Source organism: Mirounga angustirostris, unplaced genomic scaffold, assembly GCF_029215605.1.
Source record: "Mirounga angustirostris isolate CCGP_5_RB_7025 unplaced genomic scaffold, mMirAng1.0.hap1 SCAF_17, whole genome shotgun sequence".
Classification (NCBI taxonomy): Eukaryota; Metazoa; Chordata; class Mammalia; order Carnivora; family Phocidae; genus Mirounga; species Mirounga angustirostris.
The window spans coordinates 26,777,191-26,882,641 of NW_026991725.1; the positions used below are offsets into that span (position 1 = coordinate 26,777,191).

At 51.3% G+C, this 105,451-nt stretch overlaps 6 protein-coding genes across 14 annotated transcripts; 3 read left to right on the forward strand and 3 right to left on the reverse strand.

Annotated features, from left to right (window-relative positions):
- The first annotated feature begins 8,010 nt into the window (after positions 1-8,010).
- On the forward strand, positions 8,011-31,176 carry ODAD4 (outer dynein arm docking complex subunit 4). The gene is made up of 12 exons (XM_045888922.3): positions 8,011-8,201; positions 10,215-10,346; positions 10,583-10,733; positions 11,408-11,469; positions 11,771-11,936; positions 13,265-13,489; positions 13,652-13,859; positions 20,845-20,931; positions 22,365-22,561; positions 26,039-26,139; positions 28,693-28,777; positions 30,131-31,176. The coding sequence occupies exons 1-12, from the start codon at positions 8,088-8,090 to the stop codon at positions 30,691-30,693; spliced, it is 2,091 nt and encodes a 696-aa protein (XP_045744878.1). The 5' UTR covers positions 8,011-8,087; the 3' UTR covers positions 30,694-31,176.
- Positions 31,177-32,094: 918 nt separating this feature from the next.
- Positions 32,095-39,149, forward strand: CNP (2',3'-cyclic nucleotide 3' phosphodiesterase). Of its 3 annotated transcripts, XM_064583080.1 has the most exons (5): positions 32,095-32,251; positions 33,437-34,106; positions 36,251-36,420; positions 37,744-38,016; positions 38,702-39,149. In XM_064583080.1, exons 1-5 carry the CDS (start codon positions 32,249-32,251, stop codon positions 38,708-38,710), a joined length of 1,125 nt encoding a protein of 374 aa, XP_064439150.1. In that variant the 5' UTR covers positions 32,095-32,248; the 3' UTR covers positions 38,711-39,149. The 3 variants fall into 3 exon arrangements, with proteins under 3 accessions (XP_064439150.1, XP_064439149.1, XP_045744876.2); XM_064583079.1 differs by having other exon boundaries at positions 37,744-39,149; XM_045888920.3 differs by having other exon boundaries at positions 36,251-36,390; positions 37,744-39,149.
- Positions 39,150-40,437: 1,288 nt separating this feature from the next.
- On the reverse strand, positions 40,438-68,229 carry DNAJC7 (DnaJ heat shock protein family (Hsp40) member C7). 6 transcript variants are annotated; one of them, XM_045888918.3, is made up of 16 exons: positions 68,072-68,216; positions 59,582-59,780; positions 58,041-58,146; positions 56,290-56,378; positions 55,221-55,345; positions 54,724-54,837; positions 53,976-54,050; positions 49,912-50,030; positions 49,043-49,196; positions 48,338-48,502; positions 47,397-47,488; positions 44,313-44,386; positions 43,559-43,705; positions 43,182-43,334; positions 41,177-41,239; positions 40,438-40,755 (listed from the first exon to the last, which is right to left on the reverse strand). In XM_045888918.3, coding segments are annotated over exons 3-16 (1,410 nt in total). In that variant the 5' UTR covers positions 58,043-58,146; positions 59,582-59,780; positions 68,072-68,216; the 3' UTR covers positions 40,438-40,717. The 6 variants fall into 6 exon arrangements, with proteins under 6 accessions (XP_045744874.1, XP_045744873.1, XP_045744872.1 ...); XM_045888917.2 differs by lacking the exons at positions 58,041-58,146; positions 59,582-59,780 and adding an exon at positions 64,039-64,196 and having other exon boundaries at positions 68,072-68,194; XM_045888916.3 differs by lacking the exons at positions 58,041-58,146; positions 59,582-59,780 and having other exon boundaries at positions 68,072-68,229.
- A 2,691-nt stretch (positions 68,230-70,920) lies between these two features.
- On the forward strand, positions 70,921-75,116 carry NKIRAS2 (NFKB inhibitor interacting Ras like 2). The gene is made up of 4 exons (XM_045888913.3): positions 70,921-71,076; positions 72,046-72,154; positions 72,582-72,823; positions 73,448-75,116. Exons 2-4 carry the CDS (start codon positions 72,061-72,063, stop codon positions 73,685-73,687), a joined length of 576 nt encoding a protein of 191 aa, XP_045744869.1. The 5' UTR covers positions 70,921-71,076; positions 72,046-72,060; the 3' UTR covers positions 73,688-75,116.
- A 137-nt stretch (positions 75,117-75,253) lies between these two features.
- Positions 75,254-105,032, reverse strand: ZNF385C (zinc finger protein 385C). The gene is made up of 9 exons (XM_064583529.1): positions 104,918-105,032; positions 103,317-103,568; positions 84,193-84,338; positions 82,263-82,373; positions 80,253-80,418; positions 78,075-78,362; positions 77,365-77,558; positions 76,959-77,069; positions 75,254-76,476 (listed from the first exon to the last, which is right to left on the reverse strand). The coding sequence occupies exons 1-9, from the start codon at positions 104,946-104,948 to the stop codon at positions 76,240-76,242; spliced, it is 1,536 nt and encodes a 511-aa protein (XP_064439599.1). The 5' UTR covers positions 104,949-105,032; the 3' UTR covers positions 75,254-76,239.
- On the reverse strand, positions 84,720-93,423 carry CUNH17orf113 (chromosome unknown C17orf113 homolog). 2 transcript variants are annotated; one of them, XM_054510812.2, is made up of 3 exons: positions 93,384-93,423; positions 88,348-89,082; positions 84,720-87,286 (listed from the first exon to the last, which is right to left on the reverse strand). In XM_054510812.2, the coding sequence occupies exons 2-3, from the start codon at positions 88,888-88,890 to the stop codon at positions 85,802-85,804; spliced, it is 2,028 nt and encodes a 675-aa protein (XP_054366787.1). In that variant the 5' UTR covers positions 88,891-89,082; positions 93,384-93,423; the 3' UTR covers positions 84,720-85,801. The 2 variants fall into 2 exon arrangements, with proteins under 2 accessions (XP_054366787.1, XP_045744868.1); XM_045888912.3 differs by lacking the exon at positions 93,384-93,423 and having other exon boundaries at positions 88,348-93,332.
- Positions 105,033-105,451: the final 419 nt, after the last annotated feature.

A 105,451-nucleotide genomic window follows, 5' to 3' on the forward strand; every position in this document is an offset into this window, starting at 1 on the left:
ACTGCAACAATGTTGCGACATTCTTTTGGACAAAAACTTCAGGAAGCCCTCCTTTCCCCAATCCAGTTGTAATCAGGAGTGGGTCAGCTAAACTTGCTGCCCATGCCTGAACCAAATGATCCCTGATGATGTCACTTTCTGGTCCCTTTCCTCCCAATCATCCTTTTGAAAGAACTCTTCACCTCCTCTCTGCTGTTGGTCCTTGAGAGTCTTCTACTCCTATATGGATTGAGCTCCAACCCTATCAAGAATCTCCCCCAAAAGCACAAATCTCAAAGGGTCATCTCTCAGTAGATAAAGAAAACCTCTCCTATGAAGAGGTACTCAAAAAAAAAAAAAAAAAAAAGTACTCCTTTTCTGGCCTTGGGGAGACAGCAACTCCAGATGTTCAGAAGCTAGCAGAAGATTGTAGTCAGGAGGAATCACTTGTATAGCAATTATCCCTCTGGTTGGAAAGATACACTCATCCAGAAAGCCTCATCCAGGTAGAACATAAACTGTAACAAAATGTTCATCAATTTGGCAATATCAGTAAAAATTTTCAATGCACATGCTTTTGCCCCAGCAATTCCAGTTCTAACAATTTATCAGTCAGCTATATGTGCATAAGTACATGAAGATGAGGCTCTTTGTTTTCTTCACTGCTGTGCCTTCAGCACTTTGAATAAGGCCTGGTACATAGTAAACAATAAATATTTGCTGAGAGATTGAGTCCCCCTATATAGCTGTTGCCAGGCCCAAATGTGACTAGTCCTGGGTGGGGGCGACAAGAAAGGAGCTGTCCAGAGAGTGAGGGAGGAGAGGTGCTGGCCACAGAGTCCAAGAACCAGCCAAACACTGGGATTTTTCAGTTCTCTGTGTGGTTCCATCCTAGGTCTTTCCCCACAGCTCTCAATCCTGCCAGGAAAAACTCTTTCATTACTATGCTCCCGCAGAAGCTCTTCTGCTCTGAAATGATTAATCTGGGTCCCATTTTCTTACCTTTCTGACTTAAAAGCTCTAAACTACTTTGTGTTTGCCATTTGAATCACCTCCCTCCTCTTCTAGATTGGGCTGGAAGACAAATCCATGTGACTGGATACAGGAGGATATAGGCACTATCTCTGTGCCCAGGCTACAGGCATTCTACCACAGTAGCATTAGCCTACTCAGTGACTCCCTCCTAGATTTTAATCCACTTTAGTTAATATTCATTGAACACCTACTATGTGAAAGGTAAGGGTGCTAATGCAGACTCCTCATGGCAACCTCTTGAGCCAATCATTTTGCAGATGAGCAACTGACCCTCTGCTGCCCTATCCACTACCACCAAGTAGGTGAGGGGGAGGGAAAGAAAATCATATCCAGTGAGTCTCCCCCACTTGGCTGGAAGCTCCTCAAGACCCAGGACTGTGCCTTGTTCCTTTTGACATCCCCAGTGCCTAGGATGGGACTAGGTACATGTTAGGCATGTTGGAATGAATGAACATGTGAATGAAGGAAAGAAATTATGGAAGGATGGAAGAGGAAGGCGGAGATGCAGACAGGACAAGGGTCTACCTGAGTATGTAGTTCTAAATCCCCCGGTCTCCTGGCAACAACCAGAGACAGGGGGCTTACACCAGAGGCCCCTCCTGACCTGCCCTGTGAAGAACCGGGGAGGTTCTCACCCTTGCAACTTTCACTTTTTGCCCAGCACTGACCAGTCTCCAACTGGAGCCAAGGGCCAACAACCCGCGGTGTCCTGGGGAAGCTCCCCAGGGAGGTGTGACCAGAGCCAGCTTCTGGGTGCAGGAAACATTCTCCAGCCAGACCAAGCAGCTCCTGTCTGGCCTCTTCCCAGAGTCTGTCCCCAGCTCTGCCCTCACCCTGTCTTAAAAATTGCCACTACCTCATCCTTACCAGGTGTGTTCCTGGGAAATTCTCTCCTCTTTTCTGCTTTCAGGATGCCTTCCCCTAGGAAGACAGTACGCCATTTCCTGTCCTAAGACAGAGCCTGCACAGCTCCTCCCACACACACACATCACTTACCCTTGACTTTGACTTGACATGGTTAACTTCATCTCTGAACGAATTCATTATTTATGCCTCTTGTCTCTCCTTTGCCATGTTCTATGTTTCGAAATTCTCGCAAGGGCAGGCAGAAGAAGAAGTCGTGGTATACAAATGAGAACTGCCAGAGGGCCAGAGTCTCTACCTTGACACCAGTCTAGAGTTTAGGACTGTGCCTCACCCGAGGGGGCTTGAAGGCCTCCTCCCATGCACGGGTTGCACTTGCCTCTCTCCCTGAGAACTTAGGTGCTACCTCAAGGATGTGGTGCTGCTTATTTAGGCCTCCTTGATCACAGAATCACAGAACATCAGACTCAAAAGGGACCTCAGAAATCCCTTAGTCCAATCCTCTTATTTTATGAAGGAAATACGGGGGACACGGAGGCCCAAAGGGGTGACCAGACTACAGATGGGCAGATGCAGATGTGTCACTTTGAAAACCATCTAACATTATCTCATAAAACTGAAGACATACACGAAGACCATGCAGCCCCACTCCTAGATATACCCAGGAGAATCTCATACATACAAGCCCGGAGATGCATGTGAGATTGTCCAAAAATTGGACAGAGCCCAGACTTCCTTTAAAGGTTGAATGGTTGGATGGGTTGTGATATCATTCACACAAGGAAAAATTTGACAGCAGGGGAGAATGAATGAATTGCAGTCACACGCAACAACATGAATGAATCTCAAAAACATAATGTTGAGCAAAAGAAAATGGACCATGAAAAGTACATATATAGTATGATTCAATTTACATAGAGTTAAAACAAACAAATCTAAATTCTATTATTTAGAATGGATATATAAGTGGGAAAACTACCAAGAAAAGCAAGGAAATGATTATCACAAAAAAACTGGACTCTAGTTCTTTCATTCAATCCATACTTACTGAACACCTGCAATGTACCAGGTACTATTCTAGGCACTGGAGCAACAGTGAATGAAACAAGCAAAGATGCTCAGCCTTGCCTACCTCACATTTTATCGTGGGAAACAGCAGTAAACAAGGGCAAAGAGGCTGCCGTTTAAATAGGGTGGTTGGTGGGGCACCTGGGTGGCTCAGTCGGTTAAGCGTCTGCCTTCGGCTCGGGTCATGATCCCAGGGTCCTGGGATCGAGCCCCACATCGGGGTCCCTGCTCAGCGGGGAGCCTGCTTCTCCCTCTGCCTCTGCCTGCAGCTCTCTCTGCTTGTGCTCTCTGACAAATAAATTAAAAATAAATAAAATAGGGCGCCTGGGTGGCTCAGATGGTTAAGCGTCTGCCTTCGGCTCAGGTCATGATCCCAGGATCCTGGGATCGAGTCCCACATCGGGCTCCCGGCTCAGCGGGGAGCCTGCTTCTCCCTCTGACCCTCTCTCCTCTCATGCTGTTTCTCGCTCGCTCTCTAAAAAATAAATAAAATCTTTAAAAAAAAAAATAAATAAAAATAAATAAAATAAAAATAAATAAATAAATAGGGTGGTTGGGGGAAGCCTCATTGTGGAGGAGAAATCTGAACAAATACAGGAAGGAGGGGAGAGGATCAGTTAAGTAGCGAGGAGGGAGTATTCCAGATCAATTCCAGGCCATTTGAGGCTGAGAGAACACCCAGAGTAAAGGCCTTACGAGGAGCATATCTGCTATTTTCCTGTTCAGGGAACAGTTAAGAGGCCAGGTGGCCAGAGCACAGGGAGTGATGGGGAGAGTAGCTTTTATTCTGCATGAAATGGGGGACCACAGTAGGGTTTTGAACACAAAATGACAGGATCTGACTTGTATTTTAAAAGGAATTTTCTTTTTTTTTTTTAATAGGGCAACTTCATTTTTTTGACACCGTTTTTTTTTTTTTAAGTAAGCTCTACACCCAACATGGAGCTTAGACTCATGACCCCGAGATTAAGAGTCACATACTCTACCCACTGAGCCAGGCAGGTGCCCCTTAAAAGGAATGTTCTAACTGCTGTGCTGAGAAGGAAGGAGGCAAGGGTAGATCAAAGAGAATTAGAAGGATATTACAGTAATCCTGGAGGGAGCCAATGAGGGTTCAGACCAGGACAGTAACCAGGAAGGTGGTGGTTACGTGGGGAGGGGGGTAGTGGGGGATGAGACTGTGACTGGGGAGGAGTCTCACAGGGAGTACCCAGTTGGCAATGTTTTTTGACTTACCTGTGAGATGATTGCATGGGTGTTCATTGTGTAATTATTTAATAAACTGTATATGTATATTTCATATATGTTTTTGCACCTATATTTCACAATAGAAGGAAATATAAAGGAAAAAAGGAGATAGAAAGAGGTAACATAAAGATCTCAGCTAGTAAGTGGCTGGGACAGGTTGGGAACAAATTCCAGTGCTTTTTACCCTAATCGATTCAACCTAGGCATGGGCCCCAGACCGGCCCACCTATTTCCCGGTGATGTGGCTTCAGGCAAGCCCTGTCACTTCTCTCAGCCTCTTTGTTTCATCTATGAAACCAGGCAAATAGTGCTTGGCTCCATCCATCATTAGGATGCTGTCAAGATCACAAAGTGCTTTGTAATCTGTCAAAAAGCACACAATATTATTGCTATTTAACTGTGCCTATTTATTTATTTATATGACAGGAGAGCACAAGCAGGGGGAACAGCAGAGGGGAGGGAGAAGCAGACTCCCCGCTGAGCAGGGAGCCCGACATGGGGCTGGATCCCAGGACCCTGGGATCATGACCCAAGCTGAAGGCAGATGCTTAACCGACTGAGCCACCCAGGCACCCCAAACTGTGCTTTTTTAAATAAAGATTTTATTTATTTAGTTTTGAGAGAGAGAGCACGAGAGAACACAAGCAGGTGGAGAGGCAGAGGGAGAGAGAGAATCTCAAGCAGATTCCCTCTCAAGCAGATTCCCTGATGAGGGCAGAGCCTACATAAGGCTTGATCTCACGACCCAGAGATCTCAACCTGAGCTGAAATCAAGTCGGACGCTTAACCTACTGAGCTACGCAGGTGCCCCTTAACTGTGCTTTTTTTTTTTAAACAGCTTTACTGATACTTAATTGTTGTACAATTTGATGAGTTTTAACACAGGTATACATGGTGAAAACATTACCACGATCAAGATAATGCATATATCCTTCACCCCTGACCCCTAAAATCCTCTTGTACTTCTTTGTATTCTATCCCTCCCTGCCCTACTTCCATATTCCTAGGAGGCACTGTTTTGCTTTGGGGCACCATAGATTAAGTATGTATTTTCTACAATTTTATTTTTTTAATTTTTAAATTTTTTTAAACAAATATTATTTTTTGTTTTTTTAAATTTATTTGTGAGAGAGAGAGAGAGAGAACATGGGGGGTGGGGAGAGGCAGAGGGAGAGGGAGAAGCAGGCTTCCTGCCAAGCAGGGAGCCTGATGCCGGGCTGGATCCCAGGACCCTGGGATGATGACCCAGGCAGAAGTCAGACACTTAACTGACTGAGCCACCCAGGTGCCCCCAGAACCTTTTAATCTTGATGTCAAATTTATTTTTTCTTTTTCATGCTTTTTGTACCTTGTTATTTTCAACTATTTTTTCCCTAATTTTCTAATTTTGACGTTTTACATTTAAATCTATTGAGTTAATTTTTGTATATAGTGTAAGGTTTTTTTCTGTTTTATTTTGGCATATGGCTATCCAATTGTTCCAGTACCATTTGTTGAAAAGATTATCTTTTCTGCACCGAATTTCTTTGGCAGCTTCGTTGAACATTAATTGATCATATATGTGTGGATCTATTTATGAACTCTATTCTGTTGCATTGATCTGCATATCGATCTTTATGCTAATACCCTTACTATAGCTTTAAAATAAGTCTTGACAGGGGCGCCTTGGTGGCTCAGTTCGTTAAGCGACTGCCTTCGGCTCAGGTCATGATCCTGGAGTCCCGGGATCGAGTCCCACATCAGGCTCCCTGCTCAGCAGGGAGTTTGCTTCTCCCTGTGACCCTCCTCCCTCTCATGCTCTCTGTCTCTCATTCTCTCTCTCGCAAATAAATTAAAAAAAAAAAAAAAGTCTTGACAGCACAGCATAACTTCTCTTTTGTATTTCTTCTTCAAAATTGTTTTGGCTCTTCTAGGTACTTTGCATTTCCACATAGATCTTGGAATCAGCTTGTCAATTATCAAAAAAAAATTCTGCTGGGATTTTGATTGGAATTGAATTAAACCTATAGATTTCCTCTTTGCAGGAGGATTTTCCAATTAACTGCTGGTCACTTCAGCAATGTGTTCAACTCACCTATGTGCCCATCTTAATAACATATAAGTTATGGAAACCAGCACATGAGGTTGCCGCTCCTTACACACTTTGTGAACTTACACACCTCTGGCCTTTGCTTACCTCCTTCCCTACTTAGGTCTCTTGGGCACCATTCCTACTCACCCTCCGCTCAAATGTGACCCCTTTTGTGAAGCTGTCTCTAATCCAGCCCAGGCCCTGACTGAATTTTTCACTCATCTATCCTCACCTCCTTCACAGGCACACAGAACTTCGAATATCTCAACATCGCTTTGGGAAGTCATTATCATTTATGCATCTCACTCCCTGACTAGACCAAACTCTTCCAAGCAAGGAACCTTATTTTTTTTATCTTGGCATTAAAGTCATTCTTTTCTTAATTAGACATTTATTTATTTATTTATTTATTTATTTATTTATTTATTTATTTGACAGAGAGAGACACAGCGAGAGAGGGAACACAAGCAGGGGGAGTGGGAGAGGGAGAAGCAGGCTCCCTGCCAAGCAGGGAGCCCGATGCGGGGCTCGATCCCATGACCCTGGGATCATGACCTGAGCCGAAGGCAGATGTTCAACGACTGAGCCACTCAGGCGCCCCTTAATTAGACTTTTATTTTGAGATAATTGTAGATTCATAGCCAGTTGTAAGAAATAATAAAAAGATCCCATGTACCCTTTACCCAGTTTCCCCCAATAGTATAACATTTTGAAAAACTTGAGAACAATAACACAACAGAAAATAGACGCTGGTACGATCCACTGATCCTATTCAGATTTCTCCAGCTTTACATGTACTCATTGGTGTGTACATCTGTGTAGTTAGGGCCATATTTTAACTATTTAAACTTTAACAATGATTTATTTAGCTCCTACTATGTGCCAGACAGTTGCATTCTGGAAACAAGGTTACGACAGGGTCCCTGCCTTAATGGAGGTCACGATGTCACTAGCGTTGGAAGTTGACGTTTTAAAAGTAATGTCGCGGGTGCCTGGGTGGCTCAGTCGTTAAGCGTCTGCCTTCGGCTCAGGTCATGATCCCAGGGTCCTGGGATCGAGTCCCACATCGGGCTCCCTGCTCAGCAGGAAGCCTGCTTCTCGCCCTCCCACTCTCCCTGCTGTGTTCCTGCTCTCGCTGTCTCTGTCTCTGTTGAATAAATAAATAAAATCTTAAAAAAAAAAAATAAAATAAAATAAAATAAAATAAAAGTAATGTCGCAAAGGCAGGGTGTTCGCTGGAACCTAGCAGAATCTAGTCTACCTTTTTAGCAGAGAGAGTGAGGGAATGGGGAAAGCCGTCAGGAGAGGCCTCGATCAGAGCCTACCACAAGCAGGTGCTCAATAAATGTGTTAAATTAAGGTCGAACCCAACGATGTCTTCCACGAAATCCCTTGCAAATCCTCAAGTCCTGAATGTGGCGGTACACGGTGCACATATCCTTGCCACGTATGCCTTATCTCTATTGGGAATTCTGCCCCCAATCCTCTTCCAACGTTCCTGGCTGTAAATTCTGGACACGGGGCACGGCTCTCGGGAGACAACCGACGGAGCGCGCAACAGCACAATACGGTCCAGCGCAGCTTCTCGGAAGGCACCGGCCACGCGCCGATCACGCCCTCGGCCACGCGCCGCTGGGCCGGCGCATGCGCACGCTTGCGGCGGATGTACCGCGGACTCCCGCCCCGAGGGAGCGAGGGGAGGGGCCGGAAGCAACTCTACGCTTCCCGGTTGCTAAGAGACGGGGCTTCCACAAGCCAGACCGAGGTTCTCCCGCTTCTTTTCCTCCCTTTTTCTGCTTCAGCGTCACCGAATCCGGCTACCATGTCGGACCCAGAAGCTGAGAGCTTGCGAAGCACCTTTCCCTCTTACATGGCGGAGGGCGAGCGGCTGTATCTGTGCGGAGAGTTCTCTAAAGCCGCCCATAGCTTCAGCAACGTGAGTTGGGCTCTGAACCTACCAGTCACCCATCACCACTTCTGATTGCTGATAACACTGAGGTCCCCGTGGTGCCTGGAGGACCCTTTTGTTTCTATTATTCATTTGTTCCTGATTGACGCACTACTGTCAACTTCTGTCACTGCCTCGCCATTTTCTACCATTTCCCACTTGCCTTCTGCCTGTTAGTAACCGTTCTCTACATTAACAGTGACTTCTTTTTTTACTGAAATGTCGTGTGATTGGCCTCTTCCCACAGAGCAGCCTTAATTTCCCGTCATTGGCTGGGAAATGGGCTTGGAGGCTGCGTGCACAAGTGGTGAAATCTCAAGCACAGTTGCTCACAGAAGATGGCCAGTAAATAACATTATTATATATAATCTTAGTACCAATTGCTCAACCCCACCCTATGGGGATTGGGCGCTGTTTTAGGATATTAGGCACACTGCTGCTAAGTGCAGTACAGCCCTATGAGGGAGGTTCTGTTATTACTCCATTTTATAGATGAGGAAACTGATATAGAAGTTGAGTACATGGCGGAGATCACTGAACTGGCAAGAGAAGGTTTTCAAACCCAGGCACTCAGATTCCAGTGCTGAGGTGCTAACCACCATACATACTCCCTCACAAGTAAGCTAGTAGAGGTTATTTTTTTAAAAAGATTTATTTATTTATTTATTTTAGAGAAAGAGAGAGAGAGAGAGTGCACACAGGGGCTGGGGGTGGAGGAGGGGCAGAGGGAGAGACAGTCCCAAGCAGATTCCACCCTGAGTGTGGAGCCCCACTTGGGGCTCCATCTCAAGACCCTGAGATCACGATCTGAGCTGAAATCAAGGGTCGGTCGCTCAACCAACTACACCAACCCAGGTGCCCCCAGCTGTTAGATGTTCTTACCACAATTTCTTTTACAACGTATAGCCCACTTCTTTTTTTTTTTTTTTTAAGATTTTTTAATTTATTTGACACACAGAGAGAGACAGTGAGAGAGGGAACACAAGCAGGGGGAGTGGGAGAGGGAGAAGCAGGCTGTCCTCTGAGCAGGGAGCCCAATGAGGGGCTCGATCCCAGGACCCTGGGATCATGACCTCAGCCGAAGGGAGACACTTAACGACTGAGCCACCCAGGTGCCCCTCTTTTCCTATTTTAAAGAGTTATTTATTTACTTATTTTGAGGGAGAGAGAGAGAGTGCACACGTGCATGTGGGTGGGAGAGGGGCAGAGGGAGAGGGAGAAGCAGAAGGAGGGAAGCAGACTCCCGCTAAGCGCAGAGCTCTACCTGGGGCTTCATCTCTCAACCCCGAGATCATAACCTGAGCTGAAACCAAGGGGCAGGCGCCTAACTGACTGAGCCACCCCGGTGCCTCTCCAATGATGATTTCAAACAGAAGAGAGGACACAGGGAGCAGGAGAAATGTTCCATTCCCACTCTATTGCCCAAATCACAGTTTCAGTTTTGCTAGCATTTTCATCATGATCTCCTGAAATAGTGATTTGTTCATTTGTTCTCAGTAAGCTATGTAAAAAGAGAGAGCTAGGGGAATGGATGACTCAAGTTGCAGATGTCCTAAAACCTGTTTCATTAGGCTTCAGAATGCTTAGCCTCTGAAATGTATTTTGAGTGTTTGTTATACAGCCATTTGAGGTTTGTGGTTGAATTTGGTATGCACTAAAAATCTTAAGCTTCTATTGCCTGAGAAGACTGGAGGAATCCCAGACATTTGGGGGAAATTCAGTATATTATATCCACAGAGTGGTATATTCACACGTTTCCACCAATGGCTTTCACAATAGCTAGTGATTTGACCTCGTTCGAGATGAGCTACGTGCAGCCTATTAGTGGACTGAGCAAAGATCGATGTTGTGCTGCTTTTGGTTTGAAAAGATCCAGAGACCTGTTTGCTGGCCTGAGGAGTCCCCTTGAAATGCTGGCAGGACGGTTTGGGATGCTCTTTCTGGTCAGGCTTCTACCTTGTGCTGCCTGGTGCCTGTCAACCTGGGTGGTTCCTTTCTTAGGCTCTTCACCTTCAGAATGGAGATAAGAACTGCCTGGTTGCCCGATCCAAGTGCTTCCTGAAGATGGGAGAGCTGGAGAAGTCCCTGAAGGATGCTGAGGCTTCACTCCAGAGTGACCTGACTTTCTGCAAGGTGACTCAATCTGGCTTTCACCACTGCCATTGCCTGTCGCAGCCTCTGATGAGAAGAAGCTGAAGAACCAGCCAGACTGCCTAGGGTTTGATGCCTTTTTCTCTCCCTAGGTCACTTACCTAACTACCTGCCCCTGTATCCCAACCTTGATCCTCAACCCAGGACCCTCTGCTCCACAACACCTAAGTCCTATAAGGCCTTGTCTGCCACCTCAATTTGACTTCCTCTCATTTCAGGGGATTTTACAAAAGGCTGAGACCCTGTACACCATGGGAGACTTTGAGTTTGCCCTGGTGTTCTATCATCGAGGCTACAAGCTGCGGCCTGACCGAGAATTCAAAGTTGGAATTCAGAAAGCTCAGGAGGCCATCAACAACTCAGTGGGAAGTGAGTGACCATCGGACCTATGCCCTTATCCTGGGAGGCTCTTGGAATCTTTGGGCTTGGAGGTGCAATGAGTGAGCAGCTACACCAGGCCTGCAGGGAGTCTCATGCTTGGATTTGGTTGCTGCTGATTTTGTTGACGATTAGGAACTAATCTGTCTACCCAGAGGACCAGCCCCTGATCCACTGTGCTCAGCTCTGCAACTTCTGGTTCTCCTCTAAGCCAGATGCAAAAACTATTCACATTAGGCCTGTCTTTGGCCTGGTTTCATAGGATAGAATGAGGTCCTGAGCCTAGCCTTCCCTAGTTCCTGGCTTCCTCTCTTACTATGAATGCACCAAGGACTGGCCTTACCCATTGGCTTAGTGGCAGGGGGATAAGGGAGGAGAGCAAGAGTTTGCCACTGTGGGTGGCAGAGTGATGGAGAGCTCTCCAAGTGCTCAGGGACTGCCTTTGGAAATCTGGCTGCCATGGCCTTGGGATATCAGGGGCTGCCTACCTGTAGGAGAGTGTTATTCCAAATATCCTGTACCATCAACCTGCTGAACTGGCTCAGAGACAGCTTTGCCACAACCTCTATCACCCTCTGCCAAAGGCAGAGATTTCTACATAAAAATATGTGATAGGTCATGCTTGAGGGCCTGGCACACCTGAGCCCCAGACTCTTTCCTTGCAGGTCCTTCTTCAATTAAGCTAGAGAACAAAGGGGACCTCTCCTTCTTAAGCAAGCAAGCTGAGGTAAGGGCCTTGGTTCTGATATCACATCCCTCCCAAGGAAGTGCCCACATGTGCTTGAGGTCTCGGTGGCCCTCTAACTTGGGGACAGTCAGCTCCTGCCCATCATGGGCAGCTGTGGGATTCTGCCCCAGCTCCAGAGGGGTCTTGGGAATCTAGCTGTTCCCAGACCAGACACACTCCATGGTTCTAGACCCACAGAAAGGTCTTGGAGGAGATGTCTGGGATCACAGACTCTGGGACCATGTCTGGGTACTCTGTGCTCCTTGTTGAAGCTCTATTGGGTATTGCTCCATCTTCCCAGAGTATGAAAGCCCAGCAGAAGCCTCATCCTGTGAGACAACTCTTACATCACCCCAAGAGGGAGTCCAAGCGGAAGGGCTCACTCAAGAGTGAGAAGATTGTCCGCCAGCTCCTGGGCGAGCTCTACGTGGATAAGGAGTATCTGGAGAAGCTCCTATTGGATGAAGGTTTCAGATACTTTGTTTGCAACAGGGAATTTGGGGCGAAGGAAATCTGGGACAGGTGCTTAATACATGAGCTGGAGACAGAGCCTGTCATGTAACATTAGCCTATGGACAGGATTTCCTAGTATTCCCATTTACAGATGAGAAAACTCAAGTGCAGAAAGATTAAGTAACTCACCAAAGGTTACACATCAGTAAACAGTGACATGGCTCTTGGGTTTGAATCTAGGATGTCCAATTTCAGAACCAGTGCCCTTAGCACTATGGTACCCCTGGGAGGGAACCCTAGAGATTGGGGTTCCTTTATCACTTAGGTCCCTGGAGGGGCATCCCCTGAGCCTTCAATTTGTAGAAAGGGCAAAGGAATCCAGCTGGGACATGCTAGAAGGGGAATCCTATGATACTAGTACTAGAATGTTCTGAAATCTCATCTGGTCTAATCCCTCCTTTTATAGATAAGGAAAGAGAGACTTTGAATGGGGAGCAACTTGTCCAAGATGACAAGCAAGTTCGTGGTGAAGTCGACCCCAGAGGCCGGCCTACTAACCTCCAGTCTAACGCTCTACCTACTATACTGTGCTGGCAGTGGCAGGAAGTAGGGCAGAGCCTTGAAATGAAATGGGAGGGTGGGAGGATTGCCGTTAGCTGATAAGCCTAAGCAGGATTCATCCTTGAATCAAATGCCTTTTCTCCAGAGCTGCCTTCCTGAGGTTATGTGCAGGGCTCCCTGCAGGTCTGTGTCTCAGGAGCATCTTCCCTGCTGGCACTTCTCTGTCTGGGGCCTGAACACTTTCCTCCAGAGGAGCTTCTGTGGAGGAAGGGGTGGCCTGAAAATTACCCCACAAGGCCTTGCAGTTTTGCTCCCAGCTCTAACCTGTGGTCAGGCAGGCGGGCAGAGCTTGGGCACACTCTTCCAGCTCCCTGCTGGCCCTGGCCCACTTGGCACCTGGGGAATCCCTTGGCACTGGCAACCAGGGCCAGGCTGTGCATTCATACTCAGTCTTCTCAGCGGACACAACCTGAAATCAGGGGGCCCGAGGGTTGCGGTCCTTTCAGGCAGCTATCTGCCAGTGGCCCCCTCGGCTAGTTCCTTGTATCCTTGCCATAAAAGGCCTGTGCATGAACTTCTACACCATGGCAGCACCTGAAAGAGGGGCTCTGGCCTCACCTGGGTCCACACAGAGCCACCCTGCTACCTATGTGCTCTTGCTTTTCCCAGCTCAAAGCAGAGCTCCCCACAGGGGACCCCACAGCAGGAATCCCCAGCCAACAGGAGGTGGCTCCCTTAGACGCCGGTTCTAGATGTTTTCTCCTCACACCATTCTTCCCAGACCTGATCAAAGGCACCATTAAGCATGGCCTGACCGTGGAGGACCTCATCATGACAGGCATCAACTACCTGGACACCCGCAGTAACTTCTGGAGGCAGCAGAAGCCCATCTATGCCAGGGAGCGGGACCGGAAGCTGATGCAAGAGAAATGGCTACGGGACCGCAAGCGCCGTCCCTCACAGACAGCCCATTACATCCTCAAGAGCCTCGAGGACATCGACATGTGTGAGTGGTGTTCTCGGAAGGGCGAGGCCTTGGCCAGGTGGTGGGAGAGCACCAGAGGGGCCTGAGGTTTCGGGCCTGTGGATCGTATCTGGGGGGAGGCGGGTTCTCCCATCAGCCTGAGGAGACTGCTCCCACCTCCCTGTCCCCTGTTTCCCTTCCTAGTGCTGAGCAGTGGCAGTGCTGATGGCAGCCTTCAGAAAGCTGAGAAAGTGCTGAAGAAAGTGCTGGAATGGAACAAAGAGGAGGTGCCCAACAAGGACGAGCTGGTTGGAAACTTGTACAGCTGCATAGGGAATGCCCAGATTGAGCTGGGGCAGATGGTCGCAGCCCTGCAGAGCCACAGAAAGGACTTGGAGATTGCCAAGGAATAGTGAGTGCCCAGGGAAGGCTGAGCGGCTGGGGCCCGTGGGCCTACGGATGAGCAGGGTGGGGGCTGCATACCAGCCTTTTTCCGGGGCTGCTGGTGGGTGAGCTCCCAGGACCGACGCTAAGAGGCAGACCTAGACTGTCAGCTTTTTTGCCCCAAAGAGGAAGGCAGTGGCCCAAAACGCCAAAAAGCTCCCAGACATTGGATTCTGAGGGGATAGGTCTATACTTAAATCATCTCAACAAGCACAGGTCAACCCCAGACCCACCAGTGGCTGCTAGCCTCGGGGAGCAGATACAAGGGTCCTCTCCCTGCAGATGTAAAACAAAAAGTGACATAGCTAAGAATGGTAATTGTGGGAAGTGTCACGAAGGACATGTACAGGACACAGTGCTATGAGAAGTATACTCCAGGAGGATTTCATTGGGCATTGGGGAACACAGTCTGTGGGAGAGCCCTTAAGCAGGCAGGAGGAAGCTCAAAGCCAGAGAGCATAGAGTATTGCCAGGGGAAGAGTGGCCAAGGGGAAGTCAGACCAAATGGCAGCGGTCAGATCAAGCCCGGCCTCGGATACTATGCTGCTGACCGAGAAGATGGGGCTCCGGAGTCGGACTGATCTGGCCTTCAGAATTGTACCCCGCAGCTGCTGGACTTTGGGCAAGGCACTTCACCTCTCCCAGCCAGGTCTCTTCCGTCCGGTGTGCATAACAGTAGCCTCTTCCTGAGAGGGCAGAAGGGAGAGGACAGGCCGAAATCCAGGCAAAGATCTCAGGACAGTGCCGGGTTATCCATAATAATACGAATACCGACTATCCGCTCTTCCCCAGACTCGAGGACCCCTCTAAAAGGTACCATCACTTTCTGGGCCTCCTGCTTCTAACCTTTGGAGTCCTCCACGACTTTCTCCTGCTCACTTTCCACTTGCCCCACAATCCGAACCTCTCCTTACCTCCCATCATCCTATTTCCACTCACAGGTCAGGTCTTGGCTCTCCCTGCCTCCAGCTGTTCCCATGCACCACCTCCTGAGACCTGCGTTTTATCCAGCAGCTCTTCCCCAGCTGACACACAGGCCTTGGCCCCTCGTTGCCTGCAGGTTGAAATCATGCCTTCACCTGGCACCTTCACCTTCAAGGCCTCCTCTGAACGCGCTTCCACACAGCCCTCCCATGTCACTCCTCCATTTGGGTCAAACTGTATTTCTTTTTCTTTTTTAAGATTTTTTTTTTTTTTATGGGATGCCTGGGTGGCTCAGTCATTAAGTGTCTGCCTTCGGCTCAGGTCATGATCCCAGGGTCCTGGGATCGAGCCCCGCATCGGGCTCCCTGCTCAGCGGGAAGCCTGCTTCTCCCTCTGACCCTCCCCCTGCTTGCATTACCTCTTTTGCTCTCTCTCTCTCTCAAATAAAAAAAATAAATGATCTTTTAAAAAATAAGATTTTATTTATCTAAGAGAGAGAGAGAAAGCATGAGTTTGGGGGAGGAGAAGGGAAAGGAAAGGGAGGGGGAAAGAATCTCAAGCAGACTCCACACTGAGTGCAGAGCCTGATATGGGGCTCAGTCTCACAACCCCAAGATCATGACCTAAGCTGAAATCAAGAGTCAGACGCTTAACAGACTGAGCCACCCAGGCGCCCTCAAACCGTGTTTCTTAACCCCCACCCCACCGCCCTGCTCCTGCCCTCTCCTCACTCACCTGAGCCCCATGTGCTATTCATTCCCAGTTCATTTCTCACTGGCATTTGCCATGCTGAGCAGAAGTATCTCGTATTGGCCATTCTGGAACTAGAAAACAAGCGACAGCTTTGGAGACAAAGCTGACTTTGATTCCTGGCTTTGATACTCAGAAGCTGTGTGGATTTTATTAAGTTGCTTGTCTTCTCAGTTTGCTCATCTCTAATGAAGGTATATTAATACTGATTCATAGAGATTATGAGGATTAAATAAGATATGTATGCACAGTACCATGGATCCAACCATCTCCCATGCCCTAAAGACTCACTTATAATCTTAACTTCTCAGCAGACCTCCCTCATGAGCCCCAGGCCTGCATATCCAACTGATTCCAAGGCATTTCCATTTGGATGTCCCACAGGAACCCCAAATTTAACATGTCCTAAGTGGAATCCCTTATCTTCCTCCCAAACCTCTTGCTCCAGGGTTCCCTATCTGTGAGGATGGCACTATTACTGGCCACTCAGTCCCCAAGAAGGAGCCTGGGCAGCTTCCCAGACCCCTCCCTCCCTGCTCACGCCCAGCCAGCCTACATGTTGTCTGGGCCTCCTCCTTCCTGTCTCCATGGTGCTTTTCTGTTTCCCTCCCACAGCTCAGTCCAGACCCTTCTCACTTCTGCCTAATTCCTCCTACCTGGGTTTCCTGCCACCCAGCTGGCCCTCCTGTGCAGAAAAGTCCAGTGGTAGGACTGGGATAAAGTTCCAGCTCCCAGTTCTTTTCAGCTCGGGCTGCCCTTCCTGACCTGACTTCTCCTGGCCCCAGTGGACCCAATTCTGTCCAGGCCATTGGGCATCCTGTGCCCCCGCCAACACCTTGTGGCTCTGCTCCTGCAGCCCCTAGACAGGACTCCCTTCTCTTTCTTCATCAACTCCCCCCTTCCCGTCCTTCACAATTGTAAATATGTCTCCCTTCAGGAAAGTTCCAAGTGTCCCCCGGTGATTTAGAAATCCCCGTCCCCTTGGTGCTCCCTCTCTACACTCTATGTGGATCCTGGCTCCCCTGTTAGACTTTGGATTTTGGAAGGGACTATCTTATATCACTTTCTCTTCCCAGGACCTTCCGCGTAGTGGGCATATGATAAATGCATGCCAAGTGGCTAAATAAACAGAGGTGTTCCTTAGAGAATGTTAGTCCCTTTTTACCACCCACAAACGGGCCTCAGGTCTTGTTTGTTCAGGTACTCCCTCATCCTAATCAGCCATGCCCCCCATCAGCCTCCCACCTCCAAAGCCTGCTAGCCCTCAAGGCACAGATCAAACCCCAGTTTGTCTCAGCAGCATCTCCAGTGGCCCCTGCCCTCATTTTTTCCTCCAGATACTCTAGATGATTTGATTGCATGCTTTCTCATTGCTATTGTTACTTCTTATTACATAGTATTATGAATAAATTAACATACTACAACTTATCCATTCATTCATCACACTATAACAGAGCGCCCGCTCTAGAAGGGGGGTCCATCAGACATGCTGTCAGAACAGTGGGTGCACAGTATGGCCGTTGGCCCAAGGAGAGAGGCAGGGGGGAGCACTGCTGGGAGCTGAGGGGGTTTCAGAAACGACAGGTCAGCCAAGTGGACGAGGGGGAGGGAGAAGGGCACCCTAGGCAGAGAGAAGTGGCAGGGATGGGAGATGCAGGGCAAGCGGCAAGACCTGTGGGGAGTGGCAGTCTGGGTCCCATGCTGGGGAGGACTGAGGACAGAGGAGGAGTCTGGTTTTACACAAGTACTAGTGTTAGTGTTGTACTTGGTCTGGAACTCTGGGACACTGAGAGCAGAACTTGGAAGACTCTCCCTACCTCCACCTCCCAGCACCACACTCCGCTCATTTACCTGGGGCCATGTTGACATGTGTCCTTCTGGCCCCTTTTCAATGTATTTACCTACATATTTATATACATATGCACATACCTAGGATTCTTTTTTTAAAAAAATTTTTATTCTTATGTTAATCCCCATACATTACATCATTAGTTTTAGATGTAGTGTTCCATGATTCATTGTTTGTGCATAACACCCAGTGCTCCATGCAGAACGTGCCCTCCTCAATACCCATCACCAGGCTAACCCATCCTCCCACCCCCCTCCCCTCTAGAACCCTCAGTTTGTTTTTCAGAGTCCATCGTCTCTCATGGTTCGTCTACCCCTCCGATTTTCCCCCCTTCATTCTTCCCCTCCTGCTATCTTCTTCTTCTTCTTTTTCTTAACATATATTGCATTATTTGTTTCAGAGGTACAGATCTGAGATTCAACAGTCTTGCATAATTCACAGTGCTTACCAGAGCACATACTCTCCCCAGTGTCTATCAGCCAGTCACCCCATCCCTCCCACCCCACCCCCCACTCCAGCAACCCTCAGTTTGTTTCCTGAGATTAAGAATTCCTCATATCAGTGAGGTCATATGATACATGTCTTTCTCTGTTTGACTTATTTCGCTCAGCATAATACCCTCCAGTTCCATCCACGTCGTTGCAAATGGCAAGATCTCATTCCTTTTGATGGCTGCATAATATTCCATTCATACCTAGGATTTTTTTTTTTAAAGATTTTATTTATTTATTTGACAGAGAAAGACACAGTGAGAGAGGGAACACAAACGGGGAGTGGGAGAGGGAGAAGCAGACTCCCCGCCGAGGAGGGAGCCTGATGCGGGACTCGATCCCGGGACTCCAGGATCATGACCTGAGCCGAAGGCAGTTGCTTAACCAACTGAGCCACCCAGGCACCCCATACCTAGGATTCTTAAAAGCAATTTACTTTTATGATTTTTAAGAAGCATATCTCTTGAAAGGGTCTCACTCTTTAAATGGCTCCAGAGAAAAAAAATTTCAGCGTGCATAGTAATTTCTTTAGCTACATCCCTGTGGGACACTCAGGCTGTTCCCCTTTTACCATCAAGCACAGCAACATTTGCGTGCGTGTTTCTGTGGGAAGAGGGCTGGCTTGATGAGATGTGCATGTTTGAAAGGCAGGTTCGGCCACGGTGGGGGGAGAATGAGTCCAAGGAGCAAAGTTTCATGGGACATAGTAGCCCTCTGGATGGCAGGGTCTTGAGGGATGAGGAGGAGGGAGAGAGTGGGAGGAGATGCTGGGGGCGGGGGTGGAGCATTGGGGGACAGTTTTCTTCTTTTCTTTTTTGGGGAAGAATTTTTTAACAGATCAGTGTTCATGTGGTGGTAATGGTAAAGGACCGAAATAAGTGAGCAAATTGTCGTTTTCTTTATGAAAATATCTTAATCTCATGGGCACGTGGGTGGCTCAGTTGGTTAAGCGTCTGCCTTTGGCTCAGGTCATGATCTCAGGGTCCTGGGATCGAGCCCCGCATCAGGCTCCCTGCTTAGCAGGGCGTCTGCTTCTCCCTCTCCCTCTGCCACCCCCCTGCTCGTGCTCTCTCCTCTCTCTCTCTCTCAAATAAATAAATAAAATCTTTAAAAGAAAAAAAAGAAAATACCTTAATCTCTTTTCTGTTGTTACAGAAATACTGTAAACAATTTAAACAATATGGATAAATGGGTAGTTTCCCTCATGCTCTTGTTTCCCTTGGATAATCATTGTTAATAGCTAGACCTACATCCTCTCTACTTTTAAAAGTGCCCATTTTGGGGAGTGCCTGCCTGGCTCAGTGGAGCACACAACTCTTGATCTTAGGGTTGTGAGTTCGAGCCCCACATTGGGGGTAGAGATTGCTTGAAAATAAATTCTATAAAGAAATGCCCCCTTTTTATTCCTTCACTTCTTTTTTGGTGAGTTAAAACAAGTTCATTTTTTTAAAAAGAGTTTATTTATTCATTTGAGAGAGAGAGAGCGAGCGAGCAAGAGGGGGTAGGAAGAGGGAAAAGGGCAGAGAGAGAGACAGAGAATCCCAGGCAGACTCCGCACTAGCGCGGAGCTTGATGCGGGGCTCAGACTCACAACCCTGAGATCATGACCTGAGCCGAAACGAAGAGTCAGACGCTTAACTGCCTGCGCCACCCAGAGGCCCCACATTCATTCTTTTGTAGTTCTGAAGGTTAGACGTCTGAAGGCATTCTCACTGGGCCAGAACCAAGGTGTTGGCAAGGCCGTCTTCCCTCCACAGGCTCCGGGGAGAATCTGTTTCCAGCCTTTTCCACCTTCTAGACTCGTACTCGGTGCACTGCGTGCCTCCTGTGTGGCCCCTTCCTCCATTGTCAGGCCAGGAACACAGCATCGTGCCTCGGGGCTGCATATTTATTTTTAGCACAAACGGGGCAACAGTCATAGTATACACTCCTGGAATCTGACTTTTTAACTTCATGTGTCAGGGACTTTTTTTATACACAAAAATTGTCAGTGCCGGGGCCCCGGTGTAGGTTGTTTCTAATGATTATTATTCTTGTCACATTATCTTCTCCAGATAAATTCCTAGAAGGGGAATTGTTGCATCAAAGGGACATGTGTGTAAACTCTTGAGTGATTGCTCTCTGGAAAGGTTCCCATGGCGTTCATTCATGCCACAGGGCATGAGAGGACCTACGTACCACAGCCATGCCTCCTGGGCATCATCCCTCCAACCGGACTGGACACCCAGTCCCTGAGCCATGATGCTGTGTTCCTGGCCTGACAATGGGCCTCTGTCTGCTTCTCTTCAATTACCACAGTGCTGAGAATGGCCAATTTCTTTTCCTTTCTTCCTTTCTCTCTTTCTTTTTTTTTTAAGTAGGCTCCACACCTGACATGGAGCCCAACATGGGGTTTGAACTCATGACCCTGAGATCAAGACCTGAGCTGAGGGACACCTGGGTGGCTCAGTTGGTTAAGCGTCTGACTCTTGGTTCTGGCTCAGGTCATGATCTCATGTGTTATGGGATTGAGCCCCGTGTCTGGCTCCTCGCTCAGCGGGGAGTCTGCTTGAAAGGTTCTCTGCCTCTGTCCCTCCCCGCCCCAAGTAAATAAATAAATCTTTTTTTAAAAATTTATTTATTTGAGAGAGAAAGAGAGAGCACAAGCAGGGGCGCAGGGAGGGGCAGAGGGAGAGGGAGAAGCAGACTCCCCACTGAGCAGAAAGCTCGATGCGGGGCTTGATCCTAGGAACCTGGGATCATGACCTGAGCAGAAGGTCAGGCTTCTGCTTAACCAACTGAGCCACCCAGGCACCCCAATAAATAAATCTTAAAAAAAACAACAACACAAAAAGACCTGAGCTGAGATCAAGACTTGCATGCTTAACCAACTGAGCCACCCAGGTGCCCCTAGGATGGCCAATTTCTAGTGAACAACAAATCCTGCTTCTTCCCCACAGTGACCTTCCTGATGCTAAGTCAAGAGCCCTTGACAACATTGGCAGGGTTTTTGCCAGAGTTGGGAAATTCCAGCAAGCCATTGACACGTGAGTAACCCCAGACTGCCCCTTCCCCACCCTAGGGCCAGGACTTCCCACCCTCACACCGGACTCCCAGCCTGGGGCCCGGATGACAGGAAAGAGGCATCAGAAAATCTGAGTTTGGCTCCTGGCTCTGCCAAGTGACCATGGGCTAGCCACTTTGTCAACTCTGAGGCTCATCTGTTAAGTTGATTGACTAGAATCAGCATCTGCTCACAAGTTCCCAGTGACAGGAATCTCCTGGAGCACAGGTACATGAATTGCTGGGGTCTCTGCCCTGAAATTCTGATTCTATAGGTCTGGGTTGGAGCCCAGGAACCTGGGTTTTTTTTTGTTGTTGTTGTTTTGTTTTAAGATTTTATTTATTTATTTGAGAGAGAGGAGCTTGAGCACAAGTGGTGGGAGGAGTAGAGGGAGAGGGAGAAGCAGACTCCCCGCTGAGCAGGGAGCCCAACAACACAGGACTCCATCCCAGGAGTCTGGATCCAATTAGACTCATTTGCCGGGACCCTTCTGCTCCACATCTCTTGGTTTCCTGAATGACCCCTGGTGTCTATGTGCCAAAAGACATAAGAGTTTGAGAGTTCACCCACCCGTTTGTATCTTTTTATAAGAAAATGTTTTGTAGGGGCGCCTGGGTGGCTCAGGTCATGGTCCCAGCGTTCTGGGATCAAGCCTCCCATCAGGTTCCCTACTCAGTGGGGAGTCTGCTTCTCCCTCTGCCCGTCCCTGTGCTCATGCTTTCTCTCTCTCTCTCTCTCAAATAAATAAAAAAAAATCTTTCAAAAAGAATGTTTTGTAGTAAATTTGTGCTTATTGTTAAAATATTAATTTGGGAAATGCAGAAGAGTAGCAGGAAAATTGTCTTTCCTCCCGAAGATGATGACTAGGTCTAATCCTAATCTTCCTTTATTGATATCTCATTTTTTTTTTATTATTCTAATCTTTTCTGTGTGGATTTTGTCTTCTATATACTTAATGATACTCCTCAATGTTATTTTTATGTTATTTGAAATGCAAGTTTACAAACATGATTTTCAGTTGTATCAGTTCTATCTGTAAATGTACCAAAATAGCTTTGGCCGTTTTAAAATATCTTCATGCTGGGGCGCCTGGGTGGCTCAGTTGGTTAAGCAACTGCCTTTGGCTCAGGTCATGATCCTGGAGTCCCGGGATCGAGTCCCGCATCGGGCTCCCTGCTCAGCGGGGAGTCTGCTACTCTCTCTGACCCTCCTCTCTCTCATGCTCTCTCTCTCTCTCAATAAAATAAAATATCTTTAAAAAATAAAAAAATTAAAAAATAAAATATCTTCATGCTTACTGGTTACACCCCTGAGTCCGACAGAACTGGTAGTTGGAGAACGAGTTCTGCTCAGCCTCCTATGGCTGAGTATAGGGTTTGAGTGGAAAGAACTGACCCTGGTTCTTCACATTCCCAGGTGGGAGGAGAAGATCCCTCTGGCAAAAACCACCCTGGAGAAGACCTGGTTGTTCCACGAGATCGGCCGCTGCTACTTGGAGCTGGATCAGGCCTGGCAGGCCCAGCATTACGGTGAGAAGTCCCAGCAGTGTGCTGAGGAAGAAGGGGACATCGAGTGGCAGCTGAATGCCAGCGTTCTGGTGGCTCAGGCACAAGGTATGGGCATGGAGAGAAGACCACCCGAGCTGCCAGGCCAGGGCTGGGGACCTTTGGCATCCCAGTGTGTCCCTGGCCAGATGAATGTGGACTCTGAGAGTGGAGGACAAAGCCCTCCCTTTTGACCAGCGTGTGGTAAGTGCCTTCTATAAGCTAAGCTCAGTGAGAGTGTGGGGCACCCCCGAAGCTCCCACTGAGGAGCTCAGCTGCAGATCAGCCCAGCATCGTGTCATCATCAAAACAGCACCACTTCCTCTGGCCTTGGTACCCTTTGAGTATGCATTCTTGCACTTAATCACCATGTGAGCCAATAACGAAGGCATTGTCCTCCTTTCACAGATGGGGAAACTGAGGCACTGCATGGTTCAGCTGACTGCCCCAGGTCCCACGAGAGACGTTTTCAGAGTGATGGAGATGTTCTTTTTTTTTTTTTTAAAGATTTTATTTATTTATTTGACAGAGAGAGAGCATAAGCGGGGAGAGTGGGTGAGGGAGAAGCAGGCTCCCTGCAGAGCAGGGAGTCCAATGTGGGGTTCAATCTCAGGAGCCTGGGATGATGACCTGAGCCGAAGGCAGATGCTTAACCAATTGAGCCACCCAGGTGCTTGATGGAGATGTTCTAAAACTGCATTGTGGAGATCATTGTACAATTCCATAAAGTTACTGAAAGTCATTGAACTGTATACCCACAAATGGTGCATTTTATAATATCTAAATTACGCCTCAATAAAGTTGTAAAAAATAACCCAGCAAGGGGCATGGGTGAGCAAGAATAGATGAAACAGGGTTGGTGGTATTTTGATAATTGTTGAAGCTGGGTGATGAGTCATAGGGGCTCACTGTACTCCATCTACATTTGTATATATTTGAAATATTTCATAATACAAAGTTAGAAAGGAAATGGCTGGAGGTCACAGGTTAGTAAGCAATGAGGCTGGGACTAAGCCTTGTCCCCTGCCCCCTGGGGGTGCAGTGGACCCCCAGTGAGGGAGGTGATGTGGCAGGGGCTGTGGTCAAGGGCATCATCATTTTTTAAAAATATTTTATTTATTTATTTGACACAGAGAGAGAGAGAGAGTACAAGCAGGGAGAGTAGCAGAGGGAGAGGGAGAAGCAGGCTCTCCACTGGAGCAGGGAGCCCGACATGGGACTCAATCCCAGGGCCCTGGGATCATGACCTGAGCTGAAGGCAGACGCTCAACGGACTGAGCCACCTAGGTGCCCCAAGGGCATCATCATTCATTATTCTTTTTTTTTTTTTTAAAGATTTTATTTATTTATTTGAGAGGGAGAGAATGAGAGAGAGCACGAGAGGGAAGAGGGCAGAGGGAGAAGCAGACCCCCTGCCGAGCAGGGAGCCCGATGTGGGACTCGATCCTGGGACTCCAGGATCATGACCTGAGCCGAAGGTAGTCGCTTAACCAACTGAGCCACCCAGGCGCCCCATCATTCATTATTCTTAACACAAATATTTTCTTGGCACCTTCGAGGCACCAAGCGGGGTATACAGCAGGGATAACCATTGATAACCATGTCCTGCCTTCATGTCTGAGGAAGTCACTTTGAAGCAGAAACCTTAAGGATGAGAGGGCACCAACTATTCTAAAAGCTGAGGACAGGACTTTCCAGCCAAAGGAACAGCATGTAGAAGGTGGGGAGGAGTTTAGCGGATTTAAGAAGCTGAGGGAGACCAGTGTCAGCTGGACCCCTAGGGGCCCAGGAGGTCTGGATGGGGGAGGGTGCTGAGGGGTCAGATCCGCAGGGCCTTATGGCCTCATTACAAATCAGAGATTCTTCCTTAAAAGCACAGGTAGAGACAACTACTGGAAGCTTTAAACTGGGGGAAGGCATGAGTACTGGAGCTTTTCCTAGAACTCTTTCCTGTTCTTAGGAGGGCATAGTATAAGCTGAAGGGAAAATGCGATGTACCCCTCAAGGGTCGATGTCCTCAGTCTACTCCTTTTTTTTTTTTAAAGATTTATTTATTGGGGCATCTGGGTGGTGCAGTCAGTTAAGCGTCCGACTCTTGGTTTCAGCTCAGGTCCTAATCTCAGGGGCGTGAAGCGGAGCCCCATGTCCAGCTCTGCGCTCAGCATGAAATCTGCTAAAGTTTCTCTCTCCCTCTGCCTCTGCCCCTTCCTGCTGTGCGCGTGCATTCGCTATAAAATCAATCAATCAATCAATCTTTAAAAAAGAGAGACATTTATTTATTTATTATAGAGGGGGCGGGGAGAAACTTAGCAGATTCCATGCTGAGTGCGGAGCCAGACACAGGGCTCGATGTCACGCCCCTGAGGTCAGGAGCTGAGCTGAAACCAAGAGTCAGACGCTTAACCGACTGCACCATCCAGGCGCCCTCCTCAGTCAACTCTTGAGGACTTACTTGGCCCCGAGGGCCCCTGGAGAGCCAGCCAGTCATGGCTGCTCTCAGTTTCCCCACTCTGGGATGGAAAAATCAAACGCAGCCGCCTGGAGCCACTGGGTTTTAGAGGCCGCACAGCCTCGCAGGCAGAGCTTGGGCTCTGGGTCCTCCTGGCTCAGAAACCTTGGGCGGTCAGTCAGTCAGGCAACAGTGAGATCCCAGGTGCAGCACTAACCAGCTGGGTAAGTGAGCTCAGACAGCAGCCGCTTCCTCTTGGGGTTCAGACTGTTCCCATGTGGGGGCTGGACTCCAGCTGCTGGCCCATGAGTCACAGCCAACCCTTTGATATCTCTGTTGGTGTTCACAACATGTTAGGGCAATTGAATGAACAATTTTAAAATATGGGTTTCCAGGGGCGCCTGGGTGGCTCAGTCGTTAAGCGTCTGCCTTCAGCTCAGGTCATGATCCCAGGGTCTTGGGGTCGAGCCCTGCGTCGGGCTCCCTGCTCCGTGGGAAGCCTGCTTCTCCCTCTCCCACTCCCCCTGCTTGTGTTCCCTCTCTCTCTGTGTCTCTCTCTGTCAAATAAATAAATAAAATCTTTAAAAAAAAAAAAAAGAAAAAAAAATATGGGTTTCCAGGGGCGCCTGGGTGGCTCAGTCGGTTAAGAATCCGACTCTTTTTCTTAGCTCAGGCTTGAGCTCAGGGTTGTGAGTTGAAGCCCTGATACTGGGCTCCACACATGTGGAGCCTACTTAAAAAAAAATATATATATATATATATATGGATTTCCACTTCTGGAACAATCGTATGTTGGGGCAAGATGGAATTGTCCCCCTGCCCTGGAGACACAGGATGTGTGCACAGGCCCTACCCCAGACCCTTCTTTCCTCTCTGACCTCTCTGAATGGCCTGCTATCCAAGACTCAGGTTCCTAGGTGCTGGTCCTTAGTGGTGAGCTGGCCCAGGAATGCGATGGAAAGTGTGGTGATGGGCAGCTCAGTGACGCTGCCTGAGGCCTGGGGCTTCTAACTGACCCTGGGAGGGGCCAGGCAGCCACATTGTCCAACACGCAGTGTCACGATCTACCTGTGCTATGCCCCCTTTCTGCTCTCCAGTCAAGCTGAGAGACTTTGAGTCGGCCGTGAGCAACTTTGAGAAGGCCCTAGAGAGAGCGAAGCTGGTCCACAACAACGAGGCGCAGCAGGCCATCATCAGCGTGAGCTGCCCACCCCCTGGGCCCTGGCTGCAGGGAGGGCGTGGGTGGGTCCTCAACCTCTCAGCCAGCCAGAGCCCGGGGATTTATTACCCACCAAATGCAGGCCGCATTCTAGGTGGGGTAGTGGCTTTCAAACGCTCGCTGATGCTCTCAGTTTATACAGCAATCCAATATACCTATTTTTATTTGAAATAAACAATAGGAACGAAAGTTTAACAAAGCAGATTTACCTTTACTATGTATGCTATTTCCTATTATATTCTCCTTTTTCCTTTTGCTAAAGTTTCCATTTCCTTTTCTTTTGTTTAATGCTGGTTGAAACTTTGACTGATTTTAGGGCTTGCCTTTTGGAAAATGCTGCCTCCTCCAGGAGACAAGAAATACGGTGTGACTGCCTCACTCACACGCCTAGGGAGGCGCCACACTGCTCAGCCAGGCAGCCCGCCACATGCCGCCAGTTAGACTCAAATGAATTAAAAGTAAATCAAATTTAAAATTCAGTTTCTCAGTCACACAGCCACATTTCAAGTGCTCAATAGCCGCATGTGGCTTGTGGGTTCCAGAGAATGTAAGATCGAGAGGATTGTCATGGTGGCAGAAATTTCTGTTGGATAGTGCAGGCGTAGACCATAAGGGTCAGGAGGCAGAGACCAGAGGCGAAGCCAGAGGAGGCCTGCAGGTGCTTCAGACTTGCCACCGCCCCCGGAGCCGCTCCAGGCAGATGTCCCCCCTCAGTAGGATCAGTGCCCTGACCTCAGAGATGCCCAGGCAGTTTGCAGGAGTCCCCTGGCCTCCCCACCTCCCACTCCCCCCCCCCCCCCCCCGCTGCCCCACGTTGAAATTCCAGAGCTTCCTACCCCAGTAAGCATCTACTGGCATGAATTAAGCAGGGCCCTTGTCCTTGGGGAGCTGGCCCCTGTGGTTAAGAGAAGCCAGACATAATAATGAGGGGGCACCACGAGGGGCATGGCCTCGGGGACCAGACTGAAGGTTCAGCAGGTACTCGGGAAAGGGAGCAGGGACCCTGGGAAGTGGCAGCCAAGGATGCTCCGGTTGGAGGTGGGCCTCCTGCTAGGGGCTTCGAAAGACCACAGAAGGGTTCGGCCAGGCTGAGAAGGGGCAAGAGCACTGAAGGAACTGGAGGCCGTGGGCACTGAGGGGTCTGTGGGAGGCAGAAAAGAGCCCCTGGGCCTGGATGCGAGGGCTGGCTCACAATGGCAGAAGGAGTAGGGCCAAAGGACCCCAGACAGTCGGTGGACCAGCTGGGACTTGAAGGGCTGGGAATAGCAGAGGAGCAACCTGATCTACTCGGATTTTTAGGGTGTGAGCTCATGGTTTGTGAGGACCCTGGTGAGGCCACCCCTTTCCTGTCATGGTGGGGAAGTCGCCCCCGAGAGATTCCACCATTGGCAGTCTGTGCTCTCCCGTCACCTGTCCCAGGGCGGCTTAGGCCTGCCACACTGCTGTCTTCTTCCTCTGTAGAGGGGTTAGCTCCCCAAACGTGCACCTTGCCCTCCAGAGGAAGAGTGTTCCTTCCCTGAAGCCCTGTTGCTGCCCCTCCACCCGCACGCACCGTCTCTCACCCTTAATGCCCTTCTGCAGGGTCACTCTGCAGCCGGAGAGGGACAGCTCCACAGTTCAACCCAGTAAATAGTTGCTGGCCATGGGCTGACTCTGAGCTGCCCAGTCCAAAGGGGACAGCTGTGGTCCTGGCCCGTAGGAAGCTTGCTGTCAGTGGGAAGGTTAAAACAAAAACCCCTTGTTCCTGACCAGGGCGACAGGGATGAGGGGACCCAGGGTGAGAGCGCCCCACTGGATGAGACAGGGTTGGGTTTTCCCATCAAGGGGGGTCTGGGGTCGCCTTGAAGCCTGGGCAGGGTTTTGAAAATGAGAGGCAAAGAGAGAAGGCCCCACGGCCTTGGTGACCCCTCGTGAGACCAGGTCCCGCCACCTCACCCTCCCGGACCGGCAGCTCCGGGCAGGAAGATCAACACTCCATAAGCACGTCCAGGCCCCTTGCTCTCTGTGGATGGTTCCTGAATGCTTACTGCAGCTCTGCCTGGAACTACATACGCACAGGCTGAGCCCCAGGCCGCCAGGGAACCTGTAGACACGCCGGGAGCCCCTCTCAAGACAGGCCAGCGCCCCAGTCCCACCCGGCAGTGCGCTTCCAAATCCCCTCCATGGCTTGCTGCCTTGCTGAGTGCTTAGGGGCTTCACTGTCTCTATATTGGCTGGAGCCAAAAGAAGCTTCTGGTAAAGAGGTCAAAATGAGCAGAAAAGAGACAACTCTGAAATACATACCGAAGCCCAAGGGAGCTGAAGTCCGAGTTACCTGCAGTCATGTATCTCCTCCCACTTAGTGTGGCTAATTCCGGGTCCGTAAGTCTAAATTAACCCCGGGCAGGAGTCTGTGCAGAAGCCCAGGGAAAATGGAGGGCGGCAAGGCTGGTGCAGAGTCCTGCCTTCTGGAGTTGGGGCTCGGGTGATGAAAGGGAAGGTGTGGGTGCCAACAAGGGCTAAGAGAGGTCACCAGCTCCTCTCCACCCACAGGCCTTGGATGATGCCAACAAGGGTATCATCGAAGAGCTGAAGAAAACAGACTACAGGGAGACGCTGAGAGAAAAGAGAGAGAGAGGTGAGTGCCAGGAGGTAGCGCCGGGGTCCCCGTCTGCGCTCTCCAGCAGCTCTTCCAGTCCCGGGGTTGGGTTCCCTGGGGCAGGAGAAGGAGGTCCAGCCTGTGCCCACTGCCCTGAGAGCCCACTTCTGTATTTCTCCATCTCCAGGTATTAGTTAAGCACTCGTCATGCGTTGGGAAAGTGTGGGATTTGGGAGAGACAGAGGTTCGGCCCCTGCCCCAGAAGAGCCCACAGCCCAGGGGCAAAGCCAGGAGATTTGAGCTGTCAGCAGAGGGGCTCCTGCCTGCGTGCGGGAAGCAGCAGGAGCAAAGACGCGGGGGCGGGGGGGGGGTGCCACAGGATGACAGTTCTACTCAGCTTCTGCCCGCCCCGCTGTGGTCTATCACCCTGGCAGCGCGGCGGTGACCCCTCCGGGCACCCAGGCACAGGGGGAGATCGGGTGTGAGGTTTCTGGGTGCCCCAGCAGCCAGATGACAGCCCTTTATTATGCAGCGCCTGCCATGTGGTGGCTGGGTCTCCTCAGGGAGGGCATCTGCCTCTGCTCCCACAGGCCCTTAGAGCTGCTCTCGGGAGCCACCGGGGCAAGAGAAGCTCCCAGCGGCCTCCCATCCCCTTGGCAGGCTACGTGCCGGGGTGGCCCTGCGGACCACGGCAGCTGCCGGGCACTTCGCCCCCGGACCGGCAGGCGGCAGCATTGCCCAGGTCTTCACGGCCACGCGGCGGCCTCTTCCCTGCTAGGAACCTCGGGCCCCGGCAGGCATCTTAGAGACCAGGGGCTTCCAGGAAGAGAGTATGGGGGAGACTCAGGAGGGCACTGTGACTTTTCTCTGTAGCTCATAAAAACATGGAGCAAGCGTCCTTTTGATCATAAAAATAGCTCCCCAGCTGAACTTCCTGCTAACAGTCTGCTCATATTTTGATAGGGAACCTCCCAGTAAATGATGAATGTGCTTCCCAGGGACAAAGAATAATGCAGAATGAGGATGCTGGAGAAAAGAACCTGTGTTATTTCTCGTAGGGAAAGAGAGTGTGCTCTGAGAGCAGACCGTCCTGAGTTCAAATTCTGGCCCTGCCATTTATTTACTGGCAGCGCGACCACTGGCTGTGATTTCTCCGTCATCAGTCTCAGGTCCTTTGACGACGAACTCCAGTCACTGACACTATGCCATGAATTCCATGACAACTGCGTGACATCACCTCTGCAGCCTGCCAGATGCCTGGAACAGGGCTGGTGCTCAGGAAACAGTGACCCGCTGTCTCTCAGAAGCACAGGCCCCCAGGGGCTGAGGTGCCCCCAGGCCCAGAGATGGACAAACTTTTACTTTTCTTCCCTCCTTTCTCTTGTTTTTCAGAAGAGGCCGCTGAATTGGAAACCTTGAGAGCGGCGGCGGCAGGGAAGGAGAAGGAAAGCACGAGAAGAGGGAGAGACGAGCCCGAGAAGGTGATGAAGCACTGGGAGCGAGAGACAGCTGACAGTGAGAAAGAGACAGAAGATGAGTTGTCTCAGGAAACTTTGAGGGTCGCAGCGAGTGGACAAGAAGAAAACAGGCAGAGAGAAGTAGGGGAAGCCAGCTCCTTCAGAACAGGGCTGGGAGCCACAGGGCAAGACTCAGGAGATGTTGCCAAGAGAGTGTCCAGAGACCTGGGCACAGAAAGCGAAGGAGAGGAGGACGGGAAACCGTTAGAAGTGGGCAGAATGGAATCAAGAGAAATTTACAGGAGGCCTTCAGAGCTGGACCAGAAACCCTCAGCAGAATTAAGCAGAAGGGAATCAGAAGGACTGGAGAGTCAAGTTTCAGAAGACAACAGAAGAGAGTCAGAAGAAATAGGGAAAACAGAACTGGGAGAAACAGCAGAAGTGACAAAGGCAGAAAATGGTGAAAACGTGGAAGAAGGTGAAAAAGAAGATGAATGAAGCAGCAGGCATCAGGACCAGGGGCCTCGGGGATCTTATTCAACTGGACTTGAAATTTCAGGCTGAGATATTTCTTTCATAGGAGAACACATGGACTGGGCTCCTCCACAGGTCGCCTCTGCCTCTTTCTGTTACTGTTTTCCTTTCAATAGATACCTTTCACTCTTACAAATCCCGAGTCTGTCATTTTGCCTCCCTGCTCACCCACAAGAGCCTTAGAGAATGAGGACCCGACTCGGGGTACCACTCTCCAAGCAGAACGCTGACCTTACCCTGGCCAGGTGACAAACACAGACTCCAAGCAAGGCCTGATCCAGAGTGTGATCAAGGTGGGAAATGTGCTCCTCTGCCCTGGGCCTGTCCAGGGACCTCATGGAAGAAATGATAGGGGTGCAAAGCAGAAAGCATTTCAGGATGGTGAAGAAACAGGTGAGCTCCAAGGGACCAGGCTAGCTTAAAGGGGAAGAAAAGGAAAGGCCTGGGAGTAGAGGTACGTCTGGGCAGCCACTGGCCGTGGGTTCATCTTACTGAGTGCCTGCTATGGGCAGGGCACTGTGGGAGGCTTGATGGGAGAAGTGATGATGGGTCACGCTGAGGACTGGCAGGCACGATGAAGTGAACGCTGGCATTGACAGGGGCACTGTGCTCGAGGAGCCCAGAGAAAGAGAGTTCCTGCCCGAGAACAGGGAGCCGTCCCCAGGAGGAGGGGCGGCTGGACTCCACCCACACCACCTCCAGGAGGTACAGTCAAGTAAATCCGTGAGCTGGTTTCCTCCTCCGTAGAACGGGTATCTAACTCCGGGGTTGGCGTCAGGCTTCTGTGAGTGCTCAGCACAGCACCTGGTACACGGGAAGCTCTCCAAAATCCGACCGAGCTTTAGGTGGCTTCACAGAGGAGGTGGCAGCTGAACAGCTGCCTCAGAGGATGAGCTAGGATTTCACTACATTATTCATTTGTCTCCTGGCTATTGCCACCCTGGTTCCATCTCTACAGTCCTTGGAAAGGTTAGGGCTGAAGTTAGGCCAGCTAGGACCAGACCCCGACTACTGTGAGGCGAGTGAGGCATTTCAGATGCAATATTTCACGGGGCGCCATGAAACTCACTAAGCAACATATAGTATGTTAATGTAATGTTGTAAAACACACACACACCGCAAAACCCCCACGAGGAATACAATATCACAATTTTAAATAAAGACCGGATCTGACCTTGCATTTGCAAGACCCTGCCTCCCTGGCCTCATCCCAACCCCGGCGCGGGGCCGGGGAAAGGTGACTGCCTCCCTCTGTCTAGAGTTCCTCGGGACCTCACCAGGGCACATGTGCGCCGCGGCCGCCCGGGGCGGGACGCGCGACCACTTCCTCTCCGCGCCGAATCAGTTTCGGGTTTCGATTCGCCGCGCCTGCGCGGAGAAGCCCCGCCCCGCCCCCGGGCTATGTAAAGCGGCCTGGCGCGCGGTCGGGCCCCCGCTGAGCTCCGTGTCCCTCCGCGCAGGCGGGCGGCCCCGGAGAGCTAGTGCCTGCCGAGGCGGCCGCGGCGGCGCCCCCCTCATCATGGTGAGCGGGCGCGGACAGGCGGGAGGGGCGGGGGCGCGCCCGGGAAGCACCCTGACGGAAAACGGGAGTTCGGGGGGATTTTCGGGAGGAAGTGGCATGCAAATGAGGACCCGAGGTTCCGGAGTTGAGCTCTGGCTTGCTGGGCCGTGGGGTGCAGCCCGAGGAAGGGGAGCCCCGGGCCGAGTTGGGGAGCGGGCACGGCCGCTGGAGGAGCGCGGGGTCGGGCGCCGCGGGAGCTCGTGCCACCGAGTGTGGCCCGGGGCTAGTGCGGGGCGGGCACTGTCGCCTGCTCCCGCCCGAGGGCCTTCTCTGAGAAAAGCCGGTGCCCGCGCCGCGCTCGGGCTGCCGCCGGGAGGTGCAGCCGCGTTAGAGGAGACCGCTCACCGCAACAGGTGGTGTCACTTGTGGCTTTTAGCAGGAAAGCAAGTGGCTCAGAGAGGTGCTGCTGACACACAGCAAAGTGGGGCGCAGAGCTGGACCCCGGACGCAGGTGCCCTGGGGCGCCCAGTCCTGGGGCAGGCACAAAGACCACGCCTTTGTGGGGGGCCGAGGGGCAGGGGAGGCGGCGGCAGGCGTGGTGAATGAGGCCCTTTGTCCGGCGCTCTCCTGCCCTGCCTCCCACCAGCCCTTCTGTGGGACCATTGTCCCCCCCATCCCAGACAAGAGAGTATTATCTGTTGCCGCCCTTGTGGGGGCAGGGGAGGCAGTCTTCGGGTAACCCTTCTCCACCCCCAGCCTCCTCTGCGCACCCGGAGCCCGGGCAGCTGTGCCTTCGCCCAGACAGAGCAGCCCCACCTCCAAAGAGGGCATCCTTAGTAGGTGCCGGGACTCCAACGTCAGGGTCCGCTGCAGAGGCACGGGCCTGCGCTTCCAGCAGCTTCCCCGCTGAGGGGCGGCAGCAGTGGGGGATCCTTGAAGCCTCAGCTCTGACCAGCGGGAATTAGGGGCTGGGGAACCTCAGACGAGCTCTCCCGTCCCTCCTGCACCACCACCCGCTGGCGGCGCCCCGGCCGGAGGAGGAGAAGGTCCAGTCCTGGGCTTGGGAAGGTGCCCACCGCTCGGGGGGCGCTTATGACTCAGGGCTGGGAGGCCCAAGGAGAACGAGGCCAGAGTCAAGGGGGCGAGGCCGGTGGGGTGGCCTCGAGCGAGCCGGCTGACATCTGCTCTTGCCCTCCTCACACACAGAACAGAAGCTTCTCCCGAAAGAGCCACACGTTCCTGCCCAAGATCTTCTTCCGCAAAATGTCCTCCTCAGGGGCCAAGGACAAGCCTGAGCTGCAGTTTCCTTTCCTGCAGGATGAGGAGACCGTGGCCACGCTGCAGGAGTGCAAGACCCTCTTCATCCTGCGCGGCCTGCCCGGGAGCGGCAAGTCCACCCTGGCGCGGGTCATCGTGGACAGGTACCGGGACGGCACCAAGATGGTGTCCGCCGACGCCTACAAGATTACCCCCGGGGGCCGAGGAGACTTCTCGGAGGAGTACAAGCGGCTGGACGAGGACCTGGCCGCCTACTGCCGCCGGGACGTGCGCGTCCTGGTGCTGGATGACACCAACCACGAGCGGGAGCGGCTGGAGCAGCTCTTTGAATTGGCCGACCAGTACCAGTACCAGGTGGTGCTGGTGGAGCCCAAGACGGCGTGGCGGCTGGACTGCGCCCAGCTCAAGGAGAAGAACCAGTGGCAGCTGTCGGCCGACGAGCTCAAGAAGCTGAAGCCGGCGCTGGAGAAGGACTTCCTGCCGCTCTACTTCGGCTGGTTCCTGACCAAGAAGAGTTCCGAGAGCCTCCGCAAAGCCGGCCAGGCCTTCCTGGAGGAGCTGAGCAACCACAAGGCCTTCAAGAAGGAGCTGCGACACTGTAGGTGGCGGGCGGGGGCCGGGGTGCGGGCAGGTAGCGGCCTTTCCAAGCCTCCCTCGCTGGGCTCGCGGTGCTGAGCGCCCGGGACCGCCGCTGCCCTCCCAGCACCGAGTGAGGCTGCAGGGGTGGAGGCAGAGGCGCAGGGGGACGGGGGGGGAGAGCTGCTTCCCAGGGACCCCTCTCCTCTCAGGGCGCCCCCTCCTCCCTGCCCCCCTGGATGGAGACCACTGGCCCTGTCTTTGGATGGGGGGAGGGACAAATTCCCCGCACCACGGGAAGCATGTCCACATTTCCTACCACCTGAGAGGGAGAACCTGATTCGATGTTTCTACCTTGTGTTCAGCTGCAGAGCTATCTTTCTGAAGTAGAATATTCCATGGAGGGGCGCCCGGCTGGCTCAGTGGGTAGAGCCTGTGACTCTTGATCTCGGGGTCATGAATCCCAGCCCCATGTTGGGTGGAGAGATCACTAAAAAAGGAAGGGGCGCCTGGGTGGGTCAGTTAAGCGACTGACTCTTGATTTTAGCTCAGGTCATGATCTCAGGGTCATGAGATCGAGCCCCGCGTTGGAGCCTGCTTAAGATTCTTTCTCTCCTCTCCCTCTGCCCGTCCCCCGTCCTTCTCTAAATAAATAAATAATAATCTAAAAAAAATATTCCACGGAATCCTAAGCTGCAAAAAAATGACAACTAAGACTATTGTGACTTGACTGGGTATGGTGCCAGGTCTCGGGCTGCCCAGTGCACCTCCTGTGGCCTCCCGCAGCTCCAGAGAACGGCCACACGCCTAGTCCAGACCCCTCGTTTTGCGGAGGGGAAAACGCCCAGGAGGGCGGTGGGATTTGCCCAGAGCCATGGTGAGAGCCCTGGACTCTGTCAGCTCTAGCAGGGGCCTCCCCATGTTGGGTGGGACCTCTCCTGGGAAGGGCTGTTTGCTCTGGGGAAGGGTAGGTTTGGGATAAGGGAGGCCTTCATTTTCCTGCAGTGGCCTCTTAGGGATATGTCACCCACTAATCTGTCCCTTTAACCCATTTCTGGTGTCCCCAAATTTTAGATTATCTTCCTCCTTGAAATATCCCCACCCATATTTCTGTGTTGTTTCGGGGGCAAAATCTGTGCCTGGGTATGTGCTCAGAGGTCTCTTCTTGGCTCCTAAAGCTGGAACGCTGGGAAACCAGGGAACCGTGACGCCCGCAGTGATGTTGTCCGGGTGTGAGCCCTGCACCTGGAATTGCTTGGCAGAAAAGCACCCTACAGGCAGGGCCCCTGGTTAGAGCTGCTCTGCCTCTTGAAGCTGCCTTTACCACTAAAAACTGCCGCCCTTTCCTGCCTAGGACACATGCGCCTGTTCTCAGAGCACAACTGTCCCTCCTCTGTGGAGGGTGAGGGATATCCTCGCAGGGACTCAACTCTGGGAGTAAATACAACAGATCTAGTGACTCTGAAACGAGCCCTAAGGCCTGGAGTCTGGAAACTGAAATCACAGATAGCCCAGGTCTCACCATATAATATCTCATTATATCCCAAGACCCTTCCTACTCTAGGCCCTTTATAGGCTCTCATCCAAACAGGCCTGCACGGTCCATGTTCTAGTGACCAGGTAACTTCTGGTCCGGGTAGGCCCAAGTGAAAGGGGGCTCGGCTAAGAGTTCCCCGGGTGGTCCTGGGAAAATGGGTGTATGGTCACCCTAATGGTACTTGATTGACAGAAAAGGGTCAATCATGTGCCCCAGGCCAAAGGACTTAAGCTCTGACTCCTTCCATCATACGACAGTTCCAACGTTCTTTTGCCTTTCTACCCCATTTCTCATGACTTGCTTCCCTCTTCCAGATGTGTAGCTGATAAGGCCGAGAGTCCCTTGGCCTATGCTGCCTATCCCTGGGTTACGAGTGTGTCACTTTCCAAATCTGAAGAGGGATGTAAAAATCTACATAACATGAAACCAGGGAATTTAGACACCTTTTTGTAGCTTTGACGTGGCTGTTGGTTTGACCAACTAAGGAAGGAGTGGATTATGGTGGATTGCCGAAAAACTTACACTTGACGTCGTTTTTTTTCCCTCCGAGCCTCCACGGTCTTGGTGACGGGTATTAGGATGGCCCCTGCTCTCCTGTCCTGACCTCCCCCTTCTCTCTCTCCCTGCAGTTGTCTCTGGGGATGAGCCCAGGGAGAAGATCGAACTGGTCACCTACTTCGGGAAGAGACCCCCAGGTGTGCTGCACTGCACAACCAAGTTCTGTGACTACGGGAAGGCTGCGGGGGCAGACGAGTATGCCCAGCAGGATGTGAGTGCTCTCCGGGGACGCCCGGCTGAGGTGGGGAGAGGGCAGGGTCTTCTGGAAATGGGGACCGGCTCAGGCGGGGACCAGAAGCCAGACAGCCTCTCAGGAAAAATGGCATCCCCTGCTCCAGCTCGCCCCCTCCCCAGGCTCAGTCACACAGAGGCCAGCGGCCCTGTCTACCCGCCCGCCCCCAGCACTGCCACCAGCCTGCGCGCTCGCCCCCAAGGCCTGGCCGCCAGTGCCTTTTCCTGCTGCAGACTGAGGGCCGGCAGCAGGCTCCCGCAATGGCCTCTGAGCCTGTGTGGAGTTCCCAAGGTTAGGTGGCCCCAGCCCCCAGCGAGCCTGGTGCTCGGAGGTCCCGGTCCCCAGGCCTGGCCTTGCCCTGGAGGAGGGCGCATTGAGGCGTAGTGGGGCTCTTGGCTTCGGGTGCCACACCTTTCCCTCCTCCCACTCAGCCGCTCTCTTCGGCCCGCAGCCTCCGATGCGTGGTCCTTAAGCCACAGGCACGTGGCCCGGCCCCTGGTGGCCTTCTGGGCGAGGCCTTCCTCCACCCCCGACCCGATCCCCCACTTGTCCGCCCCGGTTAACGCAGCAGCCGTTTTCCTGATTGTTCGTTGGTCCCCCCGCTTGCAGTCTTCCGTTGGGCTTGCGGTCGTACCGCGGCACCTAGCAGAGCCGCGTGGCTGCGTGGGTAACGTCCGGACCGGCTCAGCCATTCGTGCGCTCGGCCGTGTTTATTAAGCACCGGTGAGGCACCAGGCACGAGGGACTGTGAGCACAGATAAGAGACCCTTTATGGTCGGTTGGGAGAGGTGGTCGGAGAGTCAGCTAGAAGCAGATGTAAACCAAGGCGTACGAGGTGGATTTTGATCCGAGGCATTTATTTCTGACCTCTGGGACACTGCCTGGGGCACTCAGGTGGCTTTTACCCGGATGAGCTGAGTAGCAGTGACAATAGCACTCGTCACGTGCCTGTCACTGTTCTAGAATCTTCACCCAGACTCTCGTTTAATCCGGACCCTGAGGTAGGTTCCAGCATCGTCCCCGTAGAACAGGTGAATGAGCCAACGCAGCAAGGTTCCAGGGCCGCTGGGAGGTGGGGCACCAGGCTCTGAGTCGGGCAAGTCTGGCCTTCGGCACCGCCTGTGCCCTCCGGCACCTCCGGCACCTCCAGCGTCTCACATCAGCCTCGCCCGCGTCCGTGGGAAGATGTCCTCCCATGAGACAAGGGCCACGTGTGCCTTTTACCCGAGGGTTCTGCCCAGTGCTGCTCACCTCTGCTAGGCCCATCCTTGGTCAACAGTCTGCTCTGGGGGCCACCACGTCCGGCTTAGCACTGTCATTCTGTCCCCACAGGTCGTGAAGAAGTCTTACTGCAAGGCCTTCACGCTGACCATTACTGCCCTCTTCGTGACGCCCAAGACTACGGGAGCCCGGGTGGAGCTGAGCGAGCAGGAGCTGCCGTTGTGGCCAAATGACGTGGACAAGCTGTCCCCCTCTGACAGCCTGCCCCGGGGGAGCCGGGCTCACATCACCCTTGGCTGCGCGGGTGACGTGGAGCCCGTGCAGACGGGCATTGACCTCCTGGAGATTGTGCGGCAGGAGAAGGGGGGCAGCCGAGGCGAGGAGGTGGGTGAGCTCAACAGGGGCAAACTCTACTCCTTGGGCAATGGGCGTTGGCTGTTGAGCCTGGCCAAGAAGCTGGAGGTCAGGGCCATCTTCACGGGATACTACGGGAAGGGCAAACCTGTGCCCACACACGGCAGCCGCAAGGGGGGCACCTTGCAGTCCTGCACCATCATTTGAGCGTTCTTGCCACCGTCAGCCCCGCCCCGCTCCTAGGAAGGGAAAGGGGGGGCAGAGGAAAGCATGCCTTCTGCCTGATCTTTAAGATTTTTTTTTACTCAGTTAACCTTTCTGTAACTTTTTAAAACCTTGTAAAGTAACTTTTCCTGCCCTCCCTTGTCCCCTCTAACACCCAAGCTTTCACCACAAGACGGGGTGTGGGGAGCGCCGTTCAGGAACCCAGAGCAAAGCCGCAGCCGCAACCCCAAACCCTGCCGCCTGTCCCGGGTCCCCTGCCCCGAGCCAGCCAGCGGGGGAGACGCCCCAGAGCTGCATGTCCCCACAGGGTGGTCACGGCAGCCACAGGAAACTAGCCATGGATTTGAGAGGGTGGGGGAATCCCTGGGCTTTGACCCTGAGTCTTAATCATTGCAGCCCCATGACGTAGGCTGGGGCTTTTTACCAGGGTACAAAAGGGGCTTTAAGTCCCACCTTTGGCCCTAAGTGCCTGTCCCCTCCTCCTTTACAGTGTGACTAGGGAACTTTGGACAGCCACCTCCAAACTGGCTGCAGGTCTCGCCCCAGGAAGGGGGTGGGCTGGCCAACCTTTCCGGCGGTGTGGCTCTGCTGCGGGGATGAGGAGACTGAAGCCAGAGCAAGTGCCATCTGCCCAGTCCAGCTTGTCTCCTTGGTGCCTCCCCTCCAGGGGGTCAGTCGGTGGGAACCAAGGGCCAACGGAGCGGACCCCTGGCTGGTCAGGGCCAAGCCCCAGCTGGTGCCTCTGAGAAGGGGTTTTTAACATTGGTACGTGTGCTGTGGTTCCTGGGGTGCCCTCTGCTGCCCCCCTGCTCAGTAACAGGGCCTCGCTAATCGGGTTGTCACTGGATGAAAGTGCTGGAGATTTAAGTTACTATCCTGGCTTTGCCCGACCTCAGTGACTTGTAAGACTGACCGTGAAATAAACCGTGTTAATCCTGGCCGTGTACAGTCTCTCTCACCCTTCTGTGCCCAGCACAGTCTTCCCTGGGGCCAGGGCTGGTGTTATCAGGACTGGCTTTGTCCCACAGCTTGGGGCCATCGGTCCTGTCTCCCCTCCGCTGGCTGGGCACAGCTGTGGTGAGGTCGGGCAGCTGAACAGTGTTGGCTTTCATGAGGCGGCAGAAAGGAGAGCGGCTGATCTTAGACGCACACAGAAAGTGGGTGGGGGGGTGGCCGGGTCTGAGGGACGTGGAGCAGAGCCTGTCCTCCCCCATTAACTGCAGCAACAGGCCCCCAGGTGTGCCAGCCCCAGGCAATCAGAGGGACTGCTCAGCCAGACCAGCGGTTCCTGGTCTGGGTTTCCGCCAGCTCTCTAGGGAAGGCCACCCTCAGGTCATGGTGTTGCAAACACAAGGGAACACCTGACATTCGGGAGTTCTGTACAGGCCCGCGGGGGAGCTTCTCAGGCCTAACTCAGTCATACTAGCGCCATGGCCTTGGCGCCAGCAGGGGAAGCCTAGAAAGAAAGGGGCCTGGGCTCGGAGGGAGGAGCAGCAGTAAGTTACCTATTTGGGCCATGGTCCTTTCTCAGCCAGCTCTACTACCAAAGCGCCAAAAATCTAAGCGTCAAAGTCTCAAATCCCTCTGCCTGGAACTCCTGCCATGAACACTATGCTTGACTTGAACAGCAGGACACTGGCCACCACTTCCTCCCCCAGCTTGTCTCCCACACACGGGACAGCCACGGAGAAGTCGAGCGGTATTTACTAAGAATGCTGTTTCCAGCCATGTGAGCTTATGGTCTGTGACTGGACCCTGGGGCCCAGGAGCTACGTGTCCCACTTGGAAAGGGTCTGGGGGGTCAAGGAGGCAGGATTTTGTCCCTGTCCTCCTGTCCCTTAGCCTGCAGTGGCCGCAGGACTGTGAGGGCCTGTGTAAACCTCCTCTGAGTCAGCCCAGCCTCAGACTTAGCACCCAGCCACGCTCCACATGAGCTTCTAGTGAGTTGTGGTCCTTACCATCAAATCACATGTGACTGACATCAGGTGGGGCCCAACAGCATACTCAGGCCTCCCCAGCACTCACAGGCTGAACAGGTTTGGGAGAGGTGGACAGCATCCCCCTGCCATCAGGCCCTGGGTGCCCACACCCCTTATGGGCAGGTGCTCGGCCTACAATCCACGTCCGTAGCAGCTCCATGCTGGGGACTCCGCTCTGGCCTACCAACTCTGGAGTGACACAAAGTAGCTGCCAGAGCAAAGTGCCAGAAAGGGTCAAAACATTTTATTCTCTTAATTTTTTTTCTTTTTTAATAAAGTTAAACAGTAAAACAAAAATTCACAAGCTGCCTCCCTGTCCACCCCCCGCCTCCCTCCCCTCCCTGCAGTCTCCGGTGCTGGCTCCCTTTCCTTTCCCCCCACTCACACAGACACAGGGTATCCAACTAAGAAAACGAAACTGCTCTAAGGATGGGGAGACGAGATGAAGGGAGGAGGTGAACTGTGCCCACGTTCAAGGTTACACTGAGCAAGTCTGCACTTTCTGGGTTCTGGATGGTTTCCTTTCATTAGCCAAATTGAAAAAAGAAATTCCCTGGACCAGATGCTGTAAGGCAAAAGAAGGGCTTGTTAGTTGGCTCTCGGTGGGAAGATCACTGCCGATCACGGCAAAGTCTTCAAGGGCTGCTTCAGAAGAACCGCCCAGAGCATCAACAGCCTAGGCCCTGGGGCCTCAGGGGAGCATGTGAACAGCTGTGTGTGTAGCTGCTTAACCTCACTCTTGCGGAGAAGCCCCAGCATGAGACAGCTTAGAGACACCTCCCCGGCCCTGCAGAGGAGTGGGCTAACGGTCCCAAGGCATGGTGCGCCCAGGGGCCTCCCTGCAGCACCTGAGTGGATCTGTATCCTGCTAGCCGGGCCTTCTGCCACCTCCACTCCTGGGCCCCTGTGACAAAGAGCTACCTAAGTGGGGAGTCGCATTATGAGCCTGTAATCTGGGAACTCCCGAGAGCAGGAGGCTTACTCACCTTCAAAGCTGAAGCCCCCAGGACCGCCAAAGAATGCCTTGAAGATATTGTTTGCGTCAAAATCTGTGCAGCAGAACAAGAAACAAGACAGGGACAAAAAGTGGAAAAAGTCAGACATGTCTGAAGAGGGACTTATGACAACGCTGAGAACGGGTCCCCAAAGCTCTCCCAGCCGCATCCCTTACCGCCTTCCCAAAACCTCACTGACTCCCCATGCCAATCGCTGCTCATCCCATTCGTAGGACACGCTCCTCCTTCCCAGCCAGGCCCGAAGGAAAGCTGTCTCTGCCTCAGCCCACTTTGCCGGACCTTCTTCTCAACAACTGGGAGGCCACTTGCACTTACAAGACTCGCCCACGCCGTCTCCCTGTAATGCTGGGGCTGCTACTGAGAGGGCGAAAATCTAGCACTTCAATGCTAGCAACACTAAATCTAGGAATAAGATCTAAGGTTTACTGTATTCATTTGATTCCATGCTCTGTCTAGACTGTAGGCCGGGGCGGGGGGGGGGGGGGGGGAGTCATGGTTTATTAAGCACCTACTAGGTGCCGATCATTGTGCTGCGTACTCTGCACACCTTACATCGCCCCCAATTTATACTCAACAACACCTAAGTAGGGAGCTCAAGTAACCTGCTCAAGATCAAGTGATGGCAGCAGAACTGAACAATCCAGCTTCTGCCTGACTCCAGTGCTGCGGCCTTATCATCAGACCACAGGTCTGCTGCCCCGATGCCCACCTGACTTGCTAAGCTCCACAGAGGATTTGTCTCCGCCAGCTGATCCAACAGGCACATTGTGTCCAAAAGCAAATTCTTCCTTGCCTGTGTACCTGCTCGTCTTGGGTCCCCTAGTTTAGTGACTGGCTCCGAGCCAGCCATCCAAAGCCACTCAGCTTCGTCCCTCCCTTCTTCCAAAACATCAGCAACCACCTCCTGCTACATCTCCCACCGTGCCCTCCGATCCTTTCCTACCCATCATGCCTTCCGCCATCTCTCACCGCCCCCCTTCACTGCACCAAACCACGTCCTCACTGCCATCGCACATATACTTCTGGAGCTCAGCTCTGGTTGGGAGCTCCCCTACTTAGAACCCTCCAGTAGCTTTTGACTGCTCGTTGCTCCTCCCAACAGCTGGGCAGAGCAACGTTTACTATTAGTAAACGTAAGTTTTTAAAGTGTGCACACACACACACACAAACCCCGAACCAGAGATAAGGATTATCTAGGCAACATCATCAATCCTATTTTAAATTCCAAGATTTTCTTAATGGAGGAGAGAGGGCTGGTATTAGAGACAATGGTCTGAGAAGTGTGCAGAATTCCTGGCCTTTCTCATCTCCAACCAAGCTCATGGCGAGCAGCGACACTGACAGCTACGCTTTAAGTCTTTCGGGGAAACTGAACTTCGTGAAACCCGCAGGGAATGGGTGACACATGTAAATATCAGTCAGCATACACTCTGCAGGCGGAGAAAACTTCCAGCCAATAGGAAAAAGCCCATATTCCCTACTCCGGCCGCCAAGGCCTTCTGAGGGGGGATCCAGCTACTTTGGGGCTTCATGTCTCACCCTCCCCTGCCTCGAGCACCCTCTATCCTCCCCCACTCAGCCCCTCACAGCTCCCCAAAGGTATTATTTCTGCATTTCCAAGCCTTCCCTTACTATTGCTCACCATCTAAGTACCCACTCTGCATCCTGAGCACCTGTGACCCTGACTGTCCTTGTTGGGACTCCACATCCAAGGGTCAGGAGTCAGATGTGGCCTGTGGGTCAGTTTGCAAAGCCCAAGACTGGGTTCTCGGAGCTCAGGGAACCTGTTTGATTTACCTGTTATTTCCAGTGCCCATCACAGTGCCTCACACATTACAGGTATTTATCCAGGGTGGGCCTTACACATCACTATGCCTCACTGGCTGTTACGCAGACTCCCCTTTGGAGTGTCTTCAGAAAAATTCTAACAATCCACAGCTGTCAGGTTCATCCCAAGCTGCCCCAACCAACTCACCACCCATATTCATGCCCTCCTCATCCAGGTCCTGTCCGCTGTCGTAGCGAGTCTTTTTCTTGGGATCAGAGAGGATGGTAAAAGCTTCTCCAACTTCCTTGAACTTTTTCTCTTCCTCCTTCTGAACTTCGGCACTGGCTCCACTGTGCCGATCTGAAGGGAGAAGTATGGGAAAAACTCAATCACAAGAAAACAAAGTTTAAGACAGAGACCACTTTATGTCTGATTTTAGAATCTGGTACTTCCAAAGTTTGGAGGGTAGGGAACTTACCAACAGCTCATTCCCAGCTAAAGAGCCAGAAACTTTCATTCTGGCCCAGTTTGGCAGGGCCGGCCTGGTTCATTCTTCCCAAGTCCCCTCCCCGTACCCACTCTACCTGGATGATGCATCAAGGCCCGTTTCCGGTAAGCTTTCTTGATCTCGTCCTCAGAGGCATTCTTGTCCACTCCCAGAATTTTGTAGTAATCTTTCCTCTTACTCTTCTTCAGTTCCAGCTGTGCATTTTTTAGGAGCTGTTTGTGTTCTAGAAGGATACAGCTAAAGTCAATGGACAAATCTGACTCTGGTTTCCTTTACCAGGTCCTAACCCAGATAGATGCCTTACAGTCAGAAGCCTTGTTAAACATACCAGGCGCGTTTATAGTGTTTTCTTCTTCTTCTTTTTTTTTTTTTTTAAGATTTTATTTATTTATTTGAGAGAGAGAGCACATGAGAGGGGGGAGGGTCAGAGGGAGAAGCAGACTCCCTGCCGAGCAGGGAGCCCGACGCGGGACTCGATCCCGCGACTCCAGGATCATGACCTGAGCCGAAGGCAGTCGCTTAACCAACTGAGCCACCCAGGCACCCTATGGTGTTTTCTTCTGAAGATTAAAAAAAAAATCTACTCATACTTTGGTTCCTCACATCAGCCTAATTACACAGAAAAGGAAGTGAAAGTGACAGAGAGGATTTAGGGGCAGAAAAGAAGTGCCTTATCCTGCACTTGGCATCTCTGTTCACTTCTTCCTGGCTGGCAAATAGGCTCCAGGTATATCCCTGATCCCTGAATCAAACAATCCCATGTCCAGTTTTAAGGGCCTAAGAGAAAGACCTCACAGTTCCCTGAGAAACATGTTCTCAGACCCCTTTACCTTTTGTTTTCTCCGTCTGATATACTTTTTCATAGTCCCGCACTGCTTCTTCATACTGTTCTGTGTCCATGTAACTGAGAAGGAAATACAGGGTGGTACAGCAACGTAAATAGAAATGGCCTTCGGTATCACTGCTGCAGAAGAGGCACAGCTCAAGCAAGAGACACACACTTTTGGTCGAAATGCTTCATGAATCAGGAGTCCTTAAGCTAGCCGTGAAGAATTAAAACTACCAGTTCCTCAAGTAAAAAGAGAGCGATCTCATGCCACTTGCACCCAACCAGCAAAGTGAGACTCTGCTCTGAGCAGAAAGCAACCAACGGGAGAAGGTTCCTTCTGACGTCACAGAGCCCCTGAGAGGCATCTGGATTGCCTTAGGAAAGGCAATGTGAGCGCACCTACTTGAACGCTTACTTGGGATTGAAATGCAAAAGAAAAATTATCAAGTGAGAGCCATGGATATGGAAAAGCTTGGAAACCTGTAGTGCCATAAACATGCAGGGCCAGCTCCAATCCAGAGTAGAAGTGGGATTAGTGAGCCACTAGAAGGATCAAGTTCAAGGTGGTGGCTGCTGGCAAATGCTTCCAGTAAGACTAATCAATCTGAGAGATGTAGGTAAGCGAGAGAAAAGGAGACTCTAAACACAGACTTGCTTCTGTTTCAGTAATGCAGGAGAAAAGGGCGGGGGGCTGGCCCAGATGGGGAGAAACAAGCTTGCCAGGCTGAGTGCCGGACCTTTTAAGACCTTCTCTTCCACAGAAGCAAAGTGGTAATTTCCATGTCCTGATAAGATCACTGGCGCCAAGATGGCCTACCACGTAAACGGACTGTGGTAGAAGCTCCAGAGACAGACCGCCTCAGCGGGGTGCACCACAGCCAGCCACTGCACAACAGAGACCAAATTTACTACCCTGCCCCCACACCAACCCGTCTCTGCAAACATCAGAGCTCCGCCGGGCCGAGAGGCCACAGCTACTGATGTGGCTGGCAAGACGGAAGCCCAACTTCTGAAGCATCTTTGATTTTCCAACAACATCTTAATTTACAACTTTAATTAAAAAATGGTGAGAAAAGCCAGTACCCTGCACACACAGGGCACAAATGCTACCAGGAGCTCAGAGAACCCATTTACAGGATGAAGAATAATAATAAGGGGACAGCCCAGGTGCAGAATGATGGGACAGATAAGCAACCTTAATGAACTTTCCATGCCCTTTTGGAACGTATTAAACAAACTTACTATAGTGATTTGCATTTTTACTTAACGTGTTTTTAAAATTCAGGGATATCTTCACATTTAAATTTTTTTCTGTGTTGTACACCTGAAAGAATATAACACTGTACGCCAACTATCTATTAAGAAGGTATTTTTTTCAAAGTTGAAGAAAAAGTAGAGTAGTAGAGCCTCAGGGAAAATGGGAAACTCCAGCCCATGACAGGAGCTGTAGCAAAGATCTGGCCGTCTCCCCAACTTCAAGGGTAGGTTGAGGCCGACTGGGGCAGCAAAGCCCCTCGTTAGGCTTTGGCCTGAACTAATCTCCACTACTTCATGTCAATCCCGGCTACCTGAGGGGATCATTGGCCAAATTTTGGCCAACTGTACCCAAAAGTGCATGCTGTCCCCTGTGGTGGGATCTCAAAGGCAGAGTTACTCAGAGGACAGTTCTGTTTCTACCACAAAGATAAGGAGTTGTCTGATTAAAGCCATTTGATTTTTCCTTATTGAACACTTAATAAAGATGTAATTATCCCCCTAACAAGCCAAGAATTTTCTCTTCTCTCCCCATTCCTGTTCAAACACTGCAGAGTGTCCACTGAGTTGACATGTCATGTACCTAGCCACCTCGGCCCCACCAGACACTTAGGGGATTCTCTTTGCTGGCTATTACAGATAACACCACAGTAAACTTGCATATAGCATTTTTTATCTGTTAAAATGAGTCATTAGCTGGGTCAGAGGATATGTGTTGTCTTCCAAAGCTTCCATGTTTGCCAGTGGTTTGCAAACAAGAGATGATTGACAGCTGGTCTCACAGAGTCTATAATACAATTCCGTGGATGTTTCTGTTTGACAGACTTACTCATCCACTTAGAAATCCACTTAAAAAAAAACACAGTAGCAATTTTCCTGTTTTTAAAAAATGTGGATAATTTGGGGAAAACTAAACGGGAGGCAGGCCACGCCCCGCACCACTGATGAGACTGAGGAGCTTAAAGAATGACGGGCTCCTCAGACATCAGTAACATCACCAGTCCTCTGGGTCCGACATTTCGTGACAAGAAATGGCATGAGTGTTAGAGGATTAGTACACAACAAACAGGTCTTCCTTTGGAACTTTAAAGGTAGGATGTGTTTTTCTGTCAGGGAAATAATCTGAAATACGAAGAGATGGATTTGTGGGAGTCTCTCTTAGCCCTTGCTGCGGTTCCTGTCTGCAGCACAGAGTCTGCATGGACAAGCAAGCCGGGGAGTGCCTGGACTCTGACGGCAAGTCTGGGCACTAGATCTAGGTAGGCATCTCCTGGCTCATAAATCAGAGTCCCATGGAGTATTTCAAAAGGGGCTTCCTTATACTGCTGGGAGGCTGAGCCAGATTAAATCCCTTCCAACCGAGACTGTCTTCCCTAACCCAGAACAAACAGGACTCAACTGTCTCCAAGAGATACTTTACTTCTTCCTCTTCCAAGCACCATACATTCATTCCACAAAACATTTATTGAGTGAGCACCTATTGTGTGCCAAGCACTGTGCCAAGTTAGAGCAAAAGTGTACAACACAAAATACAATCTCCAAAGGAAATGGATTTAAACTTTAACAAAAGGAATTTGGGTCAGGCATCAGAGGAAACTTACTGACCGTGAGGGGCGTAAGACACAGGCATGGGAGACTGAGGGAGCTTGTGCAATCTCCTCCGCTGGAGGTCTATAAAGATAGTCTAGGGCTGGAACAATCCCACCTAGAGGCAGGGGGAAGGACCAAATGACCTCACAACATCCCTGGGTCTGCGTCAGCATCCACAATGCAATTCCCCTGGCAGGCCAGCAGCAACCCTCGCTTCCCCTCGCCCGCCGGAGGCACTCACCACTGAGCTCTTCTCAAGTAGGCTTTTATATAAGTGGCATCGAGCTTCACTGCACTCGTGCAGTCTTCTATTGCATCATCTAGTTTCCTAAGCTTCAGGAGAGAGAGAGCAGTCATACTTCACATCTCTGCAGACCGAGGGAACCCAGAGGCTGTGAGCATGGCTTCAAAATTCTAAGAGGACAGTCATGCTGGCCCCCCGAACTGTCACACTCACTCTCGGTCACTGAGAAAGCCAGTGTCTCAGAGAGCTAAGGACACCAGATTTGAAACTGGTTTCTCTTCTACGGGATGGAAGCCAGGCACACCTACGTGCAGGGATAAACCACCCCTGCTGTTCCTGGGGTAGTGCCCAAACAGGATATGGGAATAGGAAGGGTGGTTCCTGCCCTCATTCTCCCAAAGGCCAATGAGAGGGTTAAGAACTGCTCTGATCTCTGATCGCTGGAACACTGTAAGAGCAAGGACTCTGCTGCTGTTTCTTACGGTACACGCAGGACTACAGTGGGCCCGCAGGCCATTTCCAGCCAGGCGCAGTGACCATCACTTATGCTGGACAAAAAAACTAAGCCTGCCTCATACTCTACTTTCCTCCAAATCACTCCTAAGAAAGAAAGAATCACTTGCTTAGGCCAAAGCAGCAATAATATTTGCTTAAAAAATTATCCCAGAGCCTCTAGGTATTCTTTTAGTGGAGGAAAGGGAACGTGAGGAAGAACAGGTAGGAACAGCCTTCCAAACTGTCCCTCAAGTGCCCTTCAATTCCACAGAAAAGGTAAAAGCCTGCCTCTCCGAAGGAAGTTCCTAACAAGCTGAGCCTTCCACCAAAATCACCTTTTCTCCTTTCATCTGGCCTGCCCTCATTAGGCAGAATCCCCAAGACCTCTCTGATGTCCCTTAAACATATCTCCACAGGCCCCAAGACCCAGACCGAGTGCTTACCTTGGAATTAACCGTGCCCCGATTACAGAAGAGTTTAGCATTTGTTTTTATATTGTTAGGATCTATCCCCAGGGCTTCTGTGTACAGTTCATAGGCTAGCTTGTAATTTCCTTCTTTAAAGGCTTTATTCCCATCTTCTTTCTTTGCTTTCAGTGCTTTGGCATTCTACAGGAAAAAGGAAGGGGAGGTCAGTTAACATCCAGGAAACCTCAGACCACTGTACAGAGGGGCCCAAGTCTATTTTCAGTTTCTCAGATCCCAGGTGTTTAGCATCACACTGACCCTGACCACCACCACCCACCCTCTGCCCTGCCCCCGCCACCTGGGCTATTTGTTGCTCACTGATGCTTCCTACAGAGTGGACAGGGGAACCAAGATTTACAACAGAATACCAATGAGACTTGTTTACCCAGGGTTTACCTCCACTCCCTAGGTTAAGCATTACTATTTTTTCTTCACTGAGGGAAGAAAAAAAGAAAAAAACACTTAGGTATTAGAAGGATCTGACCCTGTATGATCACATTTACCTTTAGACAAATAAAAGTACTTCTGAAATAATTTCTAATGAAAGGCCCAAGCATCCTGGCAAGGTGGGAAAAGGAGCTATCACATTTCATGTGAACCTTGAACCTTCCACTCTTGACTCTCTTAAAGGCTCAAAAAGGTAGCTTTTGTTCCTACTCAGATCTGGGGCCTAGAACTTACTCTGCAAGCAATGCAGGCCTTCTCATGGTCAGGAGCCATCCTGAGAGCCTGTACAAAAAACTGAACCGCCTTCTCAATACAATCTTCATAATAAAGGCAAAGACCTCGTACATACAGAGCATCCGCATTGGTAGAATCCATTCGTAAAATGTCACTGCAATAGCCGGAAAGGGGCACATTCAGCCGTGGTTTGGATCTCCCCACCATTACTATCATTTGTGATTACTATCGCCAGTTTTTCTCTTGACCGTGTGTCTAGTATAGAAAGTATCCAAAGGTAGATAGATCCCAATGAGCTCTTCCCATACCTTCCCAGCTCTTCCCAAATAAACCACCTGTATTTACCTTTAATACACTTCATGTGTCTCAGTCTTTATTTGAACAGAGATTGGCAAACTACAGCCCACAGGGCCAAATCCTGCCTGTCACTGTTTATATAAATTGTACTGAAATCTAGCCACATCATCCACTTATCTATTATCAATGCCTGCTTCTGCCAGAAGTGAATAATTACGACAGAGATTCTATGACCTACAAAGCCTAAAATATTTACTACCTGGCCCTTTACAGGGCTCACAAACCTGTGGTGTAGGAAGAAAATGACATTAAAATAAAAAACAAAAAAACAGAAACAAAAAAACCACCTCACACATCTGTTCTTCGACATACAGCTGAAGTACCTACCATACTTCTATATATCTGGTAGGTTTTCAAATCCGGTCTAATTGTGGCTTTAAGTCCCAGGAAGGTCTGATCAGCTCTACCTGGTCTACCTACAGGACATATGGTAGCGCCTGCTATAGACAGCTGCCAGGCGGCACCTGTCCAGTGGTGGGACATTTCAATGCAGAAATGGCCTGACTTCATACCTGGCCACAGACTGTGCTTCCGGGTAACGACCTAGCATTGCTAAACATTCAGCTTTGAGGATTTTGAAGCGATGGCAGGCAGGGGCAAATTCTAGGGCACGGTCCATGCAGAAAACCACCTATGGGGAGAAGAAAGCAAATAAGGCTCTTCATTCTGGACTCTAGAAATATCTTCATTTATAAATGTCTGGCCACAGGCAACAGATTAAAAGGAAAGTAATATCAGAGCTTAGGAACATACCTGATTCATTTGATTAAACCACTGAAACAAGGAGAGCAACTGATCCAGATGATGATGACATGACAACAGCAAACATTTAAGTACTTTATATACTGACCCATTTAATGCTCATAATTTTATAAAATAATTTTATGAAGTACCTTATTTTATTAATGAGAAGCTAAACTAAAGCACAGAGATTAAGGAATGTGTTCAAGGTCACCAAAGCTAGTACGTGACAGAAATGGGGTTCAGTCTCAGACACTACAACTCCAGAGCCTGTTACTTTAATCACCATGCTAAGCTGCCTTCACAGTGACTGTGATCAAAATTCACATCCTTCTACTGTAGAAATACAATTATTTGCTACTCTGTATAACTCACCATGCTTAGCCTATTACGTAAGACAAGGATACCGAAAATAACCTGACACAGAATCGTCGCTCCCTATATCATTAAAATTGCTTACAGTTCCCTCCTTCCTGTGCCATGAGCCTCACATCTCACTAAGTACCCTAGTGGCCACCCTTCCATTCCTATTTTATTTTTATTTATTTTTTAAAAGATTTATTTATTTATTTATTTTGGGGAGTGTGAGCAGGGAGAGGAACAGAGGCAGAAAGAATCCTCAAAAAGACTCCCCGCTGAGCATGGAGCCCGACACTGGGCTCAATCCCAGGACCCTGAGATCATGACCTGAGCCGAAATCAAGTGTTGGCTGCCTGACTGAGCCAACCAGGCGCCCCTCCGCTTCTATTTTAGTAGCAATATATCAGTAAAATGGTTGGTTTAAATGGTCCTAAATAGACTATATCAAATTACTATACTTAAGATGTTTATAAACCAAAAGGCAAGTTTCTCTCTCTCTCTCTCTCTCTCTCACACACACACACGCTGAGATTGTCTTTCAGTTTGATAAAGCCTCTCCATATATTCCTATTTTCTCTTTTCAGAAGTTTGTTCTCTGAGCCTTCATTTTTGGTTTAGCTGCTATTCCTGGGAGATCCTTGCTGAATCATATCCTTGTCAAGGATAAATGACCCAAAGGAGCAATGTGGAATTAAGAGACACCCATTCGGTCTAAGAATCTGGCCATGGGGATCAGGAAGAAATGAAGTCTGAAAACTCAAAAGCAATAATAGGTCAAATTCCAGCAAAAGGCAACTGGTTGGACATTCATGTAATGGAATACCGTGTGGCTCTAAAACAGAATGAAGCAACTTTCCATGTATTAGTACAGAAAGACTTCCAAGGTCCACTAAGTGAAAAAAAGCAAGGCACAGAATAGTGAAAAGCATACGACCTTTCATGTAAAAAAAAAGAAAATCAGGACTCTATATTTCTACTTGCTTATATACATACAACCAGACTGGAAGGCAACAGAAGAAACAAGACTAGAGATTACTTCAGGGGGTGAGAACTAGGTAGACAGAAGTTTGGGGGAATACCTATCACTGAGTATCTATTTATATTTTTAGCTTCCCCCCCACCAACCAATACTTCTAACTTTTGAACAATGAATAGCACCTATTCAAAAATTTAAATTTGAAAATATGCAGAAGTAGGGCAACACCAAGAGCTGCTCCACTGGAAGACTGCAGTGTTCACAGAGCAGTGGTGGGGAGGACTCTCTTTCAGGGCACAGGTTACTATCCTAGAAGTTCTAAGGATTCTATGAAAGTTCAGGTATCATGTAAGATAGAATCATGGTGCTAATTTTTCCCCCTTAAATAGAAAGAGAATGGCGGGGGGGAAGCAGTCAGATGTAAGCAGCCACACCCTGTTGCCTTCGCAACGTTCTGTATGGAGATGGTTCTGCTCATCGGGTCAGTGGCGTGTCAGCTGAAGGCTTAGTGCTTCACTTCCCACCCCCCACTCCCCATGACTAGGGACAGCTGCAGGCAAAGAAGATCTTTGTTTCTTCCAAGTTCATCTGTTTCCCCTGCCAGGATCATAATTCTTCATTTGTGACATCACCATGAGCTACAGTGGGGGGGGCTGGGATGTCACAAACAGAGGATTCTGTCACAAACTGGGGATTCTGGCTCCAGAGTGGGCAAGAGAGAAAAGAAACTCAAAAGATTGCCTTTTGAGACAAAGCTTTTGCCTATGTAAACCTCAGAAAACATGACAGAAGGAAAACACACACACACACACACCAAAAAAACTTATGAATCACAGTACAAAGACACTATGGTTATTAAAACCAACAGACAAAAGAGGGATGCTAATAAGTTAATGCTGGGACTCTGCATAAGCTAATCAGAAATATTTATTACCAAATAAAAGACCTGCACAGTTTGTGACTTAAGAATAATTAAGAATAATTCTTAGTTGTACCCTTTTATCAAACGTTTACTGAGTACATTCTATAGAAAGCACTGAGCAAATTCCCACATATGAAGTAACAACTCTATTCCTTGGATGATACAAACCTCTTTTAAGTGATCCTGAAAATTGACCCTAATCCGTGGTTTTTACCTTTTTAGGAGGCTAATCACCTCCCTTTTGAAACTCTAATGAAAGCTACTTCCAAATATCATCTAAAGCAGGGAATTAGGAATTATACAGATGAGACATAACCACTATAAACAAAATCTAGAAAGGTATCTAGAACTTTTACACCTTTCTCATGTTTTCAGATAGGTCAACCCCTCTGGTGCATTTTCATGGACTATCACACAGCTCCATCAAGGAGAGTAGTGTGCTTTCACAGCAAGGCCTAACATCAAAACTGTAGTGATGACAGGTTACATACACTGGCCAAAAATCTAAAAGGAGCCTCTATTTTTTATTTAGACCTGCATCTAGTTCACATAAAGCAGGGTGAAAGCTAGCTTTCATTATTCAAATTAAACCAATATCCAAACCTAATATTTAATTCCAACTAGTATTCCCTCTATTAGCCAACACACTTGTAGGATACTATCTTGTATCAAAAGCAGGAACAAATTCAAGTAAACTCACATTGCTTTTTATCATAAAGCCAAATAGAATTAAGAAAGTAAATACCTTGGCAAAAAAATTTTTTAGATGCTGGTGATGATGTGGAGTAACAGGAACTCTCATTCATTGCTGGTGGGAATGCAAAAATGGTATGGCCATTTTGGTAGTTTCTTGCAAAACTTAACATACTATTACCACACAATCCAGGAACTGCACTTCTTGGTATTTACCCAAAAGAGGTGAAAACTTATGTCCACACAAACACCTGCACACAGATGTTTACAGCAGCTCTATTCATAACTGTCAAAAACATGACTGTCAAAAACTAATGATGTAAGGTATAGTGATTAACATAATAAAATAAAATTAAAAAAAAAAAAAGTGACTGTAACGTATGTGCCTCTGGGGATGCCCGGGTGGCTCAGTCAGTTAAGCATCTGCCTTCAGCTCAGGTCATGATCCCAGGGTCCTGGGTTCAAATTCCGCATCGGGCTCCCTGCTCAGAGGTCTGCTTCTCCCTCTCCCTCTGCCCTTTCCTCCTGGCTCATGCTCTCTCTCTCAAATAAATAAATAAAATCTGAAAAAAAAAAAAAGTGCCTCTGGTGGGGAATGCTGATAATGGGGGAGGCTATGCATGTGTGGGGGCAGGGGAATATGAGAACTCTCTGTACCTTCCTCTCAATTTTGCTGTAAACCTGTTCTTAAAAAAAATAGTCTTAAAAAAAAAAGAAAGAAAAAGGCAAAGTCAAACTGAAGTGGTAATTTATTATTCTGGATCTTCTGTACCATACTAACACACACACACACACACACACACACCTTCTGTATCATATTACACGTGCACACGCGTGGCCTTGTGATAAAGGGTAGATGAGATTTCCCCATAGTTGTACTTTACCTTCCGAAAATCCCGCTTCTCAAAATCCGTTTCTGCTATTTTCTCATATTCTATGACTGCATTAGCATTCTTGAACTACGCCAGAAAATCAGACAGGGAAAGTTTTAATGAAGTTGTAGATTCAACAACCACAAAAATCAAGGCTTTGATGAATTATGAGTTCAAGAAAATCAGAACCACAGACTTCTCACAAATCAAGTTGGTGAAGATGCAGCCAAGACTCCTAAAAGGCAGGCTAAAGCCCTACCTGCAACCTCAGTTTGAACTTCAAGTCAGGAACACCAGAGTCGTGCCTTGATAGACATAAATTAAAGGCACAGCATCATCAGAGGTTGAGCAGAAGCTTCCAGATTCTCACTAAAACGCATCCAGGAGTAAACTGGGTATAAATAGAGATGGAACTAAAACACATTTTAGCTGCTACTGATTTAATCAGGACTTGAATTTACTCAAATTCTTTAACCTCACTCAAATTAGTTCCTTGCAGCATCTGCCGGCTCCTCAGCCATCTAAGAAACCCTCCATTTCACAGATTTCTAAAACTATAAATCATATTCAAAACTCTGTCTACATATAAGAAACTGAGGCTCGGACAGACTATGAGACTTGCCTACAGTTACCCAGATGTGGTGATGGCAGAAGTGAGACTAGCTCTCAGTTCTTTTTATTTTTAGGTAGCTCTCAGTTCTGACTTTCAGGTCACTATACCACAGTGTCTCTTTCCATATGGACAAGATCAGAACCATACCTCCTGTTGTGCCTGAGCATTTTTGTGATCCAGTTCTAGGGCTCTCTGGAAACTACGACATGCTGCCATGGCATTCCCTAGAGATAGGTGGCATTTTCCCTCTCGTAGATGTCCCTAGAAGAAATGCAAAGAGCGAAGAAAAGGAGCATGATTGGCCAAGCAGAGAGCAATCAACAGCAGGAACAAACACCCACACAAAACCCAACATGGGATGAAAGCAGCCAGAGCAGTGGTTCTCACCCAGGGGAGATTCCGCCCTCCATGGGACGGTTAGCAATGTTGGGGACATGTGTGGTTGTCACAGCCGGGGAGGTAGGGGTGCTACTTATACCTAGTGGTTAAAGAGATGCTGCTAAACATCATACAATGAACAAGACAGCCCTCCACAACAAAGAATTATCTGGTCCCAAATGTCTACAAAGTCAAGACTGAGAAGCCCTGGGCTAAAGGAAAGCAACTGCAGCAACCGGTCCTCCCCAGATGGTCGCATTACGTACCCGGACGAAACTGTCATCCAACCTCACTGACTGTTGTGCATCTCCAAGAGCTTCCCGGAACTTTCCGAGCATCATCAAAGTGGCTGCTCGATTCCCATAATAGCTAACATTTTTAGGACACATATCTACGGGAAGGGCAGAAGAAAATAAAATAAAGCTTAGCACGGGTCACTGCTTCAAAAACTCAGGGGCCCTCTCCCCTCAGAACTACATCAAGGCAATCAAACTATAATAGGAATGCTGACATACTCTCTTTAAAAGGCCATGGCCAAATTTTTGACTACCGACAGCAGCAATGGTATGACCGATTAAAAAAATAAACGTTACTTAAAAATAATTTATAATAGCTTTAAAGTGCACTGATTATTCTTTAAAGGGGAGGGGTCAGCATATTCATCTTCTTAATGAATTGTATTATATATAATAAGAAATGAAAATGAATTTGCATTTGTTGAATTAGGGGTCAAGAGCCTGTAAGCAAGTTAAGTGAGAAATATGCTGACATGGGATTAAAATATGCTGGCAGATGGAGCATGGAAGTTGTTAAGACTTGATAATTAATATCTATAAGGGCTATTTTCTTTTTTTTTTAAGATTTTATTTATTTATTTATTTGACAGAGAGAGACACAGTGAGAACGGGAACACATGCAGGGGGAGTGGGAGAGGGAGAAGCAGGCTTCCCATGGAGCAGGGAGCCCGACGTGGGGCTCGATCCCAGGACCCTGAGATCATGACCTGAGCTGAAGGCAGACGCTTAATGACTGAGCCACCCAGGTGCCCCATACAAAGGCCATTTTCTAACATGGTTAAATGAACTAGAAATGGCTGAGATGCATTTAGGTGGGTTATCTTTTTGCCATATCTAGAATTTCTGGAATTGCCTTTGTCAAATGAAGAACTACCCATTTATAAGTCATCCCTCATAAGCCAATTAAGTCCGAAAGAGTTCGCATAGTAAGTTATGAACCCACTAAGCCAAAGGCTACTTTTTCAAGAGCCGCTACATACAACAGTACTTATACTGAGCAAATTTATCTTCCAACATAAGCAGTTAAGGTCCTTCTCACCTATGGCTTTTGTATAATAGTTATAAGCTTCATTGTAATCTTTCTTGGCATAGTATGCGTTTCCTTGTTCCTTGAAAGACTCTGCTTCCCTGAAAAGGAAAGAGAAAGAGGAGCATATTATACACAGGGAATAACCTCTGTAATCTCATGGGAGCAATCTTTGGTCTAGAGCCCCGGGTATATTGAGCTGAAAGTTAGTGCAATACTTGAAGGAATTTATAGATTTGTTCGATGCTATTTTTGTCACTTAGATACATTCAAACTAAATCAAGAAAACCTCTCTCATGTGGCCTGCCTTTCCTCGTTATTCCTGCCAATAGTCATATCCCATACAACAAGCAAATTTAGACATCCTCTCACAGAGACTGAAATTTTTTAAGTTTATTTATTTATTAAGTAATCTCTACACCCAACATGGGGCTCAAACTCATGACCCCAAGATCAAGAGCTGCATGTTCCTCCAACTGAGCCAGCCGAGTGCCCCTGAATTTTCATGTTTATTTCCTTTCCCCTGTGTCACAACTGCTGCCTCTTCAGCAAACATTAAAAATCAGTTACAGGGGAGCCTGGGTGGCTCAGCTGTTAAGCATCTGCCTTCAGCTCAGGTCATGATCCCAGGGTCCTGGGATCGAGCTCCGCATCGGGCTCCCTGCTCAGCGGGGAGTCTGCTTCTCCCTCTCCCTCTGCTGTTCCCCCTGCTTGTGCTCTCTAACAAATAAAATCTTAAAAAAAAAAAAAATCAGTTACAGATCACTCCATTCAGGGGCAACGATTTCTTAATGTGAAAGGGGTCACATCCCTAGAGTTCTAATGATTTATGCTCTTGAAAAGTGACTCATGCATTTGTCATTGAAAGGACAAGCAGAGCAAAAGCAGGTGGCAAAGGAGTTAAACACATAGAATATTGGTGTTTAAGATGGAGGACGGAGTTGAGTGACAGCAGAGACCAAGAACTTGGGTAACAGGGACATATGAGGTACAACCTGCCAGTGCCATGTTCTCAGAAGTACCCACCTACTGATGTACTCTGCCTATCACATCTATGTGGGTACTTATGCTACCGTTTCTATAGTATCTTGTATAACCACCAAGTGGACAATATCAGAATTTCTGCCCTACTCCAAGATCCATTTTTGAAGCTGTGCCATTAGACAAACTGTACTTTCCGAAAGGAACAATGTTATGTAAGGAGAATTATATTCCAGATCAAGGAACTAGAATCGAGTAAGACATGACCAACAATGTTGTAAAAAACTAGTAACCTCTACCAAAGATACCCCAAATCATTCTAATGACCAACTTGAGTGACAAAGATAATTCTTTACCCAAGTGATTCCTGCAACATAACGAAATATCTGAGCACTTTTGTTATAAGAATCTTTGTTTCTTTTTCTGTCCTCTACACAACCAAAAAAGGATCCAGTTCAAGGGAAGTAGGGACAAAAGTACCTAATTCTTTTTTTTTTTTTTTTAAGGTTTTATTTATTTATTTGACAGAGAGAGACACAGTGAGAGAGGGAACACAAGCAGGGGGAGTGGGAGAGGGAGAAGCAGGCTTCCCGCAGAGCAGGGAGCCCGATGTGGGGCTCGATCCCAGGACCCTGGGATCATGACCTGAGCCGAAGGCAGACGCTTAACGACTGAGCCACCCAGGCGCCCCAGTACCTAATTCTTAACATAGTAATGGTATGGGAGTTTACAGCTTGAGTCTATGGACATCAGCATTGGGAAGATTTGATTTATTTACTTACATATTTTAAACTACAAAGTGGCAAAGCCGCCCTCCTTTTATTGAGGCGATCTCCCTTTCCATTCTTCTCCAGCACTGTCCTGGCAAGCCCTACTAACATGAAAAGGCTGCTAGAAGAAAGGAGAAGGAAAATGGGAATGATCTATAAATGTTGACAGATTTGAACTGTGCTGGACATAAATCTGTTTGAATAATTTACACCAACTGGTACAATGCTATAAAGAGGCCATCTGCTATTAAAAGTCCTCAAGAAGGATCCCCCAACCGCAAGATTTATAAGACCAACTGCAATCTTTCTACATGGTGTACACCATCCTATAAATGTGAATTAAGCAAGGCACTATAAAAACTATGAGGAGCCTATCCTTTAAGAGCAGACATGCCAAGAGATCTGAAGAAAGGGCTTCCCCAACACTGGATGTCAGAAGCTGAGTCAAACAGCTGTGAAGAAATGGAGTGGTAAATTCAAAGGAAACACTGGGCCCACAATGCAACTGTGATCTAGTCTTCTCTTCAGTTGGCTAGTGGCTAAAAATACACAAATCCTTGAGGAAAACCAAAGGTATCCAGGCACTTGGACAGACACCGTATTAGCAGTAGAAAGCTTGTTAGTCAAAGGTGAAACAATCTGTAGAGCTACAGAATGGTGCCCTTTCTTTCCTGAAACACTAACTTCCATGGCTGCAAGGGACTTCAGCACTGGCTTCTATAAAAACACAAAGGATGATTTCTGTGGAAAGTCAGAAATAATTACTGAAGCCTGGTACTTTCCATGCGTTATCCTTCTACCAGGTGTTTCATTATTCCCGTTTCTCAGAGGAGTAAAATAAGGGATAGAGATTAAAAAGTGGCCCAAGGTCAGGATGTGAAGCCACACCTGTCAGATTCCAAAGCTTATGCACTGTCTACTATGCTAAGCTTTCTCTCCAATGCTCATCTCTATCTATTGCTTAAGACTTTAAAAATTAATCTGTCCTGCAGGAACAAGACATGGGCAATGAATGTGAATTTCTTCAAACTAAGATATAAAAAAGCCCCCGAGTATAAAATCCAACTCCAGAACTACAATCTGCATTTAAACAAGCTAATGACATTTCCTAACAATTAGTCACAGAGAGAGCAGGGCTCCTTTCTCTTTAAGATGCAAGACCTAGTGAACTGGACTTTGCCTCCCCCAAGAAATGCATTTCATTTTAGTAAATGGTGAGTAGATTCCATTCTAGAGCAAACAAAGCGAGTAATGTAGAGGCAGCCCACAGCAGAAAGAACAAGAAGAATTGTGTTGTGACAAGTTACCATGTTTTTAACCTCACACTGCACAGCATCAGGCCAGAATTAGCTATTCCCACACAATTGCCTCATGAAAAGGACTTATTTTCATAGAAACATGGTTGATTAACAGCTGCCTAAACAATGGGCACTTAGTGCTTTTAGGCTGAATGCTTATTTTTTGCCTCCAGGTCCAACTCCCAAAGTGGAGTCCCGCCTTCATTTTGAACCTCCCCACCAAATACGCGACAAGCTTTAACCAATGGGCCTGACCCTGTGAGACCAGCCGAGGAAAAAGTGGATCTTTGGAATCCAGCATGGCAGCAGCAAGAACTGAACAAGGCTGCATCAGGAACAATTCCAGGGTCAAATCCATTCAAGTCCTGCCCTGGGAGTCTGAGAAAGGGCTGAAGCTTGTTCAAGTTGCCCTTACAGCAAAGGGACTGAAGGATGAGATGTCAAAGGCGTGGGACTGGAAAAGAAGGAGAAGAGCTGGTTAACACGGGAATTGAGGGCAGTGTGGTGCTGGTATCTGTCACCACTCACCACCAGGGTCAACAGATTTGATAACCAAGTGAGGTTACAACATGTACCTACCAAAACACATCAGCACTGAGAAAGGAAGGATTGGAATTAATTAGGTCCACCTAGACGAACCAAAAGGAGGAAAGGAGTCCAAAGTGGACTAAATTACACTACAGGTTATTTTCTATGGCCACAAAATAAAATTCAGACTAAACCCTGAAATATAATACCACATCAAAATAGAGACTGGCCATAACTGACCTGCTGGAGCTATTAATAGCTACACTACATCTCTAGTGCTTTTTCAGATTTGCCAAGGCATTCCAAGGGAAGATCTGGGCCTCCTGAGGTGGTTATGGCGATACTCTCACAAGTCCTTCAACAAGGAAGAGCCAGTGAGGTACCCAAGGCAGCCGCACAGGCTGCCTAACTCTAACAGTCCCAGATTTTTTCCCCACTAGATCCTGTTAACCAACGTTAAGGTTTTTAGATTAAAACTAATTTATCTAGTTTCCCACCCAATCTCTAAGCAGAATAAGCTGCACCTCTGATTCACCAGGAGATGCTGAGAAAGACTCTACCTTCCACCAAACCAGTCCTTTCACTTTAATAGCCAGCAACAAATTCCTGTGAAGGAGCTACTGAAAGATTTTCAAAAACTTCTATCCTCTTTGGAGGTATAGGGGGAGGGCCCACCACAACAGGATGAGTGCTGGAGGGCCTAGACGGCCTTCTCTCTGACAGACACAGGTGAGGAGACTACATTCCACTCTTGGTCCGCTTTGATATTTTAAAATTATTTTTTGGAAATAACTTCATCAATCAGAAAACTGCAGCCTGACACCTGCTCTTCTACACTACATGTGTTAAAAATCTGTATATCCTCTGATCATGCAGTTATATTCTCTCTCCCCCAATGTAGCACTCATTCATCACAGATGCTAATTACTCCAATGAAAAGTGCCAAGGGAATCATTTGGTATCACATAGGTCTTAGCAGGGCTCAGCATCATGTGATCAATTCAGACAACTTGGGCTTATGATCACCAGTCAACTCTGCACATTTACAGCTCAGCTAAATTAACCATTCATTAAAACACAGCAATTCACATTGCAACGTGACCCAAATTAGATGCCCTATAAAAATCTTCATTTTCTCTCTAAATACTTCCAAGTTGAATGGTAAAGCAGTATCTTCGCCTTAGGCCAACTAGTCTATCTTTTAGCAATGAAAGAGAGAATTTTACTCATCAGCTTTCATTAATGCAGGATTCACTGGGTGGCAGTTTTTAAAACGCCCTCAATATGACTGAGTTCACTTTGGAAATCCTTCGCATTTCATGTATTTGTGAATTATTAAAATAAGGATGAGATGCTCCAGTATTAGTACAATATCACTTCAAGGTTTAGTTACCTCCGTGCATAAAAACAAAGACTAGCGGGGTGCCTGGGTGGCTCAGTCAGTTAAGTGTCTGCCTTCAGCTCAGGTCATGATTCCAGGGTCCTTGGATCAAGCCCCTGGCATTGTGTTCCCTCTCAGCAGGGAGCCTGCTTCTCCCTCCCTCTGCCTGCTGCTCCCCCTGCTTGTGCTATCAAATAAATAAAATCTTAAAAAAAAAAAAAAAAAAAAAGACTAGCACAGTTCACTATTCCATAACATTTGCAACCTAGGAAATGTGGATTAGATTTTTGTATGACAAAAACATACCTGACTGCTTTTACTTATTTCAAGTATTTGGCTAGAATAATCTATTTTTAATAAAGTTCAGCTCTTCTAATAGTCATTAATAATAGTTTAAATCAAAAGAGATGCAGAAGCTTGAATGAGATCTTTTTTTCTCTTTTTTTTTGCATTTTCTTGATGTATTCGGCTACTCCTGATGTGGAAGAAAAATCTAACTGCTAAAAATGTAACTCAGGACAAGATGATTTCTTTTGTTAGAGCAGAAGAGTATTTCAGGGCCTTTGCTTTTGGAGACTATTTTATTGGCAGGAAGACTCTTAGAAGATACCTATTAACAATAATACTTTAGGGGCGCCTGGGTGGCTCAGTCGTTAAGCGTCTGCCTTCGGCTCAGGTCATGATCCCAGGATCCTGGGATCGAGCCCCGCATCGGGCTCCCTGCTCCGCGGGAAGCCTGCTTCTCCCTCTCCCACTCCCCCTGCTTGTGTTCCCTCTCTCGCTGTGTCTCTCTCTGTCAAATAAATAAATAAAATCTTTAAAAAAAAAAAACAAAACACAATAATACTTTATACTGCCCGAGTCAAATATCCTTTATGCATTCTTACTATATTTACTACTTCCAAAATGTCACCTTCACTCTGTGATTGTTGCACTCATTTTTTTTATTCAGTCAAGTTTACTAGTTGCCCGTTGATCTAGAAACATCCTCCACCCTTTAGAATTTACGGGATCTTGGCCAGTCTCAGAGTAGAAATTCCTTCCTCCTTCCCACAGTCCGAGACCTCCTGTCCCCAAAGGCATGTCACAGGGCCTGTTTCATGTTGCACTCTCTCTGACCTCCATAACAGAATAAAGTAAAAGGAGCCCAGGAGCCTTTTATTCCATCTTACTAAACACATACTATTCTTTCTTTTCTAACTAGTCTAGGGATGAAATGACAAATTTTATATAGGTAAGTGGAGGAATTCCACGGATTCAGTGCTTGCTGAAAGCAAGGTGCTCTATGCTGGGTGTGAATAAAGGCTTCATAATGGTCCAGAGAAAACAGGGTGGGCTCTGCAACTGCTACCAGGTGGTAAAAATGGGCTACCCAGCTTCCTTTACCCAATTTGCTTTAGAATAAACAGCTTCTGCTTTCACTTTAAAGCACAATTAAAATATCCACTCTTCTCCCAAAAAGAGGGGAGGAGATGAAGATGAAGAAAACTCATTAACATACCAGTTCAAATAGTTCTCTTTCTGGACATTCAGGGGGAAGCCTCAACAGAGGCAGAGCCAGAAAGGACCAAGTGGAGTCACAGATACAGTCTACACAAGGCAGCAGCACTCTCTACTGCTTGAGCAGGGAAGGACACCAGGCAACACACTGGAATTGGCGATCTCTTATTCAGTGAGGGGAAAAAGCAACCAACTATCAATCGACCCAGACGGAAATCCTATTATTGCACACAGAAAGATATACACATGAAATAGCTGACTCAACCACAATAAATTTATGCTAGTTCCTTAAATGAGAGGTGTCACAATCTGTGGCATCTACCTAACTAACCTTTACTCCAGGGGACAGGAGACCCAACCATAAAGCTGCTAGCCAGAGGCTTGTTTTCATAACATACCCCAAAACCCACCATTTTCTATCCCTTGGTTCCCCATTCTGTGAGATCTCCTGCTACCCTCATCGGGACATTAGCACCCAACAAAAATCTAGAACTAAGGAACTATAATTAAGAAAAAGGCTGCTTTCTGAGTTTTGGGGGGAGGTGGGGGTGGAGGTGGGAACCAGAGTGAGGAGTCTAAATTGTCAACTGGCATGTGGCTTCTAAAGTTCTCACAAAAAATAATAAAGTTCTCTTGGTTCCTTACTTTAACAGGTAGTTGACTATCTCAGAGCAAACTGACAGAGGAAGAACTCTCAGGACAGAAACTCCCTGAGAATAAGAGAAAATGTTGCCTGCCTCACACACCCTCTCCAAAAGCCTAATAATAGAATCAGAAGAGATGGCTAACACTTTGCTTACCTGACAATCTGGTCTCCCCACAAAAACTTCAAATCATATGACAACAGAATATTAGGGGTCAGAATTGGACTCTGAAAGTCAAATATTCATATTTTCATTCTCAAAAGTCTCAACCACTCATACTCCTGCCAATAGTGGGATAAAAAAAGAACTGCTATTTTGGGCGCCTGGGTGGCTCAGTTGGTTAAGCGACTGCCTTCGGCTCAGGTCATGATCCCGGAGTCCCTGGATCGAGTCCCGCATCGGGCTCCCTGCTCGGCAGGGAGTCTGCTTCTCCCTCTGACCCTCCTCCCTCTCATGCTCTCTGTCTCTCATTCTCTCTCTCTCAAATAAATAAATAAAATCTTTAAAAAAAAAAAAAAAAAGAACTGCTATTTTGATTTATATGGGGAAGAAAAAAAATTGTCAATCCAATAAAATGAACAGACATTGGGATAACTTGTATGATGTTCTGCTCTTACTGCTGCTCTTACTGCTGAAATTCAGACAGTTTAAAAGAATACCTGGAACGACCTCTAAGTAACTTCCACATCACTCAGCACTGGAGAAAAGGGACCAAACATTAGTGGAATAAGGGTGAATGGGCTCTCAGAGGGACTGTGCATCAGACCACAAGGCACCTAGGCAGCCGCTGACCATTGTTCTCCAATCTTCTAAAGTCCTAGAGAAAAAAAGCAAAGGCAAGTGCCCAGTACTCAGCTTTTAAAAACTTTTAAAATACTAGCTTCAATGACTACACTCATCCCTGATTGGCTAGAATGTTCAATAAGCCCGGGTTTTAAGCCAATCAGATTTCTGGCCGTTGGGAATGGACTAAACACTAGAGCAACTGCCATTCAACTTGGCTCAATTTGGTTGGTTTCTGGTTCTGGTTAGTATATGGACCTGAATTAAAGCAGCAAGGACAGAAACACCCTTCCTCTGTACTCTACCTTAACTCCAGTTATGATTTAACAAATTTTTTTTAAAGACTTTATTTTTAAGTAATCTCTACACCCAACCTGGGGCTCGAACTCACAACCCCAAGATCAAGAGTTGTATGCTCTATCAACTGAGCCAGCCAGGCTCCCCTGATTTAACAATTTTGCCACTTATTAATATTAGGTTCAATTAACCAGTTAATCAAGTTCAATACTGGTATTCAGGATTCTGTATTCCTAGCTTCATCCTTTCCTTAACCATGACTTATTTGTCCCACCTCCCGTTTCTTCACCTCTGACCCCACACTTAAAGTATACCAAAATGAAAATGAAGGCTGAAAGCAGTGTTTTCACTGATTTGAATTTAAGGTCAAAGATAATATCCCATTCAGCTTGTGGGCTTACTGAAATGTCTAGCTGCCTACCATGGAACTTCAAGAGAAAGTTTAGAGAGACAAATGCCTAAGAATTTAAAACAGAGGAAGAAGAGCTGGGGAAGGCATCCCCACAAGCTCTTCAGTTATGGCCATGAACTCCAAAATGTCCCAGGAAGCTGTAGTAAATAAATAAATAGCAACTGCAGCAGACCCTGAGATATGGATTCAGGGTTCAGTGCTTCCCACCAACAACATGAATAGAGAAAGAAAAAGCAAACTCTACAGAGTTTATGATACCTGGGTACTGAGAAAGGACCCAATGTTCTTGCTTGAGTCCACCATGAAAACAGATACACAGATTATCAGATCAAGGAATCAGATAAGGATGTTCTATTTCCTAAATCTACGGCTTCCATTGGTTCCTTTAGACCCTATTGTCCAGTCACGCTGGATACATGCTGAGACACAGAAGTTTTTCCTCTACTGATGAGAAACTTGAAATCCTTCGATTTTACCATAATAAAGACTGCCTACAGACACCTCCCCAGCCCAGGAAATGTGACCAGAGAGCCTTCACTTGAGACAGGTATTCATATATCAGATAAAGCAATCAGCAACTTCCCAGGCAAGTGTAAGGCTTGAAATTAAATTAGCTGAATTGTAAAACCTCTGAAATTTATCTCTCTGGCTCCCCAAGTAGCCTTCTCTGTTCTGGTGGGCAAAGAGAAATTCAGAACCCTGATCTATTTTGGAGTGCCAACTAATACATCTTTTATTTTAGCCTCTCAGCTGCTATGGGGGAAAAAGAACTTTGTCAGAGTGACAGACAAAAAAGAAACTGAAGTCCATTTCTTTTCTCTCTAAAGACACTAAAGCTAATGAAATAAAACATGCAGCCATTTAAAATGCTGCAACCACGAGGACCCGTGTCTTGAAAGCTCTTCTCACTTTGCCCCCTGTGGGACTGTAACAATTTAGCAGCAGCAGCATGCTCTTGAGCCAAGAAGCAAGGAAGGAAGGACTCCTTGCTGGACTCCACAAAAACTACCCAAGAGACCCATCAACTCCAGTGTCCCCAAGTGAACTGGTAGTAGGACTGTAACAAGAGACACAAACTTGGCCAAATGACTAAAGGGCATCTGTAAGGGATGTCCCTATCCCTGCCCTCTGCTATGGCTACACAGGATTACAGGATACATGAAAAATGTAAAATTACCTTCCTCCAAAACCTCTACATCATCACTCCATTTTCAGCATTGGAAAACCATACATAAACAAGGCTTTTTCTTACTAACAGAGCCCAGTGTTTACTCTCCTAAGGATGCCCATACATGGCAGAAAGTCAATATATAGTGATTTTATTTCACTATATTTTCCTTTTGATTTGCTCACATAAGTGGTATATACTAAGTATCTATGTGTTATTATAACTAAAGTATCTATGTAAGTATGTATTACATATAAGTCTAGCAAGGATGTATTTTTTTCAGTTAAATTTACAGTATTTTTTTTCAGTGGTAGATAAAACCGTGCATTTTACAGTCAATGACATCTTAAATTCCATGAAATAAGGCAGTTAACCTAAGTCAACACCCCTCCTTATTCTGCTGTACTGCTACCAAATATGATGTTTTTGTGTGATGTGGTCATGTTACAGCATCACCTATTTTGCATTTCTTAATATACCTTCAGGTTCATTTACTATAATTTTATGAGGCCGTGTTTGTTTGTTTAAAGAAGGACCTGCTTTAGATAGAGGGCTTTGAAGTAAAACCCCAATTAGGGACAAAGATCTATACTAAGTAGGAGAAGGTTTTTTCAAATTACTACATATAGCCCAAGTTCCTATTTATAGCACACAACCCCCCGCCCCCCACTCTTTACAATACCAAGTAAATCCTTGCAATTAATGTAAGCTCTGTCTGTGCCCGGCTGGGGGGAGGGGTGGGAGAGGGGAGTTTTGTTTCCCACTTTGCAGTTCCTTAATGATGCTTAATCCTAACCACCTGAGAACTAGGTATGATGTGAAAACTCAAAACTAAGAACAGAGACTAGACTCTGGTATCCTGCCTTCTCTGATTATCCTGGGGACTTACTACACACTTGGTCAAGCCTCTCAGTTCTCAACAGATCTTGGGACACAGGCTGCAGTAAATTACCCTGAAGCTTGATTAACGATTCATTCCACCACAGTGAGTACCTCCTGTATTTCTAATTTGGACAGTAAAAAATTCTCAGAATCCTGGTTTCGGATCTCATGAAGCCAGACTGAAGCCATACAGGGATTAGTACAAAGATATGGAAGATGAGGGAAGGAAACTAAGGGAATTGAAGCCAATTAATCTGCAGTTGATAACGAACGGAAGCCGGGCTTCCGAAACCTTTTCGATAATTCTCCTTCAGCATTAGGACAAGTATGACTACCCACAACTGCGTTCCAACCCACTTCCAATAACCTGCCTTAGCTGTAGCCAGAATCCAGAGTGTTCTCGAAAACCACTCACTCAGCAGCTCCCTTGGCTAGCCCAGACTGGCAATCTCGAGCCACTGCGGCTGCCCAGCAGTGCCAACAGCGCCCAAGCAGTTGCGTTCCTCTCTGCTGTTTAACTTAAGAACAGTCCTGGGAAGAATGAGGATCTTCCTCCGGAAGGACGGAGGGGCAGGAGTTTGACGTGTAGAGCATGAGACAGGGCCCTCACTCTTCCTTCTTCCCCTCTCATCTCCGACTTCTGGGGTACGGGGAGGGGGCACCAGGTCAATAATGGAGACACACTCGGACCCAGGCTAGTGGTCGCCGGGGTACATTACTGAGGAACGAGGGTGAGAAGAACAAGGGCTCTGAAGATGCAAAGTGCTGATAGCCAACAATGCATAGAAGTTAACAAGAGAAGGGGGGTCGGGGGCGACGTAAGGAAGTCGTCATCGTCGCCGCGCAGCCTCCCCCACCCCATAACAGACCTCTGAGATCCCCTCAGAGACCCGGCTTCTACAATAAGGGCGACGTTCCTCCTGTCCCGAGAACAAGGCTGTGCCTCCGCTCCCCAGCCAGGCGGAAGCAGGAGGGGAGGGCCGACCTCCGGGAGCACCCCTTCAGGGGGTCTATCGGGACTTATCTCAGATGGGGGGGGGTCGCGGAGGGCGGGGCATCGCCTCAACAGGGGCTGCACCATGGCAGGGACGGGTTTCCCGGGGTCACGGAGCTGAAGCTCACCCCTTCCACTCCCCCGCTACCCGGTTACCTCTTCGCTTCCTCGTCGTCGTGCAGCTCTGGCTCGGTCGCCGCCATTACCACATCGCACTCCGCGGCAGCCGCCATCTTACCGCCGGGACCAGAGAGGCGGGTGGGAGGCAGGCGGTGAAGAGCACTTCCGGCTGGAGCATCGAGCAGCTCAGCGGCGCTGCGCCCAGAGAGGCTCCCTCGGGCCCGTCTACCAGCGAGAGGCTCCGCTTGGGGCCAGAGCGGCCTCCCGCCCGCGGAGGTCCACGGTGGTCTCCGCGCCGGGGCGGGGGCCCAGGGACGGTTCCTGTGCGTAGGGGGCGCCACTTTATCCGTGGGTCGGAAGTGAGGGGTACAAGAGGGTGACTCCTCTCTAGGCCTGAGTTCTCCTCAGTATTCTGAGAGCTTCGTTGCCATAGCAACTTCCAATCCTAGAGAGTCTCCGGTAAGGTTCAGGAGAGTCTGAATTGGGTTGAGGACTCGATGACCCAGGACTCCAGAGGGAAAGATCCCCCACTACTACCTTCTCGACCCTTGGAGTGTGTCCACTGCTTCCTCCCGGGAAAGGCAAGAAGACACACTTTAAGCCCAGTTCCTCCAGCTTTCATCGGCCCTTGGAAGCCCTGCCCAACCAAGCCAGGGGAACGCAGGGCGTCTTCACCCCGCGCCTTTCATCCCCTCTGGATCTCCAAGCAACAACTGGTTCATCACCCTAATGACGCTGACCCTTTTATGAGGCTGCTTTCATGTCAGCTGCCTGGGAGTGCCATCTCAGCATTAAGCCTAGGGAGGGTGGCACGGCGCCCCAGACCCTGCCCTGGAGTTTATAAGGCAGCTCGCAGGGTGAGGTCCCTGCTCCATAGTGTCCCCAGTACTCTCACCCTTTATAGAAACACCCTGCTCAGCACGCTTGTCTTGCCGAATGCAGTCTGGACTGGGAACTCAGACAGGGCAAGGACACAGCCTAATCATCTTTGTAGTACCTCCCTCACCCAAACCAATAGTATTTGTGGGTATGAATTAAACTGGAGTTTTCTGAGGTTAAATTGGGGGAGTTTGAGGTTAAAATTTTAGAGTTAAGAGGAACTAAAATAAGGGGGCAAGTGAATTTAAAAAGGATGGACTCCTTTCCTCCATTTCTCCCTAGTATGTGCTATTCTCAGTAGGCTGCTTGCAAGGTCCTGCCTATCACAGTGCTAAGGGAGCAGAAACCACACACACCACTGGATAGGGAAGGATGGGAGAGGCTCAGTGGGTGGGAAGAGAGAAGTCATTCATCCAGCCAATCATTCACTAGCCTCTCCAAAGTGCCTACTTTGTGCTAGGTTGGGAGGGCACAGACTCAGAGACCACTTACCCTGTCTGCCAATGGCTCACAGTCTACCATCTGCTGCAGGTAGCCAACCTGTCTTTAGTCTTTAGACCATCTTCTCACTGTGTTCTTTGCATCTAAGCCATCTCATTTACTCATAGCTTTTTTTTTTTTTAAGGTTTTATTTATTTATTTGACAGAGAGAGACACAGTGAGAGGGGGAACACAAGCAGGGGGAGTGGGAGAGGGAGAAGCAGGCTCCCACTGAGCAGGGAGCCCGATGCGGGTTGGATCCCAGGGTCCTGGGATCATGACCTGAGCCGAAGGCAGATGCTTAACGACTGAGCCACCCAGGCGCCCCTACTCTCATAGCTTTAATTTTAGCTGTAGATGACGCTGAATTCTGTTGATATCTCCAATCTAGAATTCTCAGTTGTGAGTTCTAGATGTCTATATCCAACTATCTACTGGATCTCTTGGGTGTTTCACAAAACCTGGAGACATAACATATTTAAGATGAACTTATCATTCTCTCCCCACTTTTCAACAAAAGAAAAAACAAATGCAGTACTTGATTCTCTTTTCCTGAATTCCTTATCTTGTCAAATCGATTCACCATGCAACTGATCACCAAATTAGAAAGATAGGAGACATCATAAACTCCCTCTTTCTTACTCCTGACTCCCAACTTATCACCGAGTCTTGTTGATTCTCCTACCAAATATCTTCTAAATCTATCTCTCTCTGTTCCACCCCAATTCAGGCTCTCATCATTTTTATTTTAAAACTTGGGATACTACCATTGTCTCCTAACTGGCCCCCAGTCTCATCTCGCTCCATTCTTTAATCTTCTACCAATGACTTTCTACACTTGATCTTAGCCAAAAGGCCGAGAAGCGATTGCCAATGACTTTCTTAAAAGCAAAAACTGATCACGTCACTTCATTGGCATAAAATCTATCAATGGCTTTCCACTGCTGTTAGGATACAGTTTGAACTCTTTGACCTACCACACAAAGTCTTTGATTATTTGCCTCCCTTCGACCATCAATATTGACCCCAAATACTTGTAGTTTCAGAAAAATGCCATGACTTTTGCCAGTTTCCTCCACCCTTTCCTTCCACACCCTTCAAATCTCAAAACAGACATAACCTCCTCCAGGAAGTTTTCCATGATGCCCACTGTCCCTGAAGTTAAATACCGTTTGCTCTGCTCCCATAGCACCTCCGTAATAGTTCTCACCGTGCTCTACTGTAATTGTCTAGCTCCTCCGGACGGTAACGTTCTAACTCGTCCATTTTTTTCTCAGCATGTGGTTTTGTACCTGGCACAGAGTAGGTGCTCAGAAAACATCTGACGAATAAACGATTGAATAAAAGAAGTGTTACTGCTCTATGGTAGTCTTTAGAGAAAGAACATTTGGGCATCAGAAACACCAGCACCGCTCGTCCCCGGCGCCTAGAACGGTGTGCTCAGGCGCACAGCCGGCCCATGTCCCGTCATTCTCCCCGCCGGCCGCTGGGGGCGCTGTGAGTCCGGCTCCCGCTGCCCGCCGCCGGAATTGGTCATGCCGGACGGAAGCTGGGGGGGCGGGGCCGGACGGAGCCTGGAAGGACCCGGGAGGAAAAGCAGAGTCCTTGTGGCTGTGCTGCCCCTCCCCTGGTCCCGGCGCGCCTAGAGGGGCCCGGCCGGGGTGCTGCGAGGGCTCCGGGAGGTACGGAGCTGGGAGGCCACCGCGTCCGGGCCGCCTTAGGTGGCGGGTCTCTGCCTCCGATTCCCTCGGGGGGAATAGGTGGCGGAAGCCCTCTGGCAGTCTCTCTTAGGGGTATCCCTTAGTTGCGGGGCCCGCAGGCGGGAGGAGGGGTCTGTATCAGGAGTTTACTCGAGAGGTCTCTGTTTGGGACACCTTTTGGGAGTACATCTGTATCTGCTGTCTGGGGCAGTCTTGGTGTGGGGTTCCTTCTGGGAAGCCTATGTTTGGGATGCCTTCGACGAGATCTCTGTCTGGGACCTCTTCGGCGAAGGGGTTTCTGTGTCAGCCTCTTCATCCTGCTTTGTCCGTTGAAGGGCAGCACAGATTTTCTCCTTTCCAAAGCCTTTTCCCCTTAGATTCTTTGACTCTTTTCTTTCTTGTCTGATGTTCTTCATCTTAGCCATGGACTTGACTGGGAATTAGAGGGAATTAATTGTTGTCCAGGTAAATCATACAGGAAAGCAAAATACCCTCCTTGTTTGCTCACTCTCCCCACGAAGAGCGGCTTAAGACAGATCCATACAAAACGGGATCCCTGCTTATTTCTCCATGGAGTCATGGTTCAAGACCAGAAGCTGAGCCAGAGCTCCCTTCAGCAACTGGTCTTCCACATCCTGTGCACAGAAGGGAACCTGGGCAGTGGTTCCTTTGAAGCAGAGACTCTCTTCCCCCTTTATGGCATCATTTACTGAGAACCTGTCCTGAGCCAGTTACTGGCCCTGTACTGGTTATAACAGAGATGAATAAATTATAGCTCACTGTCCAGTAACAGACATAGACACATCATTCCAGTACACCCTGACCCTAGGAGGGGACAGACAGTGCTGAATCCCTGAGGCCTGTGTATTCTGTCCAGATCCTGGACTCTCAGTTACGGGAGGTCTGCCCACTTTTTCATCCCACTTAACCCAGTGTGCCTCTGTTTTTCAGGGTTGAAGGCTAAGCATGGGGAAGAGCTGCAAGGTGGTCGTGTGTGGCCAAGCATCTGTGGGCAAAACATCAATCCTGGAGCAGCTTCTGTATGGGAACCATGTAGTAGGTGAGTGTTGTTGGGGCGGGGGGCATGGTGGAAGAAGTTGAAGAATAAGTAGGATTTGATCACAACACGAAAAGGCTACCTTTTCGGTGGTGGTGGTTATTGCACCCCACAGAGTAAAACTGCATAATGACCCCAACCCTAGCATATTGAAATCCGGAGAGAGGAAACCCAATACTTGAGCTAGGGAGGAAAAGCTCTCAAGTCACACTTTTGCTTAGCATGGAATTAGCATGAGATTAATGTCTGTTCCCCCCACACACACACACACAAGTCATCCAGTCCTGCCGGACTGTCCATCCCTGGCCCTCTCTCTTCGGCCCCACATTCCTTTCTCTCTGGCTGGTAAGCCTTTTAGGATATACTCAGTCACTCATGTTTCCCACCTTCCTTCTCTCTACAAACAAGTTTTCTCTTCATCTTGTCCCAGGTTCTGAGATGATTGAGACCCAGGAAGACATCTATGTGGGCTCCATTGAGACCGACCGGGGGGTGCGGGAGCAGGTGCGTTTCTATGACACCCGGGGGCTCCGAGATGGGGCTGAACTGCCCCGGCACTGCTTCTCCTGCACCGACGGCTATGTCCTGGTCTACAGCACGGACAGCCGAGAGTCTTTTCAGCGTGTGGAGCTGCTCAAGAAGGAAATCGACAAATCCAAGGACAAGAAGGAGGTTTGTGTGTGCAGGGGACACTGGTGATGAGAGGGAGTAGGCCCTGGGCTAGTTTTGGGGAGCCTGGCATGGCTGTTTTTCATTCATATCTCAGGAGATGGGGTAGGAGCTAGAGGGGGGATGGAGGCCACTGGAGGCGGTCTTCCCCCTGGAGGTGGCCGTGTGTTGAGGCAGCTCAACCAGAGAGGCTTTTCTTTAGTTTCAGGGGTTCCTGACCTAACTCCAGAAGCCCCCACTAATCTTTCTTGATGATGGTTCCTTGCTCTTAGCTGTGAAGGCCCTTCTGTTCTCACATCCCCCTGTAAGCTGCAGGTATTTGGAGGGGTGCTCCCTTACCAGTTGTTTAGACAGACTGATAGCTAGTAACGAGCAGGCATAGGTGATACAGGGTTTATAAGGGAACTCCTGGAGGGAGGGCCAGATGGAGGCCAGAATTTAAACAGAGGAAGGAGAGGACAAAGCAACCATCTCCCTCTCCCCAGTTACTGTTTCTAATATAGGAAGAGGTGAAACGTTCGCCATTGAGACTTTCCCTTCTCTTAGGACTCCTAGGTAGGTGCCTGCCATCACACCCAGGCCTGAGGTCCACAGTACATCCTCAGGTCTCTACTCTGTCTTCCCCAGGTCACCATCGTGGTCCTGGGCAACAAGTGTGACCTGCAGGAGCAGCGGCGTGTCGACCCAGACGTGGCTCAGCACTGGGCCAAGTCCGAGAAGGTGAAACTGTGGGAGGTATCTGTGGCTGACCGCCGCTCTCTGCTGGAGCCCTTCGTCTACCTGGCCAGCAAGATGACCCAGCCCCAGAGCAAGTCTGCTTTCCCCCTCAGCCGCAAGAACAAGGGCAGCGGCTCCTTAGACGGCTGAAGAGCTGCCATTCCCTCTCCACCTACCCAGCCTCATTCCAGCTTCTGGGGCTCTGGAGGATGTGTCCAGGGGTGGGGTTAGGCAAGCTGTCCCTCCCAGGCCAGGCAGCTGGGCTGTCCCAGGCTCAGGTCACTTTCGCTCCCTCCCAACTCTGGGAAGTGCAGATAATCGAGGCTAGTGCCCCCAAATCCTGCCTCTCCTCCAGCTCTCATCATCCCTGCCCTGCTGTGACCTGAGGCAGTTGTGGGTCAGTGTCCCCTCCTGCCTGCCCTGGCTCGGAAGCAGAGCCACCATGCAGAAGTTCCCGGTCCAGGCTCTGGTTTGTCACAGGGGTCCCCCCACCTGTGGGTTTCCTGCCAGTGACACACACACACACACACTCACACCTATGGCACCAGCCTGGACTCTGGAGAAAGGCATCTGGGTATCGCGTACATGCATGTAGACGTGTGCACGCGTTCATGTGTGTGCCTGCTGGTGTCCAGCTCTGACTGGCCTCTCCTTGGCTGGAAGAAGCCAGCCGCCTGGGAAGTGTAATTTTCCGCTTTCACTCTCCACCCCCCGCCCAAGTTGTTTTGCTTCCTCTTCCTGCTCAGGGAGCACACGGCCCTCATTGGCTGAGATGGAATGGAATGAAGGCTGGGCTTCACCCGCTGGCTTTGGGACCCTGCAAGGCCTTTCTCCTCTCTGGGTTTCAGTTTTCTCATCTGTAAGGTGATGGGAGTTGCTTAGATGATCTTCTGGATCCTTTCCAGCCCTCAGATTTTCTCATGCCCGTGGCTTCGGGCTGGCTGTTACTGTGCCCTGGCTTCTGCCTCTTCAAGGTGCTATGCCTCCTGGCCCTGGAGGCTGAGACACTGCTCCCCCGAACCACCAGGGGGCAGGCGTGCACTGTCCGCTCTAGTGGCCAGAGTGGCTGCCCAGTGCCCACTCAGCGGACCTCACACCGGTGGGGCCTGGTCTTCACCCCTTCCTGTGGTGGTTTTCGGCTAATAGCTGGACTTCTATTTATAAATTACTTGTGTTTCTCTGCCTGCTGCCATGGTGAAGGCTGGACAAGGTGCTCCTCTAGCCCCTCCTTACCTCAGATGCCTGAACAGAACAAGGCAAACCAGTAGCAGCTTCTCAGGAGCTGTCAGATCTGTCGGAACTCAGAAGGGTGGTTACACTTTCAACATGCTATAAAGTGAGCTTGTCACCCACAACTCCCCATGTCCACTTCATGCTTCTAATGTGCACACCCAGTGTAGATGAGACGCTAGAGCCAGGTGACTGACTTCTAGTACACACCCCTTCTCCCCAAGACGGGAGAGGCGAGCAGGACGGGCCACCCAGGGCTGGGCGAGTCGAATTAGGGCATATACAGGCTCGGGCTTGAATTCATTTATTGATGCGTTGGACACAATAAAACCACAACTGTTATCAAAAAGTTTCCCTTCCCTCCCCCCTTCTTGTCCTCCCATTGGAAATATCTAAAAAAAGAAAAGATACAGGTGGATACTGGCAAAGTCCCATATTGTGGGATGAAGGAGCAGTGCTGGGGGTGGGATGGGGGTTGTGACATTGACTTTGACAACATGAAAATAGGTCTTGAGAGTATGTCATCCTGGATCCCAACACTCAGTTTCACAGTGAGGGGGGCTGGGTGCTAGTTGGAAGGAGGGGAAGCTGGATTTGGTGTTAGGGACCAGCTTGGGGTGAGGAGCTGGAGGGGAAAGCTCTTTGTTTGGGAGCCCTGGCGTAGGGAGGTTGGTGTTTGCTGGGTCCAGAGTCTGAGACCCAGTGCTTCCCCCCACCCAGGTGGGGTTCACAAGGAATCAAAGGCTGAGGAGCTTGTGTGGGGTTGATCACCTCTGTTAAAACTGGGCCCAGCCAGAAAATCACCCTCACCTACCCCTCTCCTAGCGCCATCTTGTCAGAGCAAAGGAACCCCAAAAGCCTTCAGCCCCAGCCCCATTTTGGCTTTGCCCCCACGTAGCACTGCTCCCTTTCTCCTCCACAGTCTTCTTCCACTCCCCCAGGGTCACCCTGTCCAGATAGCCTTGAACCCTCTCCAGCTTGAGACCCCATCTGCCACCTCAGCGATTCTCTGGAGAATCGAGTAAATGGGGAGGGCCTCCCCTGCAGACTTGTCCCCAGCTCAAAGTTAAGATTCCTAGGGCCTCTGGCCATGGGGGTATAGGTCTCGAGTGGGGGAAATGAGAGCACCATGGGGCTGGGGCTAGGATTTTGCATAGATCTTTGGGATTTCTCAGTTTGCTCCCCATAAATCAGGCTGGAAAATGCAGGGGAGCCCAGCAGTAGCCTGAGAAGGCTGGGGAAAGGAGGGTGGGGATGGAAGGGCCTTGGGCCAGGAGGGTAGTAGTGGAGTCCCTAGACCAGACTGGGTAAAGGCAGATGCCCTTGAAACTAGCCCAGCTCTTCCTAGATTGGGCAGGAAGCCCTCGGCTGTAAAAGGCAGTTTCCTGGGGATGGAGGAAACTGAGGCATCTTGGGAAGAGGAAGTGGGGAGAGCAACTGCTGGGAAATGAGCCCTGGCCTCCCCAGGAAGCCTAGTAGGGGGCAAAGACAATGGGCCCTGTGGCAGGGCGGACAGCTCCTGCTGGGGTACGAAACAGAGCTGGGCCCAGGATGGGAGCTGGGAAGAGGGTGGTGGCTGCTGTGGGAGCAGGCCGGAGGGCCAGGGGCCCTGGCAGGGCACAGATGGCAGCAGCTGCGGCCGGGATCGGGCTGGGCAGAAAGCGGGCCGCCAGCGTCTTGGTGAGTTGCTTCTGCAAGGCCAGTTTCGACTGCAGAGAGGAGAGAGAGGAATGGACCCAGTCTGACCCAGGAAAATCCACCCCCTCCCGGGGCTCCATCCTTGGGCTTTCTGCTGCAGGAAAGACGTGCCTTTTAGGGTTCCAAGCCTAAATCCTCCCTTCCCACCCCCAAACACTCATTCCAAAGGGCTTTCTCCACCACCTGTCTTCCTGCCCAGGGGAAGGAGGCTGTGGGGGGGTGGGGGCAGAGATGGTCTCTAGGAGATGCACGCCCACCCCTTGCTCTTGACCCACCTCCCCGGAAATTCCTCTGGGCAGATCCCAAGATGGCCAAAAACACCAGTCCAGCTCTCCCTCAGCCTAGGCAGCCTTGAAGGTCGGGGGAGGGAGGGTGGCTTCCTTCCTGCCCCACCTTCTCCCCGCCCCCCCCTCCAGTCTCCCCACCTTGCCCTTCTGGTCCACTCCCTCCCCCTCCGGACCCGGGCCCAGCCCTGTTGCCTGGAGACAGATACCTTGAGGACACTCACAGCCAGCGCCGCATGCTTCTGCAGCTTGCTGTGCTGGCTGGAGGGCTTGGGGGGCTTCCCAGCCAGGCGGTCTTTGTGTCTCCTGCTGCTCAGGTGCTAACGGACAAACAGACAGACAGACTGGCAATGGGATGAGGAAGCCCAAGGACCCCCCCACAACCCTATCATCCTCAACTAGCTAACCCTTCCTCCACCCGTGAGTTGCATGTTGGACACACATTTGTGGGGTGTCACCCTGGGAAGCGGAGGTGAGACTTGGCCTTTGCCCTCCAGGAGCCCTCTGTCCTTCCAGCCTTGCTCCTCTTCCTTTACTGGCTCCCTCCAGGCACCCGACACCAGTTCCACCCCCTCAGCCCTGCTCCAGCCCCAGTCCCAGCCTCACTTCTCCCACCTGCTTGAGCTGGGTCTCTGAATTGACTTGGAGCTGACACAGAGCACAGTGAAAAGGAGGGCTGGGCCCCTGTCGGCCCCCCTGGCCCCCTGCCACTCTCTTGGCCTTGTGTCCAGCTCCCCGGGGAACTGGGCGGCCCCGGCCCCTTCGGGGAGCACCTCGCTGACCTTCCACCATCCACCGGTGCTTGGCTCCTGAGGGAGGAGGGAAGACAACCCATCAGCACCGAAGAGGAGCTGCAAGGGCCATGGAGACCCCCCCCCGCCAACACACCGAACTAGGTCAGTCTGGCTGCCCCATCAAGCCTCCAGCCACCTGAGAATTCTCTTCCCCACCTCCGCAAGGTCCTCCCAGCTTCAATCATTTTCCGCCAGCCGCCCCCCACACCCAGGCCTTCTTGCGGTGGAACTACACGGCTTCCCTTTGCTCTCATCTCCTGCCTTCCTTCTGGGTCTGACCTATGGACAGATGGAGGAAGTGTTTCCGGCCTTCTCCCAGTGACCCTTCAGTCCTTGCTGCCCCAGACTTCTCTTCCCAATTCTCCCACCTCAAAAACCAGCTGGAGGAGCCAGAATGCCCACCCAATCACAGCTGAACACAAGGCCTGTGTCACCAGGCCCTTGAGACAAATGCCCAGAAAGTTCAGCCTGCGTGCAGCTGGGGAGGGCCGGCTGCCTGCCCTCTCCTCTCCTAGACTCCAGCGCACTGACCTGTGTTGTGAGCCTGAAGCTGGGAGGCAGAGTTCACTGTCACCTTGCATGTGGGGCAATAGAGGCGCCCCTTCTCGCTCCTGCCCTCCACACTCACACCAGTTCCCACAGCAGCAGCTGCTGGCTCAGGCCCTGGCGCCTCTCTCCCAGGCTCTGGGGAGCAGGGTGGGCAGGAGGAAGAAGAAGAGGAGGCAGCATCCAAGAGGTCTGAGTGGGCCGGCTCCCTGGGCGTGGGGTCCGGAGTCAGCGGTGGCTGGTGTTGGGGTCCAGGAAGAAGGGCCTCAGGAACTGCTGGGGAGATGGAAGGCATCGGGTAAGAATCATCTCGAGACCATGATTTTAAGTAGTGATATACTGGGGGTGGCATGGCAGAGTGGAAGCATCCCTGACGTAGGGATGACCAGCAGTGAAATCCAGACTCCACGCTCCCACCAACTCACTGGGCAGACTTGGGCCTCTTTGGGCCTCAGCTTCCCCATCTGAAAATATAAAGTTGGACAGAGGGGTCTCAGAAAGCCCTCACAGCCCTGATACTTCAGAATTATTAGCTAACTGTAAAATAAGTGGAAGTCACCAAAAAGATGCACTGGAATATTCATAGAGCACCACTCATAATAGCATAAAACTGGAAACTCTCCAGGGTGCCTGGGTGGCTCAGTTGGCTGAGCATCTGCCTTCAGCTCAGGTCATGATCTCAGGGTCCTGGAATCGAGCCCCGCTTCTAGTTCTGCACTTAGTGGGGAATCTGCTTCTCCCTGTCCCTCTGCCCCTCCCCCTTGCTCATGCTCGCTCTCTCGCTCTCTCTTTTTTTTTTTTTTAAGATTTTATTTATTCATTTGAGAGAGAGAGAATGAGAGACAGAGAGCACGAGCGGGAAGAGGGTCAGAGGGAGAAGCAGACCCCCCGCCGAGCAGGGAGCCCAATGCGGGACTCGATCCCGGGACTCTAGGATCATGACCTGAGCCGAAGGCAGCCGTCCAACCAACTGAGCCACCCAGGCGCCCTCTCTCGCTCTCTCTTAAATAAATAAAATCTTTTAAAAAAAGATAAAACTGGAAACTATCCAAATGTCCATAACAGGAGAGTAGATTTTAAAAAAGAGTTGTATGGTCACACAAGAGGGCTCTACACAGCTTCATGCAACAACACTGAAGAGGCCAGGTACAAAATCTCCCTACTACAGGATTCACCAAAACCAGGAGCAACTGATCGATGGCAAGAAAAGTCAAGATCACTTGGGGGAGGGGTGTAGGTAGTGGAATAGTGTTGCCCCCAAATTCACGTCTGCCTGAAACCTCAGAATGTGATCTTATTGGGACCCAGGGTCTTTGCAGATGTAAGTAGTTAAGATGAGATCATAGTGGACCAGGGTGGACCCTAATCCAATGACTGGTGTCATAAGAAGACCATGTGGAAATAAAATAGGATAAAAACAGAGAGGGAGACAAACCACAAGAGACTCTTAACTCTAGGAAACAAACAGGGTTGCTGGAGGGGAGGTGGGGGGGATGGGATAAATGGATGATGGGCATTAAGGAGGGCACCTGATGCAATGAGCACTGGGTGTTGTATGCAACTGATTCTACCCCGAAACTAATAATACACTATACGTTAACTAATTTGAATTTAAATAAAACAAAACAAAACAAAACAAGACCATGTGAAGACACAGAGACATGGGGAGAATGTGATGTGAAGACAGAGGCAGAGATTGCAGGGATGCATCTATAAGCCAAGGAACGCCAAAGATGGTCAGCAACCACCAGAAGCTAGATGAGAGGCGTGAGACAGATTCTCCATCTGAGCCCCATCCCATAGACACCTTGATTTCAAATTTCTCACCTCCAGAATGGTGAGAAAATAAATGTCTGTTGTTTTCAGCCACCCACTGTGGGGTCATTCACTGTGGTAGCCCTGGGAAGCTAATACAACGAGGCAGTGACTGGGGGAGGGGGCAGCAAGGAGGGCTTCTGAGCGCCAGTGCCATGTTTCTTGATCTTGGTATGTTCAGACTGGGAAAGTTCGTTGAGCTCAACACTTGTGATGTGTGCCTTTTTCTGTATGTATGGGCTACCCCAACATAGACAAAAATAATAAGCAGAAATCTCCCAACCCCTCACCGGAAACCAGATTTGGATTGGGGAGTGGGGAGGGGAGGGAGAAGAGTTCAGGACTGACCTTTGTTCTGCGGCTCTCCTGGGGATCCACTGGCTGAAGTCGGGGTTGGGGACACCAGCACCCCATCCTGGGCCAGGGTTTGTGGCCTCTGCTTGCTCTTGGCAGCTTCGACAGCCTTGAGTTTTCTGGCGTGTTTGTGGCCTTTGTAATGTGCTTCGGCTTGGTTCTGGGGAGGGGAGGGCTTGGGGTCACCATTTATTTGCTGAGTCTGCATGCCCCCTCCATGAGCTGGCGCTGGGCAGGGGGCAGATCAGAGGGGGCAGGGCTTCAGCCAGACAAGAGGGGAATCCTTGTTTTGTTTTGTTTTTTAAAGATTTTATTTATTTGACAGAGAGAGACACAGCGAGAGAGGGAACACAAGCAGGGGGAGCGGGAGAGGGAGAAGCAGGCTTCCCGCTGAGCAGGGAGCCTGATGCGATGCGGGGCTCGATCCCAGGACCCTGGGATCATGACCCGAGCCAAAGGTAGACACTTAAGGACTGAGCCACCCAGGTGCCTCAGAGGGGAATCCTTATCATCACAGCATGTGTGTGGCCCTGAGGTTTACAGAATTCCTTCTCATACATACATGAGCCCCCAGGCAAGCAGCTTCTGGCTTCAAATTCTGTCTCAGCCACTTATTAGCTGTGCATCTCTGGGCAAGTCGCCTCACCTCTCTGAGCCTCAGTTTGCTGACTCGTAAACTTTGTGACAATACTGACCTCACAGGGTTGTGAGAATTAAAAAGAACATGAAGGGCGCCTGGGTGGCTCAGTCAGTTAAGCAGCCGACTCTTGATTTTGGCTCAGGTCATGATCTCAGGGTCGTGAGATGGAGCCCCGCGTGGGGCTCCGCGCTCAGCCAGGGGTCTGCTTGAGATTCTTTCTCCCTCTGCCCCTCCCTCCACTCTCTCTCAAATAAATAAAATCTTTAAAAATAAATAAATAAAAGTAAATAGAACACGAATGACAAGGGCCTAATACATACAGCAGGTGCTCAACAAATGTTAGTTACCAAGTTCATAAATGCACAAATGGAAAAAGTAGAGCATTCCTCATACTTGGGGTATGTGCACCCCAGAACATTCATCCCTTTGTTCATTTTTTTCAGCAAATCGTTTTTGAGCATTTGCTCTTTGCCAGGCTCTGTGCCAGGGGCCCGGCATGGAGAAGACATGGTCCCTCCCTCAGAGTGACGTCTTTCTGTCCATCTCTTGCAAGACTCATATGACCTGAAAACTTGAAAAGAACCCCTGAATCTAGCCTGTTAGTGTCCTCCCTCCTTCAACCAGAGGTCCCTGCTTATTGCTCCCAAGTATAGGAAGGACAGGCCCCTGTGGCCCCTCCCTAGACCCTTTCACCAGAGCAGATCTCCCCAAGCCCCAGAATTTTCCAGACAGAAGGTAAATATTCCCTCGGAGTCCAGAATGAGGCTTCTCCACTATCTAGGGGTAGGCTGTGGTAGAAAGTATGTGGGCCTTGGGGTCAGCCAGGCCTGGGTTCAAATCCCAGCTCTGCTACTCACCAGCTGTGTGGCCTCAGGCAAATCACTTAACATCTCTGAGGCTGTTTCCTCATGTGAAAAGTGGGGATGATAATAGCACCTCTTTCCATCTCACAAAGTATCATGAGAACTAATTAAGATGATGGGCATGAATATATTCAACACATTAACTCTCTGGTGCTTTAAGAACTCAGCTCCAGACCAGGAACTGATTGGGGCCCCTGGGACCCAGAGCAGGGAAGGGCAGTATTTTCTCTTGCAGAAGGATCCAGAACACAGGAGAGAAGCAGAAGGGAGGGAAATGGAGGCCCCAGGGCCACTAGAGATGAGGCAGAGGAATTTGGAGAGAAGAGACGGCAGGATGGGTAAAGGACCAGGAGCGCCTGCCTCTTCTGCACCCAAGGATGGAAAATACGGACCCCAGTCCCTTAGCCAGCCCTATTCCTCCAGGAAAGACCCCAGCAGCCAGTGTCCAACCCTCTCCCTGCCCAGCCCCCTCCCCAGCCTGTTTCCACTACTCCCTCTCACCGCTGAGTTGAACCTCAGGTGACAGATGTTACAGGAAATGAAGAGCTTCTTCTTCAGAGGGGAGGGGACCCCAAACGTGTGGCTGATGACAGCTTTCTGGATCGGGTCCATCTGTGAAGGGGGTGGGAGGGCACAATAACGCTGGGGTCGGCTCTGGAAGGGGAGGCAGTACAAAATGCCAGAAACTACAGACTATTAAGGACGGCAAGCATCGGGACATAGGAAGAACTTCCCCATCCCTGTGGATAAGAGACACACAGAAACAATCTCTTCCCTGGCTGACCTTCTCTGTTCGCCCGGGCTTCAGCTTGGAGGCAGGGGGGATGGCCAGGGTGAACTCCGTGATCGGGAGAAAAACAACCATGTCCCGGTGATCACCTTGGCCTCTCTTGCTGCCCCACTGGCCTCCGGTTTGGGTTTTTTTTCCTTATTCACAAAAATCACAACTATTGGGACAGAGTTGGGGGCAGGGAGAAACAGGGACGGGACAAAGAGTCTCTCTGTTGGTAATCCTCTCCCATAACCCAGCCTTGTGCTGGGCCTGTGGGCTGGGGGAGAAGGCTTGCTTATCTTTTCAGCTCTGCCACTTTCACAGGGCCCGAGGGGGGAGTGAGGGCATGGCCAGGGCAGGTGGGGGGCCAGGAAGGGGCAGGTTGCAGCACGTGCAGGCCAGACGGTCCCTGAGTTGTAGGATTATTTCTTTGGTATATTAATTTATGTGGGGGGGTTTTTTCCCCTCTTCCTTAACTTTTTTTTTTTTCCCTTCTATCAAACGAAGCCTTTATGTTCCCTTTCCTCAGGGGCTGCTTGCTGGACCAAAAGCAGTTGTCTGGGCTTGCTTATCAAGAGGAACTTTCCAGACCTCCCTGAGAGAAGAGAACAGAGGCTTTGAGAGAAAAGCATGGTTTCAGAAACTCCCTAGGGAACGGAACGAGGGTCTAACCCTCACCTAACAGCACCTGGGGCTGGGGGCAGGCAGGGGACAGGAGCACGGCCTGCCCGGGGGCCCCCAGAGATGCGGGCAACAGAAGCTGTACCCACTCCCAAGGGACTGTGTACATGGTGCGTCCGCAAGTGAAGAGAGGACCAAACAACAGGGGACCCTCCCCAAATGGCTCAGGCTCCCGTGGACCTCTGTGCGACGCTGGAGGTTAGAAAGGAAGGGACTCCTAAGGATGACTGAGACTGAATTTCCCACCATCTTGTCAGGATGGGCTGGGGCTCCTTGATGATTACATTTGATGTTTCAGAATTAAAGAAAGGGGGGGTACTTCTTATAGTGAAGTAAAATTCACGCTCCCTGCACTTGTCATTCACACACACGCACATGTGGAAATACAGAGACACAGAGCACAGAAGCCTACAGGCAGGTACGAATCACAGAGCCATGCAGAAAAATGCAGACCCAAAGGAGTACGAATGGCATACTTCACAGACACGCTCACAATCACCCAACCCCCCCACACACACACTCAGAGGTCAGACACACACCAAACACGTACAGAGTCAACACAAAGACAAAAAATCTCTCAGAGACATAGGCACATACGTTAATTACATAGTTACCAAGGCGCAAGAGTTGTTTACAAATACACACACATCCACAAGTATCACACAAAGACCCACAGAAACATAAACTAAAACAGAAGGGCACACCCCAGACATACAGATGTCCCTCTACAAACACTCAAGTGTAACCTCCAGGCCACAGGCCCAGCAGTCATTACCGGGGGAGGGGGTGACACCATCCTCATTCCTTGGCCTCGGGGAAAGCTGGACCCAGGGGTCCCTGTTTTGGGAGTGCCCAGTCACTCTTGGGGATGCTGCTCCTACTTATACCCACCTTCCAAGAGCCAGCCCCTCTGTGCCCACCTTCCCTGCCCACCCCCAAGCTCGGCCGCATGCCCCCACCCACCAGCCCAGCCCGTACCGTGCTGAAGTTGGGGGTGAGACTGAGCGGGGTGGCGCCATTGAAGTGGAAGGCGAGCAAGTGCTTGAAGTCCAGCGGGGGCTGCAGAGGCCTGGCAGGCAGGGGCAGGGAGGCCAGCAGGGGGCTGGGGGCACTGGAGGCTGGGCCTGCTGCAGGAGGAAGAAGGGCAGGGTCTGAAATGGGGAGCCACAGGGCTCACAGTGACCTCCACGGCCAGAAAAAGAGGCTGGTGGGCTTCTTGGGTGTGGAGCCAGGGCAGAAACTCCCTCTTCACAAAGCAGCACTGGCTAAGTCCGGGGCACTCACAGCCCATTTCTGTGCCTCTCCTCTCCACAATGGGGGTAGCAGAAGCAGGGAGAGCACAGTTCTCAGTTCCCAGCCCCGAAGGATGCCCCTCCCATCCCCTCCAGAGGCAGCCCGAGGGCCCCAATGAACCCCAGCTGGGAATCAGGCCAAGGGAGGGGCAGAGGCGTACACACACACACACACACACACACACACACACACACCACCATGGAGACTGTGTGATGTACTGGGTTTCCATTTATTGCAAGTTAAACCCAAACCCAGGGGGCCTGGGGAAAGGCCAGCCCCCTCCCCTCTCACTAACTGCCCCCCTCTCAATCCCCACATCATTTGCTGCAGGGGCTGACAGAGAAGACGGGAAACCCGTTGGAATCTGAAGGGATGTTGTCCCCTAGCTCTGTGAGGCCCCAACTCCTTCCAGAAGGCAAAAAGCCCTCCAACCCCTGGGTCAGGCCTGAGGCTGGTCCTCAGAGTTGGCCGGTCCAGCCCTGTGGTTTTAGGTCTTTGGTCTTAAAGGTCTGAGGCAAGGGCAGGGAAAGGCTAGGAACTTTGGGGAGCAACCAGACTCTGAGGAAGAATTAGAAATAAATCCAGTCCATCGGGACTTTTCTGGACCCTGTCATTGCAAAACCGTAAGAAGTCCTTTCAGATTTTTTGTGTGTTAACAATATGCAAGATAGGTTTATTTTACATTTATAGATGTATATGTCTATATACACAGCCATATGCAGAAGAGCCTCACGCAGTGGGTAGGGGAGGTAGGGCACCACTACCTCCCTTGAACTGGTAGCTTGTGCACAGAGAGGGTGCTGTGCTGTGTGTCAAAAACAAGGAAGCCATCTGCTCCAGTTCTATCTGAAGAGAGGAGATGCTGTCAGCAGGGGAGCTAACAGCCAAGAACCCACTCTCCCTTCCCTCAATCCCTCAATTCCTGAGACCCAGTCTTCCTCTCTCCCTCCAACCAAGACTCTTCAGTTTTTCTAGGGCCCAAATCTGGGCTTGGTCCAGACGGAAAAAGGTGAGCTACTCCTCACCAAACTCTGGCAAGGGCAGGAGCGATATTGAGGGTGCCCCCAAACCTAGCATCTCTGCCGGCTCGCCCAGGCCTCCCGTGACGCAACCCTTCCTTCACAGCCCACGGGGCACGGTCAGCACTCAGCACTGAGCGGAGGAAGCCCGGGGCAGGTGGGTGGGAGGCCACGGTGAGGCGGTCAGCTTGGGTGTAGCACGGTCAGATCCGCCTCGGCCCCTAGACTAGCGCCCAGGGCCCCAGGCTGACTGGGCGGAGGGAAGGCGGCCGCCCTCACGGGGGCTGCGACCCCAGGAGCCCCTCCGCCCACCCACTCTCCAAGAACTCCACGGCCAGCGCAAAGTCAAACTCGTGCAGCGGAGGCCCATCCACGGCGATCTTCACCGCCGGGCCGCCCCGGCCCTCCCCGGCCCCGCTCTGCCCCCACCACCGCAGCTCCCGGCTGCGGCCCACCTTGTCCAGGAGGCCGGCGCCCGCGGGCATTGCCAAGGCCAGGGCGGCCAGGGCGGCGAAGTCCGGGAAGAGCTCGTGCAGCTCAGAGCGCGCGCACGCCAGCTTGGCGCACAGGGCCCGCGGGCCCAGCCGCCCCAGGCTGCGCACCACGCGCTTGAAGAGCGCGAAGTCGCCCAGCGCCCGCTGGCGCACCACGGCGGGGGCGAAGGTGCGCAGCAGCACCCGCAGCGCCCCCTCGCCGTGCGCGCCCAGCTCCTCGGGTGCCTGCGGGTAGCCGCGCGGGTCGAAGATCGCCGCGAAGGCGGCCACGGCGTCCAGCGAGGGCCCGGGGTAGGAGTCCCACAGCCCCCTCCGCATGGAGTCCAGGAAGGCCCCCCGCAGCCGTTCCAAGCCCCGCACGGCAGCCTCCGAGTAGCCGACCAGCTCCACGCCGCGGTAGGTGCAGCGCCCACCGCCCAAGTCGGGGCCGGAGGAAGCCAAGTCCTGCAGGAAGCCCTGGAGGCGCGCCCCACCCGAGATGCGCTGCGCTTGGAGGGAGGCCGCGGCCGCCATCACCAGCGGCTGCAGCAAGGCCAAGTCCGGCTCTTCTGGCTGCAGGACAAGGGCGAGCTTCTGCACGGTGGGCAGAGTGTCCAGCAGCAGGTAGGTGAAGGCCACGAAGGTGAACTGGCGCAGGGCGAGGGCCAGTGCCCTAGCTGTAGGGGAGGCTGGGGCAGAGGCCTCCAGTGTGGGCACCAGGCAAGGCCAAGCCTCAGCCACTGCTTCCACGATAGGCAGCAAGGACGCCCAGGGCACTGGCCGGGGTCCCGCCAAGTCAACAGCAGCAAGGTCCAGTGCCGCCCGGAGCTCGGGGACCGTGTGGGAACTGGGGCCACCATGCAGGCGGAATAGGGCATCCAGCACACTTTCATATTCACTTAGGTAGGCCGGGGGCTCAGGATCTGTCCGGCCCGGGAGGCAGTGTAGCTCGGTGAGCAGTGGGCAGGCGGCGCGGAGTTGTGGGCCCACGTGCCCAAGGCGGTCCCTGGGGAGGCTCGAGCTGAGCCAGGCCAGCTTGGCTGCAGACACACCGAAGGCCTGCAGGATGTCCAGGAGTTGGCCAGCAGTGGCCTCACCCTCCTGTAGTGCCACACTGCCCAGGAACGTGGTAGCCGGCTGGCCATCACAGGGGGACACCGAAGTGGCAAACAAGGCCAGACTGTGGGACTCAGGCCAGTCCCTGGTCTCGTCCAACACCAGCCCCACATACGGGGATGCCTTCAGGCGCTGGCAGGCCTCTGTGTGCAAGACACTGGCCATGGCCACCTGGGACAGCCAGGGAGAGAAAGGGAGGGACAGAGTTAGGCTTGTCCTGAGCAGGGGAGGTAGCAGTACAGAAGACAGAAAGGGCACAGGCCTCGGGCACAGACAGACTAATCCTGGCCTGGCTGCTTACTGGCTGGGTGAGCTTGGGCAAGTCATTTCACCTCTCTGAGCCTCAGTTTCCTCAGCTCTGAAATCAGGCTACTACTTGCCTCTCAGCTCCTTAAAAGGTTGTTGTCAATTAAAAATGTAACTTTCTGTGGCTGTGCTGGTAAGTGTAAAAATGCTTGAGGAACCATAAAGATTCTGCAGTATTTTGTGTGTGTCTCTACAGCATGGCCCCGGTTCCTATTCCTGGGGGTCTCCCTCCACTCTGCGCTCAGGAATTAACTCACAGACATGTTCCCTCCCAGTTACATAGAGCCCCAACTGTGTGCTGTTTGTCCGCGTGTCAGCTCTCTGTAGGATGAGATCTAACTCCCCCACCCTCTCGCAAGTCCCTAGGACTCACACACCTGGTACCTAGGACAGAACTGCAACTTGCATGCCCCGAGGGGCCACGTGGGTGGTACTGGGCTTGATGTGGGCCAGGGATACACCAAAAGGAATGGAGAAGCCGTGGGTCTTCTTCATGCCCTGAGGGCACAGGGACCTAGCTTTTCAGAAGTCACAAACCCACATTTTCATATGTAATCTCTCTCTCTTTTTTTTAACTTGGAAACTAAGTGAGGTTTTCCAAAAACACTGTGAAAATCAACAAGATACATCTGTGGGCCAGTCAAGCCCCCAGGCTACCCAGCTTGCAATCTCTGGCCTCTGCTGGGAGGGAAAGCCCCTCTGCCCCACCCCTGGGGACAGGGCCTGGTCTGGCCTCTTCGTGGCCGTGCCCCCAGCAGCTGGCCCAGGGCCTGGCACATAGCATGGCTCTGAAAGATTCTGCTGGGTGAAGGTATGAATGAAGCTCTCCGGCTCCTGCCCGGGGGCCTGGCATGTTGGCGCTGTGCCCAGAGGGCTCGATGTCCTCCCTCCTCAAGCCCTCCCCCACACCTCTGGCCACCACCCACCTGCATGTCCCTCACCCTCCTGGGGCTGTAGCAGTCGCCGTGCTCTGTGCCCAGCAGGGCCTGGCACAGGTTGAACCTCTGCAGCTCGAGCAGGGCGGAGCAGCGGTCGTCGGGCACGTCCTCCTTGGCCATGCAGTACACCGTGGTCAGCACGGCCACTTTGGCTGGGTCCACCTCCATCTTGACGCCCCTGGAGGTGGGGGGCGTCTCCAGGTCTGGGTAGGCCCCTCCTCCCTCGGCGTGGCCCTCAAAAGTGGGCTGGCCCCGGTTGACGGCCAGCGCCTGGCGGTGGGCCCCCGAGGTCACGTGGCGCAGCAGGGCGTGGCGCTGGAAGTTGTCGGTGCCCACGGTGAAGGCGTTCTCCGCTTTGCCATGCTTGTTCCGCACCAGGGCCTGGCGGCACTCGAGGCAAAACATCAACTTCCGCTCATAGTCGAAGTCCAGCCAGGGAAACTCCTCTTTCCAGTGCTCGTTGAAGTAACGCTTGCACTTCTTGTTGGAGTTGGAGGCCTCTCCGGCGGGTTTCTTCCCTGGGGGCACCATTCCTGCTCGAGGGGCAGGGCACCCCCAACCCCCACCCAAGTGCTCTGGCCCCCCAGCCTCCCCCTACACACCGCGGCACCTCCCTTGACAATGGAAGTTGGTGGGGAAGGCAGGAGGGGAGCACGCTGGGCTAATGGGGACCATCCATCTAACTTAGCTGGGAAAGTTTATTCCTGCTCCTCCGGTGGGAGACTGGAGATGAAAGAGACAAGGGAGAGGTGTTAGGGGGTCCACCGTGGGTTCATGCTGCCCACAGAGCACTCCCCAACTGACCGGGGCACAGCACCTAACGGGGAAGGGCTCCTGGAATGGGTGGGGTCATGCCAAGGGCCACAGAATGTCATCCAAAGTGGGGGGAGGCCTGGGGGCCCCAGCCCACTCTGAGGGTCTCCCTCCATCCGGGACAAGGCCCTGATGAGCTTTGACTGTTGAAAGCATGGCAGAACTCGGCTCTGGAAAGACTGGCACCAATCTGTGCAACTGAGTCCAGGTGACAGCGGTTCCCAGGGCTCATGAATAATCTGTGACTGAGCCAGGATCGGACCTTGACTCCTCATTCAAGGATGGCCAGTCTCTTCAGTCCACAATCATTTATTTCATGAGAATGAAGTTAGCACAAAGCTGAGATCCCAGAGCCACGGGGCCAAAGAATGGCATTCATTTTCACCGGGCCTCCCTTCCCTAAACCTATACATGGCACACTCAAACGCACACATGCACCCTGATAGTGTGGTGCTGGGTAGGGAAGCCCAGAAGTGGGGGCGGGCCCCAGACTTAAGGGGCTAGCTGGCCAACTGTACCTTGCTCACTCTTCCACCACCCCAGGCATGAGGCCAGGTGAGCAGTTCAGGACCAGAGGCCACGTCCTGCCAACGGCCAAAACCAGACACCTCTACCTCCTTACTATCCCTCATCCCTGTCCCCTAGATGCCCACTCGTAACGACAGCAGTAACTACCCTTTGTCAAGTGGGAACTGCGTCAGGCCTTGTGCTAAGGACTTTGCAGTGACTCCATGAGAAGACCAAGATTACTCTTGCAAGTACTCTGTGAGGGTGGTAACCTCCTCATTTTGGAGAGGAGGAAACCAAGGCTGGGGGACCTTAAGTGACTTGCTCAAGGTTCCACAAGCAGAAAGTGGCCAAGGCAGAGTTAGAACCTACGTCCAGGGGCGCCTGGGTGGCTCAGTCGGTTAAGCGTCTGACTTTGGCTCAGCTCATGATCTCAGGGTCCTGGAATCGAACCCCGCATCCAGCTCCCTGCTCAGTGAGGAGCCTGCTTCTCCCTCTCCCTCTGCTCCCCACCCCTCACTCATGCTCAGTCTCTCTCAAATAAATAAATAAAATCTTAAAAAAAAAAAAAGAAGAAGAAATCTACATCCACTTGACCCCAAAGGCCAAGCTGAGACTCTGGCCTGCACTGTCTCACCTGGATTATACATCTGCCTCCACCTTTGCAGTCACGCCCCCAAATTCGTCCCTCCCTCAGCATCCAGAGAACCAGCTCACACAAAGGTCACTCCCTTGCTTCCACCTCTTCGCAGGTGTCCTAAGTGGTTGCCTGAATCTACACACCTCACCATGAGCCAGCAAGGTCCTCCTCAGCCTCCCGCTGCTCCTGGCTGCTCGCCAGCTCCAGAGGCTCACCATTCCTCCCACACACCCAGCTGTTACTCTGCTTCTGCCTTCATCCTCTGTGCCTGGGATTTCCTATCCCTCCTCCCTGGCTAATTCCCATTCATTCCTGGAGAGCAGCTCTGCATCCTCTCTGCCACCCGGATCCCCCCAACTGGGGCTGGTGCCTGTCCTTTAGTCTCCCATAATTCTCTGGGTGTGGGTCTTGATAATACAATACGGTAAACTCAGGGTTTCTCTATGTATCTCTGCACTTGGTTCCTAGAAGGTCAAGATCACGTTTGTTCATTTTGGGATCCCTAAGCCCCTGTAGAGGGCTCGGTATGAAGATGCCTTTGAGCAAAAGTTTGTTGTTTAAGAGAACGGAAGGACTGATTTGGGCTGTATGAAAGAACTGCCTGTTTCTAAGGCTACTGGTTAGATGACTGGGCTCTGAGAAAGCAGTGATTGTCTTGTCCTCCTGATATGCCCAGCACCCTTCATGGAACCTAGCACTTAGTGGATAAGTAAAGGGCAGATGAACAGAATGCCAGGGGCAGCCTGTTCAGTGCAAGGGAAGGTGCTCCCTATTGCCCGATGCAGTGAAACTCTCAGTGGCATTTGGGACTGCTCACCCCACCCTCCCTGAAACATGCATTTCTCTTGGCTTCCAAGACCCTATGTCTCCCAGCTTTCCTTTCCCCCATCAGCACCCCTCCGCCTCTGATGTCATCTCTTCCTCCTTTTCCTAACCTAAAACTGTCCAGAAAGTTCAGAACCATGTCTGCTGGTCACCCTGAAATAAACCACTCCAGCCGGAGCCACTCCTCTGGGTGCCACACCTCTCCATCCAACCACTTTCCTGGCTTGTCTAGATGGAGCTGTCGATCTGTCCCTACAGATATGCTCCTCTCCCAGTCATCCCCATCTCAGGAAACGCCTGCTCTCCTACCCAGGTGCTCTGGCCAGAAAGCTGCCCCTCCAGCCCCTGCTCTCTTCCATAACCTGGAGCTGGTCTATCCACAGGTGCTGTTGGCTCACCCTCCACAATCTGCCTGTAACCTGTCTCATCTCTCCATGCCGCTGCTACTAGCCTTGTCCAGGGCACCTGCATCTCTTGCCTGGACTACGGCAGTCACTTCCTGATGGCACTCTGGGCTTCCACTCTTACCCTTCTCTGAGCCGTCTGGACCAATAACAGCTGGAGGGGGCTTTTGAAAACATACTGCTTAAAACCCCTCTGTGATTTCTTGTTGTCTGAGGCCAGTGGCAGGATCCCTTTCGAGGTCTGGTACTGCTGACGTCTCTGGTGGCCACTTGTGCCTCTCTCCCCTTCCTGCTACACCAGCCTTTCCTCAGTTCCTCCAGAGTGCCAGGTTCCTGTCCCCAGGGCCTCTGCACATGCTGTGCCCTCTTCCAGAATGTCTCCACCTCCTCTCAACACTTTGCCTATTTCACTTCCCCTTTGGTCCCCTCTTCCAAGGAGACTTCTTTTTCCCTTCCCAGGAGGTCCTTTTCTTTTCTGTCACTATTTCCTGTTTGTTCCCTCACTGTACTCCTCACGGTTTACAAATTTGCTTATTTTCTCTGCATTTCTATTGCTTGGCACGCTCTCTCTCTCCTTCTCCTTCTTCTTCCTCTCTCTCAAGAATGCAAGCTTCCTGAGGACAGGAAAGGTAACTAACCTGTTCACATCTGAACAGAAGGGAATGCTGCCTGGCACCCAGCAGGTGCTCCACAAAATTTGGGGAGTGAATGAATAAGGAACCACCAGCTTTCAAGCAGAGAGAACAATGAGTGCTGTCTTGGGCACCTGTTGGGTGGCTAAAACAGCTGCCTTTGACCTCCTTTCCTCCCAGGATCCCATGATTCTGTGACCCCATCTAGCTCACCACCCAAAGGATCTTAGAATGTGGAGGAGGTGCAATTCCAAGGTGGTACCCTTTGAAAGTTTGTCAGCTCCTTTCCATATACCTAGAACTGGCTATCCTGCCCCATTCTGCAGAGGGATAAAATTACTATGTGACCTAGGATGTTTTTGATCAAAGAACAGACGAGTAGGTAGGGAGGATGCATGGGAAGATGGATTCTGAAACTGCACCGTCAGATACGGTAGCTAGTAACCACATGTGGCTGTTTATAATTAATCAGAATTAGAAAAACATTGTAGAATTCCTCAGTCTCTCTAGTCACATTTCAAGTTCTTGATAGCCACTGGCTACTGTATGAAATGGCCCAGACAGAGACCATTGACTTCACCCCAGAAAGTTCTATCGGACAGCGCTACTCTAAAACAACCCAGCCAAAGTTACCTCAACCTGAGGGAACCAGGCTGGACGGGGTGGGCTGTAAATAAAATGTGACTATGTGACCAAGGCTGACCAGGGCGGTGCACCTGTCAGGCCCAGGTCCCCCACACCTCTCTGCACCCTGGGCACCTAGACGTCAGCCGCCACAACTTGTGGGGCTCCTGGAGTGACTGTGTATTATTGGTCTCTGGTCCCCACTCCACCCTGGCAGGTCAGCCTCAAACACAGAGCTTATGTGGCCCCAGGGTGGCAGTCCCCAGCCTCCTCCTCCCCAGGGCCCTTTGGGCCCTTTCCCTTCGGGAGCCCCTAGGGGGATCTATGCTCCAGGTCGGAGGACGGGCGAGGTGGGAGCTCCCTGCTCGCCCCAGACCAGGACACGGAGGGCTGGGGAACTTCCTCTGGGGGGCGCGTGGTGGGGGAGCCCTCGAAGGTCCCGGAGGCCCCCGCCTCCTCCCGCGCGGCTGCCCCGCCCGCAGGGCTCCCACCGGTTGGCCGCCCCCCCACCACCCGGCCGGAAGCTCCGGGAGGGGGCGCCCCCCTGGCCCGGGCACCGCGCCCGCCGCACACACTCACGGAGACTCGGGAGCCACCATCTTGCGCGGTGGACGCTCTGGCCGCGGTCTCCTTGGGCCCAACTGAGCGACAGCAGCCACTAGCGGTAACCGGGGCGAAGAGGCGCCAGCAGCCGGCGAGGGCCGGGGCGGCGGGCAGGGCGGCGGCGCCCTGGGGCTCACCTGGCGCGGCTGTCCCCCCTGCGCGCGCGCTCAGCAGGCAGCGGGGACCCCGGAGGTGAGACCGCCGGAAGGGTGTCCCGCCAGCGGGAGGGACAGGGTCATTCATTCATCACGGGCACCCACCAGTTCTAGAGCAGCTCCCAGGTGAGAGCTCCCAGGTGAGAGCCAAACAGGTAGAGTGCTAGGGAGGCACCGGCAAAATGCTTTGGGATCACAGGGGAGCAGGGAGGAAGCCGACGGTCTGCGGGGAGAGGCTATTAGGTTTCACTGCAGGATAAGTCAAGTTTTAGCAGGGGAAGGGCATCCCAGGCAGTGGGCCTGGCTCAGCACCCATGGGGAATTGAAAGTGCAGTGCAGGTTCACAAAGGTCAAGGCGGAGTGGAAGTATGGAGGGGAGGGGGCGGGGCCTGCTGCTGGAAGGCTCTGCAGTGAGTACTGGGGAGTTTGACCTTCTCGCCTCCTGGGGAACCTCAGGAGAGGGGTTCCCTGTGTGGGTTCCCAGGTGAGGGGAGGAGAAGGTGGAGGAATGTGGAACTGTGGCGGCCATCCCTCCCAGACCTGGAGTCCAGAGGCCTGCAGTGGGGCTCCAGTGACATTGAACTCTGAGGCCTTGGGCTAGACACTTACCTATGAGCCTCAGCTTCCTCCATCTGTGAAGTGGGAATTACAGCTGGGTGAGGAGGAAAGGGCAAGGCAGGGATGGGTCTGAGGAACAAAGGAGCTAGGTGTGGAGGCCGTTTGAAGAGGGGGTGCTGCGGCACTCGGTGATTTAGTCTCCCCTTCCCATCAACACAATCATCCAGAAATGCCTTCCAGCCGCACCCCCCGCCCCAATTGGGTACACTTTTCTCCCACACAAGGCCTAGGGCACACGTTGATTTGAGGTCGGGACCTCTCCGGTGGCTTCTGGGAACTCCCCCAGCACCCTTCACACCGCACTGCTCTGTGCCACCCACCGTCTGCCGCTGACATTCACCGTGAACCCTGGCCCCCCCAGCTGCTGGGATGATGCATGAATCATGGCACATGCACACACACATGACCGCCTGGCTTGTGGGTACACTCAAATGAAGGGAGACACCACAGACCCAAAACCTGCCCCAGGAGGGTACCACACAGCCCGGCACCCATGAAAGGGTCAGGTATATGGCGGGGGGGTGGGGGGGTCTTCTGTGATGGCATTTTGCAGCAGAACACCCTAGCTAAGTCCCTCCCTTCTCAACCCTGGCCAGGGGTCCACAGCTGGGACCCACAGCTCATTGGACGGCTGCCTTAAGAGGGCAGGTTGTTGCTCTGGTCAAACACAAACTAGACAGAGTGGCAGAAAAGAGGCCACCCTCCGGGGTCCAACTGAGGCTGGGGCAGGGGCACAAAGCGGGTGTCTTATGAATTAACATCACTCTGGCTGCCACCCAAGGGAGAGGATCTGGGCAAACCTCATCCAGCTGTTTTGCCGTCACTTGGAAAGATACACAGAAGAGCACAGGGACACACACCCTGCAATCCACGGGCGACCACAGAAGGCAGGTCACAAACCCCAAGGCACACACTCACACACATCTCCTCGTGATGAGACCATCTAGGCACACTGATGTGTGCATATACAGAGGTGGTACCCGTGCAGAAATGGACAGACGCCCATGCCGGCTGGGGGCAAAGGCCGGCCCAGAGGCCACGCACAAGCATGCACGTACACAATGCACGTACACACAGACAGGCAAGATCAACAAAGACGCATTCAGATCGTATACACCCAGAGGGACAGACAGACACATGAGGACCCCCAGGCCCCTAGTAAGGCATATACAGATGATTTGAAACCATGCACACACCATCACAAAAAGAGGCATAGACACAAAGATCTATATACAGATACAGTTACCCAGAGATCAGTGTGTTCACACACGCTCTCTTACAAAATGAAATGCATCAGATATACACACAAGCTCATGTAGCCAGACCCAGAGTCTCTGTCTCTTGCCCCACCGCACGTCATAGGGGCAGATGGGAGGGCCCTCCCTGAGGTGCACGTGTATACACACACACACACACACACACACACATCTCAAATAGTAAAGCTGCCCTTCCTATCACAGAAGAAACCAAACTCTGAAGAAAATGGGAATCTCGGAGGGAGAGAGAGCCAAAGGCAGGGACTGGGGGGTTGATCCAAGATCTGTGTGCTCACTCCCCGGTCGGCTTAGGATTCCCACCATGGCCAGAATGCTCCCACATTCTCCAGAGCCCTCCTCCCCGAGCTGGAGGAAGACCCCCAAGACCAGCCACAAGAAGAACTCTGAGGGGCCTGGGTGGCTCAGTTGGTTAAGAGACTGCCTTCGGCTCAGGTCATGATCCTGGAGTCCCTGGATCGAGTCCCGAGTCCCGAGTCCCGCATCGGGCTCCCTGCTCGGCGGGGAGTCTGCTTCTCCCTCTGACCCTCCCCCCTCTCATGTGCTCTCTCTCATTCTCTCTCTCTCAAATAAATAAATAAAATCTTTAAAAAAAAAAAGAACTCTGAGACAGCCCTCCAGCCACCAGCCCTTGCCCTTGTGGAAGGGGTTCCCAAAAATACCTCTTAAAAGCTAATGGCTGTCTCCCTCAAAGAGTGCCAGGTAACCCCTGTGTGGAGAGGTGAGCCAGGAGACCATGGATAAAGGTGGGGGGCATTAGTATGGACCCCAGTGCAGTGGCTGCAGGAGCCACCCAGATTTCTGCCTGTCTCCCTCTGTTCACTTCTCTCTCTGCTGAAGTAATGACTCCCTCTTAAACAGTCCCCCGGCCCCACCCCCCCACCCTCCTTTGGAGGCTCCTGGCAGCCCCTCAGAGGCAGTTGAAGGTATGATTTGATACAAGGAATCTCTGGCACAAGCTCCTCAAACGTGCATCTGCCCCAAAGTGTAGTCCACCTCCCTCCTGCCGGGTGCACCTCCAGTTTCCTGACCAGTTCCGCCCTCCACCCCCACCCCTACCTTTGTTCCCAGCCACAGTGGGGGCTCCCCTGCCCAGCCCTGGACCTGGGAAAAGGTACCAAGAGTCAAATGGCTACCAGAATCTCTCCACAGACAACTTTTGGGGGCCAACAATGGCAAGAAAAGGATAGGGCAGGGAGAGGAGACACCCACCCTGGTCTGAGCCCCCTCCCCACGCTCTGGCCTCCCCAGCACTCACCCAAGAGCATTCTCCGCCTTTGGAGGCACCGCTGAGCGCGTCTGAGGAGCAAATGAAACCAGCCAGGGAGTGACAGAGGGAAGGGGTGGGGATGTGAGGGACAGGAGGGGAGGGCAGAGGGAGGGACTCCTGCTCCTGCCGGAAAGCACCGGTTGTAGGGCCCTTTCTCCCCTTGTCTGGAAGCAGCTGCCTGTTCCCTAGTTTCTCCCATCCCAACCAGGGTGGAAAGCACAGAGCACTTCCTGCCCCAAGGGTGGAGAATGGGGCAACTTTGGGGACTAGGGACAGGGGGCAGCCTCCATCCCCCTCCTCCCGAGAGTCCCTGTCTAGTGCCTCTTGTACTTAAGTGTAGAGTTGACCCTGCCTATAGAGACCTCCAGAAAGGAGGTGCTGCCAACCACTTCTTAGCCTGCCAGAAAGTTCTTGCTGAACTTTGAAGCCCTGCCTCAGGGCTTGCTGCTGCAGGAGCCCCCATTCTCCTGTCCAGCCTTGCTCATCCTCTGGCCCACCATCCCTTTACATTTACCTCCCTTTGCTGAAGGGGAAACTGAGGCCCAGAGAGGTGTGACCACTTCATCCCAGAGCACTGGCCATGGTGGTGGGGGAAGGGAGCCCCAGGGGCTTGCCCTTCTTAGTCCAGTACCTGGACCTGGACCTACTACCCAGGCAGTGCCAGGTGGGGTGGGGGGGTGTTCATTTGATCTGCTAGAACTTCTGACACTTCTCCCCTGCTCCAGACCCTTCCCTACCCCCCAGGCTCAGCTCTCCTCCATTTGCTCCTTCCTCCCCCTCCTCTTCCCCACTAAGAGCCAGCTCTCTACTCACCTGAGCACCTGGTGGCTGGGAGGGGTGGAATGGGGGAGAGGAGGCAGCCAACCCACAGCTGGATCCAGTCTGGCATTCCAAGCCCAGGCCCAGCGCTAGCCGCCCACCCCCCTCAGCATCCTGTCTCCACCAGACAATAACCTGTAATCTCTGGGGCAGCCAATACAGCCGGCAAAGGGTCTGCGGAGGGGTTGGCAGCAGCAGCTTCTGAAAACAGGTTTGTTAGGAAGAGGCTCTAGGGGGAAGGAGTTGCTCGTTTGGGGAGAGGAAGGAAACTCAAGCCCAGGGCTAATTAACCCACCCAGACACAGACGGAATCTTTGTCTTCTTGAGGGCAGGGATCTGAGCTAAGCCCCCTAATTCTCCACCCAGACAACCTTGCATTTCCTGGTGGTCTCTGGTAGGGGGAAGGGTCTGATGGTCAGGTTCACACCTGGGGGAGGGGGACGTGATGGCCGTCCAGGGAGAGCGAGGGGCACTTCCATCACCTGCCACTTAAGGAGAACAGCAGCAGGAGGAGCTGGTTAGACTGCAAGAAGAACTTACCAGTGGCCTTGGGGGAGCCCAGTGTCTCCAAAACATGCACCCAAAGGCCTCGGGATGGATTGGGGGGCACTGAGGAGGAATCAGCAGCCCAGGGAGATATGGAAGCGATAGGGGGGACAGGCTGGAGGGTTTCCAGGGCTTCCTGATGGGACTGAAATTAATCCATCTGCAGGGAGTGGGGGGTGAGGAGCTCATCAAGCCGGTGACTCAGGCGTGACCTGAGCTCAAGGTCTTTGATCTCGGGCTCAGAATGCAGCAAGAGGCTTGTGCAGTCAAAGACTCAGAGAGGAGATGGAGGGTCTGATTAGAACAGGAGCTAGGGGAGGTCTGAGGGTGCAGGGTGGTCGACAGCCTCCACCCGCCACTCTGATCCCTGGCCACCCCGAAAGGCACATCTTTGCCCTGAAATCCATTATCGTCTGAGTTCATCTGTTTTCCTGTCCCCCTTAGTGTCTACTCTGCACTCCCCACCCAAGGCCCCCCTGGCCCGTTCAGAACTTAAGTCATTTCCAAAATCCCCTTCTCTCTGCTCCGGTGTCATGTTGCACCGCTGATGGTGGGTGGGGGGCAGGGGGTGGGCCGGTGAATTGTATGGCTGGGTCAGTCCTGCCAAGAGAAGGGAGAAGGGAGGGAGAGGGATTGGCTTTGGGAGGTTCCCCTTCCCTCCCCAGCCAGGTGAGGCCAAGTGGGGGATGGCTGGCATCTCCCCATCTTTCAGTGGAGGATACCAAGGCACAAGGCAGAGGAGAGGCCGTGGGTTCTGAGCACTGTGAAGTCATCTGGGAGCCAGTCAGCCTTCTCTGGCCATCCCTCCTCCCCATTCCTAAAACATCCAGGTCCAATGTCTCTTCATATACGCTGCTCTCCTGAGCAGCAACGGGGCTAGTGTAGGCGAGTCAGACACGCTGGGATCCGAACCCAGCTTTGTGGCTTTGGGTGTCTTGCTTAAACTCTCTGAGCTCCAACATCCCACTGTAAAGTGAGAACTGAGTGCCGCCATCTACTCCTGGCCTGTGGCCGGGTGAGGAGGGAATGCCTTGCTGCATGTGGACGTGCTCCCCAAACAGTGCAGGTCCTAAGTAGATGCATCCGTGTTCCCAAGGCCCTGTGCTGGCCCACCATCCACAGTAGAGGCTGGGGCTGAGAGGGTTGAGCCAGCAAACCTTTCTGTAGATGTTCAAGAACCACCTAAATTGTTTGGGGTGTGCATGTGCGTGCGTGTGCGCATGTGTGGTGGTCAGTAGGGTTACTGAGTTCAGCCTTATTGGGGTGGAGGTGCCTGGTGCCCACACACCCCACCCTGTGGGAGGAAGCGAAAAGGGGGTGAGGAAAGATGGCTCAAGACACATTCCTGGAGAATGAAAGGGCCTGCTGTGTAGGGTACAGATAGGGCGGAGGGTGGGCAGGGAAAGTTGGGGAAGTACCTGGGGGGAGTGAATCAGGGAAGTCTGGGGTACCTGCCATTTCCCCATCCTGTGTCCCCTCCCAAGTGTTCCAGGCTCACTTAGGTGTGGCTCAGTGAGGAGGCCTCTGACCCAAGCATTGGCGAGGGGGCTCAGAGAGGGAAGAGTCCCAGCCTCCCCCTCCCATGGATGGCCTCAGGGACATGAGCAGGAGAGGGTCCCTGCCTCACTGCCTGTGACGGCCTGTCACTGTGCAAGCTGCCAGCCCCACAGACCCCTAATCAAAGTGACAGCTCCAGGAGGCCTCCCAGAGTGGCCTTCCAACCCCCACACCTTCAGCACCCTCCCAGCAAATGAGTGGTCCTCCTAGCTGCCACAGGCCTGGGACCTCACATGTCTAGCAACAGAGGCATGTGTTAAAGACTCCTATACTTTGCCTTAAGCCTCTTGAAGGTTTATGTGTGACTCTTTTGTTCAGAGGCCAAGGCTGCCCCCAGTCAGCTGCACCCTAAGGGCTCTCTGCTCTGACCCAGTCCCCACCAATGGCTGGGAGAGGCCTTCGGCATGGCTGAGGGCCTCTCACCCCCAGTCCTCACCCCAGGGCAGTTGCTAGCATCCTCAGCCCTCAGAGAGCCAAGGAGACAGGAGAAATGCATGGGAGTGGGTGGAGTGGCCTGGAGTAGGCTAGGAAATAATGAGGCCAATGGAGAACAGGTTCTTAGCTGGGGCCCCCAAATTCCAGGGTTCCCAGAAATCTGAGGACCCTTCATCCCTGCCCTAGGCACAGCTATCACCCTCCCCTGCTCCCACAGTGCTGCTCCCTTCCTCAGCAGGGCGGTTAGAAAGGTCTGGCCCCATGGCTGCCTCCCCCTCCGGACTGTGCGTAACCGAGGGCAGGCACCAAGCACCCCTCCGTGCAGAATCCTGGCACGGGCCAGCACAGACGGATGACTGGAGGGACAGTGACTCTCTTCCCATTTCATAATCTGGAGAGGAGGGGGGGGCATCACGTCTCCTGGTGTCCCCACAAACCTACCCAGAACTCTGGGGATGAGGACTGTGGGAAGAGGGAAGCCCAGCGAAGGGGTCCCCATCCCCTTGAGCAGTCTGTCTCTGGCCACATCTGGTGCTACAGCCTTCTCTCCTCGCATGCACGCCACGTGCTCTCTCCAGGGGAGCATGGTGGGTGGGAAGGGAGAGAGGGAGGCTTGTACCCCAGGGACTGCCATCAGAAGCAGGGCTGAAGAGGCCATGCCGGGGGGGGGGGGGGGGGGGGGCCAGCCAGGCAGGACTGGCCTTCTTTACCTGCTCCTGCCCTCCAGCCTTGCTTCCCCATCAGTACCCCCCTTCTTTTTTTTTTTTTTTTTAAGATTTTATTTATTTATTTGACAGAGAGAGAGAGAGCGAGAGCAGGAACACAAGCAGGGGGAGTGGGAGAGCGAGAAGCAGGCTTCCTGCCGAGCAGGGAGCCCAATGCGGGGCTTGATCCCAGGACCCTGGGATCATGACCTGAGCCGAAGGCAGACGCCTAACGACTGAGCCACCTAGTACCCCCCTTCTGATGATGGCACTGCCCGGCACAGCGTCACCTTAGCTGGAGTCATCCTGGGCACCTCCCTCTCCACATCCCTCCGTCACTGAGTCCTGTTGCTTCTGCTACAGAAAAGACCCCAGAATCTCTGTCCTCCCTCTTCTCGGGTACCCCCAAGTCTTACCCTTCCCCCTTGCCAGAGACATCTAAAAACACTAACGACGCCCGCTCAGAGCCCTTCAGTGACACCCATCACCTTCAGGACAGAGGCTAAACACCCAGCCTGGCTGTGAGGCCCTCCCGGGGGGTTCCTGCTCACCGTCTGCCACACCCACCACACACCCGCTGCCCCCTGAAAGCCATGGGCCTCAGACCGCACAGCATTCGCTCTAGCCCTTTCTCTGTCCAGGATTCCCTTTTGTCTCTGAGGTCCAACGTCAATGTCGCCTCTCTGAAGCTTTCCCTGACTTCTGTCAATTCCCTTCTGCCTCTGACTTCTCCAAGCACCATCTGCCCAGCTCTTTGGAGCCTGTTATTATCTTGGACAAACCTGTCTGCATGTGTCTTCAGACAGCTCTTTCTTGATAGGCCGGTATGCCACCTTTGAAAAATATGAATTCCTCGACAAATACTGTGTGTTCTCAGTTACAGGCAGAATCTAAAAAAGTCAGTCTTGGGGCGCCTGGGTGGCTCAGTCTATTAAGCAGCTACCTTCGGCTCAGGTCAGGATCCCAGGGTCCTGGGATGGGGGGCCCCGCATTGGGCTCCCTGCTCAGTGGGGAGCCTGCTTCTCCCTCTCCTCCCCGCTCGTGCTCTCTTTTGCTATCTCTGTCTCTCTCAAATAAATAAATAAAATCTTAAAAAAAAGAATCAAAAAAGTCAGTCTCATAGAAATAGAGATTACAGTGGTGGTGGTCAGGGGCTGGTGGGTGGGGGCAATGGGGAGGTGTTGGCCAAAGGGTACAAACTCCCAGCTCTCAGATAAATAAGATGTGGGGATCAAATGCACAGCGTGGCGACTATAATTAACAATGCCATATTACACACTTAAATTGGGAGATGTTAAATGTTATCGAAACGCACACAATCATAATTATGTGAGGAGATGGAGGTGTTAACTAACTTTATGGTGGTAATCGTTTTGCAATACATAGGTGTATCAAGTCATCACATTGTCCACCTTAAACTGACACATATGTCAATAATATCTCAATAAAGCTGGAAAAAAGTAAAAATACGAATCATCCAAACAGCAGCTTGCGTAGTTGGTTTCTATAAATAGCTAATGAAAGAATGAGTGGCTTTTGAAACACAGACATACACACACATTCCAGAAATATCCATATAGTCAGATACACTCTTACTCAGAGTCACACCCTTGGAGTCCAGCCCCAAGCTCAGGTAGAGCTCTGAGTTGATACCAGCCATCAGACCCATCCCCTGCCTTTGCTTATGCAGTGACCTCTGCCTGCAATGTCCCTTCTTCCCACGCCCCTGTTCCAAAGCTGTGTGTCCCCCCTTCCTCCAAGAGGCCTTTCCTGGTGTCCCCAGGTATAATCACCCTTTCTCCCTTCGTACCCACACATGGCACCCACAACACTCATCTGCTCTTTTTGTGTCTGCCTCGGACCAAAAGCCAGACTCCATCTTGGAGCAGGACGGTGAGGAGGAAGATGGGGATTTGTCTCCAGGCCCCAGCACAGTGAGGGAAACGCAGTTTTCCCCATGGCCCCTGTGTGCCTGTCAGCTGGAATCACCCTCATGAATGCATTCACCCATTTCCCCCAGAAATCTGTCTTGTAGCCAGCGGCCCCTTCAGTGCTCACAGCCAAACCTCTGCAAAGTCACCCCAGCCAGGGAGAGGCAGAAATCCTGGCCAGGAGTCCCGCCGCCAAAGGAAGAGGGGCTTCCCCTGTCTGTCCCTCAGCTGGAGTGCCGTGCACCTTGCTGACCCCAGCCTTCAGAGGCTAGAGCAGGAGCCCAGGCTACCCCTTGTCAGAAAGGCTATCCCTGCCAGGGGGCTCCAGGCTGGAGAAATGCTGCTTAGGAGGCCCCAAGAGACCCCACAGGGAGAGCTCCCACACCCCAAAAAGACTTCAAGAGAAGTCCTCAGTCCTAAAGACCCTCAGATCCTGAGAGACCCCACGGACAGTTGTCCAGATGTATCAGGGGGACTTCCGACCCTGAGACCCCATTGAGGGCACCCCAGACCCAACACCCCCCAGAGAGAGGCCACAGACCCAGAGCCTCTCATGGGGCATAGACGGAGCCTGTGGGAGCAGTGCCCCTCCACACTGACCTGGCCCGGCAGGGGTCTTCCCCAAGCTGAGCTGCCTTAGCCGCCGCTGGTGGGCGCGCCCCCCGCAGTGCACCTGGGCCTGGGCTGCCGAGTTCAGCTGGATGTTGCAGACGTCGCAGAGCGTGTAGGACGGCCGCTTTCTTTCACGCTTGGGCTTAGGCAGTTCTGGGGGCCGAGGGGGGCACTCCGTAGCTCCAGATATGGGGGGCTCCTTCTCACCTGGGGGGGAGGGGCTCAGTGGCCGCTTCATACCTAAGCAGAGAGAGAGGGAGACAAGTCAACAGGCTGAGTACTGTGAACACATAGAAGGAGCAAGAGGGGTTCAAGACCCTGAGACACCTGTGCCCTGTGTCCCAGATGAAACTCCCCAGCTTTTGGACGTCCCCAACCCAAGGGGGCAAAGGGAGCGTGATGAGGTCCATTTCAAACAAAGCAGCATTGGGCGCCTGGGTGGCTCAGTTGGTTGAGCGACTGCCTTCGGCTCAGGTCATGATCCTGGATCCCTGGATCGAGTCCCGCATCGGGCTCCCTGCTCAGCAGGGAGCCTGCTTCTCCCTCTGACCCTCCCCCCTCTCATGTGCTCTCTCTCTCTCATTCTCTCTGTCTCAAATAAATAAATTAAAAAAAAAAAATCTTAAAAAAATAAATAAATAAAAAACAAAAAAACAAACAAACAAACAAACAAAAAAAAAAAACCCACAAAGCAGCATAAAAATACAGGGATGTCTGGAAGAGTGTCACAAATGTCCGCACCCCAAGAGGCCGACACCTGGGACTCGGCCACAGAGCAAAACTCAGAGAGGAAGAGTTGGACCTTGGGGCCCGGGGGAGCAGGGAGAGGGAGGCAGCAGTGAGGTTAGGGGAGTCGCGCCGGGGGAAGCCAGGGCCCCATGCTCAGCCTCGCAGCAGGCACTGACAGTCCTGTGACAGGCAGGCATGTGGCGCTTGCTGCAGCCGCTGGCCAGAGGGGTGACTGCAGAAACCCTACCTCCCTGTGCCCAGTGCCCGCCGGGTGACATTCACAAACATTGACAGTGTGTGAAGCCATCCCCACCCCTGACCCACGTGGCTCCAGATGTCCCTTGCTGTGTTGGCCACCCAGGCCGTGGCAACAGTTGGTATTTTCAGTAACGACCTGGGCCCTGCTGCCTGCGTCGGCTGAACACAGCCTCTTCCCTCCCTCTCTCTCTTTCTCTCTCTCTCTCTCTCTCTCTCTCTCTCATGCACACGCACGCACACACACACGCACACACGCCTGCGCCACCCCTCCAGGCCCCTCATCTGCCACACACCATCTTCCTGTTCCGACTCACTTCTCTGGAACCTTCCTGCCTGACTCCTCAGCTCTAACCTGCTCTCTTCTGGGCTTGCCAACTCCCTTCCTCACACTGAACTGTGTTCCTTTTCACTTCCTGGATCTGTGTGCGTGCTCTCTGCCTGGACTGCCCATGGCCGGGGGGGGGGGGGGGGGGGGCTCCCTGAGGGCCCGGCCTGAGCCTCCCTCCTCCCTCGTGGGGACAGAGAATTCCCGAGCTCAGGGACATGTGACTTCCTCACAGCCCTCAGAAGAAACCGACCCTGATGACACCTTGATTTCGAACCTCTAGCTTCCAGGACTGTGAGGCAATACATTTCTGTTGTGTAGGCCACCCGGTTGGTGATACTTTGCTGCCGTGGCCCTAGGAAACTGCTACATGGAAGTTCTGACCCGTAGGCTTTCGACGGTGTCTGGTGGTGTGAGGGGCAGCCGTCCCGGAAGCCAGGTGGAGCAGCGAGGGTGCAGTACCAGCGACAGGCTCCAGGTGGCGCCGCGAACACCTAGCGGGAAGCGAAGGGGGCAACTCCATACCCCTCCTGGAGGGGAGGACCCCACTCCCCCACACTCCTGCCGTCCCTAGCCCGAGCCACGCCAACCTCCCGGGCACTGTGTCTGGGGTCCAGGGCACAGTCCTGCCCACAGAGGGCACCCTGGGAGGTTACTCCCCTCACATTGCGGCCGACCCCCTCCTAGGCTGCACCGAGCGAGTCCCCACCTACATTCTGCACTCTTTCACCTCGAGGGAGAGGTCATCAGAGTTATGTTCCGGCCTGCACACCGTCCCAGCAGGAGGAAGGAACCGGAAGAAAGTACCGCA

Coding starts and splice junctions, on each gene's coding strand:
- CUNH17orf113 (XM_054510812.2), bottom strand. CDS start 88,890: ATGGTGCCCCCAGGGAAGAAACCCGCCGGAGAGGCCTCCAACTCCAAC. Junction 87,287..88,347: donor GGAGGGTGAGGGACATGCAG/GTGGGTGGTGGC, acceptor TGGCTGTCCCAG/GTGGCCATGGCCAGTGTCTT.
- CNP (XM_064583079.1), top strand. Junction 34,107..36,250: donor CAAGAAGGAGCTGCGACACT/GTAGGTGGCGGG, acceptor CTCTCCCTGCAG/TTGTCTCTGGGGATGAGCCC. Junction 36,421..37,743: donor TCCGGGGACGCCCGGCTGAG/GTGGGGAGAGGG, acceptor CTGTCCCCACAG/GTCGTGAAGAAGTCTTACTG.
- NKIRAS2 (XM_045888913.3), top strand. CDS start 72,061: ATGGGGAAGAGCTGCAAGGTGGTCGTGTGTGGCCAAGCATCTGTGGGC. Junction 72,155..72,581: donor GTATGGGAACCATGTAGTAG/GTGAGTGTTGTT, acceptor ATCTTGTCCCAG/GTTCTGAGATGATTGAGACC. Junction 72,824..73,447: donor AATCCAAGGACAAGAAGGAG/GTTTGTGTGTGC, acceptor TGTCTTCCCCAG/GTCACCATCGTGGTCCTGGG.
- ODAD4 (XM_045888922.3), top strand. CDS start 8,088: ATGTCGGACCCAGAAGCTGAGAGCTTGCGAAGCACCTTTCCCTCTTAC. Junction 10,347..10,582: donor GTGACCTGACTTTCTGCAAG/GTGACTCAATCT, acceptor CTCTCATTTCAG/GGGATTTTACAAAAGGCTGA. Junction 20,932..22,364: donor TTCCAGCAAGCCATTGACAC/GTGAGTAACCCC, acceptor TCACATTCCCAG/GTGGGAGGAGAAGATCCCTC.
- ZNF385C (XM_064583529.1), bottom strand. CDS start 104,948: ATGTATTGCCTCACAGTCCTGGAAGCTAGAG. Junction 78,363..80,252: donor AGGAGAGCCGCAGAACAAAG/GTCAGTCCTGAA, acceptor TCTCCCCAGCAG/TTCCTGAGGCCCTTCTTCCT. Junction 77,559..78,074: donor GCTTCAGGCTCACAACACAG/GTCAGTGCGCTG, acceptor CTCCTCCCTCAG/GAGCCAAGCACCGGTGGATG.
- DNAJC7 (XM_045888916.3), bottom strand. CDS start 68,148: ATGGCGGCTGCCGCGGAGTGCGATGTGGTAATGGCGGCGACCGAGCCA. Junction 56,379..68,071: donor GACGACGAGGAAGCGAAGAG/GTAACCGGGTAG, acceptor TTTCCTTTTCAG/GGAAGCAGAGTCTTTCAAGG. Junction 43,335..43,558: donor GGCCTTGATGCATCATCCAG/GTAGAGTGGGTA, acceptor TTCTCCCTTCAG/ATCGGCACAGTGGAGCCAGT.